Consider the following 121,896-nt stretch of genomic DNA (forward strand, 5'->3'; position numbering starts at 1 on the left):
GCAGCGGCGCCTTCTTCTTTGTCGCCCATCGGTCGCTTCTCCGGTCGGCGCCTTCTCACGCCGCCGGATGTTCTTCTCCTTCCCAAAGATTCATACTCAAACCAGAAGAACCCTAGCTCATCGATTGAGGCTTCATCGGGCCACCGGAGCGTCACCACTCCAGTCCACCGTCATTCTCAGCCGCCGGCGCTCCCTATCCTCGGCACCTAGCTCCGTCACCGACGCTCCAGGCTGGGGCAGACGCTGCTCTGCCCACTTCCCAGACCCGCGTTGCCGCCGCTGCTGGCCGCTCACGATGACGGCCCTAGCTAATCCTTCGTCGTTCTGCGGATTCTTCTCGCGGCTATCCCTGCCGGCGTCCAGAACCAGGGATCCTCAACCCTCAAGCTAAGCCTTCTATCTTAGCCTATTTGGTTGATTCCTTTAGGGTAGATTTTGTTCTTATCCCATGGTTTGAGAATTGGACAGATTGTATCTGCCCTTCGAGGGAGACGGCAGTAGGTTGTCTAGATCTTTTAAGTTTGTGTGGATTTCTTGATTTGGTGTTCATAGGTGCACATGAATGAGGAATCTTAGGGGTTTAAGCTGATATGGTCACTGGTGTCTTATTTGTTCACTAAACATGAGATCGTCTCTAGTAGGGTTCAAGTGGTTGCTATGCATATACTTTATGTTATAATACCCTATGACTATCATGTTGTTCCAAAACTGAGTGGTAACATTCTAACATGTCTTGAATCCCTACATGATGATATGGAAACAAAATGAGCTGGGACTGAGTGAGGTTACCTTTTCCTCACAATGCTAAGTCGTTCCCCTTTGCTAGCCTTGATCTACCTCCCTCCTCCACTTGCTGCTCAATTTGGTGAGTAGTTTTTTGTGTGATGGAGGATGTAACTGAGGGGGAGATTGGCATATTTATGGACAGCTTGTAACTGAAAGCTGCACAATGGCTGATGTACTTGGCTGAAATTGTTGGCTGGGCAGTAGTTGTTCCCTCTACAATAAAATCGCAGGGTGTACTCGTGAGTTGGATGAGCCTTTGGCTCCTGGTTGTGCCCTGATATTATAACCGAAAGTTGTGCCTATTTCTTGTATTATTTGCTGCACACTTTAACTGCAAATGTGTACCCCTCTCGCAGGTACTAGCTGGAGTGCAGGTGGCTGCTGGTTTGGCTGGTGTGAGCCGTGGAGTGCAGGGATAATGCAGTTTCTTACCTTCCTTTTTCGGTAAGTTTTGGTCTTCAAAGCTTAAAGTAGGTTTGTTCCTTATCCTTGCTTATTTTACCTTAGTGTCTTATGTATCTTCTTGTTTATCTTGTTGTTTCTGGCAGGGACAAGAGACTGGTTCCTTCCGACTGTTGTCTCATCGACTTGGCCCAACGGGCCGTCGGAAACCTGGGCTAAAACAAGCTAAGGAGAAGGCCCAAAACTAGTTTCTCTTTTCTTCCTATTTTGTAATAGTTAACTAGTGTGTATTTCATTTCCTTTTGCTCTCGTTGTAAAACTGTAGATTATTGACTTAGCTCGGGGTGTATACTTCATCGTGTTACTTAAGAAATAAACAACCCCCTTCTGGTTCCGTGTCTTAACGGAAGTTCTAATATGTGTCTTTTGATTACTCAAGGAATAACAAATATTCTTTCATTCACATTGTAAAATAAATAAAAGCTGGTATTTATTTCTCAAGAGTTCTCGAGAATCTAGGTCTCGACTATTACATTCTACCCCCCTTAACAAAAATTTCGCCCCGAAATTTTATCTCGGTTAGGCAAAAAGCTGTGGATACTTCTTTTTCATCTGGTCCTAGAGCTCCCACGTCGCCTCCTCGCGGCCGTGATGCTTCCATAGGACTTTCAATGTTACAATATTTTTATTTCTCAGTTCTTTCACTTTTCTATCCAGAATTGCTTCCGGCTTTTCTTCATAGCTCAAATCTGGTTCTAACACCATTTCCTCTTGGTGTACTATGTGTTTGGGGTCAAACACGTACTTCCTCAACTGTGATACATGAAACACATTGTGAACATTCCCGAAACTTGGTGGGAGTGCTAATCTGTACACCACAGGGCCGACTGTTTCTAGGATCTCGTAAGGTCTGATAAAACGTGGTTTCAGCTTGCCCTTGACGCCAAATCTGGTTATCCCTTTCGATGGGGATACTTTCAGAAAGACCTTATCCCCTGCTTTGAACTGTAAATCCGTTCTGCGAGCATCTGCATAGGACTTCTGTCTATCTTGAGCTTCTTTGATTCTTCCTCGGATCTGTCGAACAGTTTCTATCATTTTCTCTACCGAGTCTGATCCGAGAATCCTTCTCTCACCAACTTCATCCCAGTAGAGTGGTGATCTACACTTTTTCCCATAGAGTGCCTCATACGGGGCCATATCAATAGTTGCCTGGTAACTGTTGTTGTAAGCAAACTCTATAGATGGAAGTACTGTCTCCCAGCTTACCCCACGATCAAGCACTACGACTCTTAACATATCTTCCAATGTCTGAATCGTCCTTTCAGACTGTCCGTCCGTCTGTGGATGGAATGCTGTGCTGAAATTCAACCGAGTGTCTAACTCTCGCTGTAGGCTCATCCAAAATCTAGAAGTAAATTTTGAATCTCGATCTGAGGTGATCGTTACTGGTACGCCATGCAGGCGCACGATCTCTTGCACATAAATTTGTGAAAACTTTTCCGATCCGTATGTGATACGAATTGGTATGAAGTGATCACTTTTGGTGAGGCGATCTATAATCACCCAGATGACAGTGTTTCCTCGCTGTGATTTTGGCAATCCTGTCACAAAATCCATTGCTATATGCTCCCATTTCCATTCTGGAATCTCGAGAGGCTGCAACTTCCCATAGGGTCATTGATGCAAAGCCTTCACTTGCTGGCAAGCCAGGCATCTCTCTACAAACGATGCTATGCTTCTCTTCATGCCATCCCACCAAAATTGCTTCTTCAAGTCCTGATACATCTTCGTACTTCCAGGATGGGCAGTGTAGGGTGTCTCATGAGCTTCACTCATGATCTCGTTCCTAAGTGCCTCCTTGTTGGGTACGCATAATCTCCCTTTGAAAGCGAGAGCATTATCTGCCTCTTCGCGGTAACCATCTCCCTTTTCGGTCCTCACTCTAAGACGAACATTTTCTAGGGCTTCATCGTCTCTTTGGGCGTCAATGATTCTGGCTCTTAAATCTGGTTCTATGACCAAGGTGGAAATCTTGCTGTCCACTGTCTCCGGGGCCCTTACTATCTCCAGTCGCATCTTGGCGAATTCCCGGATATGCTCTTCCTCTTGTGTGAGGAAAGTAGCCACTTGAGGCGCAGTCTTTCTGCTCAAGGCATCTGCTACCACATTGGCTTTGCCTGGGTGGTAATTTATACCACAGTCGTAGTCTTTGACTAGTTCTAGCCATCTGCGTTGTCTCATATTCAGGTCCTTCTGCTCAAAGAAGAATTTGAGACTCTTATGATCTGTGAAGATCTCACACCGGACTCCACAGAGGTGATGTTTCCAAATCTTCAAAGCATGTACCACTGCTGCTAATTCCAGGTCGTGCGTCGGGAAGTTCAACTCGTGCGGCCTCAACTGGCGTGACGCATATGCTATCACCTTGCCCTTCTACATCAGCACGCACCCGAGTCCGACCTTCGATGCATCTGTATACACCACATAGTCGACTCCCGCTTCTGGCACGGCTAGAACTGGCGCTGTGGTCAACTTTTCCTTCAGCAACTGGAAACTTGAAAATCCCTCAATGAACCTTCGGTAGTATCCTGCCAGTTCTAGGAAACTCCGAATTTCATTAGGCGTCGCTGGTGACTGCCAAAGTTGCACGGCTTCAATTTTAGCGGGTCTACTCAGATCCCTTCTGCTGTCACTATGTGTCCAAGGAAATTCACTTCGTTAAGCCAGAACTCACACTTGCTGAACTTAGCATAGAGTTTCTCGGCTCTTAACGTTTCTAAGGTGGCCCTCAAATGTTCCTCGTGTTCCTTCTCGTTCTTCGAGTAGATGAGCACATCATCTATAAAGACTAGAACGAACTTGTCCAAGTATGGGTGGAATACTCGGTTCATCAGGTCCATGAACACAGCTGGAGCATTGGTAAGCCCAAAAGGCATTACCGAGAACTCATAATGGCCATATCTAGTGCGGAATGCAGTCTTTGGTATATCGTCTTGTCGAACTCTTAGCTGATGATAACCCGACCTCAAGTCCATTTTTGAGAAAACTCCAGCTCCTTGCAGCTGATCGAAGAGGTCATCGATCCTCGGTAAAGGATACTTGTTCTTGAGGGTTATCTTGTTCAGCTCTCGATGGTCGATACACATTCTCAGGGTGCCATCTTTCTTCTTTATGAATAGCACTGGTGCGCCCCACGGCGACACACTGGGTCGGATGAAACCCAGGTCAAGTAGTTCTTGTAATTGCATCTTGAGTTCCTCTAACTCCTTTGATATTGGAGCCGATCCTGGTTCTAGATCGATGGTGAACTCCAATTTCCTGTCTGGCGGCAAGCCTGGTAGTTCTCCTGGAAAGACGTCAGGATATTCTCGTACTATCGCTACGTCCTCGATTTTCCTGTCCCTTTTCTCTTCTTCGTTCAAGTAGACGAGGTATGCAGGGCACCCCTTCCTCATCATGGCTGTTGCTTGTAGGGCAGAAACAATCGACTTCCGTTTCCTCATGGAGATCCCATGGAAAATTACGGGTTTTGTCCCGGGGTACTGCAATGCTATCTGTCTCTCCTTACAACGGATGGTAGTGTGGTTTTCAGCAAACCAGTCCATTCCTAGTATGATGTCGACGCTCCACATCAACATCACATGCAAGTTATGAGCTACTAGGTTCAGGTTTCCCATAGAAAATTTTATGCTCGAGCACGTTCGTGTGATGTCTATAAGGCCTCCTACGGGTGAGGACACCCTCATCCTATGTTCCATCACATCCGTAGGCAAGTTCAAAGTATCCACACAAGATGCTGATATAAACGAGTGCGATGCACCAGTGTCAAACAAAATGGCAATAGGTACGTTGAGGAGAGTTCCCATACCTGCCAGGTTGCCTTGCTCCTGTTTCCCCTTCTCGGCCTTGGCCTGCTTCTGCTGCAGTGCAAAGGCTCTTGCCTGTGGGGGGAGTCTCGGACGTAGTTGTCACCGAGGCTGTGGTGCAGGGAGTGCTGCACTCTCTTTCTCTTGTTCAACCTGGAGTGCTCGCAGTTGCGAACGCTGTCTTCCAGTCCCGATCGCCTTGCTCGGGCAGTTTCTGGCAAAATGTCCCTTCTGCCCACAGTGGAAACATCCATCTGTCCCGGCCTTGCACTCGCCGTCATGTTTCCTCGAGCATCTTGCACATCGAGGTGGTTGAGTTCGGCGCTCCATATTTTGAGTTGGGGCAATCTGTTGCCAACCGTTTTGTTGTGGCCTTGGAACGAATTGTGGCTTCTTAGCATCAGTCGAAACTCGGTCTCCTTCCCACTTCCTCTTTTCTCAAGGGAGCTGCTGTTGTGGCAGCGGTGGGGCGGTGGTGACCTGCGTAGTCGGCCTCTCTTTGGGCATGGGTGCCTCGATGTCCAGGGCTCGGCCCAGTGACTCGACATAGGACAGACCTCCATGACTGGCCAGAGCCATCCTTATCTCTGATCTCAGGCCAGTGCAGAACTTTTCTGCCATTTTCTCGTCCGTGTCCACTAGTCCAGGTGCGTAGCGTGACATATCGCAGAACAACCTATCGTACTCGGTCACCGACATCTTTCCCTGCTTGAGGCTGTAGAACTCCACTTCCTTGGCCTTGCGATAGCTCTTGGGAATATACTTTCCATACAGTTCATTCTTAAACTCCTCCCAGGTCAGGTGCTCCAACTGTTCACGAGTCATAATCTTCCGCCTGGCTTCCCACCTGAAGACGGCAGACTCAACCAGCTGAAACTTCACACATGAGAGTCGCTCTCGGTCGGTGCACCGAAGAAAATCAAAGATGCGCTCAATCGCACGCATCCAGGTCTCTGCTGTGGATGGGTCCCCCAGACCATTGAAGACTGGTGGATTCTGTTTGAGAAAAGTCTCTTCCACTCGTCTCTCCTGCAGTGCAGGAGGTGGTGGAGGAGGAGGTGGCTGTGGGGCTCCTGCTTCCCCAGCTTGGTCTCTCCGGGGTACATGCTCTGGTACTTGCGCGTACCTTCTTGGTCTGCCCGCTTTTCTTCTAGGAGGCATTCTGTTTACAAGACGATATCAGTACTAGTTATTCAATTTCTTCATTCGCACAGTCCCCTTTTTTTTCCTTAGGATTCATTTCATATCTCATGCATTTTCTTTCATGCATATGCGTAAATAAACAAGTAGGAGTCATAATTTGAGTAACGTCATATGCATTCATCATAAAGTAGGGAAAATTGCCTCACGCGAGGACTTAATATATGTTACATATGACGACATCAGAGTTCTACAAAAGAAAGGGAAACTAATCTACTATGCTAGCATGGCTATGACCCCTCCGACCGACCCTACTCCGAGTCGCTACTGATCCATACTGGGTCGCCGTGGCTCGTCCCTTGGAAGAGCATCTCGATCGGTGACCACAGCTCCTCCTCGTCCTTGGAAACGACGACAGGCTATGGAACTACTGGGGTCACGTAGGGCGCCACTGGTACGCTGGGTCGGCGGCAAAGTCTGGATCCACATGCTTTGCGTATAGATATAGACCCTTGTAGAAAGCCTGGTCTACCGGATGGAGTGGCAGCTACAGCTCCTCATGATAAGGCTCCATAGGGGGTGGAGGAATCTCTGGTGGAGGCTCGAGAGGCTGTGGTGGATTGACCTCCGTCATCAGGTCCGCGAGGCCGCCAGTCTGTGGCTCCTCGTCGTCGTCATCATCCCCTACCATATCCTCCTTAGGATCCTCTTCCTCTGGATCCTCCTCGGGATCCTCTTCCTCTGGATCCTCCTCGGGATCCTCTTCGCTCTCTCCACCTCCGGTGCCACTCTCCATCGGCTCAATCTCGTCGCTGGACTCCGACATGTCCCACATCTCTGCCTTACCTCTGCGACGGCCGGGAACTTGGGACGACTGTCCCTCCTCGAATACCCCATCTGCCGCTCTCGTCAAGGCCAGAGGTGGCAGGCTACGAAACCGCTCGCTTCCCAGGTGGTATGAACTGAGTCGCTGTCTCTCGAAGAGGTTGTACTAGGTCTGTCTGTGGCTATATCTTATAACCGGCTAGTATACATATATATCTATTTGCGTAAAATCCGTGTTCTAAGGAATGGACTTCCTTTCGTTGTTGTCTAAAGATCGTACGTTGGTACTTTCTAGTTCGTTGTTGCTTTCTCGAAATTCCGTGGAATTAGGGGTTCTCCCTAACTGATGAGTTCAGTTGGTCTCGTCACCCTGGAAGGCGGTAACAAATTCTCATTCTGCTAGTACTTGGTCCTATATGTCTCACCTGAGGTACTTCTCTAAAGCACTCTAGGTTCGCATATATAGTCCACATGACACCTATACATTCATGTCAAGCTCATAAATCACAGATACTTTAAGCATATCTCATGCAAAGTATCAGCTATCACGTTGCTTCTTGCAAACATTTCAAATAAACATTTTCGTTCCCATTTAGGGCTGTGAAAATTTTTTTTTTTAAAAAAAACTTTGAAAATTTCATTTTTCTTCTCAAACCGGAAAAATATTTATTATTTTTTTTTCTTTAAAATTCTCTTTTCTGGACGAGCGGGCGTCGACCCCTGTTTCTGGTGCAGTTGATCATGTCGAGCTGAGGTGTTGGGATCTTGTACTGATCATTATGTTCACTTCCTAGCCTAGGACTACTGTTCTGGACTGAAGCTTAGAAGGAAGGTTCTTGGGTCAGAGCGAAAGAAAAGGGCTCTGATACCACTATGTCACGACCACATCTCCCTAGTCAAAGAAAGTGTAGCTATATCGCGACTAAAACTTACTGAAACTGTCTCAACTCATCATAAGATGCTTAAATCAAAAGAAACATTGTCTGAAATGTGTTGAGGGTACAAATCATACTGAATCAGAGTAGCTATGGAAAATTGTCTTTGCTAAATGAAAGTTCCAAATTTGCGCAACGGTAGAGTACCAAGACAGATGTAATATGTAAGAAGACATACTATACCAGCTATCTTCCTACTTATTTGGTCTTCTGTCCCAACACCTCCTCTGCTTCGACTGATCAACCTGCACATTAAGGAAAACAATATGCATGGCTGAGTACTTGATATACTCAGTGGGCTTATGCCGAAAACTGTTTTCTTTTAGTTGTCAGCCAAGCTGAGTGAACACGGGGTTTTTCTGAAAATAAGTCCCGGTCACTAAAACTGTTATTTCTTTCTGAAAATAGACTGCAGTCTTTTAAACTTCTGATGATATACCATATCTCAATGCGTAAATCGGAAATGTGGCCACATTCCACGATCACTGGGCCGGCCAACTTGGTGCTAGCACACGACCCCTGGACCGGCCAACCTGGCGCTAGCTCACGGTCCTTATGTGTACACTAGTCCGAGTAGGATTTACTGACCTACTGGGACCCGAATTCGATTTAACTGGGTTGGCATAGCCAACAGATAGACAATCATAAAACAAAACATGGCATGACAACTCATTCACATAATCATGTTTTCACATAAAACATTCTTTAAAAGAAAGAAGAGAAGGCCCACCTCAATTGCTTAAACTCTTGCAACCGGGCGCTTTCCTATCCTGAGATTACGCGTCGTGCGACGACGTCCCTTTACAAAAATTAATATACTGAAATTAGGCTTTAAGTAATTATTTATCTTGCATGTATGCATGCCTAAGCGTGTGCTTATTATCTTACTTCTTGCCTTCTAAATTAGAAGTCTTAAATCTTTAATTAAATCGGCGATTTAATTTATTCTGAATCTAGTCGATCTGTTCGGGTATAATAAATTTCCTAGATTATTTTCTTTAAGTATTTTGAAATACTTACTTGGCTAATAAAATCCGCTTTAATTCTTTATTGAATATTATTTCAACATGGCTAAAAAAATTCTTCTCTTCCGTGGCTTAGGAATTAATCTCTTATACTTTGAATAACTCTAGGATAAAGGCTTCAACCAAATTAATGGTTCTAATAGTTAAATTCTCAGGCTAAAAATTCTTATTTCTTAAGAAATCGGCCCAGATTCTATTTCCTTTGAGGAGGCCCGATTTCTATTTTAATGGGCAAGGCCCAACCGTTACTCCAATCCATCGGCCCCCCTCCCCCCCCTTTCTTTCTTCCTCAATTCATTTCCTCAACAAAAACAAAGTGGAAGCACACCCTAACTAGAAGGGGATTTCTGTTGATGGGAAGGCAGCGGTGCCTCCTTCTTCGTCGCCCGTCGGTCGCTGCTCCGGACGGCGCCCTTCTCACGCCGCTGGATGTTCTTCTCCTTCCCGAAGATTCATACTCAAACCAGAAGAACCCTAGCTCATCGATTGAGGCTTCGTCGGGCCACCGGAGCGTCACCACTCCAGTCCACCGTCCTTCTCAGCCGCTGGCGCTCCCTATCCTCGGCACCTAGCTTCGTCACCGACGCTCCCGGCTGGGGCATACGCTGCTTGGCCCACTTTCCAGACCCGCGTCGCCGCCGCTGCTGGCCGCTCACGATGACGGCCCTAGCTCGTCCTTCGTCGTTCCGCGGATTCTTCTCGCGGCTATCCCTGCCGGCGTCCAGAACCAGGGATCCTCAACCCTCAAGCTAAGCCTTCTATCTTAGCCTATTTGGTTGATTCCTTTAGGGTAGATTTTGTTCTTATCCCATGGTTTGAGAATTGGACAGATTGTATCTGCCATTCGAGGGAGACGGCAGTAGGTTGTCTAGATCTTTTAAGTTTGTGTGGATTTCTTGATTTGGTGTTCATAGGTGCACATGAATGAGGAATCTTAGGGGTTTAAGCTGATATGGTCACTGGTGTCTTATTTGTTCACTAAACATGAGATCGTCTCTAGTAGGGTTCAAGTGGTTGCTATGCATATACTTTATGTTATAATACCCTATGACTATCATGTTGTTCCAAAACTGAGTGGTAACATTCTAACATGTCTTGAATCCCTACATGATGATATGGAAAACAAAATGAGCTGGGACTGAGTGAGGTTACCTTTTCCTCACAATGTTAAGTCGTTCCCCTTTGCTAGCCTTGATCTTCCTCCCTCCTCCACTTGCTGCTCAATTTGGTGAGTAGTTTTTTGTGTGATGGAGGATGTAACTGAGGGGGAGATTGGCATATTTATGCACAGCTTGTAACTGAAAGCTGCACAATGGCTGATGTACTTGGCTGAAATTGTTAGCTGGGCAGTAGTTGTTCCCTCTACAATAAAATCGCAGGGTGTACTCGTGAGTTGGATGAGCCTTTGGCTCCTGGTTGTGCCCTGATATTATAACCGAAAGTTGTGCCTATTTCTTGTATTATTTGCTGCACACTTTAACTGCAAATGTGTACCCCTCTCGCAGGTACTAGCTGGAGTGCAGGTGGCTGCTGGTTTGGCTGGTGTGAGCCGTGGAGTTCAGGGATAATGCAGCCTCTTACCTTCCTTTTTCGGTAAGTTTTGGTCTTCAAAGCTTAAAGTAGGTTTGTTCCTTATCCTTGCTTATTTTGCCAACTAAAAGCTTTAGTGTCTTATGTATCTTCTTGTTTATCTTGTTGTTTCTGGCAAGGACAAGAGACTGGTTCCTTCCGACTGCTGTCTCGTCGACTTGGCCCAACAGGCCGTCGGAAACCTGGGCTAAAACAAGCTAAGGAGAAGGCCCAAAACTAGTTTCTCTTTTCTTCCTATTTTGTAATAGTTAACTAGTGTGTATTTCATTTCCTTTTGCTCTCGTTGTAAAACTGTAGATTATTGACTTAGCTCGGGGTGTATACTTCATCGTGTTACTTAAGAAATAAACGACCCCCTTCTGGTTTTGTGTCTTAACGGAAGTTCTAATATGTGTCTTTTGATTACTCAAGGAATAACAAATATTCTTTTATTCACATTGTAAAATAAATAAAAGCTGGTATTTATTTCTCAAGAGTTCTCGAGAATCTAGGTCTCGGCTATTACAGCTCAACCTGCACATAGGGAAAACACATGCAGGGGCTGAGTACTTGATGCACTCAGTGAACTCATGCCCAAAATACATTTTATCAATAAAGGCATGTCAAGCCATCATTGAGTGAAACTCGGGTTTTACTTTAACAAAATGCATAGAAACACTAAAATCATTTCCATCGTAAGACATGGTTGCGCAGCCCATCATCATCATCCTCCTCCATCATGTACCATATCTGAACCATCATGTGAAACGAGAATGTGGCCACAAACTCGATCACTGGACCGGCCGACCCAAAGGACGGCTCACGATCCCATCAGTGCACTGTCCCTACTCAGACCCGAATTCGTTAACAATCAAAGTCTAGTAGGACATTATCCTAGTAGACAATCAGATAGGCAATTCAAAACATAAAATACGGCATGACATAACATTTAAACCACCCTTATCTCACCATATACATATCATTGCAATTAAAAGAGTTTAAGTAATAAAGCCCACCTCAAAAGCTTAGTAATTTCCTTAACAAGCTTCTCGATCCGACTTTAACGAGCGTGCGAACAACCTTTTTGAGAAAATTAAAGTACACATCAATCTGAAGAAAGAATACATTTAGAATGCATGCACTCTAATTAAAGTCTTTTAGCTCGTTGCTCGGTTTACGTTCATTTTCGATTATTCGGCGGCCGCCCAAGGCGTCGCGGGCGACGCAGGTCGGCCGCTTTCACCAATACTTCCTCCGTTGGCTCCTCGTATTTTCCTCCACGGTATCGAATTACGAAGCCTCAAAATTATTCAAGCGCATAAGTAAATTATCGCAATTATTTCCATTCAAAATTATATTTATTTCGAACTTGAGATATATCATTCATCCTTGACATTAATCAAGAATTACTTAAGTGGCTCATCTTAATTAATTATTGGCCCAAAGATTTATTTAAAAGGTCCAAGACTACTTTATTTCTAGCCCAACGTAACTATCAAACAACCCACCTTATTTCTCCATTTTAATTGATGAGCCCAAACTCCCAATAAAAAAAGTGGCTCATCTTAATTAAAATAAGGAGCCCAAAAAGAGTAGCCCAAATACCCAAATATACACCCATTCTCCACCACTCTCGGTCAACTCCTCTCTCTCTCTCTCATTCTCTCTTTTCAAATTCTCACCCAAATTGAAAGAGCTCCCGATTCGTCGCCTCCCTCCGACTCTCACCGCCAGATCGACCCCGGTCACCGCCACTGCTGCTGCTACTCGGTGGGAGGACGCTGCTGCTTTCGCCGATTCGTCCAGCCGCTGCCTCCGTCAGATGCCAGAAGAGCTGCTGTTGTCGCCTCCGGGTCAGGCTGCTGCCATCATCGCCGAGAGCCGCTGCTCCGTCGGTGATCGTGCAGCCCAGAAACATGGTCGCAGTCCCCAACTTCAAACGGGACAGTCCCGATTCACCTTCGAACAGCCCCGAAACCAACCCGAACAACTCCGAAAGATAAGTTCTCTTTACCAAATTATGTTGTTTCGCACTTCGTTTTACAGCGAGGGGTTTAATTCATGATGTTCGATTGATTCATGTTTGAGTTGTTCGTGTGGGATTGAGTTTGATTGATTGTGTTTTCTATACCGATGAATGATGTGTATGTCTGTGAAACAAGGATGGAAGTGAGGAGTATCAAAGTATACCTTCTGTAGAAAACTTGTGAGTGGATTGAAATGGTTGTCACCCTCTGCCACGGTCCTACGATTTGGAAAGAATGTTGAACGAAAACTTTGGCAGTTCCTCGACCTATCGGGAGTTGTGGTGATAGAAATTTGGAAACCAAAAGCTCTTTCTCTGTCGTCTTTCTCTCTTAATTGTTTTGCTAACAAATTTCAGATTGTAAATGATTGTTATTGTGATGTTAGGGAAGGAGATAAGTGAAGAAACCGATGCATTTAACTTTTTTGTAGAATTGAAAATGGAAGATGGAAGGTGGAAGGTGGAAGGTCATGGCAGCTTGAGAGTCTACCTGTGGCCGTTCCATTTCTTGAGAGAGGCAAGGGATTGGGCTTGCAAAAAGAAAGTCTATGAAGAAATTGGGCTCAAAAGATATCTCTTTTAATTTAATAGCCCAAAGCCAAATTGAAGAATAAAGAAATGGACTTTATTTAATTGAGAAGCCCAAATTTTTACTTTTCGCATATCTTTTTATTAACTAAAGTTCACGGAAAACTTTAATTAATTTCATCGTTCCCAACTCCAACAAATAAAAAATAACGAGAAGCATAGCATGACGACAAAAATTCATTTTAACTAATTCACAACATTTTTTTAATTTAGTACTTAAAAAGTACGGGCATTACATTCTACCCACCTTAACAGAAATTTCGTCCTGAAATTTGATTATCTCTAACGAACAGCTCCGGGTACTTCTCTTTCATTTTATCCTCGAGTTCCCATGTAGTCTCCTCATAACCAGCATTGTTGTTGCTCGGGCACACTTTGGCAAGTGTCCAACTCCACCACATTTGTAGCACATACTAGTCTAAATTCTGCATTCACCCAAATGATTCTTTCTTTTAAAGTTAGCATCTAAGGATAGATGTTTCGTGCGTTATTTTTGTACGAGCATCTCGCCCTGGTATGAAGAAACGTAGTAATTTGCAATCTCGTCAATCTTTCGAACTAGAACAAGTCGTGCTTCACAGGGTTGCCATTGTCTCGTCATCTCATGACCCCTTGGAATTCGCTCTTTTCTATGCCTCATTCGTTCTATCGATAAATATATTGCCTTAAAAGAAAGTATAGTCCGCGCGGATATGACTAGCCTACATCTGAGGCCTTTGAAGTCTACATCTCAATCATACTCCATTCATTATCACGTCCAACATCAATTGCATAAACATTCCTCATTTCAAAACATTTTACCTTCTCTTTTGTTGAGCGCGGCGATACGGAATGTTGAGCCTTCAATGAATACTCTTTTAGTCTAGCGAAATGAGTCTAGACTTGATTGAATAAGAGACTCTCGGTCAGAGCGGAAGGAAAAATTGCTTTGATACTATTCTGTCACGACCGTACTTTCTAAGGATAGAAAGCACGGTGGGTCGCGACTAATGGGGGAATTAAGAAACGGGGAAGAAAGGGGAAACAATCAAGGGGTACGACATGTAAATCAAAAGATGAAACTTTATTACCAACTTATAGTTTGGAATCATGAAGCAACAAGGTTCTTAAGGAAATAGTCCAACATATTAAAGAAAAACATAAGAGTTTTAAAATTTGGCATAGCGGAAGCATTTGAGAGTTAGCTACTACTATGTATGAAGACACAATAACAACCGGAACATTTATTGAATGCGGTCTTTGTCCAAATGCTCAACATCCTCCGTCCTCGTCAACGTTCAACCTGCACATAGGGAAAACACATGCAGGGGTTGAGTACTTGATGCACTCAGTGAACTCATGCCCAAAATACATTTTATCAATAAAGGCATGTCAAGCCATCATTGAGTGAAACTCGGGTTTTACTTTAACAAAATGCATAGAAACACTAAAATCATTTCCATCGTAAGACATGGTTGCGCAGCCCATCATCATCATCCTCCTCCATCATGTACCATATCTGAACCATCATGTGAAACGAGAATGTGGCCACAAACTCGATCACTGGACCGGCCGACCTAAAGGACGGCTCACGATCCCATCAGTGCACTAGTCTGAGTAGGGACTCACTCCCTACTCAGACCCGAATTCGTTAACAATCAAAGTCTAGTAGGAAATTATCCTAGTAGACAATCAGATAGGCAATTCAAAACATAAAATACGGCATGACATAACATTTAAACCACCCTTATCTCACCATATACATATCATTGCAATTAAAAGAGTTTAAGTAATAAAGCCCACCTCAAAAGCATAGTAATTTCCTTAACAAGCTTCTCGATCCGACTTTAACGAGCGTGCGAACAACCTTTTTGAGAAAATTAAAGTACACATCAATCTGAAGAAAGAATACATTTAGAATGCATGCACTCTAATTAAAGTCTTTTAGCTCGTTGCTCGGTTTACGTTCATTTTCGATTATTCGGCGGCCGCCCAAGGCGTCGCGGGCGACGCAGGTCGGCCGCTTTCACCAATACTTCCTCCGTTGGCTCCTCGTATTTTCCTCCACGGTATCGAATTACGAAGCCTCAAAATTATTCAAGCGCATAAGTAAATTATCGCAATTATTTCCATTCAAAATTATATTTATTTCGAACTTGAGATATATCATTCATCCTGACATTAATCAAGAATTACTTAAGTGGCTCATCTTAATTAATTATTGGCCCAAAGATTTATTTAAAAGGTCCAAGACTACTTTATTTCTAGCCCAACGTAACTATCAAACAACCCACCTTATTTCTCCATTTTAATTGATGAGCCCAAACTCCCAATAAAAAAAGTGGCTCATCTTAATTAAAATAAGGAGCCCAAAAAGAGTAGCCCAAATACCCAAATATACACCCATTCTCCACCACTCTCGGTCAACTCCTCTCTCTCTCTCTCATTCTCTCTTTTCAAATTCTCACCCAAATTGAAAGAGCTCCCGATTCGTCGCCTCCCTCCGACTCTCACCGCCAGATCGACCCCGGTCACCGCCACTGCTGCTGCTACTCGGCGGGAGGACGCTGCTGCTTTCGCCGATTCGTCCAGCCGCTGCCTCCGTCAGATGCCAGAAGAGCTGCTGTTGTCGCCTCCGGGTCAGGCTGCTGCCATCATCGCCGAGAGCCGCTGCTCCGTCGGTGATCGTGCAGCCCAGAAACATGGTCGCAGTCCCCAACTTCAAACGGGACAGTCCCGATTCACCTTCGAACAGCCCCGAAACCAACCCGAACAACTCCGAAAGATAAGTTCTCTTTACCAAATTATGTTGTTTCGCACTTCGTTTTAAAGCGAGGGGTTTAATTCATGATGTTCGATTGATTCATGTTTGAGTTGTTCGTGTGGGATTGAGTTTGATTGATTGTGTTTTCTATACCGATGAATGATGTGTATGTCTGTGAAACAAGGATGGAAGTGAGGAGTATCAAAGTATACCTTCTGTAGAAAACTTGTGAGTGGATTGAAATGGTTGTCACCCTCTGCCACGGTCCTACGATTTGGAAAGAATGTTGAACGAAAACTTTGGCAGTTCCTCGACCTATCGGGAGTTGTGGTGATAGAAATTTGGAAACCAAAAGCTCTTTCTCTGTCGTCTTTCTCTCTTAATTGTTTTGCTAACAAATTTCAGATTGTAAATGATTGTTATTGTGATGTTAGGGAAGGAGATAAGTGAAGAAACCGATGCATTTAACTTTTTTGTAGAATTGAAAATGGAAGATGGAAGGTGGAAGGTGGAAGGTCATGGCAGCTTGAGAGTCTACCTGTGGCCGTTCCATTTCTTGAGAGAGGCAAGGGATTGGGCTTGCAAAAAGAAAGTCTATGAAGAAATTGGGCTCAAAAGATATCTCTTTTAATTTAATAGCCCAAAGCCAAATTGAAGAATAAAGAAATGGACTTTATTTAATTGAGAAGCCCAAATTTTTACTTTTCGCATATCTTTTTATTAACTAAAGTTCACGGAAAACTTTAATTAATTTCATCGTTCCCAACTCCAACAAATAAAAAATAACGAGAAGCATAGCATGACGACAAAAATTCATTTTAACTAATTCACAACATTTTTTTAATTTAGTACTTAAAAAGTACGGGCGTTACATTCTACCCACCTTAACAGAAATTTCGTCCTGAAATTTGATTATCTCTAACGAACAGCTCCGGGTACTTCTCTTTCATTTTATCCTCGAGTTCCCATGTAGTCTCCTCATAACCAACATTGTTGTTGCTCGGGCACTCTTTGGCAAGTGTCCAACTCCACCACATTTGTAGCACATACTAGTCTAAATTCTGCATTCACCCAAATGATTCTTTCTTTTAAAGTTAGCATCTAAGGATAGATGTTTCGTGCGTTATTTTTGTACGAGCATCTCGCCCTGGTATGAAGAAACGTAGTAATTTGCAATCTCGTCAATCTTTCGAACTAGAACAAGTCGTGCTTCACAGGGTTGCCATTGTCTCGTCATCTCATGACCCCTTGGAATTCGCTCTTTTCTATGCCTCATTCGTTCTATCGATAAATATATTGCCTTAAAAGAAAGTATAGTCCGCGCGGATATGACTAGCCTACATCTGAGGCCTTTGAAGTCTACATCTCAATCATACTCCATTCATTATCACGTCCAACATCAATTGCATAAACATTCCTCATTTCAAAACATTTTACCTTCTCTTTTGTTGAGCGCGGCGATACGGAATGTTGAGCCTTCAATGAATACTCTTTTAGTCTAGCGAAATGAGTCTAGACTTGATTGAATAAGAGACTCTCGGTCAGAGCGGAAGGAAAAATTGCTTTGATACTATTCTGTCACGACCGTACTTTCTAAGGATAGAAAGCACGGTGGGTCGCGACTAATGGGGGAATTAAGAAACGGGGAAGAAAGGGGAAACAATCAAGGGGTACGACATGTAAATCAAAAGATGAAACTTTATTACCAACTTATAGTTTGGAATCATGAAGCAACAAGGTTCTTAAGGAAATAGTCCAACATATTAAAGAAAAACATAAGAGTTTTAAAACTTGGCATAGCGGAAGCATTTGAGAGTTAGCTACTACTATGTATGAAGACACAATAACAACCGGAACATTTATTGAATGCGGTCTTTGTCCAAATGCTCAACATCCTCCGTCCTCGTCAACGTTCAACCTGCACATAGGGAAAACACATGCAGGGGTTGAGTACTTGATGCACTCAGTGAACTCATGCCCAAAATACATTTTATCAATAAAGGCATGTCAAGCCATCATTGAGTGAAACTCGGGTTTTACTTTAAAAAAATACCGAGAAACACTAAAATCATTTCCATCGTAAAACATGGCTGCGCAGCCCATCATCATCATCATCCTCCATCATGTACCATATCTGAACCATCATGTGAAACGAGAATGTGGCCACAAACTCGATTACTGGGTCGGCCGACCCAAAGGACGGCTCACGATCCCCATCAGTGCACTAGTCTGAGTAGGGACTCACTCCCTAGTCAGGCCCGAATTCGTTAACCATCAGAGTCTAGTAGGACATTATCCTAGTAGACAATCAGATAGGCAATTCAAAACATAAAATACGGCATGACATAACATTTAAACTACCCTTGTCTCACCATATACATATCATTGCAAATAAAAGAGTTTAAGTAATAAAGCCCACCTCAAAAGCTTAGTAATTTCCTTAACAAGCTTCTCGATCCGACTTTAACGAGCGTGCGAACAACCTTTTTGAGAAAATTAAAGTGCACATCAATCTCAAGAAAGAATACATTTAGAATGCATGCACTCTAAATAAAGTCTTTTAGCTCGTTGCTCGGTTTACGTTCATTTTCGATTATTCGGCGGCCGCCCAAGGCGTCACGGGCGACGCCGGTCGGCCGCTTTCACCAATACTTCCTCCGTTGGCTCCTTGTGTTTTCCTCCACGGCATTGAATTACGAAGCCTCAAAATTATTCAAGCGCATAAGTAAATTATCGCAATTATTTCCATTCAAAATTATATTTATTTCGGACTTAAGATATATCATTCATCCTTGACATTAATCAAGAATTACTTAAGTAATTCCCTACAATTAATTATTGGCCCAAAGATTTATTTAAAAGGTCCAAGACTACTTTATTTCTAGACAAACGTAACTATCAAACAACCCACCTTATTTCTCCATTTTAATTGATGAGCCCAAACTCCCAATAAAAAAAGTGGCCCATCTTAATTAAAATAAGGAGCCCAAAAAGAGTAGCCCAAATACCCAAATATACTCCCATTCTCCACCACTCTCGGTCAACTCCTCTCTCTCTCTCCCTCATTCTCTCTTTTCAAATTCTCACCCAAATTGAAAGAGCTCCCGATTCGTCGCCTCCCTCCGACTCTCACCGCCAGATCGACGCCGGTCACCGCCACCGCTGCGGCTCCTCGGCGGGAGGACGCTGCTGCTTTCGCCGATTCGTCCAGCCGCTGCCTCCGTCAGACGCCAGAAGAGCTGCTGCTGTCGCCTCCGGGTCAGGCTGCTGCCATCGTCGCCGAGAGCCGCTGCTCCGTCGGTGATCGTGCAGCCCCGAAACATGGTCGCAGTCCCCAACTTCAAACGGGACAGTCCCGATTCACCTCCGAACAGCCCCGAAACCAACCCGAACAACTCCGAAAGATAAGTTCTCTTTACCAAATTATGTTGTTTCGCACTTCATTTTACAGCGATGGGTTTAATTCATGATGTTCGATTGATTCATGTTTGAGTTGTTCGTGTGGGATTAAGTTTGATTGATTGTGTTTTCTATACCGATGAATGATGTGTATGTCTGTGAAACAAGGATGGAAGTGAGGAGTATCAAAGTATACCTTCTGTAGAAAACTTGTGAGTGGATTGAAATGGTTGTCACTCTCTGCCACGGTCCTACGATTTGGAAAGAATGTTGAACGAAAACTTTGGCAGTTCCTCGACCTATCGGGAGTTATGGTGATAGAAATTTGGAAACCAAAAGCTCTTTCTCTGTCGTCTTTCTCTCTCAATTGTTTTGCTAGCAAATTTCAGATTGTAAATGATTGTTATTGTGATGTTAGGAAAGGAGATAAGTGAAGAAACCGATGCATTTAACTTGATTGTGGAATTGAAGATGGAAGATGGAAGGTGGAAGGTGGAAGGTCATGGCAGCTTGAGAGTCTACCTGTGGCCGTTCCATTTCTTGAGAGAGAGCAAGGGATTGGGCTTGCAAAAAGAAAGTCTATGAAGAAATTGGGCTCAAATGATATCTCTTTTAATTTAATAGCCCAAAGCCAAATTGTAAAATAAAGCATTGGACTTTATTTAATTGAGAAGCCCAAATTTTTACTTTTCGCATATCTTTTTATTAACTAAAGTTCACGGAAAACTTTAATTAATTTCATTGTTCCCAACTCCAACAAAGAAAAAATAACGAGAAGCATAGCCTGACGACAGAAATTCATTTTAACTAATTCACAACATTTTTTTTAATTTAGTACTTAAAAAGTACGGGCGTTACAAAAGCCTAGCGATGCAAGTGCAGAAAGATTGAATGTAAGGAAATTCAAGGGCAAGAAACCGTTCAAGAAAGCTCAAGATTCTTCCAAAACCCCCACCAATGATCAAAACGAGACCCGTTCTTGTCATTGGTGCTAGAAACCCGATCACTTGAAGAAGGATTGTTATGCTTGGAAGAGAAAGCCAGAGAATAGTGGGGGAAAGGTTGTGAACTCGGCCAAGAGTGTGGGAGATGAAGAGGTTTCTGAGGCCCTGAATGTGATGGATGGAAAGGATTGTGGGTCCTGGATTATGGACTCAGGGTGAAGTTTTCACATGAGTCCAAATCTTGGATGGTTTGATAATATTGTTGAGACTTTTGGTTCTGTTATACTTGGTAATGATCCAAGTGTGCTCCATCAAAGGCATAGGTTCTATGAGGTTGAAAGTTTAAAATGAAAGTTTGGTTACTTTGAGTGGGGTGAGATATATCCCAGATGTAAAGAGAAACTTGATTTCACTTGGCTCTTTGGAGAAGAAGGGCTGTAATTTTGCCTCGGCTGATGGAGTGATGGAAGTCTGCAGAGCAGGGAATGTGCTCATGCGGGCAGTGAGCAAGGGGAGTCTCTATTATATGAGTGCTACTGTGCAAAGAAGTAACTCAGGAGAAGTTCACGTTGTGGGGGTCAGTAGCTTGGATCTGTGGCATAGCAGGTTGGGCCATCCAGCTATAGGAAGTATGAAAGAGCTTGTGAAAAAGGGATTGTTGCAGTGCTCTGATAAATCAGAGACCATCGCATGTGAAGATTGCATACTTGGTAAATCCAAGAAGCTCCCATACGCAAAAGGTATTCACTCATCCACAAAACCTCTAGATTATGCGCACAGTAATATTTGGGGTCCTGCCCAAGAGAAATCTGTTGGAGGTGGGAGATACTGCATGAGTATCATTGATGATTTTTCAAGAAAATTTGGTTGTATGTTTTGAAAGAAAAATCAGAGGCATTCCATAGATTCAAAGAATGGTGCATAGAGGTATAGGCTGAGAAGGGAGTGTGTCTGAAATGTTTGAGGACAGACAATGGCCTTGAATACCTATCATAGGAGTTTGATGTTTTTTGTAAGCTTAAGGGCATCAAGAGACATCGCACCGTACCCATGAATCCTCAACAAAATAGGGTGGCTGAGCGTGCTAACAGGATAATTTTGGAGAGGGTTAGGTGCATGTTGCTAGCTGCTGGAATGGAGAAAAGATTATGGGCTGAGGCTGCTTCCACAACAGTCAAACTGATGAATAAATGTCATGCTTCAAGCATTGGTGGTGATACTCCTTATTTTAGGTGGTTTGGTAGGCATGGGAGCTATTCTGACTTGAGAACTTTTGGGTGCAACGCATTTGCACATATAAAGCAGGTAAACTGGAAGCTCGAGCAGTGAGGTGTGTTATGCTCGGCTACCAACCAGGAGTCAAGGGGTACAGACTCTGGTGTACAGAGCCAAACACTGGGAAAATTATGATCAGCAGAGATGTGATCTTTTGGGAGAGAGAATTCTCATTCAAGAAGGGCTCAGAAAAAGTGACTGAAAATAGTGACACTACTGAGATTGAGGTGGAGCCAGGGAGTTTAGAGCAGCAGCCTGAGAACTCTCAGCAGGAACACTCTGATAGAAGTGATGCTCAAGTGATTGAGCAAGCCCCACATGAGCAAGCCCCAACTGATCTACAAAGCTACAAGCTTGCTAGAGATATAATAAGGAGAACTATCAAGCCACCTGCAAAGTATTTTTGATGCAGAATTTTTGTTTTATGCATTGATAGAAATGGAGTACTCAGAGCCTTGTTCCTAAAATGAAGCAATGCAAAGTAAGGAATGGGAAAAGTGGCAGCAAGCCATGATAGAAGAGATCAATTCCTTGTTAAAGAATGAGACTTAGGTATTGGTGGAAAGGTCGGATGGCAAAAGAGTTGTGAGTTGTAAGTGGATCTTCAAGAAGAAGATAGAGGCTGCTGAGAGTGGTAAAGTCAGGTTCAAAGCACAACTTGTTGCTAGAGGCTTCACACAGGAACATGGGATAGACTTTGATGAGGTCTTCTCCCTGGTTGTCAAATACACATCCATCAGAATTTTGCTTGCCATTGTTGCAAGGAGAGATTGGTTGCTTGAACAATTGGACGTGAAAACAACCTTTCTCCATGGTGATTTGAGAGAAACCATCTACATGGCGCAGCCGGAAAGGCTTTGTTGAACCAAAGAATAAAGGGAAGGTATGTCTACTTAAGAAAAGTTTATATGGCTTGAAACATGCTTAGGTCTGATTTTCTGAAATCCAAGTATGATGAGTGTGTATATATTAAGAGTCAAGGTGGAACTGATGTTGCTTTTTTTCTATTATATGTGGACGATATGCTCTTGGCTGGTGCTTGCAGTATTGAGATTCATAAAGTGAATGAGGATCTCAAAGTAGCTTTCGACATGAAGGATTTGGGTCTAGCAAAACAAATATTGGGAATGTCCATTTACAGAGATAGAAGCAAGAAAAAAAACCGGTTGACTCAAGAAGGTTATGTAACAAGAGTTATGAAGAAGTTTCACATGGAGAATGTGAAAGAAGTCTTCATACCTATGGGACAGCATTACAAACTATCTATTGATCAAAGACCCAAGAATGAGGCTGAGGAAGAAGAAATGCAGAAGACTCCTTATGCGAGCATGATCGGGAGCATCATGTATGCCATGATAAGCACAAGGTCGGACATAGCTCAGGTTGTTTCAGTGACCAATAGGTTTATGTCAAACTATGGGAATGAGCATTGGTCTACTTTGAAATGGCTGATGAAGTATTTGAAAGGTGCTACAAATGTTGGGATTTTGTTTGATGGGATGAGCAGTCTTGAGGGTGATGAGTTGAGGGGTTGGTGCGACTCTGATTTTGCTGGAAATGTGGACACTCGGAAGTCTCAGTCTGGTTATATTTTCAATCTCTATGGGACTGTGGTCAGCTGGAAGAGCAGTCTTCAAAGTGTTGTTGCATTGTCAACAACAGAGGCAGAATTTATTGGTTTGACAGCTGCTATAAAAGAAAGCTTTTGGTTAAAAGGCATATTGGGAGACTTCGGCATAAGGAAGGAAGCAGTTGCTATAGGCTGTGACAATAACAGTGCACTTTGCTTAGCCAAGCACCAAGTGTATCATGAAAGGAGCAAGCATATAGATGTACGTTTCGCTTCATTCGAAATGAGATAGAGAAGGGGAGGGTGAAAGTGTTCAAGGTAGATACAACCGAGAATCCGGCAGATATGCTAACCAAGCCATTACCAAAGGGCAAGCTTGAGCTGTGCATGAAACTTGTGAACTTGAGCAGAATGCAGTAGTCACTAGCTGAAACCATTAAGGTGGAGATTTTTAGTGTGATGGATCAGCTGGATCTTTGAGCTAAAGAAGAGAAGCTCACTCAAGCTTCAACAACCGTTAGATGGAGTGCTTTTAGTTTAGGGGTTTTAATCTGGGCCTTTAGATAAAGTAGCCATTGATCTCAGATTAGGTTTAAATAGTTTCTTAGTGATTGTAATTTCAATTTTACACATTCATTCTCTCACACCCCCTCTGTAATCGTTCAAGCTCAATCTTGTTCATAGTTTTCTCTCATATATGCAATTCCGATTTCGCATCTTCTTCACCGTTCTTACTCAATCTTTCATAACAATTGTCATATACATATAGTAGAATATTTGATTTTGTAATAATTCAAATCCTTCACTGCAAAATAGATCAAGTAAAAGATGTAAATCGCAACTAGATATAATTGTGCTCCTATAAAAAAAATAAAACATAAAAAGAGAGAGAAAGAGAGAAAAAGAAAATTTTATGAAATTAAATAATTATATAAGAGAGAAAAATAAATTTTTTAGAGTAGTTTAAAATATTCATATAAAAAAAATTAGATAGAGGATGTCAATGGCCTCTACTAAAATTTACCCTCTATGTAGTCCATCCCATAAATGGAGGTGGGAGTGGGACCCTACAACATTCTAATTCGGGTCGGGTTGAGTGCGGGTTGGATTGAGCATGAATCGAGATTATTTTTCTACAATTTTATTCTTTTATAGGTTATTTGTTGTTTTTTTACACAAATTAGGACGAACAAAGATTAAAAATCTGGCTAAATCAAAAGTCTGTGTTTTTTTTGTATTTTAATTCTTTTTTAATAAAGACTTAATTATTTAGAATTACCATTTTTGTTCGTTCATCAGCTTTTATCTATCCTTGTTAAATTGTGTGAAAATTGCAAGGGCATCATCCATAGTAGTGACAAAAATCCACCCCCAAAATTTGCTACAATCCATTTTTTTTCTACCACATTCGCATTTTAAATTTCAGCTAAAACGACTGTCACAACTTTTTTCTTCATTTTTTATAGTTGTTTAAATTATAAAGTTAGTAAAAACGATAAAAAAATATAGTAAAATAACATATATTTAAAAAGACAATATTAAAACCTACATGGTATTATATGCAGAAAAAAGTATAACGAGAAACAAAGTAGGAAAAAAAGGTAGAAACAAACTTCAACAGTTACGGGACCAAAGTCTTGGAATTGGGCCGATGCATCTTGATATTGGGGCTCGTGGGCTACACCAGATCTAGGTCCAACATCCTCATCGCCCAAATTGGTCATTCCTTCACCTTCATCCTCATCCTCGACTACCATGTTATGCATGATGCATGCATACATGATATTAGAGATAAATGATTTATACCAAAAATGTGTCGGACCTTTCACTATTTCCCAATGCGATTTTTTTTTCGAAAAATCAAAAATTTCAAACCACCCAAAAGTGGCGAGGTAGAGCACAACAGCAATAGATGTACACAGATTAAAAACGAAAGAAAAAGCCAACATAGCTGACAGCACAACAAGTGCAAAATCAACAGAGCTAGAAAGAAAAAGCAGCAGTCGAAAGCAAGGCACACCACTAACTAACAAAGAGAAGGAAAACAATAGGAAGCTACCTGAGAGAAGATACCGATTAGGGAGCAAGAGGCAGCGCCCACCTATTTCGTGTGTTTCTCAAGCCTTCAAACCTGGTGTCAACTCTCCCACTCTGATGACGTTTCAATCCTCCAGTATTTGCCCCGGTGAGAAGGGGAAGTGAGGGCACCATCCTCTAATCCACGTGCCAAGGAGCCAAAACAGTCGAATTTTTCAAACTCCCAATTGGGTTGGAAGTTTTGAAACACGATCTTGTTACGAATATTCCAAATAGACCATGCACACTAAATGCACGCTCGACATCCTTCCGTGCAGCCTCTTGCCTTTGAGCAAATAAAGTTTTCTTCTCATTAGTTGGGCATGTAACCGACTCCACAAATACAGGCCACCTCGTGTATATGTCATCTGGCGAATACTACCCTATATGATATTGTTGGTCGTTGGCTGCGAATTCGATGGTCGAGGCTCTACCATGGCATTGTTCGTTGAAAAGAGGCGACTGATTCAAGAAATTGATAACGTTGTTAGATTAGACCCGGTCACTCCGAATTAATAAGAAAGTCATATCCAAAGCCTCTTGTCAGTAACGACTTCGAGAATCATCGTCGGGTACGTTCCATCATACCCACTCATGAACTGGCTTTTTTAAGCTGTCAGACAATTTTTCCAAGCTCAATGCATACGATCAGTGCTTCCCTGTATACGATCAAGTTTTTCACAAATTTTGTTTTAGAAATTTTCAAATTCTAACTTAGACAAATTGCTCATATACTAATAAAATATTATAATATAGTATTTCAAATTAAATTTGCCTATCTAAACTAATAAAATATATTATTACTTCGGCGTCCAAATCCTATGCGAAAAAAGTAATTAGCATGAATGTTACTCATTCAAAACCTCAATTGTGTATTTGCGTGTAAATTAGTTTGCGTTATTATGCAATATGCATGCCCAAAAAAACAAATATAAATATTCCCAGTTTCTGTACATACTCTAACCTCTCGAATAAAATTTTAACTCGTAAACAATAATTTGTGCTAGAGAGAGGCTTTGGGTAAGTATTATTCTTCATCAATTTTGAAAACGCCATATTTAAATTGCTCTAACTAACAAGTGAGTATTAATAATGATAGCAATACAATTTTAGAATGACAAAGCCCATAATTAAAGTATCACTTTGATTGGGCCGATTCAAACGGTTGATAAAAATTGGCCCACATTCCTTGTCACAAAGAATAAAACAACCATTTCACTTACTATTTCCTAGTAAATGTGAAATATATTTGGTGCTCCTTTATTGGAAAAAGAAATAGAACTTGGGCTTTAATTTTACTCGAGGTCGAGGTTGAGGTATGAGTTTCATAATTTAGATAAAATTTGACATACAATTTTAAAGGTTTCAGTATTATTCCAATGTTGGCCTTAGTTAGACTATTCACACTAATGTGATATAACACCGAATGCATTCATTGTGAGATAAGTTTTTCTCGCTAATTATCAGTAGTATAAGGAACTCCAAATCTGAGTGTTTATTATTTTCTTTATATTTGTATATGACATTGAGTATACGATATTAATTATATACTACTTTAACTTATTAAAAACACAAGTATTTCATAATCTAAGAAAATCCTAATATATTGCACAAGTAGTATATTTTGACAGACAAATTAAATTTGGTTGTAGTAATAAAAATAAACAGTATATTTAACTTATAGTATTAAATTAAAGCTTACTTTAATTCAGTATAAGCCCAACACGAAGGCCCGATGCAAATTTCCATGAATCTCATCTTCCAATTTCTATTTCTTCATTAGACATGATATTGGTTTATTTATTTAATTAATTGTACGAATAATTAATACAAATTTAATCATAGATGGTAATATAAAAAAAATAACAATAAAAAAAATTAAAAAATCATATTCCATCCATCCATGAAAAATAGTCACATTTGACCATTTTTGGTTGTCCAAAAAAATAGTCTTATATCTATAAATGGAAAGTCTTTCTCTTATACATCACCCACTTTTTCTCCTCTCTCTCATACTTTACCAACTTTTCTCCATACCTCTCCTACTTACTTTTTGTCCATATCTCTCTTACTTTAATTATTTTTTCTCATTCTCTCTTACTTTATCAAATTTCTCAATAAAATATGTGTCGTCCACAAATGAGACTATTTTTTGTAGACGGAGGATGTAGATACTACTAGATAGTAATATACTTCTCTCATTCTAAGAAAATAGAAAACTTATAAATGACACGGAATTTAATGTGCAACTGATAAAGTTAGAGCATTTCTAAGAGGAGATATAAATTGAGATGTAAAGTCTTATAAGTACCATATTTGTCTTCTTTTCATGAGAAATCATTTTCCAAAAAGGAAAATGTATTTAAGAAGGTATTATACCTTAACCCATTTTGAAGAGGTATCTATACCTCTCTATCAATGGAGAGCTAAAATCTTATAACTACCATATTTACCTTCTTTTCATGAATAATCATTCTTTAGGAGGAATGTATTTGAGAAGGTATTATACTTTTATGTTTTGGAATGCATCTTGTACTATTTTTTTTTAATTTTAGAAATAATTTACCTTTCTATATACATTTTCCCTTTGAAATGTGTTATTTTTTAAAACGGCATATTTCCCTTTTTGATAAGGTAAATAGAAAATATACATTTTCTATATACATTACCCTCTTGGAGATGCTCTTAGAGAAAGATGGGAAAAAGTAAGAAAGAGATGAAAAGGTAGTGGAATGAGTGTTAATGGATTGTGGGGTCTATATTTAAATGATGTGTATGGTTATTATTTGTTGAAAACTTTCTATATTTAGACTTGGTCTAATTTGAGAGGACGATCCAAAATAACATAACTAGTGTATTTTTTTAAGACAGACCAAACTATGTTTGTGTGGCCCGTTAATCTCAGTACAATAAACCAAACCCGTTACCCTTACCTATTTATGGCTTGCCTAGCTCCGATGATTCGATCCGATCCGATCCGATCCGATCCGATGGGGCTCTACGTTTTTTTGTTCGAGTCTCAGAGACGAAGCATACTTACAGGGACTCTTCGGCCATTGGTGTTCAAATTTATCCTTTCACACTCTCTCCCTAAACTAGAGTTTTCTGAGTTGTTTTCCCTCATTCTCTATATGAGTTTTTCTCTCGAGCATCCAAATCATGCCAATATCGCATAAAAATCTCTGCCAGTCTTCAAAGTATATTTTAATAATATTTGACATTTTATAGTCTTCGGTAAAAGTTTATATTATGTAAGGTATATATATATGGTCAATGGTGGAACTACGTACATGGAAGCCAAAGGGGGGTTGGGCGCCCATAGTGAATTGAATATTTTAATGTTTTTTTTCTATTTTGTTTTAAAAAATTATCCAAATGGTATTATGCAAAAACTCTTATTAATGATCTAAATTACATTAAAAAAACTAAAGAGAAAATTTTGATAAAAGAGGTATTGGTCAGTGAACCGTGGGAATCTAAATAATTCTTACAGGATTTATTTATATCGACAGAATTATATGTTACTATAGTCTATATACTACTATTATCCTAAAGATTAGGGCTAGGTCCTCCTCAATTAACCCAACTCCTTTATATTTATATCAGAAATTTGAGATTCCTAAATAATTATTACGTATTACAATTGCTTAGGAGAAAAATAAATTATGGATATTGTAAGTATGCTTTGAATTTGTTTCCTAATTGGGATATGATTATGTTTCCTAATTGGGATAGGATTATGTTTCCGAATTAGGATAGGATCTCATGTGTGCCTATTTATATGTGAGTATAGCACATAATTCTGTGATCGTGATCTTAGATCTGAAATCTGTAACTGCAGTCATAATACAATTTGTTCTCCGTTCTTGCCCGTTGATGTAGCCAATTGGCGAACCACGTGAATTCTGTGTCTCTTTACGTTATTTCGTTTGTCGATTGCACAATTTCCCTATTTGTCACAACAAACTAGTATCAGAGCCTGGTTTTCGGACTAGGGTTTTGAATTCTGCATCTGTTAGGGTTTCTGTGTTAATCGATCAAGATGTCTGCTCTGAACGTGAAGGTCGACAAATTCATCGGGAGAAATAGTTTTGGCTTATGGCAAATCAAGATGCGATCCCTGCTGAAGCAGCAGGGTTTGTGGGCGCCGCTCAAAACAAAGAAGGCAATGGAGGATGATGAGGAGTGGACAACCTTAGACGAAAAGGCTCACTCGACCATCATGTTGTGCCTGTCTGACGATGTTATCATCGAAGTTGCTGATCAGGAGACTGCTGCTGCCCTTTGGACGAAGTTGGAGAGTCTATACATGACGAAGTCTCTAACCAACAAGTTGCTCCTGAAGCAATGTTTGTTTCGATTACGCATGCAGGAAGGTATGCCCCTTTGGGATCATCTGGAAATTTGAATAAAATTTTGCTGGATTTGCGTAATGTTGATGTCATGAGCTGTTAGTTGCCTGTGGAGGGCAAATTTGAGGTAAGGATGAAGAAGTTTGTTTGTTTGGTATTATGATGATGCATTTGGAAGGAGGATTCAAGTCAATGTGGAGATTTGTTAGTATGTCTTGAATTTGTTTCCTAATTGGGATATGATTATGTTTCCTAATTGGGATAGGATTATGTTTCCAAATTAGGATAGGATCTCATGTGTGCCTATTTATATGTGAGTAGAGCACATAATTCTGTGATCGTGATCTTAGATCTGAAATCTGTAACTGCAGTCATAATACAATTTGTTCTCCGTTCTTGCCCGTGGATGTAGCTAATTGGCGAACCACGTAAAGTCTATGTCACTTTACGTTCTTTCGTTTGTCGATTACACAGTTGCCCTATCTGTCACAACAGATACGTATATAACGGGACACACTTTCGACGCATAAATGTTGGAGAAAACATAGCATGTGGCACACAAATGATTCGACTTGAGCCCACCCACCACACAAAAATAGACTACTGTCTTTCAAGAATAAATCGGAAACATGAATAATTTAGACAAATTTAAATGTTGAAGAGGGTATTCTATGCAATGTGAAATGCAATCAATTTTATACTGGAGACATTATCAATATGGATCTGTGTGAAGCAACTATGTTAACTATTTTTGTTAGAGCACATAGATCTACTATTTATAAATTTCATAGTGACATTGATTAATAAATAGATCTTATATTTAGTTTAGTTCACTAGAATTTAAATTTGATTGTTGTGTACATTGATTAATTATACTTGATTTGTTGGTCCAAATTATAAACCTCTTCTTGGTACATGCATATAATAATATAAATGATTCCAATTATAATTAATGAAAAAGGCATTGTTTTACCAAACTGTCTATTTGTAAGATCCAAAATCACAAATTAATTGAAAGTATATGCCTTTAATATTTGAGTGGGGCCTTCGGTAAAAAATATTGTCATAAAAATTACAGTAGAGTTTCGTGTGACACTATCTCAACATATATCTAGATCTAAATCTGAATTCATATTAAATAACATAATTATGAATATCAAAATATGGGCAGTAATTGTGAATTAATTAGATTCAATTTTGACACTAGCCACTCTTAGTAAATTGACTCATACTCTTGCTAGTCCAAATAAGTGAAATAGCTTATGTGACCCCATCTTTAATAATTTCCATGTTCATTCTAAAGTCTTTTTTTTTCTCTTTGTTCCTAAAGTCATTGAAATTCTCAAGCATTTTGAAACATTAAAGTAGATCTATCTTTCCCCGGGGCAAAAAAAAGGTATTTTTGTGTATAATATTCATATCATTAACATAAAGCTCATTTTATGTAAGTAAAATAAATCGGATCATCAATGTGTTCATTATTATAATTCAATGTGAGAGTATGATATTGATATGGATTGACAAAGATGTAAAGAAGAATCTTGAAAAAGAAAATAATTTAAAACAAGAAAAAGAAGAAGGGTATCACAAGTGGGACAGAGATCCCATGCATTATTAAATTTAAGATCATTTTAATTTTATTATTATAAAATGACAATTTGAGAACTATTATTAAATGGACTTGCTTTTGACTAAATGTGATGTTTATACTTAATTTTCTCTTATTTAGTTAATCTTTTTATTTTGAAAGCTCAGGACTATATATTTTGAACTGTCTTTAAATATCATAAATGAAGGTTTTATTTTGTTCAGTCTATCAAATAATGTCTATATTTTCTTTTTCTATTTTTGGCAGTGAGTCTCACTTTTCATAATTAATTACGGTAATATAAAAATATAATTCACATTCTATTAACTTTTTTTATTTTATTTTTTACATATTTATTAAAATTCAAATTGAGTCCAATGTGACTTTAAATTATGAACTAGTATAATAATAATTCCACAAGAATACTATAATGCAAATTAAATTCTACTTACCAATGAAAAGCTAGATTCCTATGTGAGACAATCCATGTTTGAATTTTATGAGAATCCAAGGAGAGATTGTGCAAATAGTATATAACTAATAAACATCTAATTGATTGAATAATAATCCTCCTTTCCTATCATTTAGATGTAGAGCCTTAATAAGTGTGGTTTCACTACTGTTGCACCATGTGAGGTGATCTCAACTGCTCTCTTCTTGCCATTAAAGTTTCCTTCTTTCCCACCACATTTATTTCACATACCACTTCCCATATATCATCACTCTCTCTCACTCACTTTTATCTTCTCTCTCCTCTTCTGTTAGATCTCACTCCCCAGTGGGAGAGAGAAGAGAGAGAAAATGGCCCCAGTTCAAGAGAATTTCAGCCAAATGAAGAAGCTGCTAAATCTGTGTCTATTCCTAGTTTTCATCACTTCAACATTGATTTCCACAGCTCAATCTCAAAATCACCACCTTTTTAGCAGATCAAGATTGCTCCTTCAGTTAGAAGAAGATGATCATCACCATGATCAGCCAATCATCACCAAGAAAACCACCAAAAACCATTCCAAACTCATCAAACCATCTACCTCAAATTCACCCAAGAACCAAACCAAACTCCCCAAAACCCCAAACCCTTCCCCCAAAAACCAAACCAAACTCCCCAAAAACCAAGCCAAAGACTCAGCCTTTGAGGTGATCACCAAGAACCAAACAAAACTCATCAAATCACTCCCAACCCCCCCCAAGAACAAGACCACCAAAACCACCCCTTCACCACCCACAACCCCCAAACCCAAGATCAAGAAACCCTCAGACCAATCCAAGATCAAACCTTTACCCAAACCCCAGATCAAGAAACCCTCAGACCAACCCAAGATCAAAACTTTATCCAAAACCCACCACCAGAAAGCTCCAGAAGAGCCGGAAGAAGAAGACCTCGTCTCAGAATTCACAGACCTCCCATCAAAATTCCAAGAAACATTCCTCACCAAATACAACTCCCAATTCACAAACAACTTCAAGCCCTACGTCGGAAGCCGCTACGCCTCCATCGCCGCCTCCTTCATCTCCTTCGCATTCATCACCATCCCTCTAATCCTCGTCTCCCTCCTCTTCACCAAGATCACCGCCTACTTCTCCCTCCAAAAACTCATCCTCTTCATCCAAATCTACCTCTCCATCTACTTCTCAATCCTCTCCTTATCCGCCCTGATCACCAATTTGGAGCCCTTGAAGCTCTTCTACGCAGCGGCGCAGTCGGCCTACGTGGCGGTGCAGGTTTTCCAAACCCTAGGGTACGTGTTGTACCTGCTGCTGCTGATCATGTACCTCGTGCTGGTGTTCTCGACAGAGAGCGGCGCCGCGGCGAGGGCACTGGCGCTGGTGCAGACGGCGGTGGGGCTCGCGGTGGGCTTGCATTACTACACCGCGGTGTTCCACCGGGCCGTGCTGCGCCAGCCGCCGAGGGCCAGCTGGAAGGTGCACACAGTTTACGCAACGTGTTTCGTTGTGATTTGTTTGCTGGGGAGGCTTGATAGGAGGAAAAAGGCCTATTTGCAAGAGGGTGGTGAGGAGGGGAAGAAGAGTTGAGTGTTTTTTTTAATTGCCGAGGGTATCCATCAGCGGGCCCAATAATTATTTCCCATGCTGACAGCGGACGCAAGGATTTAAAGTTGCTTTATACTCAAAGGCAGTCACCGTTTGGTTATTGAGAATTTATAATCATATTCAAACAAGTGTAATTTATTGTGGCTAATTGTTATTTATAAGAAAGAATTTCATTGGAGTTAATCTTTTTGTGTTGGTTTAAGAATTGGTTTTGATCTTTGATGGAGAGTTTTGGTGACCGATTTTAGTGAGGAGTTTAATTATTGTTGTGAGTTTCCAAATGGGAGCGAGATTCTCTTTGTCTGGCTGTCTCTACTTAGATGCGAAGTCACATTCAAAATTATGGAGTAGAATGTTTTTCAAGTAAAATTCAACACTTTTTGGCAATTTAATCCCCAGTAACTTATATTGGCACACAACACAATGATGAATATCAGATTGTTTATTAATTTACATATATTCATGGTAAACTTAATTAGGATCAAATCTGATGTACAAATAAAAATCATTTTGTACTTATATAACATGGTTGAACTATCTATTATAAATGCGGTAGTTTTATTGATTTTTTAGTGAAAATATTAGTATATCTAGCAAAATAATACTTCATTCGGCCTCTCTGTGTCTCAATTTTTCCATTTTGGTTCATTTTTTATTAATTGTTTAACTACAATTTTACTTTTTTTATAATAGATTCTACCTGCCACTAATTCATTTTATTCATATTTTATTACAATACTAATATATAAAAGTAAATCGATATTTCACTAAAATTTTCAACTAATATTTTTTTATTTCTTAAAGTTCGTATTCTGTTAAAGTGGGATAAATATTGAATAGAACATGGAGTACTTAGTTTATACTTGTAGTGAGCCAGATGATAAATTTTTATTTAAAAATTCATAAAACGAAAACCTAAATTTAGGGATAAAAACTTATACTCCACTACTACATAGTTGCGTCGGTGCCGACAGCTTTGGATCCAATTTTGTGTAACATTTAATACTATTTTTAAGAAAATTAATGTGCTGCTGCTGCACACTCCTAACACCTATTTTTGGCCTGTCTATTATTATGACTATTCTAACTTTCTTATTCTAGTTTTCTTTCTTTCAGTTCACACTACACATCAAATTACACTACTTAATGCGTATGATGTTTCACTAATATAAAGGAAAATGTTTTTTTAATCAAGAACGCCCTTTGTGGGCGGGAGGTTTAGGCAGACCTCCAACCCATAAATAATATCAAGATAAAATGTTCTAACAACATGATCTTAGCCCAAAAGTGACTAGGATCTAAACAAGAACATGAAGAAGCCAAGTAGAGGTCCCACAAGTCGAGATCCTCCGTACTATCAAGTGGAAAAAAACTGACTATATATATACGAGGGAGAAACGAAAAATTATCAAAACCAGCCACCAAAAAAGCTAGATCAACCCACATCTCTACGTCGGAAACGGAAGTTAGGATATCCCAGCTGGTCCATCCTAACCAGTGCCTTCAGATACCGAGGTGCAGAGATTGGATCATAGTAAGTAAGGGCAGGGGTCTGAACCCCCTACCTGCAAGAAAGTCAGCAGCTCGGTTCCCTTCTCTGTAGATGTGTGAGAACCGAACATGTCGCTGAGAAGTCATACTCCGGATCAAAGCCATGTGATATCTGAAATCCGCAGCGCCAAGCTGTCTAGATGACAACAAGGTAACCAGAGCCGCTGAGTCAAGCTCAATCCAGATGTGTGTCGAAAGCTCCATAGCCATCTCGAACCCCCGAATCAGAGCCAACAGCTTCGCCTCAAAGCTCGATGATGCGGCTATTGGAGCACAGAAGGCACGCAAAAGTCCTCCATCAGAGCCTCGAACCAATCCTCCCTCCCCCGCCTCCATTGTTGAGGAAGAGAAGGCACCGTCAGTGTTTAGCTTCACCCAAGGGGCATCAGGGGGATGCCATAGGACCATGAGTGACCGCAGAACACGCTGCCTGGGGGAGAAAGGCATGAAATCAACCAACGGCGAGCATCCCCTCCAGTGGGTCGGGGTGATCTTGCCGGCCCAGACAAGCACGTGCAGGTGGTGAGTGACCTGCCAAATAACATGAGAGTGACAAAAAGGACGACCGCCATGCTTGCAGCCATTCCTCTCCGTCCAAAGAAACCAAGCAATCAAGCAGGGAACAAGAAAACTAATATGTAAGGCAGGAGCCCTCTGGAAAGAGGACCTCCGCCAGCGACCTAGTCTAAGTGCAATATCAGTGCTCGAAACCAGGCATCGAAATACTCCCATGCAGAAAAAGCCGATTGACTCAAGAAAAAGACATGACTAAGAGACTCGACTGAAGGAGACCGACAACACTGACATCTAGACGCTAACTCAATCCCCCTCGTCTGCAACTTCTCATCCACCAGCAACCTACCAAATAACAACCTCCAAATGAACACCGAGATGGTAGGTGTCAACCCTTGGTTCCAGATAAGCCCAAAAATCTCCCTCTTCGGCAATCTAGTCCGGATGCTTTCCCAGGCTGAGGTCACAGAGAACTCGCCATGGCTAGTCAGACTCCACCGCCTCACATCCTTCGCCCCCAACTCGATCGGCGTGGCTTTGATCTGGTCTATCACATCTGTAGGTACGCCAAACTTCTTGGTCATGAACAATAGATAAAGGAAAATGTTACAATAATAGAAATGTTTGTATATTTTAATAAATAAGATAATAGAAATGTCATAAATCCACTAGATTGAAGATGTGAGATTTGCACTTAGTTCTTTTTTTTCGTCAACAAGATTCTTTATGTTTCCACTTTCCAAAATACTACTAATATGCATGGAAAATGTGGATGTCGATCCCATGAGGAACGATAGCATTCCTTATGCATTGTTACACTTAATAGGTTTGGTGATGTCGCCAGTCTTAATTGGAGGTGAAGAAATTAAAATACGAACATAAACAACTAAAAACTAACTACCTAATTATGCCATAAAAACACAAACTCAAAAGCTGCAAACCTAAACGATCATATGAAGATGCAAATAAGCCCAAGAACATCCAACAAGCTTAAAATAAAGTTTAAACTAAGAAACTAAGTAACAAGCCAAAAAAGAAGATGAAAATTTAAATTTTATTATTAAACTTTATTGTATGGAAAAAGAGTTTCATACAAATGGGCCGATAGCCCAATATATCCATAGGTTTATGGTGCCTGCTTATTTAAGAAATATAATCATAAATCTGCCAAACCACACAAAAGAGATCTTATTTAATTTCTCAGAATGTACTCCAATACTATAATAGATCCCCTATTATATCATATTCCTATGAGAAACCAAACACATGAGAATCTACTAATTAATGAAAAGCTAATTCTGTTGCAAATAAATTGAATTGTTTATTAGTTATATTATTATATTACAAAATTTTCTAAATTATTTATATTCACATATATCCTCATCTAAGGTTGCAGGACGTTTAGACAAAATCTTAGACATTTGTATAATGATTATGATTATGGCTCTTGTCTCTCAATAGTAGAGAAAATATGGTAAAAAGGGCCGAGGTAAAGGGCTTGGTAGAAGAGAGAATTTTGCTCAATTGGACCTACAAGCTGTTGATTCTTTAATGTCACCTTCAAAGGCTATTGGGCCTTTGCCTTAATTAATCCAGTTCGTTTCAAAATTTATTTCGGTATTTTTTTTATTCTAGGAGTATCAATTTTTGCTAAAAACAAGATGTTAGGTGCCAGACGACAAAATAAGGTTTGTTTTCTAACTATATAATAGTAAATATTTATGGATTTGATTGAAGCAAAAGATCAGAAGAGCCAGGTAAAATGGTTTAGTTGTATAAATTAAAACATAAATTCGTAGTCTTAGCTTATGAAGATTTTTAGATACTCATATTCATAAGAATTCTAGCAAAGTATTTAGTATAAATCAATAAAAACATGAATAAGAAGGAGAATGTATGTCAAGGAGAAGAGATGGATGGATGAGAGTCTTCAATTCATTCATTAAAGTCTTCTGGGTGTCTTCCTCTTACTATGGGAAGAAGTTATAATGCTTGGGGCGTGAATGTGTGTGTTCAGAGTCGTGTTTGAGGCCCTTAAATAGGTAGAAATCCGAAATCGACTCGAATTCATGTTACTTGTCTGTCGCGAGTCGTCCATTTACGAAGCATATCAAAAGACATAAGAGGCAAAATGGCCCGCTGAATTTGCATCAGGCGAATCCAATGGTCCACTATAATTACACGTAAGATTAGAGAGGTCTCAAGACTCTCAACTATCCACATACTTCGCATTACAAACTAAAATAATACTCCCTCCATCCCACAATAATTATCACTCTTATTATGGGCACGGATTTTAAGAAATGTAAAAAAAATTGGTTGAAAAAGTTAGTGGAATGTGGGACCCACTTTTTATATTGATTTTATAATAAAATGAGAGTGAAATGAGTTAGTGGAATGTGGTACCTTACCATTTATGGTAAAAAAATAAAGTGGGATAATTATTGTGGGACGGACCGAAATGGAAAACAATGACAATTTTTATGGGATGAGGGGAGTATATGCGGAATCCTATAAATAGAGTTTTGGCCAATATATCTACCTCACGTGGATTTTGTCTTTGTTGGAGGAAGTGAAGTGAGCTAACTCTAAGCACGTGGATAAACAAACCATCCCCATTTTGTAAGAATATGTTAAGGGCACAGTATACTAGCACCTAATGTAGACAAATCAATAATATGATAATGAGAAGCAATAACAGAAAATATATTAAGACTGATATTTTATGTGGAAAACTCTTTTCAACGAGAATAGATAAAAATCACGAGATCCACCGATATACCAAATTCACTATTACCAAAGAGAGAATACAACCAAAAAGTTTACAGTAATATCTAGTCATTAACAACACAACGAAGATACTAGATAATTAACATAACTTCAAAACAAATGAAATAAATATATTAAGAAACTGCAGTCACGTTCAAAAATTAATAACTGAAGATCTAATAGTTCAAATTCAATTTTTTACGGTCATTGTGAAGCTTAACGGGTCTTCTACCACTAGTTTAAAATTTTAAAATGATCGTCCAAACGTATGAACCTCCGATCATGATAAAAGCCGAGACTGCACAATGCAGAAAACTTAGAGAACGTTCTTTCTGTTAATCCTTTGACCTATTTAAATGGTTTAAAAAGTCAATTCTATTTGAATTTTTTTTTCACAAGTTGAGAGCCTAACCCATAGTCTAGATCATATAAATGTGGGTGGTGGAAACTTTAATATCTATTGGTGTAAAATAAATTCAATGGTCCCAAAAACCACAATGTTTAGATACAATCAAGTGAAAATAATTTAAGTGATCAATTTCCATCAAACCAATTCACCATTTCAGCTATTTGATCAATTACAATCACACAATAAAGATGTCACCTCATTTAAGGAAATGAGAAAATAACAGCACTCAAATGCCGTGAACATTTAAAATGATCTAAATACATATCATAATATTTGTTTTTTATAATTGATTTCTGTTGACACTTGCAATAACTCTATTTTTGGAATTAAATGCACAAAGAGGAAACTTCCAACCAAGGATCACAAACTGCTTCATGTTAATAAATTGATCCAAATGCCTGTTGAAATATTTTAGCTGGTGGAGGTGTAGGAGTATTTTTTTTGAAGTTCTACATAGAAACTAAAATTCGTAGTAATAATAATAATATAAAAACGCTAATATTATTGTTAAACACTCTTTAATTCTACTAACCAAAGAGTCAACCTTAAAATAGTCAAACCCCATGATTAAATATCTGCGAGAATCTATTTATATATTTGGTACCTGCCACGTAGCGTTACAGTATACAAAAAAACAAAAATAGTCGTTTTTCAAAATTTTCGATGAAGACAACATCAAAAATTCAATTTAGAGCTCACTCTTTTAATTTCTATTTTCAAATAGGAGTAACTAATCCATGATATCTGAGCATCGTGCTTATTCGTGCAAGCATCAATACTGTCCCTATTCCAAAAAAAATAGAGTTACTTTCCTTTTTCTTTTATTCTATAAAAATATTTCATATCCATTTATTAATTTGTTACCCATAATACATCAATTTTTTTATACCTTATGTCAATAAGGTCCATCATTAAACACTAATAATGATATGGGTCACTATCTACTAGCATTAATAATTTAACTATAAAAAGTATCGGTTATTGGTTCGGTGCTGATTTTATGTTTTGCTCCAAGTCGGTTATACCGATAACCGGTCGGTTATAACCGATAACCGAATTAAATTCAATTTTAATTTCAATTATATGTTTATTTAATACTAGAAGAAATTATAATTTACTTTCAAACTTTGTCACAATAGAAGAAATTGTAATTTATATCTAAATTTTATCAAAGTCTCATATTGCAATGTTAAAAAAGTCCATTTTAATTTGTGTCACTATCAATTATAGTATTATACTTATAAATTTATATCTCAAAGTCAATAAAATGGTTAAGCATTACTATTTCAAAAATAGAATAACCCTTCACTTATTATTGGAGAAAAGTTTTTAAATTATAGATCATGTAAAATTAAAGTCTTTTAAAGTGCCTAAACAATTTATGTATTACTTGTAAATAATAATAATAATAATAATGAAAAAGTAGACGAAAAGTTAAAACCATAAATTATTTTAATAATAATTATATTTTTAATTAATAATAGAAGAAATTGTAATTTACTTTAAAACTTTGTCAAAATAGAAGAATTTGGTGTATTGTTTTAAGCAATTCAGTTAGTTCGGTTATAACCGATAACCATCCGGTTCTAACCGAATCGGTTAATTAAGTAACCGAACTTGAGATCGGGTCGATTCCGGTTAGTTTTTTGACGGAATTTTAGGGTCGGTTAACCGACCGAATAACCAGCCCTAATAAAGATGGTATCATTCGTATTTCTAATTATTAATTTTTTAATTTGAAACGATCTTGAAATCGAAATCATGCTAAATTTATTTGAATAATTTATGCTTGCATTTTTTAATTTTTATGTTGTGGACCACAAGAAATCCCAATCTACTTTATTATAAAAAGTACTAAGACAAGGGGTGAAAAGTTGTGGTTGGCCACAAGAATATGCTGATGAAATTAATTGAGACTGGGATCATATATTGAAAATATATACTAACTCCGTACTAATTAATCTTATTAAATGAAGCTAAGATGTTTTGTTTTACTATAAAAAGTATACTCATTTTATAAAAAATCTATTTCATGTGGAAATTAAACATTTTTATTAGGAAATGTTAGCAAAAAGTTTGATTTTTTTATTTGTTCTCATGAAATTGTACTACTATATCAATTTTTTTTCATGAGGGCATGGGAAATTTCATCTTGATAATCCAAGTTAAGTGGATCTCTGCCGGACACAGCAATATAATGAATTAAAAAAAGTTCAATTAAATAAATTTCTAGTTCTAGATATTAATCACTGTCTCTCTCTAGCAAAAGTATTTGATTATAAACTTATGCACCTATGTTGCTAAGATAATTTTTCCATTTTAAAATATGAGATAAAAGAGGTAAATGGAAAGGTATAATCTTATAACTATCATATTTTTTTTATGGAAATCATTTTCTAAAGAGAAATGTATTTAAGAATGCATTATACATTTTTTTTATTTTAAACATGTATTTTTACCTCTCCATCAATAAAAACGTAAAATCTTATAAGTACTATATTTGTCTTTTTTTCGTGAAAAATCATTTTCCATCCAAGAGAAAAGTATTGGAAAAATATTATGCTCTTATTTTTGAAATTTTTTTATTTAAAAAAAATAATTTACCTTATACATTTTTCCTTTAAAGTTTGTTAGTACTACTTTTTAGAATGTATATTTTCGTTTTGAAAAAAATAAATAAATGATACTTATATTTTTTTCCCTCCTTGTAGATGCTCGTACTGATATTGTATAAATCATATTTGCTATAAGCAAATGTATCATTAATCATGATTTAAACTCATAATCAGATTTAGACATTTATTGATAGTTAATTACTTAATTACGTTGGATCCAAAGTAGAATCTATAACGTATATGGATATTTAGGTATGTCAGAATTTCAAACGTAAAGGGTAAATATGTAATTTCACGATACCAACCCAGATATTACTAAACAGTACTCTTTAGATTTCCATCTTCAAAAAAAGAGAAGCTCTAGAAAGAGGGGAGAGAGAGAGAGATGTCGAGAGCTACACCTCTTCGGAAGCCTCACACTTCTACTTCAGATCTGCTCACTTGGTCAGAATCTCCGTCGCCCACTGTTTCCTCCTCCGCCTCCGCCGCTCGTGTTAACCAGGTACCACCCTAATTTACTTCATTTCCCCCCTATTTCCACTCATTCAATTTCCCCTTCTTTTTCGCCCTAGCCTGCCGACGGAGTTGGTAAGGTGCTGTTTGGCGGCCAGATTACTGACGAGGAAGCTGAAAATCTTAACAAAAGGTAATTTCCCTACTTTTTCCTTTCTTTTATCTCTTTGTTTAAAAGAAGTAATTACTGAATTAGTTACTGCGATTCGATCTGCTGCCTTTCTGTTTTTGGTAATTTCGCCACTAAAGCTTCAATGTTTCCTTTTGAATTGAAGAATATGCGTTGGTTGATTGAATTTAAAAGTTAATTATTGGTTGATTGAATTTTATTAGACAATCAAACAGATTCTGACTTTTACCCAATTTAGATGATTCTGTTGAAAAAAAGGAATGATCTTTTTCAAATTTATGTTTGAAATGTTTGGGTAGGTTTGAGAAATGAGCATTCGAAGCGTTTTTGTGCAAAAAGATTTTGTTAACCAGCGGCATCTAGTGAACACAATGCAATTCTGAGCTTCAACTATCTAGAACATCCGTCATTTATGTATAATCTTGTCATCGGTTAATCAAGTTATCCATGTTGTTTTGTCTCAAATGCCTGGTGCGGAATAGCAATTCAAAATCTTCTCGTGCAGGGATATTTTACTTATCGAGCTATCGTTTGCATCTAGTGAACATAATCTTATCTTCGAGTAGTTGTTCAGTTAGAATGTGCTTTTCCTCAGAAAGCTATGTTAATGTGCTAAAACTCCTTATTTCGTTGTTGATGGGCTAACCTTACTATGATATTGTTGCTTTTTAGGAAGCCTTGCTCGGGCTATAAACTGAAGGAGATGAATGGCAGCAAAATATTTGCAGGTGACAGTGAACATGGTTCAACAGAATCCGGAGCGTCTGATGGTAATTTCAATAACCGAACATCAGTCCGCATTGTTCAGGTATTTGAACTTCGAAGGCCCTTATGTTACCATTTTTTCCGGGGCATGCATCAGTAGTCTGACTTGGCTTGTTTTTCTTGATATGTTTTCTTGCTTAAATACTAGCAAGCTGCGATAGGTATCAGTCAGATTTCCTTCAGCACAGAAGAGAGGATTTCACCTAAAAAGCCGACCACTGTTCCTGAGGTGGCAAAGCAACGTGAGCTGAGTGGAACGATAGAAAGTGATTCAGAGGGCCGAATCAGGAAGCAGCTCTCGAATGCTAAATCTAAGGAACTGAGTGGTACTGACATCTTCGGCCCTCCTTCCGAAGCTCCTGCTCGATCGTCTGCCCGAGCTAGTGGAATAAAGGGGAACAATGACATGGGAGAGCCTGCACCACGAGCTCTACGCACTTCTGTCAAAGTTTCTAATGTGAGTGTTCCTTTTTAGCTTCAACATACTAACATTCCATCCATCAAAATCTTCGTATCCTCCCAAAAATTTCACTTCACTGTGTACTGGCAGCCTGCAGGAGGTCAGAGCAACATCCTATTTGGAGACGAACCAGTGGTGAAGACGTCCAAGAAAATTCACGACCAGAAGTTTGCAGAGCTGACGGGAAACAACATTTTCAAGGGAGACGTTCCTCCGGGATCAGCTGAAAAGCCGTTGAGCGTGGCCAAGTTGAAAGAAATGAGCGGGAATGATATCTTTTCAGACGGCAAGGCTGAGTCCAGGGACTACTTTGGTGGGGTCAGGAAACCACCTGGTGGTGAGAGCAGCATCGCGTTGGTTTGATATAACTCCTTGGTTTAGTTATCGTTTCTGGTGCCCTCCGCCTCCTTCGTCTGGGAGAGCTGATCTGATCTGATCTGAGTGTCAGGTAACTTGATGTTGTAGCAAGTGTTGTTGTCTTAGACTTAGAATTATGGTTGTTGTGGGATGATGTTGATGAACTGTGTACGTTGAAGCCGATTAGACTACTTTACTTATTTCGTTATCGTATGCGAAATTCGTCGATTATGCATGAGTCGAGAAATTTCAGGTGACGACTTCAAAGTTGGTAGGTTATATCACGAACTTACTTCCGATTGTCAAATAAACTTTGGCGACGGATTCCAACATAAACTAATCTTACCGATACCTACAAACGCCTTCACCATAATAGTCGACGATGCAACATTGCCCGCGTCCATCTCCTGAACAACTCCTATGCCTCGTAAAATTCATGAACCTTGAACAATCCTTCCAAAACCAAATTCCATTCCAAGAAACATCATCTTTCTAAGGCATTGCATATTTGCATTAAAACATACTTGTAAAAAAATTAAGCTAAAATCGACTCTGCTGGGGATCGAACCCAGAATCTCTGGTTCCGTAGACCAGCGCCTTATCCATTGGGCCACAGAGTCTACATCTTTGTTTAATGTTTTTAAACATTATATCTGGAGCAAAACAGAATAATTGCATAAGAATTAAATTTTCAAAATAACACTAAATCTAATTTAAATCATGAAATTTGGTCAAATTTCGGTCCACCTATTAACTTTGTAATTGGAATGTTAAATTACGAAGTTTCAATTTTTCTCAATCGTCTGATCCATGCACAAAATGTCATCTTTTAACGTTATTCAAACGGCGTGTTATATTCCTTTATTTTTCTCATTTTTCCTAGTATTATTTTAGTGAAATATTGACATAACATTACAAAAAAATGTCAATTTGTGTATGGATAAAACAATTTTTTTTTTGAAATTTCGTGATTTAATATTTCAATTTAAAATTCATTGACATATTAGAATTTGATCAAACTTCATTATTATTATTTTAAATAATCTCTTAATTTAAAGTATACGCATGGTTTATCTTACGCGAGACACTAGAAAATGAATTCGTTCCTATGGTCGCTTCAAAATTATATTACAACTACTAAAATTATTTTGTAGTTATCTATTTATAAAGAAGTGTGTATAAATAAACTATCTAACAAATTAAGCCTCTTTATTTTATAGCTATGTTTATCCTCATCAAATATTGAAACAGTGTTTTAAAAATTGAACCGATTTGTTGAGTATAAAGAAAATGAAGCAGGCTGATTTTGGTTTTGGGGAGTTTGTGTGTGCGAAAGAAGAATATCTTTGTAGTGCCAGAAAATGAGGTTAGGAGTAGTTTCAAATCCAAGAAAGAACTTGTCCATGAAGAAGAGGATCTTAGTTTGAAGGATTGCTAGCTGCATTGATATTGCTGGAACCAAATTGCCATGGATACACAACAAGCTTCCAACCGGAATTCAGCAGCAATAGATAGCAACCTCAAAACAAAATAACCTCATCTCATGTGGACAAGAGTTCATGACCCTCTATCTACCTCAAACCAACACCAAAATACCAATACCTTGTTGGAAAATCAAAGTAAACCCATCCCTACACAAAAAACTAAATTACCTTCTCAGCCAAAACACCTTGGTTACCATTATCAAAATCTTAAAAAATACTCAGTCAAATTCTGAAACTCTCAATCTCACCATTACCCACCACATGGTTTCACCCACACGACAAATAACCATTCCCCATCATAGCCATATTCCCACTCAGATAGGAGCTGAACAAACCCACATAATCAATTCGGATAAAGGAAATATGATTGGAGTAACTCAACCTTCACAATCTCGTGTAAGTTCTACAGAAACCTATTTACAAAAATTGGCTGGAACAAAGAGGGATCTGAGTTTAGAAATTTTTGGAGACAAAGAAACAAGTCCAAAAAAGAGCAAATGTTTGATCTTTGATGCATAAGATAATTGTTGGAAGGAAAGATCCGACTCAATCAAGGGAAGATGCTACACAATCAAGATTGGAATAATTAGTGGTTGATTGATATCTTTTTAATACCCTGTATAGAATTTAGGTATAGAATTAATAGCTTATCATATGTGGAGATACTAAGGGCCTATATGAGGCGTGTAAATCCTTGCTATTCTTCAACCAATAATGAAAATAACTCCCTCAAAACCTATGTTTATCATGGCTTCAGAGCAGGTTATGAATTAGGGCTCAGAAAAATTTCATCATCGCCCCATATCAATCTCGACCAAAAAACAGAGAAACAAGTGAGAAAACCAAATCCAAATCAATCCCAAAAGCGGTACGGTACGGTACGGTATGCGGTATGCGGTATGCGGTATATCGACCTATGTATATCGACTTTTCGGTATACCGCAATTATAAAAGCGGTACGGTAAAGTTATGGTTTTTTGTCATACCGCACGGTACGGTACGGTATGCAGTATGGCCATTTCGGCGCAGTATACCGTACCGTTCCAACCCTAACCGCATACAGCTGGGTGAAGAAGGAGGCGGCCCGACGCAAAATCGGACCACCAAGTTCCCTCAACAACACCGCTGAAAACAACCACGGAGGAGTCGATCCCACATCTGGAGGAATCGGTCAAGGCCTCGCGACGCAAGGACAGAAACAACCCCATCGGGGAGGGAACCCACGACCGACAGCCACCGCACACGGCCCGGGAAGCAAACCGGCGGACAAGTCAAAGTTATGGTGCTCTCATTGCGGAATGCAGAAGCACACGCGAGAGACGTGCTTCCAACTAGTGGGATACCCCGATTGGTCGGAGGAGAGGCAGACGGCTAGGGCCAAGATGGCGGTCGGCTTAACAATTGGAAATGAGACGGGAAAGCCGAATCCCGAGAAATGGGAGGCACCGAATGGACGAGGGAAGCAGAAAGAGGGGGGAACCAGAAGCTTCCAGCGGAGGCGTCGTCGGAACCGGCAATTTCGCCGGGAGGAGGAATTGGAACGAAGGGAGAAGCGGCGCCGCATCAAATGGAGGTATAGGGTTGGGGGTTCACAACCCTAACCCTAGTGCTTATGACTTATCACAAAATCAGCCCCCTAATTTCCGAAATTTATATAAAAGAGCCCATGTTTTGCATAACCCCTCTCCCTCTTTGTGATGATTTATATGATGACCCACAATTTATGGATTATTATGAAAAGCCCCCCGATATATCTAGAAATACCCAGATCTGCCCCATTGACCTTAAAAATCGATTTGACCCCCTAGACCGAATTTCCGCTGCATATATTGTGAAAAATGAAATTGAGAGAGAGTGAAAGAGATGGATTTTTTTATTGCGGGGCCACTAATACCATGACCCCAAATAAGGATGATTTATTAGTTTTAGTAATGTTACTAAGACATATATACAGACTGCTAGTGGGGAATTGATCATTGTAGCTGGGGCGGGCACTATTGAGATATCCCCGACATTGAGACTTTCAAATTGACTTTATGTTCCTACCTTGTCCCAAAGATTGATGTCTATAAGTCATGTGACGAAGGAATTAAACTGTACCTTGCTGATGCATCCCAACTTTTGTATCTTGCAGGATATTCGGACGAGGAGGATACTTGGGCGTGGCACTGAGAGCCAAGGACTCTACTACGTGGACGAGATAGCTCAACAAGGAAGTGTGATGCTGGCTCACGGGTCCACGAAAAGGGAGATTTGGCTTTGGCACCAAAGGCTGGGACACCCCTCCCCTGGTTATTTTAGTTTACTTTTTCCTAAACTTTCTATTCCGAAAGATTTTACTTGTGAGACTTGTGGTTTGGCCAAAAGCCACAGACAATCGTTTAAACCTACAAATACTCGTATGAATTCCATTTTTTCCCTTGTTCATGCTGATGTTTGGGGCCCTGCACCGGTTGTTGGGGGGAATAGTTTTAGATACTTTGTCATATTTGTGGATGATTGCACTAGAATGACATGGATATATTTTTTGAAACACAAATCTGAAGTGCCTGAAAAATTCATTCTTTTCTTTAAACTTGTTCAAACCCAGTTCCATACCACTATAAAAACCCTTCGGTCCGACAATGGCAGAGAATTCGTTAACCAAAAAATGACTGACTTCTTTACCGAAAAAGGCCTCATTCATCAAACTTCCAGCCCTTATACCCCCGAACAGAATGGAGTAGCCGAGAGAAAGAACCGAATCATCCTTGAAATCACCCGAGCCTTGATGATTGAATCCAAAGTCCCTAAATCTTTCTGGCCAGAGGCGGTTGCCACCTCTATCTTTCTTATTAACCGACTTCCCACAAAAATCTTGAACAAGAAAACACCCCTTGACACCTTGACTAAACTCACCAAAATTCCTGAACACTTGAACCTTCAGCCTAGAGTCTTTGGATGTACAGTGTATGTCCATGTCCCAAAACACGAGAGAACCAAATTATCACCTTGTGCCACCAAATGCGTCTTTGTGGGTTATGGGATTAATCAACGAGGGTATAGATGCTATGACCCGAACACACGAAAAATCGTAACCACAATGAACTGCAATTTTTTGGAAACAGAATTCTTTTACCATACCAACTTTAGTAGTCAGGGGGAGAGTGAGTCAGAAAATACTTTTGACTACCTAAGTTGGTTTGTGCCTCGATCAAATCTCTCCAACGAGGACTCAACAGAAAAGGTTAGCACGGTCTTGACCACAGAGTCCTCTCAACCACCACCCGATGATCCTCCTCAACCGGTATCCGAGGTAACCTCCGATTCTCCTCAAGAAACCATTCTTCCTAACCATATTGATACAGAGACTGCTCTAGATTAGAGCACTGGAAGGTACATACTTCCTCCCCGGAGCACTCGGGGAGTTCAAAAAGATACTCTCCGGAGAAGATAGGAAGACGAAGTCAGTATGCTGTCGCAAATTTCGCACAAGCAAACCTGACAAAGATGGCGAGAGCCTTTGAGGCTGCCCTCTATGAGGAAGAAGAAATCCCTTATACAGCAGAAGAAGCGTGGCAGAAAAACAGTGGAGGGATGCAATGCTTGTAGAAATGGATGCACTGTTGAAGAATAAAACATGGGAACTGAGCAAACTACCCAAAGGGGCAGCAACTGTGGGGTGTAGATGGGTGTTCACTATCAAAAGAAGACCAGACAGGTCTATTGATCGATACAAAGCCAGACTCGTAGTAAAAGGATACACCCAAACTTACGGTGTGTATTATGCTGAGACCTTCTCACTAGTTGCCAAAATCAATACAGTAAGGGTCTTGTTTTCGATCGCAGCTAACAAAGACTGGCCCCTTCATCAATTTGATATGACGAATGCCTTTCTACATGGCGAGCTGACCGAACCGGTCTACATGGAACCTCCTCCAGGCTTCGAAGGATATTTTTTGAATGGGAATGTTTGCAAACTAAAGAAGACTTTATATGGCTTGAAGCAATCCCCAAGAGCTTCCTCAAGAAGAGAAATGGGAAGATTACTTGTCTTATTATTTATGTGGATGATATGATTATTACATGGGATGATGAAGAGGAGATAAGTAAGAAGAATTTGTTCAAAGAATTCGAGATGAAAGATTTTGGTGCCTTGAAATACTTTGGGCATCGAGGTGAAACGGTCGAAGCAAGGCATCTTCATCAATCAAAGAAAGTATGTACTCGACATCCTTGCAAAAACAGGAATGATAGACTGCAAGCCAGCAGATACTCCAATGGTTCAGAATCATGAATTACATATCCGAGAAGAAGCTAAACGGGCTGATCGAGGGAAATATCAAAGACTAGTGGGGAAGCTCATTTATCTATCTCATACTAGGTCGGACTTGGCTTATGCCGTCGGAGTGGTAAGTCAGTTCATGCATGCACCTCAGGAAGACCATTGGGAGGCCGTTCTACGAATAGTACGGTACTTGAAGGGCACACCAGGACATGGAGTGTTGTTCAAAAGGCACAACCACTTAGAGATACATGGATATACAAATGCAGATTGGGCAGGAAACCCAAATGATGAAAAGTCAACAGCCGGGTATTTCACCTTTGTAGGAGGCAATCTCGTGACATGGAGAAGCAAGAAGCAGAAAGTGGTAGCTCAGTCAAGTGCGGAGGCAGAGTTCCGAGGAATCAAGAGTGGATTAACCGAAGTACTATGGCTTAGGAGACTCATGACCGAGTTGGAACTCAAATCGGCCCAACCCTGCCGATTACTGTGTGATAACAAGGCATCCATTAGTATCTCCGAGAATCCGGTTCAACATGATCGAACCAAGCATGTGGAGGTGGACAGACTTTATAAAGGATACAATTGATGCAAAGATCGTGGAACTACCATTCGTCATATCAGAAGATCAACTGGCTGATATCTTGACAAAGCCTGTGAACTCTCAATCTTTTCACGGAGTATTGGACAAGTTAAGCATCGGTAATCCCGTCACTTAACTTGAGGGGGAGTGTTGAAAGGAAAGATCCGACTCAATCAAGGGAAGATCCTACACAATCAAGATTGGAAGAATTAGTGGTTGATTGATATCTTTTTAATACCTTGTATAGAATTAGGTATAGAATTAATAGCTTACCATATGTGGAGATACTAAGGGCCTATATGAGGCGTGTAAATCCTTGCTATTCTTCAACCAATAATGAAAATAACTCCCTCAAAACCTATGTTTATCAATAATTTTCATCTCCCAATGGCGGAGGCTGGTTACCAGCCCCGCCGAGCGCCATGAAAATCTTAAGTTGGAACTATCGTGGGCTTGGGAACCAAACGACAGTTCGAGCTCTTAGAAAGAACCTGATTAGTGAAGGTCCAAACATTATATATTTTTATGGAGACTCGCTTGTTCTCACAACAAATGCACTATCTCAATCAAGTGAAATTTAAGATGGTTGGCTGATTACCTGTTGATTGTGCTGGAGAAGCTCGAAAACGAAAGGGTGGTCTTTGCATTTTATGGGACGAGGAAGTTGATTTTCATCTTATATCTTTTTCTACTAACCATATTATGGGAAGGATTGTACGTGGGCAACATGATTCTTGGATCTTCTCGGGGGTTTATGGTTGGTCGGAAAACACCAATAAATGGCGTACATAGGCTTTGATGGAGCAAATACAGAGAGATAGAAATGAAGCTTGGATGTGTTGTAGTGATTTCAATGAAATCTTTTGGTCACATGAAAAAAGAGGTGGGTCTTATCGTTCTATTCAACAAATGAATCTATTTAGAGAAACAGCAGCTAAGTGCTCACTGATCGACTTGAATTTTGTTGGAAATAAATTCACCTGGTCAAATGGGAGAAAAGGTAAGGCAAACATCCAAGAAAGATTAGACAGCGCAATGGCCAATGATAATTGGCATGATATTTTTCCAGAACACCAAGTGAGACATATGAAAAGAAGCTGCGGAAGCTATGCAGACACACATACTGGAGATGTGTTTAGAGAGAGAACTCAAATCGGCATTTTTCATTCCATCGAATGTAACCAGATACAATACATATATTCTTGATTCGAATAATCCAGAACATTGCACTAATCTACTTTAACAAACTCTGCAATCTACTTTAACAAACTCTGCAAAGTCTCTCTCTTTTTTATTCCATTGAGCAACACGTCTCTCCAAGTACAACGGTGGCCCTCCACCTTAGCTGGCGTGCTCGGCTCAATCACAACTGCAACTCGTGCGAGCTCTCGGATTGGTTCTTTTGGCACAACGGCCCTTGTCCTTTCTTTTGTCTTATCTATCGCCTTGGTTTGTTTATCACGTGCTTCTCGCTTCGTCGCCATACACCGATAACCATGGCCAGCAACTTGAGCATTGTACGCAGTAGCTTGATCAACTCAGCATGCTGCGACTTGATCAAGCCGCTGATCAACTTGACATGCAATGGCTTGATCAACTTTGTCAGCAGTAGCTTGATCAACTCGACATGTAGCGGCTTGATCAACTTGGTCAGCAGCAGCTTGATCCAGCCTCGGCATGCAATGTGAGCGTCGGCACACAGCGGCTTGATCAACTTTGTTAGCAGCGGCTTGATCATCTCTTCCAACAACATCTTTGTCGAATTTGCTCAGATCACGCACCAATACTGGTTTGTTTTGACACTGAGGTTGCATATGTTGATAAACAAGGCAGGAGACGCAAAAGATTTCAATTTGAGAACATGTGGTTGCAACATCCTCAACTTGAAAGTGTGGTTAAAAATACATGGCAAGAGAGAACATGGGGATGTAACTTTCAAGAGAAAGTGAAAATATGTGGACAAGTGCTTATGGAATGGGATCGACACGAATTCGGTCATATTCGCACCAAAATAAATAAGCTTAAAGATAAACTAGACAAGGCTCAACAAGAAATCCAATCAGAGGATACACTGAACACAATCCGAAATTTGGAAGATGAGCTAAATCAGTGCTTAAAACTGGAGGAGATTTTGTGGAGCCAAAGATCACACACACTCTGGTTAAAAGAATGTGATAAAAATTCTAAGTTCTTTCACAAAAAAACTACTCACTGCAGAAAAAGATACACAATCAAGAAAATTTGCAACGCTGAGGGATTGATTGTCACTAATAGAAAAGATATTGAGAGAGTGATCTTGGACCACTTCCAAACTATATTCAGATCTGAAGGCTGCCATGAAATCGAAGTTGCATTGGATGCCATTAACACAAATGTCACAAAGCATATGAGTCAGAGTCTCTCAAAGCCATACACAAAGGAGGAGATCACTAAAGCGCTTCAGCAAATGCATCTATCAAAAGCACCTGGGCCAGATGGTATGAATCCTAACTTTTATCAAAAATTTTGGCATGTGGTTTCTCATGATACAATTCAGACTGTGATTTGACTTTCGTAATGGCACCTTAGAGCAAGCCCCTTTAAATGAAACTCATATCGTTAATCCCTAAAGTTCTTAATTCAGAATCACCTACGGATTACCGTCCCATAAGCCTATGTAATGTTGTTGTTCGAATTGCAACTAAAGTGCTCGCTAACCGGTTAAAAGATATTCTTCCTTTTATCATTTCTTAAAATCAAAGTGTTTTTATCCCAGGAAGAATGATAACTGATAATGTCGTGACAGCTTTTGAGTTGTTCCATTCTATGAAAAAGAAAACTAAGGGAAGAAATGGGGTACTTGCTCTCAAATTAGATATGAGTAAAGCCTACGATCGAATGGAATGGCCTTTTCTAAGGGCAGACCTCACTAAGTTAGGTTTCTGTGAGATGTGGATAAATACTGTTATGAATTTTGTCTCGTCTGTTTTTTTACTCAATAATTCTAAATGGTGTCCCAACAAATAGTTTTTGCCCAGAAAGAGGTCTCTGACAAGGGGATCCACTTTCTCCTTACTTGTTTATCCTTTGTACAGAAACTTTGTCTACTCTTTTGTATCAGGCTGAAGCACGTAATCATATCCATGGTTATCAGGCAGCACGCTCTGCACCACCAGTGTCTCATCTCTTTTGCCGTGCATATGAGAGGGAAGCCTTGGAACTGAAAAATATTCTCCACATTTATGAAAAAGCTTATGGGCAGAAAACACAAGTGATCAGAGGAAGGAAAAAATTCTTGAGGTGTTGGGGGTAAATGATGTTCCTTTCCACAAAAATATTTGGGGCTTCCTACTGTAATAGGGAAATCAAAGAAACAAGTTTTTGAGATTCTATTGCAGCAGGTGCATAAAAAATTAAAGAATTGGAAGCAAAATACACTCTCACGAGCAGGTAAGGAAATACTTCTCAAGGCTATCATTCAAGCTATACCATCTTACACAATGAGCTGTTTTCTTCTCCCGACTTCCATTTGCGACGAGATTGAGAAGGCAATGGCACGCTTCTTTTGGGGTGGAGTGCGAGAAAAACATAAAATCTACTGGAATGCATGGAGCTGCCTAACTACCTCCAAGGTGGATGGGGGATTGGGATTTCGTGATCTTCGCCGGTTCAATTTAGCTATGTTGGGTAAACAATTATTACGAATAATACAGAAGCCTGACTCTCTCATTAGTAAACTTCTTAAAACAAAATATTATCCAAGAAAGGAGGTCATCAGTGCTCCTATAGGGCTTTAACCAAGCTATTTGTGGAGAAGCCTTATTGCATCTCGCGAGCTGGTGAATAAATGAATGGCATGGAGAATTGGTAATGGGAAAAAAGTTTCAATTATTGGTGAGTAATGGATAAATGGTATGCATCCCTCAGCACCAAAAACCTTCGAAGGAACAGAAAACTCCTTCGTCTCTGACTTGATTGACCAACAAAATTTGATATGGAAAGAAGAGACAGTATACAAACTTTTTAACAAGGATGAAGCGGATCGTATTTGTGCTATACCACTTAGCACTCGCCTACTGGATGATACATGAAGACAGGGGTTTTGCACGTGTCCCTCCTTTCAACAAGATTTATAGTTTTCCACTTTTGCAACAAATATTACTAAGTATAAGCGGCAAGAGAGGGGTCGAACCACAAAGACTACGGATCTACTCGAGATCGATTCTATGACACGGGTTGGTGTTAGCCACCACGCCTTAAGCACTTGATCATGGAGCTAAACACTAATGTGGGAAACTTGAACTTTAAAGCATGAGAACAGAGATTGGGAGCTTAAGCTAAACTAAGGGAGCATGGAAGAGAGTTTTGAAAGCTTCAAGAGAAAATAATGAGATGGAGACAGAGACTTGACATGAAAATTCCTGAACTAAGGGCAACTTGAAACAAACATTTTCTTGAAATCATTTCAGAAACGAGAGTAATAGATTTGCAGCTTAAAACAAGATCAAGATTGAAAAGTTGTAGGGAGAAAATAAACAAGCTTCGAAACACAATTTACTTCTAAACTTAGAACATACAAGAAAACAAATAATGTGTAGCAACTAGATCTCAACATCTAAGCCACCAATTGCGAAAAGCATCCAAGAAACATGAGTAAATAACATCATCAACATGAAAATAAACTAAAGCTTCATAAAACTGGAAATAAGTGGGTATCCAACGTCGGAGTCGTCAATTCCTCTGCCGAAACCATTAAAACTAACTAGAAAGCGAGGTGCGAAGGAGCTTCTAAGATGGAGGCGTCAATTCCACCGTTGAAACGGCCAACCCACTGTAAATCTACACTAAAGTCTTGAAAACATGAAATAAAACGTAATCCCGATGTCAGAGTTGTCAATTCCTCCGTCAAAACCACGGAACTAAGCTACGAAAGCGGTGGCGTTAAGCGCCTATGAGAGCTTCATACCTAAACTACGATAGCGTTAAGCACCGCCTCTTCATTGTGGAAAACTTCTATTTATGGAGCAGCTTCTACTTCAACCCTAAGACAGCTTCTCGTCCGATTTGACCATTTTACCCTTGCAGTAATCTGAATCTGCTCGGTCAGTTTGCACCATCTACTTGATCCAGCAGATACGTTTTCATGTGGTGAGCTCCTCTTGATCAACTTGCTCATCTCATGTCTTCATGTGGTGAGCTCATGTTGATCAACTAGTCATCTCATGTCTTCATGTGGTGAGATCCTCTTGATCAACTCAGTCATCTCATGTGGTGAACTCTGCTTGATCAACTTGCTGGTTGGGCAGGCTCCATTGCTTGTCCGCAACTGATCAACTTGTCTTCGGTTCTGGCCATTTCTCGCTTCTTTCCGAGTTGATCAAGTTGTTCATGCACTCTGCCGCTTTAGCACTTTTTAGCCCATGCACACTCAAATTCACCACTTTTTTGCACATTATCACCCCTGTTAGTGTAATAAACCCTAATAAAACCATGCTTGTAACGAGTCCTATCAATAAACGAATATGGGGATATGATAAGAAATGAATATATTCAGTCAGGACAGCATATCACTTGGCAGGTACATTTCTTGGGAAAAGTCAAGAATATAAACCCTCCTCAAGTAGACTGGAAAATGGCTGGAAAAGATTGTGGCATTCTAAAGCTACACCAAGAATTCGACACTTCTTATGGAGAGCATGTCTAAACAGCTTGCCCACTAAGGAAATCTTTATCGTCGAGGCATTGATGCGGGATCTATTTGTGAGATTTGTGGCTCGAGTTGTGAGTCAAGTGATCATATATTGCTACAGTGTACAGAAGTGGTTAATATTTGGAGGTATGGCCCCCTTCGCTTGGACTCTCATCTCCTTAATAGCTCTTCTTTTAAGCAAGTGGTTTGGTCTCTTTTGGAAAAATTACCCTATGAAGCCTTTGCACTTTTTGCTTGTACTGCATGGAATATTTGGAAGAGGAGAAACGAATTTTACTTTGACCAAAAAGTTTTTAACTGGAAAGAAATCCTTTCATTGGCGCACAAAAATTGGATGGAAATGTCTGACGCTTTTGAAAAGAATGCTGGAAAAAAAATTGAACATTGCAATTTGCAGAAATGGAACCTCCTCCATCGGGCACTCTTTTGATGAATAATTATATAAATGTTCTCCAGAATGGTCGAGTTGGATTGGGTGTGATCTTTAGAGATGAAAAGAGGGTGGTTGTCTTCGCTTGTAAGACTGAACTTAGAGTGGCCAGGTCAACGACATTGATGGAAGGTATCGCAATTCAGTATGGTTTGAATATGACCATTTTGCAGAATATCTCTAAGGTATATGTGCAATGTGATAACCAAAATTTGATTAGGGGACTACATGGTGATGTGGATCTTGATCCTTATAGTGAGGTTGTGAAAGATGACATCTTGACTATTGCGAGAAGGGTCGACGTCATCGATTTTCAATTCATCCCTATAGCTAGTAATCGTGTTGCCCACTTATTATCTAGAAGTCCAAACTTTATACGGGTAAACTTTATTCCATAAAATATTTTATCTGTTGTACATGAAGAAATATCTTAAATTTATAAAATGACCTTATATCTCAAAAAAAATTGATCTAATCTGCATTACACGTTAAAATAGTGGACTTTTGAGTTGATGCGAGCTAAAAAAACACTATTGATACAGCCGTGAACTACCAACCGATTCAACTGATTTTTTAGATTTAAAAAAAAAATTCTCAAAACTAATTATAGGTACTACTATAGTTAGGGAAGTGATATTTTTTTTCGTAATAATTGGGGGAAATGAAGGAGTTTTTAAAATGGTCCTGAAATTTTTGTTTGTTTAGACTATAAATATACGATATTCGGGTGTATATGTTTCTCCTTATTTATATGTTTAATACTAGTTTTATGTTTAATGTTATAAAAATATAAACCAATCTAATCGATTAAATTATGAATTGATAACTTCCTTGATTCGTCTATGGTGCAGTTTTAAAATTGTAGGCAAAGACTTGACTTCCAAATTAGGGCTGGCAAAATATACCGAAATACCGAAATACCGCACTTACCGTACCTAAAAAAATACTGAAAATACCGAATTTTCGGTATACCGTACTTTTCGGTACGGTATTATACCGTACCGACAGTTTTAGATACGGTAAATGTATGCATTTTGTATATACCGCGGTATACCGCATCATACCGCAATTGCGGTATATACCTCAAATTTACGGTATATACCTCAAATAACACGGTATACAGCAAATACGGTATATACCGCAATTGCGGTATATACCGAAAATCACGGTATACCGCGGTATACCGCAATATTGCGGTATACCGAAATCACGGTACGGTATACCGACAAAAGCGGTACGGTAACGATATCTAAATTTTGGTATACCGAATTTTACGGTATACTGCAATTGCGGTATACCGACAAAAGCGGTATGGTAAAGGTATGATTTTTTGTCATACCGCACGGTACGGTACGGTATGCGGTATGACGATTTCGGCGCGGTATACCGTACCGTTCCAACCCTATTCCAAATTCATGGATGCGAATAGCCTACAACTACTCCCTCCATTCAGATTAAATGTCTCGTATACGATTGGGACAGATTTTAAGAAATTAGTATTTAACTTTATAAAATAAATTGACTAAAAAGTTAGTGGAATGCATGTCAACTTTTATATATTAATTTTATAATAAAACATGAGCGAAATGAGTTAGTAGAATGTAAAATTCACTTATTATCAAATACACTAAAAGTGAAACGAAATACTCCTTCCTTCCGTCCCTGAAAGTTTGTCCCATTTTTCCACTTCCGTCCTTCCCACAAAGTTTGTCTCATTTCACTTTTTACCATTTTTTGTAGTGGGCCTCATATCCCCACTAACTCACTTTCATTACATTTCTTAAAACTCGTGACGGGTCAAAGTGAGACAATATTTAAGGGACAGAGGGAGTATTTATTTGCAGACAGATGAAAAAAAAGAAATGGAATATTTTATTGCAGACAAATGGATTACTTTATAATCATACATCAAACAACTCGCATATTCATTCAAAGTTCATTTTCTATGTTCCTAATTCCTTATACTTGACATTTCATATTACCAATTATACCAATTATATATACCAAAAAAGAAAAAGAAAATTACATTTTGCCCTTTCCAATTTCCAAATCCAGACCCACCTCTCCTCTCTTCTCCAACACAGACAAACAGTGTATTCTCTGAATTCTCCAAATTTGTAAGAGCATCTGCAGCGGCGGACATCTCGGTGGACGTTAGATCAGCGTGTCGGATGTTCGCGCGGGACGTCCGCCATTAGGCGTAGGAGGGACGGATGCGGACGACTGCTGCGGACACCGCAGATCTGCGGCTTTTCGACGACGTCCCGATTTTTAATTTTTAATTTTTTTTTAAAAAAAACTCTATATATACGGCTCGTTGAACTTCATTTCATTCGCACCACTTATTTTAACGAGTTTCTCTCTCTACGTTTCTTTTATATATCCAAAATGGCTAGTAGTAGTGGTAGTGGTGCGGGTGGGGGTGCTGATGACGTATGCCAGCGAATTAAAGAACAGTTGCGGGCCGTTACGTCCAGGTAGATAAATCGCGCGATACAAGCAGCCTTGCAGCAACAGCAGCAGCCGGCGGTACCTCGACCCATCCATCGTCGAATTATAGTACCCCGGGACCACATCGCTACACACCGTCGGTTGTATGAGGACTACTTCGTTCCGGAGCCGCGGTTTGGGGAGAACATGTTCCTGCGACGTTTCAAGATGCATCGTCCGCTATTTCTGCGTATTGTGAGCTGATAAGTCGCATTCTAGGCCTTGGTTACTGGTCAGTATGATGTGCATATTTGAACTTTATCTGCAAAACTAGTTGCTTAAGTGTGCAGGTTGAGTGTTCTAGCCATTAGGGAAGCTTCAGAATAATTCAAGAGAAAAAAGCGTCGGGATGTTGCCATCCTAATCAGTATACATGCAAAAATGGCTCGAGATGGAGAAGAAGGATAGCTGGGACAGATCAACCGCTAGCAAGGGGGCAAAAGAGTCATTTCCGTCGTGTTACTGTTCTATCGCCCGAAGTGGCAAAACACCTTTTACTTGCTTTCTTAGTTTTCGCATTTAGTTTTCCTTCGTTGGATCTGTTGTGTTCTCAAACAATTTCGTACTTTAAAGTTTTAGTTGTGATTCCAAACGTTTTCTAAGTGCTATGAAGTTGTTTTCGTTTTGGTTCGTTTCGTTTTCTCTTTTCTTTCCGCCTAGATAATTTAGATCTAGCTGTTACGGTAATCTCCAGTGTTGAATCGCATGTTTTAAGTTACATAGTTAAACTTTCTGTGTTCGCTAGCCTAGATTGTCTTTAGTTTTTAGATCTGAATTAGTTAAGTGTGGAAAGCCCTGTTCACGTGGTTTCTGCATACTTGAATGTTGACCAGTGGGCGTAATCGCAGTTTCGGGTTTCGATCTGTTTGTTTAAGGTTTAATTTGTAGATCTGTGTTCTTGAGTTGTTAATCGGTGTTTTTAATGGAGCTGAATCTGGTTTGTTTTTCTTCTGATTTAGTTTGTGTTTGTTGAAGAAGATGATGTCCATATCCCATGTTGGGGACCACTTTACTTTTTAGATATCTTTTTGCTTTTGTCCTTTACTTTTAATTATACCCTACAGATCTGACAGTCTAGTCACCACAACTACCACTTATTCCCTGCTTTTCTGTTTAGCCTTTTATAGAAACCTAGTACTTTCCACATATTTTCTGTTACACCGCATTCACCATAATTCCACGTACACCACTACATGTCGACCACCATTCACCCTTCCTAGTCAGTAGGACACCATCTTAATTTCCCGTCTAGGTAGAGACTCAACCCAAGCGTGGTAGCTAACCAAACCATCCAAAATATCACCGCAATCTTTCCAACCATCACCATCTCTGTGGGATTCGACCCCTACCTTCACTATACTACCCAGTGGAAGAGGGTTGAGGATTTATTGATACCAGGTTCTAGGCTTATCCGAGGTTTCCTTACTGATCAGTAGGACGCATCTTGCTTGAACGACACCTACACAAACCTGCTCTTTCATGAGCGCTTTAGAGCGTCGATACGAGTATTTCATGATGAGGGAGGATGCGGTTGGTAAACTCGGCCACACGCCCATACAGAAGTGCACTGCCGCAATCAGGCAGCTGGCATACGGAGGTGCGGCCGACATGTTCGATGAGTACCTCCACATCGGCGTGACGACTACCCGCGAATGTCTGAAGTATTTTTGTGAGGCCGTTAGGGAGATATTAGGGGATAGGTATCTTCGGAAGCCTACCCCCGAAGATTACCAGACTCTGATGGATATGCACGGGAGTCAGCACGGGTTTCCGAGAATGTTGGGCAACATAGATTGTATGCATTGGGAGTGGAAGAACTGCATCGCCGCCTGTAAAGGGGTGTTCACTATCGGTTTCAAGGGCAAGAATCCCACGATGATCCTTGAAGCGGTAGCTGACTACCGGCCGTGGATTTGGCATGCGTATTTTGGAGAAGTCGGGTCGAACAATGACATCAACGTCCTCCAGTCGTCGTCTCTTTTCAACGACCAGTGCACGGGCGTTGGTCCGGCCGTCAGTTTCATCGTCAACGGCAACCAACACAATATGAGCTATTATTTGGCGGATGAGATATATCCTATGTGGCCTGTCTTCGTGAAGACGATCAGATGCGCAACAGACAAAAAGAAGATCTATTTTGCTGGTCGTCAGGAGGCAGCGCGCAAGGATGTGGAGCAGGCATTTGGTGTGCTCCAGGTTCGATGGGTGGCAGTGAAGGATCCATCACGACTGTGGTATATTGACAGCATCGCTGATATCATGTACGCATGTATTATCATGCACAACATGATTGTCGAAGATGAAGGTCCAGCACTGACTGATTGGGCCAATGATGATGTTGATGCTGCCGGTCCAAGCCACGACGTGGCCACCGTCAATGTACGTATGGGGATACCCCATGAAGAGGCCGATCGAGTCCGTGCATTTTCCGGCATGCGCCAACAACAAGCTCATATTCGACTCCAGAACGATATAATTGAAGAGCTGTGGGCGCGGAGGGGTCACCGTTGATATTTATAATGTAATTTGTTTAGACTTTTTTTTTATTTTTATTTATTTTTTTTATTTAATTAAATTATCATTGCACTTTCTCCGTCCGTATTCGTGTCGAAATTTTAATTTCATAAATTGTTTAATTTGATGAATTTGTGAATTTTTTTTATTGTGGATATCAATTGGGATGTCCTTGGGATGTCTACCATTGTGCAGTGGGATGTCCTTATGACGTGGAGTGGGATGTGCCGAAGATGTTTTTGAGAAGGTCGTCGGATGGATGCTCTTAGCGTGTGATTCAATTTGATTGCATGCAGCTGAGGCTGAGCAGCATATGCCGCAGCGATAGTGGAATTCTGAAAAAATTTATAATTAAATGGGGAGAAAGCAGAAGCAAGACGACCTGCAAAAGCAGCCATCGAAGTCGTTGAGGACTAAAGCAGCGCACTTCTTTTCTGATCTAACCACCGGTTTGCTCAACCCTATCTCCGATAAACCATCTCTGCCACCATCTTCTTCTGTAAATTTCTTATCTCAATTCCTTTTTTATATAGGATTTTGGTGATCGGTTGTTTAGGTTCCTTTTCTGACCTAATCCAAGCTGAAGTAGTAGCTGCTTTATCAGAATTTGTTGATTCCGTTGTGGTTATTGTAGCTCATGGTTAGGTTTTTCAACTGCTTTTGCCTAATTGGTTGTTTGTTAGGGGAACTAATTCAATTTGCATTTGAATTGGAACTAATTGGTTGCTCTACTTGTGCAATTGGATTGGAATAGGATGTGTACTATCATTTTTTTGTATTCATATGTTAGGAGTACTCAAAAATTGCCTAAAGCTGCTTCACAATTCAGGATATAGAATTTCGAAGTCTGTGATTCCTGACAATGAAATGATCAATCTGTGTTGTGATTGAGGTTTAGACGAGTTACGGAAGTAATGTACAAGTTAATAGGCGATGATGAGGTAGGGGTTGTGAGGGAAAGGAGTGATGTCTCTTGTCTCTTGCAGCAGCACCTTTCTTTCGGTTTTTATTTATTTGTGACGTTCTTTAGTCTTCGTCTGTTTTTTATAGGATGATTTGAATAACTCTGAGAACAAACAGTCTGAGACGGAGGGTTTGAAGGACTCTGCTGATGGTCCCAACACATCTTCGTTTACTGCATTTCTGTATTCGTTTATAGCACCCTCGGAATCTCAAGCTCGGGATGAAAAAAGTAGTTCTCCTGAGGATGACTCTGCACCGTCATCTGAACCGATGACTACCAAAGAGAATGCGAAGAAGAAGAGTTTGTTTTCAAGGGGTAAACAGTCTCTTGGAAAAGCTTTCTATCAAGCTGCTAGAATTGGTGGTTTTAGAAGTCAATCCATGAAGGGGAATCCGGATATGGCAGTTGGCGATGGAGGTGATTCCATGGGCTCTAGGGATGATGGAATAGCCCTGAAAATCTTGAATAAGTCACAACCTTCAGTGGATCTAAATCTTCCTGAGATATCTGAACCATCTTTGCTTCTGTCTGAAAAGACTCGGAGTCTTCTTTATAGTGCTCTCCCAGTGATTATCCAGGGACGAAAATGGATGCTATTGTACAGGTTGAGACTTGAGAATATTCATCGAACTTATTATGCTACATTTATGAGTGTGGGTGTATTAGTTTAACTAAAAGGTCTGTTATATTTCAGCACTTGGAGGCATGGAATTTCACTTGCGACATTATACAGAAGAAGTATGATCTGGCCTGGTCTCAGTCTGCTGGTAGTCATTTAACCTATGACGGTGCTTTATTGTTATTGACATTGTTATTTGTATTTGTTGTTTTTATGTTTCTTGTACTTAATACCCTTTGGCCACGAAAACTCTAGGCTTGCTTGAGTTAGAATTCTAATTTTCCATGAATTAACATTACACAGCTTCTTATTTAATCAATGTTATGGATGGCGTATGGCGGCTTACGGCGGTGAGCCCAAAAACCGCCACAGGGATATGGCGTATCAGTATGGCGGGATATGGCGGTCGATAAATAAATTAATAAAATATTAGTAATATATGTATATATAAATTCAAAAAATTAGAAAATAATAAAAAATTGTAATATATCAAGTTATCAACTATTAAAACAATAAATAAAGCATAAAGTCATAAGCAATTATATAATATGCCTACCATAATAAGTCTTAGTTCAACAATCAAAATATAAAGTCATCATCACAAATTCATAATACATATCAAATCTAAATTAAAACCATTCTCAATCATCACCATCCCCAACATAGTCATCCTCCACAAGATAGTTATCCTCATCCTCATCGATATCATTGTCCTCCAACGAAACCGGCGGGCGGCGGCGGACCGGCGGCGGGCAGCGGGCGGCGGCGACGTGACTAGGGCAGTGGGACTGGGGGCGCAGCAGGTTGGGTTTGTTTGAGAGGGAAAGAGATACTATAAAAAACCCTAGATTTTGACTTAATTGGCATTTTATTTCATTATTTGGGCCGAGTTAAGGGTTAAAAATCATTTGGGCCGTGTTATTTGGTAATTGGGCTGAGGTTTGGGGCAGCCCAACCAAAAGTGACGCCATAACTGCCATGGCACCGCCATGGCGCCTCACTCATGGCGGCAAATGGCGGTCGCCATAAAAAAGTTTTGTGGCAGCTCGTGGCGATGGCGTTTTTTCCGAAACCCGCCACGCAATGGCGCCACGGCGGCGCCATGGCAGCTTTTTAATAACATTGTATTTAATTACCAATAATTTTGACATAGCCTTAACTTGATTTAGAAATAGCTTCTTCATTTTTCAACGGGGAGTAATATAGACTCATCCAGTAAGCTTAAGAGAATTCATAAGGAAACATATTAACACAAAGACTTTGATTACACGGGATAGGGTGATGGAAGAAGACAAAGCAATTTTCATAAGGAAACACAAATCCTCCAGAGCTTAAGAGAATCATTGATAGCTCGAAGATGGTCAACAAGCATGAATATGAAGAAACGAAGTACTATATTCTGTAGGGAGTGGTTCAGTTGAAAACTATCTTAAAATGAGAACTTTGAGAACTAACAGTTGGAAGCACAAAACATATTAGTTGGTGGCACAAACTATGACAGCACAAAACATATCAGTTGCTCCAACTGATATGTTTTGTGCTACCAACTGATATTTCTCAAAGTTCTCATTTAAGATAGTTCTGAATCGATCTATCTCCCTATTCGATCTATAGGAAATAGAAGTCTATAACAACCTAATCATATTATTAAGCAACCGATGAAAAAAAATCATTGGCTGATTAGGAAAATTTCCCCTTTCCCTTACCATTTTTCTTTCTTGGACAATGAGCCAATGTGGTCCAGCATTCATCTGCATTCTACAATATGTCGCACATCACAGAGAGTCCATTAAACTATATATTCTGAGATAGAGTCCTCTAGGGCTATCTGACAGTCCAAGTAACTGCTTCGGTAACGTGACATAATGTGAATTTAACTATTTATAGAAATTTACCAGATTCATATCCTCTTGAATTCACAATTTTAAGGAGCTCTACTTCCTGAACTTGATTCAAGAAAACGAATGGGTTATATCTATTTAAAATTTACAGTTTGTAGTCATGCCCTTTAATTGATTATGAATTTGGACTCTTTCTTAAACTATCTTATTTACACAGAAATGTGGGTTAATCATCATATATAATTTAACCCTGTAAATTTTACAAATGAATTCTGTTTAAAACAGTTCACAGGTACTCATTGCTTCAAGTAATTCCACATAGACATAGCTCAAAAACACTGCTGGGCGATGATTCAGAACTCATAGACTGTCTAAACTCTTTACAAATGACTTGCCGTATTATTGAAATTTATTAATGCTTTGGATATGACTCGTTTGGGTCTTAATCATTTGCACCTTTTGTTGGCATTTGTGCATGAACGAGTGCCCAATCGAAACTTTTGTTATAATGACGTAAAGAACAACCCTGTTGACTGTTAAGGTATTACTTGATCTTTGAATATCTTACCTAATCTCTTTCGGCTGTGTGCCCATCTCAACTACTTACTGCTGGCTATACGTTACCAAACAACCTGTTGCAGTTTCGGCTGCATTTAATGGCATTTGCTACTGTATGGAGTGTATGTACTTCCAGCGGCGGACGCAGAAATAATCATCGATAGGGGCTGAGATTTTTAAATTTTATTTTAATGTATATTTTTGAGTAATTTAGATAATTTGTAGGGGCTTTTACACTATAACTTACACTAAACTTGACTAAATTCCTAAAAAATTTAATAGAAAAATGTTTTAAAAAATATTTCATTGAGGGCTTAAGCCCCTCCCCCTTACACTTTGGGTCCGGCCATGTGTACTTATACTTAAATATTCTGTACTTTTAGGTTGTCGGGGATCGCAAAGGTGCAACCTTTGGTGGTTTGGTTGAGGCACCTTTGAGATCAACAAATAAGAGGTACCAGGTAATGTTGGGTCCATACCTTTCTTCTTCAAGCTAGAGTATTGATGGGGTACGAACTAAACAAGCCCAACAGCAGTGACGGCCCATCAGCCCAAAGCCCAAGGAAGAGTATGAGTTCGGCATTACCAAAGAGTTCGGCCTCAGCCTACAGCTCGGTAAAAGCCAACCAATCAAGCTCTGCTCTTAGGTCGGCATCAAGCTCTACTCTCAGATCGGCAACCAAAGCAGTTCGGTCTCAGTAAGAGTTCGGCCTCAGCCTACAGCTCGGCAAAAGCCAACCAATCAAGCTCTGCTCATAGGTCGGCATCAAGCTCTACTCTCAGATCGGCAACCAAAGCAGTTCGGTCTCAGTTTTCGACCGAACAAGGAGTTAGTGGACCCATGCAGGATTTCCACAACTTCCAACACACCCACTACCACGTGGCGTCAACTCAGGCCACGATCTTAGGCCATGACCTACACGACCTCCACGACCTAGAGTGATGATGTAAGCCACGATCTCAGTTCAATGTATAAATAGAACTTAGATCTGGTAGAAAGGGGTTAGAATCACTCTAGAGAAATAATCATATAGCAAGTCTGTGTTGTAAGCTGTATTTCGCAGATCAAGCAATACAAACCTGCCCTCATTTCTCCCCGTGGACGTAGATTTACCTCAGTAAATCGAACCACGTAAAATTCTCTGTGCCGTAATTTATTTTTACGAGCATTCATCATCATCGAAAATTCGCCGATTCATCACTGGCGCCGTCTGTGGGAAACAGAGAACCAAATTTGTGATAAAGCGAATTTTTGACCATTTTTTCAACCCAAAAAATGCATACCAGATCGCAGAGTACCCGTATTCCTGCCCGTGAGAACCAGGAGGAAGCCAATCCATCCCATAGGTCTGGAAAACAGCCTAGGGATAAATCCACCACCAGTTCTCATGGCGGAGGAACAAGCCGCTCCAAAAGCCGTCACACCGAGTCTTCCCAGCAGCCCGATTTGAACGGGGCTGTCAAGCTGTTTTTGGCTGAAAAGCAGGAGGAATTCTTAACCTTCCTGCAGAGAAGCCAAAAGCAGCCGGAGGCGAAAACGGCGGATTCTCTCTCTCCCTCCATACGAGACAGTCACTACCGCAGTAGTATCATGTCTTCCAGAAGAAAGAATCCTCGGTACCGGAATCACAGGAGAACTCCATCTCCTCCATACCGAAGAAATGTCGGGTTCGCCATGTACGGAGCATTGAGGACTCCGTTCTCGGACGATATTACCCGAACTTCCCTACCACAGAACTACCGAACTCCGTCGATGACCTATGACGGACTCGTGGATCCTCATGATTTCTTGGGACGCTATCAATATAACATGGCGAACCAGGGTCTCAACGAGGTCCACATGTGCAAGCTGTTTCCCGAGCTGCTAATCGGGAACGCAAGAAGGTGGTTCGATAGCCTCCCTCAAGGCAGCATTAGATCCTACCGAGATCTAATGGATGCTTTCCACAGGAGGTTCTTTCAGAAAGCGGAAGCCAGAAGCACTTCGGCTCAGCTGCTTTCTATACGTCAAGGTCGCGACGAAAAGGTCAGCGATTTTATGACGAGATTCCACAAGGAATGCCTACAAGTAGATAATCTCAATGATCTACTTGTCATTTCGGCATTCCAAAATGGAATCCTGCCCGGAGCTCTCTACAGAAAGCTCGTGGAGTGCGGTCCGCAAACAGCTCAAGAGATGTGGGACATTGCGGACAAGTTTTCTCGTGCCGATGAGGCAGACCGTCGAAAACGGTCTTTAGACAGCTCATCTAGAGAAGACAAAAAGAAGCCCGGTCATAGCGATCAGAGGCATCCTCGCCGAACACCTTCTCCACTAAAGGAGAGATAGCGGTCATCCGAGGTGATCGAAAAAGAGCAAGTGTGTTCGCAGATTGCGCTTAAAAGTGCCGAGCAATCAGTTCGGCACCATCAAGCATAGCAATCACAGCAGCCGGAATCAGAGGCCGGCGAAATGACCGAAGTCACACCGGAGCCGAACTCGATGGTGTACGGCACTGAAGCCGTGATTCGGTTGAGATCGGCATATCCAGTCCCCGAACTCAAGTTCTCCTCAGAAATGAATGGTGATGGACTGAGAGCCGAACTAGATCTTGCCGAAGAAAGAAGAGAATTGGCCTGCCTAAAAGCAGCCAAGTACAAGGAGCAAGTAGCCCGGTATTACAACCAAAGGGTGAAGAAGCTTGCAATTTCAAGTGGGAGATCTCGTCTTGAGAAACAACGAAGTAAGCCGAGCAGAAAAGCTGGGCAAACTCGAACCCACATGGGAAGGTCCACATCGGGTGTCAGAAGTCCTCGGCAAAGGGTCTTGCAAATTGACTCACGTCAGGAGCACAAGTACCCCGAACATGGTACGTTTCCAACCTCAAAAAGTTCCATTTGTAAGAGACAGTCCGGTCAGTCAGTCTTATGTGTTTTCTTTGTTTTTTACTTGTTCTCGTCTCTACGTGCGTTGTGTCTGTCTATGTGAGTGTCGTCTCTTACAAATAAAACTGAGGTATCTCGTTCTTCAAAGGCTGATCCCCTTTTTAGAACATACAAGCCAACGATTGTGCGTCAAAGCTTCTAAAGAGGATACAAGACCACAATTCTGCTTAAGAATCAAGCACTTCGTCTGAAACGAACTGCAACAAAAGTCCGATTCTCGCGATAAAACTTGCCTGAATTAGGACAAGGGAAAGTCCAATCCACGCGATAAAACTCGCCGAATTAGGACGACCAAGTTCGGTCAAAGCAGTTTACCTCATAAGACCGAGGACGACCATGTCTAGTCAAAGAGGTTTACTGCATAAGACCACTTCGGTTAACTGGGAAAGTCCGATCCACGCGATAAAACTCGCCGAATTAGGACAAGGGAAAGTTCGATCCCGGCGACAAAAATCGCCAAATTAGAACACAGACCAAAGACGAGTCCGGTCAAAAGATGTTTATTTCATCAGACCAAAGACGAGTCCGGTCAAAGATGTTTATTTCATCAGACCGAAGACGAGTCCGGTCAAAGATGTTTATTTCATCAGACCAAAGACGAGTCCGGTCAAAGATGTTTATTTCATCAGACCAAAGACGAGTCCGGTCAAAGATGTTTATTTCATCAGACCAAAGACGAGTCCGGTCAAAGATGTTTATTTCATCAGACCAAAGACGAGTCCGGTCAAAGATGTTTATTTCATCAGACCAAAGACAGTCCGGTCAAAGATGTTTATTTCATCAGACCAAAGACGAGTCCGGTCAAAGATGTTTATTTCATCAGACCAAAGACGAGTCCGGTCAAAGATGTTTATTTCATCAGACCAAAGACGAGTCCGGTCAAAGATGTTTATTTCATCAGACCAAAGACGAGTCCGGTCAAAGATGTTTATTTCATCAGACCAAAGACAAGTCCGGTCAAAGAAGTTTACTTCATAAGACCGAGGACAAGTACGATGAAATTTTTTCGCTAAGCTGTAAATACACAGTGTTAGAAGCGAAAACAAAAACAAAATTTCATTTTCAAATCTTGTTCGGCACACAACTCCGCTACCCTACAAGATGGCGTTACGCTATTACAAAGGACTATTCTACTGTCCAGGGTTGCTAAAGTTGAGCCATCTATTCACAAAATCCTCGTGAAGCTGAGTTCGGGCGTTCCAGGCAGCTGCAGAATAAGCAGGTCGACGAGATGCTCTAATCGACCTGCCACCTCTTCTCTGAGCCCGGGAAGCCCTAGCACCTCGGCGGCGAAGAGTCTCTTCACGAAGCATTTGTTGATCTTGCTCACTCATAATCACAGCTCCTCTACGAACTTCAGCCTGTTCTCGTCTTGACGTTTCCGGCTGTTCCAGAGTTCGTTGCTGACTTGGAGTACGGTTTTGAGCAAGTGAATCAAAGGTTTGATCTGGAGTGCGAGCATCTGTTGGCACGATATGCCGAAGGAATCTTTCTATGGAGGGGCGCCGAGAAAGAACAATGTTGTACCGAGAAGCCCAGCGCCGCAATGATGTCACGACTTGTTGGCAAGCCGAGCTCTCCAGCGCATTGTTCCTCCGGAGTACATTATATTCCTCCCACAGTTCGTCAACTCGACTCTGAACATCTGATATGGTCATTCCCCCGCGCACACGGATGTAATCCTCGTACGCAGTCCTCTCAGCAATGGTCGTGTTCAGCTCGGCCTCCAGATCATTCTTATCGGACTCTAAGTCCTTATTATCGGCATCCAGCTTCACTAAACGAGCCAGAAGCTCGTCATTCTTCGTCTGATCGGCTATAGCTCTTTTCTCAGCTTCGTCTAAAGCCGAAGAGTACAGCCGCTTCCAGTGAAGTACCTCCAGCTCCTTGAGAGTTAAGAATACAAAGCAGCTACGTCAGTTCGGCATTTCAGCTTACCGAGCAGGTAGTAAACCACAACAGGAGTAAGAGAGTACGAAAGGCTATACGAAGACACAAGAGCAGAAAGAAGAATTTTTTCATTCATAAGAAAAAAAATTTTTCTATACAAGGAGGGCTTCAAGGCCATTTTACATAAAGGAAGAAACTAAACTAAGAGAAGGGAGACGAAATCATACTTCGCTAGCTTCGTCTCCACCTTCTCGGTGAGGTTCAGCTTCCTTCTCCTTATCTGCTTCAGCTTCAGCCTCTGCCTCCTTGCTCTCCTCAGCCTGCTCGGCGCCACCGTAGCCGATCTGCTGCGTCTCCTGATCGGCTTCCTTCTCCGGATGCCCGACTCGCTCGACTTCGGCCTCCCGCTCCAGCGGCTCGGCCTCACCCTCTCCGTTGTAAGTCGAAGCGGGTGAAACGGGTCCCACGGAGGCAAAGATAGCCTCCAGGTTCTCGTCCCGATCAGCTCGACAACTCCGGACTCGGTCTGCAGAAAGCAGGACCGAGGATGAAGCGAGCTCCTCAAGGAGCGGCAGATTCTGAAGCCGAGCTGCTATCTCTCGGCTGTACAGAGGCAGCACGACGTCGGCCCCCTGCTCGCCCTTATCGGCAATTAGCCTTACCAGACTACCGACAAAAGCCGAGAACTGGCTACTCAAAAAGAGTTTCTCCGTGTAAACACGGAGAGCCTCCCCCTGGGCAACCACGGCGGCAGCATCACTCCGTTTCGTCTGCTCTCGCTGGATGACGAGCTGGTTTTTGGCAAACTGAGCTTCATCCTGGGCCGAAATCCTAGCAGCTCTGGCTTTCTCAAAGTTTGCCTCGGCCTGCTCGGCCCGGTGACAAGCAGCCGCCAATTTCCTCTGCATCTCAGCATAGTCGTTGGACGCTTTGGAGAGTTCGACGGCGACGAGCTTGGAGAGCATATCGTTCCTCTGAAAATGGATAAGGAAAAAAGTCAACAGAGGGCACCAAAAATACAGGACAGAAGCCAAGCCAAAGAATCAAGAAGACAATTCACCTCGGCGAAGTCCGTGGGCCATAAAAATGGCTCACAGATATGCTCCGAAGGAGGCGCCAAGACCACGTCTTTCTCTGGCGCTCTCGGGGGCTTCTGGGTCCTCCCCTTCCTACTTGCCGAAGTCGACTCCGGCTTCTTTGGACCCGAAGAGGTCTTTTGCCTCTTCGGATTCTTCTCGGCATCAGGCGCCGAGCTGGTAGCCTTCTCTTTCTCCGGCTCCTCAAGCTCGGAGGACTTTCGGATAGCCTTATTCAGCATGAACACTGCCAAAAAGCAAGAAAGCAAGGTTAGTTTTCTTCGTTAAAGCAGTAGAGCATAAAGATAAAGAAAAATCCTCACCCTCGGCCTCTTCGTCCGAAGACGAGATGTCGAACACGACGTCGCCCTTGACGAGCTCAGTTTCCGAATACTGTTTCCTAATCATAGGAATCTTATTGAGCTCGCCCTCGAGCTCGGCCAACGGTTCTAACCGAGGATGGGGAATCACGGACTTCGGCCTTCTCCAAGGAAAGCCCGGAGCCGAAGTCCTATTATAAAAAAAGAAACGGTTTTGCCATTTCGGCCACTTGGTTTTGCAGAAGGCCCTAAAAGGCTGTAAGGGGATCAAGTAAAACCAAGATCCCTTCCTTTTAAACTGGAAAAAATTAAGGATTGCCCTCAGAGACAGATCCTTATCTAGCCTACGCAGTTCGGCAGCAAAAGCCGATAAGTGCCTCCAAGAGTTCGGAGTCACCTGACCTAAAGGGAGTTGAAAAAAATCAAGAAGCTCTACAAAAGGTGGGGGAAGAGGAAAACGAAGCCCGCATTCTAAGCAGGCTTCGTAAACGGTGGCATAACCCTCCGGCGGGTCGTTAGCCCTATGATCATCGTCGGGAACCACCGCCTTCCCCCCAGGTAAAAAATATTTCTCGTGAAGGGATATCACAGTATCCTTACTCAAGATACTGTGAAAATACTCTACGGTCTTCTCCCCGGATTCTTTCCGGCTAGAAGACCCCTTATCCCCTTTCCTACCGCTACCCGACACCGAAGAAGAAGAAGAAGACATTTTTCTTACTTTTTGAAAGTGAAGAAAGTCTGAAGAAGCTCTTGAAAGCGGAAGAAAATTTCTCGAGAAAGAGAGAGTATAGAAGACGCAACAGCAAAGGTGTTCAAATGAGGAAGAAAGAGCATATTTATCAGATTCGGCGAAGATTTCAAAATCGTCGCACCGTTTCGAATCCCACCTTTTCAGGATTCAACGGCCGGATTTTACTGTCGCATTTAATGCAGTCACATGCAAGGCACGTCCCCTGACGTCAGCCTCCCCCGTACCTTTATCCAGAATGCCGAAGTGACTCGCTTCGCCGAAGTGATTCACTTCGTCTTTCGGGGGGGGTAGTGATGGGGTACGAACTAAACAAGCCCAACAGCAGTGACGGCCCATCAGCCCAAAGCCCAAGGAAGAGTATGAGTTCGGCATTACCAAAGAGTTCGGCCTCAGCCTACAGCTCGGTAAAAGCCAACCAATCAAGCTCTGCTCTTAGGTCGGCATCAAGCTCTACTCTCAGATCGGCAACCAAAGCAGTTCGGTCTCAGTAAGAGTTCGGCCTCAGCCTACAGCTCGGCAAAAGCCAACCAATCAAGCTCTGCTCATAGGTCGGCATCAAGCTCTACTCTCAGATCGGCAACCAAAGCAGTTCGGTCTCAGTTTTCGACCGAACAAGGAGTTAGTGGACCCATGCAGGATTTCCACAACTTCCAACACACCCACTACCACGTGGCGTCAACTCAGGCCACGATCTTAGGCCATGACCTACACGACCTCCACGACCTAGAGTGATGATGTAAGCCACGATCTCAGTTCAATGTATAAATAGAACTTAGATCTGGTAGAAAGGGGTTAGAATCACTCTAGAGAAATAATCATATAGCAAGTCTGTGTTGTAAGCTGTAATTCGCAGATCAAGCAATACAAACCTGCCCTCATTTCTCCCCGTGGACGTAGATTTACCTCAGTAAATCGAACCACGTAAAATTCTCTGTGCCGTAATTTATTTTTACGAGCATTCATCATCATCGAAAATTCGCCGATTCATCAAGTATTGATCTTTCACTTGACTCGAATAAATGCGAGTTTGTTACAGGGGACCATTGACTCATTTGTGTTCTCAAATATCTCCGGAAATCCTCTAATTTATCGCCCAACAGGTATCTACACTTGCTCTGTTTTCTTGCTAACATCAGTTTTTTCGTGTTGACTTCAATCTTAAAAAATGTATAACAGGAAAGAATCGCTATTTTACTTTGTGCTCTACTAATTATTTGGCCATGGGTGGAGGTGGCCATTTTGCACTTTATTTGGATGGAGATCTGTAAGCTTTTCCATTTGCTCAACTATTTTGTTACACAATATAATGACATATATATACACACTCTGGCTCTTATAAGATGATTTTACCTTCCCCTCTGTTTAGATTAAGCGGATCAAGTTCATCATCAGAAACCTACGACAATCCTTGTTTGGCACTCTCCGAAGAGTTCGATATCAAGGAAGTCGAGGTAGGTGTCAAGTAATTTATTTTTCCACCCGCGGGGGGTAAAAACTTTCTAAAGCATGCTCACTTTTTTAGGAATGTTTCACACTTCCGGTAACGATTGATTCGCAGCCAATAAGTAGACTTTGTTTTGAAATTCAATTTGTTAGGTAGTCTATCATCACGAGGTGTAAGATATTAATGAAAGAAAAGAAAGAAAAACAAGTAACTGAATACCTAACCAACCATTTCTGGTGTTTTTGTAGCTATGGGGTTTTGTGTATGCTTCGAAATATGAAGAAATGGTCGCTTTATCGCGAATAGAGACTCCCGGGATTTGTCACTGGTAGAACAACAGGGATGGGGATTTCTCTGTTTTCTTTAGCTAACAAATTACAAACACACACAATCCTCTCTATATATCGATCTGTTTTTCTCTTCTTGCAACCTTTTTTTGTTGTACAATGTTGCAAGTAAATTTGGCTGTGTATATAAAACACGTTTTTTCTTCTAATTAAGCTGCAATATTTGGCACCACTGTTTATAGAAAGCACTAGTGTTTCTTACAAACTACATCTAACGCAAAATTTGTGTGTAACTGTTATTTTCTTAGAAGAAATCAGAATCAAAAGAAGTGCTTTCTCATAGAAACTATTGCTTCTGGCTACGAAGAAATTCTCTCAACTGTCTGCCTTGACGACGAGGCACATCTTCTTCGAGTTCTCCCACAGCAAACCCCCGTACTCTCGTGCAAAGTCACAAGCAGCTTCAAAGACGTCCTGGAAGACCAAGGAAGGTCGGTGTATTAGTAAGGGTAGGATCAATATACAAGAATGTGTATGTTTGTGTTCACGAATTACCTCCGTTCCCTCATAATAAATCGTTATAAATAGTTAAAGTGGAGAAAAAGTAAAGTAAGAGAGAGAATACCGTATAAAATTTTTCTACATTATTCTCTCTCTTATTTTACTTTTTCTCCACTTTAGCCATTTATTATAATTTTTCGAAAACATAGTGCAAAAAAGGACTCGGCTATGAGAGAACGGAGGGAGTACTATATACCCTTGACAGTAATTTGTCATAAAGATGTGCATGTGTCATCTGCACTCTATTCAAATCTGCTTCCCATAACCTAATCTGGTTCACAAAATAAACTTCAAAGTTTAAATTATAAATATTAGATCTTTAAATCAAGGCCCAATATCATTCCGCTTCAATATAAGTCAATAAAAATTGTTAATAAAAATATTTATGGCAATAAATAACAAATTAGTTATAAAAAACTTTAAAAAATATCTCAAAACTTTAAATGCATATAACTATCTCAATTCAAATTTTTTTCTCACACAACATATACCAAATTAAAGTTAATTTTATAAGGATTCTAACGATATTTCACTTGCATATGTTTGGTCTGCTATTTAGGAATGGGGCAAATGGTTGGACTTCGAATTGACTCTTGAACCTCACAACCAGTGGCAGAACCAGATACCGAAAATGGCGGGAGCGGAATTTATATTTAAATATTTAATATTTAATTTAATATTATTTTTAATAATAAAATAAATAATATCATATTAATATTTAAGTAGCACTGGCTTCGTTAATAAAATATAAACATGCTTTAGCTTGCAAATATGTATTATTCATTTTAAAATATAAAATTATTATAAATATATATACATTCAAAATCATTGTAAATATTATATACAAAAGGAGAGTACTAAATATTATATACAAAAGTGATATAAGTAGAGCTCCACCGGTTGTCCACCGGACAAGCACACGCAATCAAATAGAGAGCCACAAACTGAAACCTCATTCACCCTAACTCTAAAATATAGCCCACCAATCTCGAAACCTTGTTCATAAATTGAAGAAAACAATTGAAATTTTTGTAAATCGCAATTACCTCTTGATGTTGGATTTATCACTCAAGTTCGTCGACGGAGAGATGTTGGAATGGAGAAAAGTGCTTTTTTGGTATTAAATCAGCACTCAGTTACCAACATAGATATGTAACTATGCCTACATGGGCAGTTACCCTAAATGGAATTTTTGTGCTCCAAAACGGCGGGCTTCGTACTTATGGTCAAATACAAACCATGTTATGTTAACTGTGCCTAAATGGTAATAGGATACATACCCCAAAATTGTAAAAGAATTCCCAAATATATTTGCATCCAAACTTGATTATTTCACCAAAAAAATAAGGACATTTGGGATGACACTAAAATTAATGTATAATTGGTAAAATAAGAGAGATGGAGAGAAGAATAGTTAAAATAGTGTTGGTGGATAATGAGACTCATATTATTATTAGTGTTTAATGTCAGACCCTAGTGGTATAAGTTGTAAATAAATTCATATATGTGCATAATGAGTGTGGGAGAACATTCCATAAATGGAAATGAGATAATTTTATGAGACGGACGAAAAAGGAAAATGTCCTTATTTTAATGGGACGGGGGTATATAATATGGTAGGAATAATAATAATAATAATCTTATAAAATTCCAATACTATTAAGTATTGAATGGAGTAACATAATGAGATATCGTTTATAAAAAGGTAAATTTGTGTTAGGGATTGTCACGCCTAGACATGCCCACCGGTTCCGGTTCCGGCGGTTAACCGCCGAACCGGAACCGGCGGTTCCGGAACCGGAACCGGAACCGGCGCAATATTCCCGAACCGGAACCGGCGCAATTCGGTTCGCGGTCCGGTTCAGGTTCAAGATATTTCGAACCGGAACCGTCACCGAACCGGCGGTTCGGGACGGTTCGGAACCGGCGGTTAACCGTGGAACCGCCGGTTCCGGCGCTTAAATCGAGGCAGGGGGATGGGGGCCGGTGGTGATCTTCAAAAACGGTCGAAACCGCCGGTTTTTCGGCGGTTAACCGGCGGTTAACCGGAAAAACCGGCGGTTAACCGCCGGTTTAGTGGCTTTCGAGGCGGCGCGGAGCACGAGGCGACAATGGAGCAGCTTTTGCAGACGGTTCGTTGACCGAACCGGCGGTTTTATTTCGGAAACCGGCGGTTTTGGCCCGGAAACCGGCGGTTCCGCCGGTTCCGGCGGTTTTCCGCCAAAACCGCCGGTTTTGTGAAAATTCAAATTTTTTTTTTTTTTTTTTAAATTTCAAATTCGAATTCTTCCATTTTTCCCCTCATTTTTTTCTATAAATACCCCCCTCTATCCTCATTTACATTCACCCCACTCTTGTGTTAATAAGAGTTTCTCTCTTCAATCTCTCAATTCTCTCTCTTTGTCTCCAATTTCTCATTTGTGCTATTGTGCTTCCATTTAATTACGCAATTGCTACTCTTATTACGCATTGTTATACACTTATACAGTTATACTTGTTCCCAAGGTAAAATGGGTTGATCCCAAGGTAAGAGAACTACGTGGGCTTTGATTCCTCAATAAAATTGTGGATACGTAGGCAACTCAACTTAAATTTGAAAAGTTTAACTTTGAAAGTTTAAGTTGATCTCAAGCCCTTTTCAATTTTTCCTTTTTCCCCCCCATTTCATTTTTTTTTAAATTTACCTTCCGAGTCCGACGAGGCGACGAGCCGACGCCCGACGACACTTGTAAATTATATTACATTGTTGTATGTTGTTGTATTGTATACTTATGTATTGTAAATTGTAATGTATCGTTGTCCGTTACAACTCAAAATCAATAAAATTTATTTCATTTTCTCCTTATTCGTCTTATTTGTGCTTGAATTATGCATTGTCTTGTTCCGATTTGTTGTATAAAGCCAAATTTCAAATTTAAAAAAAAAAATAATAATTGAACCGGCGAAACCGCCGGTTCAAAAACCGGAACCGCCAAAACCGCCGGAAAACCGGCGGTTCCGAACCGGAACCGGAACCGCCCGGTTTTCGAACCGGAACCGGAACCGTGAAATAGCCTCACGGTCCGGTTCCGGTTCCGCTTCCGCCAAAACCGGAACCGGCGGTTCCGAACCGGAACCGCCGGTTTTCGAACCGTGGGCATCTCTAGTCACGCCCAATTTAATTTAACCACCAACACATATATGTGTAAAACACGTTTTACAAAGCTAAGACCATTCATCCTAACATTGTGTCATTGTGATATTTCCATAAATTTCTCCATCTTGATCCAGATCTTGTATCCATCATCGTTCTCATCAAATAATACATGCATATTGGTATATTGTAAAGAGAGAGAATGGCGGCGGTGGTGTCACCATTAGCAAAATACAAGCTGGTGTTTCTCGGCGATCAGTCCGTCGGAAAAACCAGCATCATCACCCGTTTCATGTACGATAAATTCGATACAACCTATCAGGTCAAATTTTTTTTCTATTTCTCTTTAATATAATTAAATAATATTGTTATATTTAATCTAATCACGTTCTTGGATTGAGATTTGATACGATCAAAAAATTTAAGGAATCAAACTTTTTTATGGAAAAGGAAGAAAGAAACCATGCACGCACTTAGTTTTTAACATGATAATAAAATTTGCAATTTTTTTTTATTTTTCTGTAATTTTTGTTTGTATGCAGGCTACAATTGGAATAGATTTCTTGTCCAAAACAATGTACCTAGAAGATCGAACGGTTCGCTTGCAGCTTTGGTAACAATTTGTTTAATCTCTAGAAATTTAATTCTCAAAAAATTTCATTCAACTAACTAACAATTTGTTATTGTGAGGAATATATTGATGGTGTGTGAAATTACTAAAATAGCCCTTTGAAAGAATCACAGGGATACTGCTGGGCAAGAAAGATTTAGAAGTCTAATTCCAAGCTACATTAGAGATTCTTCTGTGGCAGTGATTGCCTATGATGTTGCTAGTAAGCAACTTTTTATTTAAACTCCTTTGTGTTTTTGCACCAAAAAATATACTAAAAACAATTGATGTGCAGATAGGCAGTCATTTTTGAACACTTCCAAGTGGATTGAGGAAGTAAGAACGGAACGTGGTGGTGATGTGATCATCGTCCTCGTCGGGAATAAAACCGATCTTGTCGAAAAACGGTAAGGAAACGAACACGATAAGTCATCCGAAACATAAAAATGACTGATATGGTGTATGCAGCCAAGTTTCGATTGAAGAAGGTGATATCAAGGCTCGTGAGTTCGAAGTGATGTTCGTAGAAACTAGTGCTAAAGCCGGTTTCAATATAAAGGTAAAGAGCATATAGGGATGTAATCAAATGCAAACTCTAAATATTGTACAAACTCTAAACTATGATCTGGACCATTAGAAAATGTCAATATAGGAGAAACAATATAAACAAAACGGTTAATGTTGTGTTGACATTTTCTATTGCTATTATTTTGTTATATGTTGAGTTTTTCTAACGGTTCAGATCATAGTTTAGAGTTTATATAATATATAGAGTTTGCATTTTATCACTACCTAGCACATATATATCTTATCTAGTTTGAGTCTTGTAGTAGTTCATTTCTTACTTGATGCTATAACAAACAACGCTGCGATGGCAGCCACTGTTTCGTAAGATAGCTGCAGCGCTTCCGGGGATGGAGGCCCTCTCCTCCGCAAAGCGCGATGATATGGTCGATGTGAACTTGAAGCCGACCGGAAACGGGGGCCAGAATGAGCAGCAAGGAGGAGGCTGCACATGCTAGGAAATGGACAAAGTTAGGAGTCTAAATATATATATATATATATATATATATAGACTTGAGCAGATTTTTGGCACACAGATTGGCTTACAATGATCAAATATATATATATATATATATTGCTCATACATTTAAATGCATTGGAACTCTTCAATGTTTTGCCAACAACCGCAGGAGCAATTCTTATTTAGCCCAAAGAATAGGTAAAGCTGTTCTTAATCTTAGAAGATTATGGATTTAAATTGAAAATATTACATGTAGAAACCATATATAGTGAGGAGATAACAGAATACCAATAAGGGTCATGAAAAGGTACAAAAGCTGCCTGCCTACATGGTTAAATATGTCAATTCAGTGACCAAATCAATCCACTCATTCTTGACAAAAATCTATACCAATGAATCAAGAAAAACCACTAGATATACAAAGCCTAGTAAGAATTTGCAAAACTGCAACCACTTGAAACAAATGGAGGTGACGGATCCTCCCTCTCGTATGTGACGCGTTTATGAAGCAACAGCGACTTGTCTTAGCTATTGCTGCCAACCATACTGCTGGTTTCTGTTGCCACCCATTGGATTTTGACCCCTTCCGTTGTATTGGCCGCTTTGTGAGTAGTTAGGAGGAGCCCCATATCCACCAGCTGCTCCTCGGGGGCCGTTTGAGGGGGCTGTGTTTCCAGGATATGGTGGGGGTCCTCGCCCCTGTGAGGGGAACGGGGCACTACTGTAGCCTCCGCTCTGACCTCCGCGATCTTGATAGTAGCCACCACCACCACCTCCAGCCCCGCCTGGGGGATACCTACTGGGTCCTGCTGGTGGGCCACGTGGCTTTCCGTATTGATGATGACTGGGCGCACCAGACATGGCCATCTGAGAGTTGTTGTTCATCTGATGACCGGGGCCATTCCAGTGCTGTTGATGAGACTGTCCGGATTGTTGGATGGGGGGCAAGCGAGCATGTTGCTGTGGATGTTGCAACTTCTGCCGTTTTGCAATTTCTTCATTCTGTCGTTGTTGCTGTCTCTTCTTCTTTGTCTGAAACTCGTGTGATGATTCGTATTTTGGCAAACTGTACAATCAAGAAATATAAGCAGGGATCACTTGGCAGAGATCAACATTAAGAGTGTGGGAAAGCAATCAAACCCAAAATGCAATCTTTAAGTTAAATTTTGACGCAAAGGTCTAAGGTTCATGTTCACTATGACACGGCCTTTAAATTTATGTTCATTTATCAATTGAAAAAAAAAAGTTTAATTGAGCATACCTTTTCGGATCACAAGGTAAGGGATCATTCCAGAAATATTCTGAATCTAAAGCGTCCTTTGCTGAGATTCTCTGAGAGATATAAACACAGGCGGAAAAAAGAGAGGATGAGAAAAAGGCTTAAATACTATATGAAGAGTTTTTTTCAGGCAAAGAAAGTTACATATACGTAGTTAATTAAGAGCTAGGGTAACGAAACAGTCGCAAGATTCTATTTTGGGTATGCTTCGTTATTTCACTTCACATTTTCTTTCATATTACTTTTGAATGTGCTTTGAATACTTCGACTCTTATCACACAATGAGTTGTTCGTAGCAGAGGAAAACACCTCTATAGATGAGAAAGTTACCTGTGCAGGATCAAGAACTAGCATTTTCTCCAGTAAATCCAAAGCATGTCTGTCGAAACTGCATAAAAAATGATCGTTCAACACACATTAATCAATAATAGAGCATTTGGAAATAACATAACATATAAATAAAACTTGGATTCAGTACTTACTGTCTAAAGAGCTCCCGGATTCGCTTTTTCATAGGACGAGTAGGCTTAAATTTGTTATACCAAGGAATCTTGGAAACTCCGGGCCATATCAACTCATCAGGGGTTCCACAAAGCTCAAATATTTTATTCAACTGTTCAGGCTGCATTAGGAGTTATTATAAGATAATAAGTTCAAAACACATGTTCACTAAAACCAATCAGCAAAACAATGATGAAACAACACCAAAGAATGTCAGTAAGCCATACTCAAGTCTGAACTTAACTCTATTCTGAACAGCAATGTCGATACATATTAGTTGACGTTTGATGATGACTCAAAGGTATGAATCACTTCTGAAAAAGACACACCCCCTTCACATTTTCTTCTCATGTTTCTTCTCCTATTTATCAACTTTCTTGGGAAAGGTGGACAGTGTTTCCAAATAACTTGGAAACGAGGTAGAGAAATAACTGTCATACTTTTCTTTTTTCCATCCACAATAAAACAAAATATTCCTACGACGGGCTTCGATATTGCCATACATTTTAGTAAATATATACGTATATTACGTGGGTATTGTGCAGCTGTACAAGGTCATATACAAACAATCCACACAAAAGAATTTCACGGTCACAGAAAGTAAAATGAGCATAAGAAACTTTGCCACAAGGTTCACAGATAACCCTAACCTCATTCTTTCCTGGTAAGATTGGTTTTCCGTACAATAGTTCAGCAAAGATACAACCCACAGACCACATGTCAACAGCTGGACCATACTTTGTAGCTCCAAGAAGTAACTCTGGAGGTCTACATATTAACAGCATAAAATTGAGGTCAAACAGAGTCATCAGTACTACCAGGATCTTAAATGGACTCATGATTGACAAAGAAGAGAGGATATACCTGTACCACAATGTTATAACCCGATTTGTAAGATTAGCATTAATGTCATTGGAAAAGGAACGTGCAAGTCCAAAATCTGCAAGCTTCAGGTTTCCCTCATTGTCAATGAGAAGATTGGAGCCTGCAATGAGGTTGAATCAAATTTTGACCACTTACACGATTTTAGTTTTATATAATACCGATAACACACATTAAAACCTTTTATGTCTCTATGAAGCACTTGATTAACATGACAGTAATGAAGACCTGTGAGCAGTTGCTTCATGTAACACTACAAAAACATTATACATTAGATTCTCCACTGGCAGAAATTTACAGAACATAGAAGAGCTAATACTATAAATCTCAGGAAAGCTTGTAGTACTTTTATTTGGGGAACAGTAAATCTTAGTCCAGGACGATCTGCTAGGCCAGTTAAGTCGTGATCCATGTATTCAAACACCATATAAATGCTTCCCTTGTACTTATTGTTCTCTGCATCTGCAACTATAAAAAAAAGGTGCCATATTGGTGTTCAGTAACAGGAAAACAAGGAGCTCTCATCATCGAAGAGCAGAGAGTTAGGTTATTACCTGGCTGTACCTGCTCGTTGGTTTCCCGACCTATATAAAGAAACCACAACAAGTTCGAAATGAGGATTGGTATATCAGGAGAAGTAAGAAATTAATTTTAAGAAAAAAGTACCAGGAGATGTCACTATCTCTTTCAACTGAATAACATTTTCATGTTGTAGCTTCTTTAGAATTTTAATTTCTCGGATAGCAGTGATGGGAAACTGCAATGGAGGGAAAATTATGTCAAATATTTCATGAAAGAAAATGTTGAGAACCAGCCAGAAGCACCATTGGCATTTCTAAAGTCAAGTTTAGAATAATTTAAAGATGGCAATGACTAAGGTCAAGAGCTATACCCCCTCTTTTTCATTATCCATCCGTATCTTTTTCAAAGCGACAATCTCTCCAGTTCTCTTTTCTCTTGCCATATATACTTGACTGGGGGAGGAAAAAGAAACAGAACAAACACAAACAAACACATTAGAAGATGACATTTGAGTTTATCCGGGTACTATTATATTTCAAAAGATTATCTCCATTACTTGAACAATTTATAATGCTCCAGCCTATTCTAGGGACAATAACATTAAACTATTAACTAATCATTATGTACTATTCGCAATATTGTTCTGTGTGCTGTGCATGAAACGTGTTATGTTCCAAACCATCGAAAACCAAAGGCTTTCACGAATGTGTGTATATATACTTTTATAAATGCAGATAAAAGGGCAGGATAAGACCACAGCCCACCTAATAATACTCAAATCATATATCATTCTCCAAACACAAAGGTACAAGAAATTCAAATTCTTGATATAAATATACTTGCAAGAAACCCTTTTTCATATCACGCAAACAAAAGCATGAGTAAAAAAATCCTTGATAGATGAATTCATGGATGTACTAAATGTATGAAATTCAACTAGGATGTTAACTTATCCAATAGTATAAGCTTTTCCAACCTTGCTTCAAAACGTAGAGGAAAATCAATTCAATTAAGCTTCCCACTAGTACCATTACAACAAAATCAACGTTACACAGAACCGAAACATTTATTCGTCGGATGACTACCTATTCTAACAACATAGCCTTTTAAATAAAAGCTCTTGCAGGTAGGTTTACTTTCCACCGAAGATTTATGTGCGGTACTACGATAAACTAGAGGATACAAGATCGAAGACAGCACCATTTGTTTCTAAATCATCCTAACACCGCGATAAATGTCGGGGGAGAAAATATCACCTTCACATCCTAACTAATCTGTTTGCAACAACACAAAACAAGTAGTAGTGATACTACAACTCCCTATGGCCATACCAATATGGGGGAGAAACAATTTTTTTCAAAAACTTGAAATTGCTGTAGCTAATTGAGGGATAACAAAATTCTACAAATTACACCCCATCACAATTAAGGAGAGATAGTAAATTGAATACCTAAACACAATTACACCAACTCTAAACAGAAATCACGTAAATTTCAAATAGCCGAGGATTTAATTAATCACCGCAACTTTCAAAATCGAAAATTTATTCGATTAATCGAAGAAATAATAGACAAATAAGGGAGAAGCTTTGGAATCACCCGTATGTCCCTTCCCCGATTTGCTCGAGTTTTTCGAAGCACTCGACGCTCCGAGACCCCCACGACGGCCGCTCCTCGACATTGAGCTGATTAGTAGCCGCCATAATCTCGACCGCCGAAGTTGAGGTGGCAGGATCAGGGACGATTCCGGCGATGAAAATCTGAGAATTGGGGTTTAATACGTCGATGGCCACGCTGCGGCGTTAATTTAAAACGCGATTAAGAAGAACTATTTTGCTTTATTTTTAACGCTTAATATTCATATTTATTCTTGATTTAATTATATTAAGTAGGTATTTTAGGTAAATTTAAATCCAGCAAAATTTTAATTTAGGAATTATTCCCAAGTAAGTTATTGCAATATGGTACTGAACTTTACAGTAATTGTATATATGCTCCTTAGTTTTTGAGAAATGAAAATACAAATCACTGGATGTAGGCATTTTTTTTCATTTTTCAGTTGTATTTTTCAAAGGAAAAATTTCCCGAATATTCAAGAAATATTGTCAAATTATAGTTGTCTCGGAACTTTCAGAATTCAAGATTTAGTTATTGTTGTTGTTTTCCTTTTTCTAGCTTTTGTGGTTATTTTACCATTATGCTTTTATTTAAGGAGATTGTGTTGCTTGTTGTGTTGACGTTGTTTGAATATGTTGTCTGCTGCGAAATCGATATCGATACATTTATTAATAAAAGAGACAGGCATGTCATATTTGTTTTGTGCTTTTGTTATTAGTTTGTCTTTCCTTATCCTCTGCATTACTGCATCGTTCTCTACGTAAGTTGCACTATATCTGGTATCAAACATAACAAGTCTTGAAATGAAATGAATTAATTCGCAATTAATAAAGTAAGAGAAAAAGAGAAAAAACAGGGGAAGAGAAAAAGAAAAAAACCAGGGGAAGTAGTGTTAAGCATTCGTAGTGGCGGCTGTGCCACCGCTGTGCGGCTCGGCGCCACTGAGCGATCCGAACAAAAAAATGGGTGGATAGGGGCGCCGTGAGGTTGGCAGTCGCTAGGCGCCTATTGCGCGCCGACCGACCGACGTCCGATTTTTGAATATTTTTCATTTTTTAAGATGAGTTAAGGAAGGAGAAGATGAATAGCAATATTAATTAAAAACCAGTGTTTTAAAAACCGGACCGGACTGGCCGGTTCGACCGATCCGACCACGAATCAGTAGGTAGTCCGGTCCGGTTTACCTATATAGACCAGTGTGAGGTTGAGCCATCGAGAACCGTTTGAACCGGTCGGTTGGACCGGTCTGGCCGGAAACCGGTTTTTGCTTTTTGTGTTCAAAATATTAAAAACTTATTGTTGGAAGGTCTTGAACTCATGACCTCCACTCCAATTAACAAGAGCTTAACCACTCCACCACAAGCCTCACATGGAAAAATAAGAACATTAAACAATGTTATACATAGAATATTAATATTTTTATTTAAACCAACTAATAATTCATTTATTTTATATTTTTTATGTAATTATTTATTATGATACATATAATTATCATCCTCTAAATTTTATCAATACTTCCCTAGTTACTATATTATTACTATAACGCTTATTACTATCGTTATATTATACTCTCTCCATCCCATGTTACTTGCACTGTTGCTTTTCAGCTCGTCACAAACTCCTTACACTATTTATAGTTTAAGTTAAAATTAATATATTCAATTAATATGTTAGTTTAAGTTAAGAGCTCCTTTATTAAGTGATGTCTCATTACACTTAAAATTCTAATTTAATTACACTAAAAAATCAATCCCAAATTTACGGTCTAAAATGAAAAGTGCAACAACATGGGACGGAGGGAGTAAGATTCGATTTTTTCAATATATTTATTTATTATAGTTTATAGTTTATTATTTACTAAATATATATTTTATAGCATATATTTAATTTATGTAGCCTAACTATTGATATTAACGTACTCTTTTGTTTGAACTAACTAATAATTTGTATTCAATTATTCCACCACATACATTTTTTTTGAATTAATATAAATTTGGTTTATTTTTATATGTAAAATATTTAATTTTTATTCACACTAACTTAAAATTTGTATATTTTATTATATTCACTAAATTTTAATGTTTTATATTTGTATATATACTAATTATTTGTAAGATTGAATCTTTTTGTGATACATTATTGATCATATTTTATTATTTATTATATTGGACACTATATTTTACATTATAAATTAAATTATACATATTTGTAACAGTAAAATGGTTCGACCAGTGATTAAACCGGTCTGACCGGTTGAACCATGAACCAATAGCTTCACCGGTTCGGTTTTTAAAACATTGTTAAAAACTAAAGAAACCAAACCCTTCCTAGAGATATAGGAGTGTGGCATTTACTGCTCCACTTAATTCAATTGGCATTTTACTACTCCACGCCTCCACCCTAAACCCAATGGCATTTACTGCTCTATTTATTGCTCCATTTTATCTAGAAAATAGGGTTTAGGGAGAAAATGAGAGTGAGGTGATTTTTTATTATTATTATGCAACTATATTCATATGATCAATGATGTGTAATTTATAATAGGAGTATTTTTTAGGAAGAAGAAGGTAAGTGATTCACATTAATCTTAAGATTAAACATTATATATAAGCTTACATTTTATTTTATTTTAATAAAATATGTTTTAAAGTATGCGTTAACCAATCCAGCATTTCGGGTGATGCTACTTAAAATCTTTCCTTTTTTTATTTTTCTTTCCTTTTTTTGTTTAAACAATGAAGAATTGAAATTGCTTTTCCTTGGTCACTTTCCTAAATAAGTTTCTTCTTTTCCCTTTTTCTACCATCTCTCTTTCATCTATCCACTTATGCAGTTTTCTACTTACTAATTCTCATTACTATATTTTTCATTTCTTTTTCTCAATCACAAATATTGATTCACATCCTAGAATTTCCTAAACCTGCACAACTTTAAAACAAAAACGCATACTTTCATCTATCCACCTTGCGGATTGCACTACTTCAAGTTTAAATAAGTCGACCATATTTAAATAGTAAGTAATTTATTTCGTATATTAGTTTAATAATGTTGAGTATATTACTCTTACTGTCCGCAAATAGGAGTCTCGTTTTGCTATTTTGGCCCGTCCGTAAATAGGAATCCCTGTTCATAATTACTATAAATGGTAAAGAGGTTCACATTCCGCCAACTCATTCCACTCACATATAATTTAAAACTAATACTTACAAGCAGTGGCGAAGCCAGAAAATTAATACTGGGGGCCCAAATTAATGTTAACGGTAATTGGTATTTTCAATGGTGTCGTCACCTGAAGTTGCATTAGTATATAAGTGAAATAACTAGAGCATGATCAATAGAAACTAGTACAAAATCTTATTATTTCGTACATATGCCGAATATTTATTAAACGAATAGTTGACTATTTCATCTATATCTATAACTACGAAATCTTATTATTTCACTATTTTTTTAGTTATCATTCATTAGATAACTCATAAAATTCAATATAAATGAAAGAATTTATTTTTTTTAAAATAAGGAGCATAATTTTAAAATACAATTTAATTATATGCTATATTTACTCATTTACAAATCTGAAAATTAATTTTTACAATTAAATTGCATTGAATTCGGTAATTTCACGAAGAAACAAAAAAATTGAGTAACTAGTCAAAATAATAATTCTGCAGTCGGGTGGACTCGATCTCGGGTTGTCGCCTTAGGCACACAGTGACCAACTACGCTTAGACATGCCCACGGTTCGTAAACCGGCGGTTCCACTCACATATCATTTAAAACTAATACTTTCAAGTAGTGGCGAAACCAAAAAATTAATACTGGGGCCCAAATTAATGGTAACGGTAATTGGTATTTTCAATGGTGTCGTCGCCTGAAGTTGCATTAGTATATAAGTGAAATAACTAGAGCATGATCAATAGAAACTAGTACGAAATCTTATTATTTCGTACATATGACGAATATTTATTAAACGAATCGTTGACTATTTCATCTATATCTATAACTACGAAATCTTATTATTTCACTATTTTTTTAGTTATCATTCAGTAGATAACTCATAAAATTCAATATAAATGAAAGAATTTATTTTTTAAAAAATAAGGAGCATAATTTTAAAATACAATTTAATTATATGCTATATTTACTCATTTACAAATCTGAAAATTATTTTTTACAATTAAATTGCATTGAATTCGGTAATTTCATGGAAGAAACAAAAAAATTTGAGTAACAAGTCAAAATATTAATTCTGCAGTCGGGTGCACTCGATCTCGGGTTGTCGCCTTAGGCACACAGTGACCAACTACTCTTAGACATGCCCACGGTTCGTAAATCGACGGTTCCGGTTTCGAGAAATGTGGAACCGGAACCGAACCGTGAGGCTATTTCACAGTTCCGGTTCCGGTACGAGGACCGGCGGTTCTGATTCCGGTTCTGAACCGTCGGTTTTCCGGCAGTTTTTTACGATTCCGAACCGCCGGTTTCGGGCGGTTTTCATGGTTCCGGCTAGATTTCACGGTTTTCCGACAGTTTTTCACGGTTCCGGTTTGGAACTGTCCAGAACCGGCGGTTCCGGCACGGGTTTCAGTTCGTAAAATATGGAACCGGAACAGGCTCGTGGTTCAAAATATGGCGGTTCCGATTCAAGAAAAAAGTCACGGTTCCGCGATTAATCGCCGAAACCGAAAACCTTCGGCATCTCTAACTACGCTACTTCTTTATTTTATAAGTCTAATATCTATGTATAATATATTCATACTAAAATTGGTGGGGGGACCATGGGCCCCCTGGCCCTAATGTGGTTTCGCCACTGCTTACAAGTGAGACTCATATTCCACTATCTTCCACCCACTTTTCTTAACATCTCTTAAAACTCGTGCCGGAGTGAAATGGAACTCTATTCGCGGACGGAAGGAGTATTTTCAATTTCAAGTCAGTAAACCCCTCGTTAAATCAAACTAGTGTTACCACCCGCGCTATGCACGGGACAAATGATTTTCAAATAATGAAGATATATTAACAGATAAGTATATTAAAATAAATAATATAAAAATATATTTATAGATAAAAATATAAACTAATTATAAAAAATATTCATAACATTATAAACAATAACAAAAATAAATGTGTACTTCTCTCAACATACTCTAAATAAAACATTTCATATTCATCGTACCATTTTATACAATTTTAATATCTAGAGTGAACTACCTCAAAAGTCTCTAACGTTTCCATTTGTGTCACTGCAGGCCCCTAACAAAAAAAAATATCGCCAGACAACCCTAACCTTAAACATAATTACATATCGTGTTTTTTCTGACTATATTGCCCTTAAGCCCTAAAAGGGCATTCCGGTCATTTCAGTGATGGTTGGCGATTGGACATATGGTGTAGCATTTATTGTATTTAAGAATAAAGTTAGATCCACGATTGCAAAATTGCGTAGCATTTATTGTATTTAAGAATAATTGATAGCATATCTGTATATGACATTGCAAAATTCACAAAATATCAGAGTTTGCAATTGGGGAAAGTAATTAATACTATATCTTATTTTATGAACAATTGAAGCATGAGTGTAAATTCACAAAATAATGGTGAGAATTTGCATTTATACAAAATAATAAAATACCCCATAAAACACTTTTTGAGAAAAGTTTTGACCAAATTTATTGACTTAAAATTGTATCGAATCTATCTTGTTTTTAGTTGTTTCATCAGATTCATCTCAACGTTTAAAATTATCAAATTTATCTCTAATTTTCAATAATTTTGTTCTAACCTTTTTAAGCTTACTGATTTTATTTCACTTTTTAATATACACAAATTTTTAATTTTAGAAGTAAATATATGAAAAATAATTGAGTAGATTTGATAGATTAGCAGGTCGAAAATTTTGAGAATGTTGAGGATAAATTAATAAATTTAAAATTTTAGGATGGAATTGTTATGGAATGATTTTAATTATGCCGATTTAGGACTAAATGATCTAGTGTAAATTGGTTTACAAATTAATAAAATAGACAAACTATACATACATAGGTTGTACATGCACATGCATGTAAATTAATTCGAAGTATTATTTGTTGTAGTAGTACTACAATTTATAGGCATGACTTTATATAAGTATTACTTTAGTTAATTCAGATTATTTAGAATAAAATAAATTTAGTCATCAAGGTCTCAAATATGACATGACATTACAGAGGGTAGGTCTGCAGTGTAGGTGTACAAGTTTTTGGTAAGTTGACTAAAATGCCCCTGGAGGCATTTGGGCATTTTGGTCCGAAAAATGGCTACAAATATATGATATGTGATTATGTTTAAGGTTATGGTTGTTTGACGATAATTTTTTTTTGTTAGGGGTCTGCAGTGACACAAATGGAAACGTTAGAGACTTTTGATGTAGTTCACTCTAATATCTAATATGAGTGCAGTAATATTAAATAAAAGAAATAACAAAATAGGAGATATGTAGATGAAATAGAATAAGGTATACTAATAAAGAAACAAGATATTGGCATATAATATATCATGAAACTTTCAAAAAGTTGGGTTTTTCCCACGAACTTTGAAATTGGCAAATAATATCACCAACTTTACCCCGAGTTTGTTATTTCCTACCAATAAAAAATTCCAAAAAATAATATCATGATACGATTTTTTTCTCGTAATTTCTCAACAACAACTTCGAGAGCTTCAAGTTTTTCAATCTTTGAGAATAGTTTTTCAATCTTTGAGAATAGTTTCACCCTCCGAATTTGTTCTTCAATCCATTAATATAGCCATAATTTTTTCATTGGTGGGAAATAACAAACTCAAGGTAAAGTTCATGATATTATTTGCCAATTTCAAAGTTCGTGGGAAAAATCCAACTTTTTGAAAGTTTCATAATATTAGAGGCCAATATCCCTAAAGAAAAATGTTCTACTAAATCCAAAAGAAAAAAAAGCAAATAATTGAAATGAATAAAATTAGTTACTATAAAGTTCAATTTAATAATAAATACTGACAATTAGTAAGTAATTTTCAAAACATTACATCCATCATCAAGATAGAAAAATAATATCATAAATCAATAAATTATAATAGTTCTTAAACTATAGAAAACTTTTTAGTAAACATAATTTTAATAAAAATATATCAATAAATTATATTAATTCTATTAGATATAAATAAAAATTTATTTGTAACTATAAATCATAAACAATATACCAAATAGTAATAGAAAATAATAAGTGAATATATAAATTTAATTACTTAGTTCAATAGAATTTAATTTCAAATATATATACAGTGTCCAAAAATATTTGGACCGATCAATTATAATTCCTAAACTCTAGAAAACTTTTTAGTAAATGACATAATACTTAATAGATAAAAAGTAGTAGACTAAAATCTCATTACTCTTGCAAATATAATTTGCAAGTCTTCAGACTCAGCCGCCATCTCGACGTTTGCCTTCTCCAGCCACCGTCGTAACTGGTGGCAACCCTAGCCACGGGGATCTGGTGCTCAACGTCGGCACAACCACCGGCCATCTTTCTCTTCCATCTTTCTTCTTCTCACCCTTCTCTATCTATGTTTCGTTTTGCAGACTCAATGGTGCTTTATAATTGTTCTAAGGGCACCCACAGTGGGGTGGACGATAGGCCGCCCGATGCCTCGGGCGCGACATCGTCCGCCACTGTGGGTGCGCGGACGATGGACGATGCGTCGTCCTCGCCCGACAAATAGTCCGCTGAGGAAGCGCGGCCGATAGGGCATTGTCCGCGCCATCGTCCGCCCAATGTGGACGGCGCGGACGATGCAACGCGTTTTTATTTATTTTTAATTCAAAAAATTCATTTATATAAATACCCTCTACCCCACCTTCATTTGTACACCGGTGGGATTCTGTACACCTGTGCGACAAAGAGGACGAAGACCACCGACACTGGTGGTTACACGAGCAGCGAAAGCGGCACATATCCGGTGGACCTCAACCGGACGTACACAGAGGATGAGAGTTCCGGCACACCGACGTCCTCCCGGCGTCCCGTAGGCGTCAAGGCTGCGAAGAACAAGGGGAAGGCAAAGGCGACATCCTCCTCGCAAGCCGCGGCCGCCCCCCATCGCCGATCCCGACCCCGACCCCGTCGGCACTTGCCTACGCGGAGTTAGCAACGGCCTCGATGGCGCGGACGTTGTTGGACACACATAACTCCCTCATGAAGTGTACGGACCCGGCTGAATACCTCCAGGGGTTGATCGATGAGCTGAGCCGGAAGTTGGGGCTTTTGTAGAGTAGTCAACTTTTTTTATTTCTAACTCGTATAATTTTTTTTAATCAATGTAGTATTTGTCGTTTTTTAGTTAATCGTTGTGTTTTTTAATTAGTTTGCATTTATATATTTAAAAATATTTAAACTAATTAACAAAACAATAGTAAAACCTATAGGGCGCCCCTTAGGGCGTCCCATTGCAGGTGAAAGAGTAGGAGGATAAAATGCTGATATGACGATGCACGTGGCAGGCTAGTGGTGATGCCCTAAAACTTTTCTTGGAAGCTACGGAGTATTATTTCTTTGGACCAATATTCCTCCAATCACCACTATTTGACAGCTTTGTATAAAATGCACATACCTCTAGACCGTCAGATTCCTTTCACACGATAATTTAAACTTTTTCTATAAATGTTATATATTCCATTAATTTTAGCCTATGAATATGTATTATCATTGATAGATAGTTGAATACTTACATAAGTATTCACGTGGTCAGTTTAGCGAGTATTTTTGAAAAAAATGCATAATTGATTGTAGCTGTGGACTTTGGTTTTGTTAAATGTGTAAATATATTACCTAAATCCCTGGAATTAATTTTTAAATTATGTCTCTTCATTTATTTGTATTGTATACTGAATTTCATCATCGTGCTATCTGATTGAAAACTCGAAACAATATTGTAAGATTTCAAATCATGAATAGTACGCCCTCCATCCGGGAATAAGAACTCTTTTTTTTAGTTCGTCCGGGAATAGGAGTCCGGGTTCACTTTTACCATAAATGTTAATAGGATCACATCTTCCACTAACTCACTTTGCTCATATTTCATTTAAAACTAATATATACAAGTGAGACTCATATTCCACTAATTTTTTTCACCCATTTTTTTAACATTTCTTAAATCACGTATCTCCAAGAAATGAACTCCTAATGACGGACGGAACGAGTAGTAGTTATGGTCTTATGGATAGATAGAAAAAAGAAATATATCATATACTCCAGTTTATTTGGTGTTACGGTATTTGATCATCAATGAAAAATGTTTTAATAGTTACAACAACAATACTGCCGCTTCATGACATTGTCGGCTCTTTCAACGTCAACAACAACCTCTAATTATTTCTACCATCTCTAATTATTTCTCTCTCGTTACGCATCTTTATCATAACCCTCTACTACCAATGTCGCAGATTGTTAAAAGTGGTTTGAGTCCCCGCGTCACTAGCAAATGCTCATATGTTTTAGTAAGGCTATATAAATGACTAAGCTTATAAAAATTAACCTACAAAAAGTAGTTCACATGAAGATTAAGGTAGGAAAAGGAAATTTGATGGGTGCATGTGATCACATTCAATTCATATCTGAAATATTGAGCATGAGTTTATTTATTTATTATACTATAAAATTAATAGTGTGTTTTGATCACAATGCAAATGCATTGCAGGTTGTTCTCGTGTGTTTTGCATATATTGCAGGCAACTTTAGGGCTTTGGTCATAAAAAATTGATGTACACAAATCATGCACATGCAATGCCTTGTATATTTAATAGAAGTATATATCTCCCTCAAAGAGGATATAAAAATCACGAGTTTATTATTAATGCACTCATGCACGTGCAAAACAATGCTTTTATCTTTAGAAACCTAACTCAAATTAATGAAGGTTGGAACATTCAAACTACTATAAATTAGCCTCTTCTCTCACAATTAATAAATATTGTTAGTATTTCTTTCAAAACAAACTATACTTTAAATTGATGTCTGTGGAAGCTTTGGCAATGGCTGGAGTTAGTTACATGGAAAGTGGCGTCATTTTTTAGAAATTGGAGGTATGTTACACTACACCTCCATATCTTGTTGTAGTGGCTGAAGAAAAACTCAAAATTGGTGCTCATAGAAAACAAAATGAAGAGACGATGAAAGCGAACATCAAGGAATGGGCGAAAGTTGTTGCCTCCGCCCAGGGTTCCATTAGTGTTAGGGTTGGAAATTTGTAACATACGTAGATAGTTCTTGTATTTCATATTTTGTTTCACCGATGTTCGACTCCTAATTAAAAAAGAAATAAACCTGAAAGGGGAATTTCTATAGTAAGATGGAGTTTCCACCATTTTACAAGTATAAAGTGCTAGTACATCTTATTTCGAACACATTGACAACTTACATGGTCGAGCAGTAAGCCATCGTCTTTTTCTTCCAAACGCGAGAAATCTATAGCTCGTTGCCCGTGACGATCTCTAGAAGCATGATGCCATATCCAAACACATCAGTCCATGGGCGGATCTATGTGAGGCTTAGGAGGGGCATTTGTCCCACCTCAAAATTTCCAACCAAATATTTATTACCTATTTTAAAATTTATTTCTTTTAATCTTTTATTAAAACCCCTCCCCATATTCATAAAATTCTTTCATATGTAAATTTGCCCCTCTCTTTACAAATTCTTGGCTCCGCCCCTGCATCGTTCATCGGTCTTCTCCGATGATTTTCTAGAGGATAGATATTCAGGAGCTATGTGGCCTATGTTATCACATTGGTTTTCCTCACATCAACGAGCTTTGCCAGCCCGAAATCACCAACAACGACTTCAAAATGTTCGTAAGGAAAGACATTTGCAGCTTTGACCTCTCAGTGGATAAATTAATGAGAATATGATTCCTAATTCTTGAATGGGATATTAGGCATAATTGAAGAATAGAGAAGTAATGTATTCGATAATTTGATGATTTTTATTATTGCAGAGATGCCCTATTATATAGGGTTTGATACATGTGTAATTATGGTATAGTATCAATCAAATATCAAATTTTCTATTCTATTCTTGGAGTATAATTGAGGAGTCTGGCATCTTTTCCTTTCTTAACACTCCCCCTCAAGTTGTTTTTTAAAAAATTAACTCCTATATGAAGGAGGAAAAAACAAATAAACTACTATACTATAGAAATGAGGAAATTACAACTGATGCCAAGAGGGATTCGAACTCGGCACCTCATACATTAATGTCTAAGCTCCTTGCCGCTAAGACAAAGGCTCTGGACTCCCCCTCAAGTTGAGTGGTGGGATCTCCAAAGCTCAACTAGCCAAGAATATTTATGAGGCTTCTGGAATTGACGGGTTTGGTGAGAATACCAGCTAATTGTTCTTCGGACCGGACGAATGGCAGCTCCACAACTCCACTTTCCAATTTCTCTTTGATGAAGTGTCTATCGACTTCAACATGCTTTGTTCTATCATGCTGTACTGGATTCTCGGATACGCAGATTGCCGCCTTGTTGTCACAGTATAGTTGACTCTTGTTTTGTGTGAGCCCAATTTCATCCATCAGCCTTCTAAGCCATAAGATCTCCATTAATCCACTTCTTATCCCTCGGAATTCAGCTTCCGCGCTTGATAATGCTACCACTTTTTGTTTCTTACTCTTCCATGTTACTAGGTTACCTTCTACAAACGTGAAGTACCCAGCAGTCGACTTCCGATCAATTGGATTACTCGCCCAATCAGCATCGGTGAATCCATAAACTCCTTGGTGTTTATTCTTTCTGAACATTATACCATGTCTGAATGTTCCTTTGAGATACCGCACGATCCTCAAAGCAGCTTCAAAGTGATCTTTTTGTGGTCGATGCATGAATTGACTCACTACTCCTAGTGCATGCGCAATGTCTGGTCTAGTATGAGAGAGGTAGATGAGTTTCCCCACCAGGCGCTGGTTCTTGCCTTGATCTGCTAATTCAGCTTCCTCAGAGATCTGCAACCCATGGTTCACTAAGATTGGTGTATCAGCGGGTTTGCAATCAATCAAGCCTGTCTCTGCTAGAATATCCAGGATGTACTTATTCTGTGTCAAGAAGATTCCTCCTTTGGACCGTAGTACTTCTATCCCCAAGAAGTATTTGAGGTTCCCCAAATTTTTCATTTTGAACTCTTGGAATAAGCTCCCCTTTAGTCTCTCTATTTCTTATGTATCATCTCCCGTGATAATCATATCATCTACATAGATGATCAGGCACGTGATTTTGTCTTCTCGCTTCTTCAAGAACAGAGTGTGATCTGAGTGACTTTGCCGAAATCCATATTTGGTCATGGCTTCTTTGAATCTCCCAAACCAAACCCTTGGAGATTGTTTAAGTACATAGAGGGTCTTCTTTAGACGACATCCTTCCCCTTTTTCAAATCCCTCTGAGAATCTTGGGGGTGCTTCCATGTATACTTCTCTTTTTAGTTCCCCATGTAGAAATGTGTTTGTTACATCAAATTGGTGAAGTGGTCGTCCCTATTTGCAGCAACTGAGAGTAGCACCTGAATGGTATCCCATTTCTTTCAGCATTGCCTCTCCCCAGTGTTTGTGTCTCCATGTTTCTTCCACAGTACACAGAATCTCCCCTTCTTCATATAGCGCGGCCTTGAATGCATGCGCCATCTCTGAGAGGTGTCCCTTAGTGGAAGTTTGTATCCTCCAAGTTCGTCACTGATCTGTTCTTCCAATAGATCACAAATGTCTAACTCACTTTGTGAGACTGTTTCAGCCTCATTATATGTCTCAGGGTCAGTTTCACCAACGCACACCAAATCAGTAGGAGTGTGAAGAGCACTTACAGGGGATACCAGTAGGGGATCTTCTTGGATGGTGTCACTGTTTGGTGTGGGCTGTATTTCTTCAACGTCTTCTTTTATTTGGCCTTGAGCCGATGGGCTTGCTGAGTGTTTTGGGCTGGTAACCCGCTTAGTGGTTCACTATAACTCTCTCCCTCACCGCTAAGTTGGTTAAAGAAATAGTCTGTTTCAAGGAAATCGCAGTTCATGGTGGTGAACAAGCGATTGGTTTTAGGCTCGAAGCACCTATATCCCTTTTGTGAGATCACATACCCCACGAAGACACATTTTATAGCACATGGGGCTAGTTTATTTCGCTCATGCTTCGGGATGTGTACAAAGACTGAGCACCCGAAAACTCGAGGCTATAAGGTCAAAGGTAATGGTATGTGGGCTAGTGTCGTGAGGACTTTCAGGGGTGTTTGAAGGTCTAGGGTTCTATACGGTAATCAGTTTGTCAAATAGACAGATGCGGCAACAGCTTCTGGCCAGAAGTGTCTGGGAGTGTTAGACTCAATAAGCATGGCTCTAGCCATTTCTAGGAGGGTGCGGTTTTTCCTTTCTGATACGCCATTTTGTTCTGGGGTGTATGGGCATGTGGTTTGGTGGACAAGACCTTTATCGTGGCAGAAAGTTTTCATTTTTGAGTTGACAAATTCTCCCCCCCCCATTGTCTGAACGAAGGGTCTTTATGTTTTTCTGAAATTGGGTTTGAACTAGTGCATGAAAGTGACTAAAATGTTCAAAAACTTCATTTTTCTGTTTCATAAAGTAGACCCAGGTCATACGAGTGCAATCATCTATAAAGAGGAGAAAATATTTGAACCCTTGTCCCCCCACAGTAGGAGAGGGACCCCACACATCGGCATGAACTAGTGAAAAAAGGGAATCAACACGGGTATTGTTTGATTTATATGAATGTCTATGGATCTTGGCCAACACACAGGTTTCACAGTACATATCTTGACTAAATTTAGGAAAGAGGATTTTTAAATAACCCGTGGAAAGATGTCCCAAACGTCGATGCCAGAGCCAGGCCTCTCTATCAGTAGTCCCATGAGTTAGCATAGCAGTTCCTCGTTGTGCTATTTCATCCACATAATATAGCCGGTCCCGTTCAGTGCCACGTCCAATAATTTCACCTGTCCTGATATCCTGTAACAGATAGAAAGTTGGTTGCATCAGCAAAGTACAGTTTAATTCTTTCGTCACATGACTGATTGACAACAGTTTATGCGACATAGAAGGAACATATAAACAATTAGACAGTGTTAGAGCCGATGAAACTCTGACTGTTCCCACTCCTTCAACAGGTGTAAATTCGCCACTGGCAGTTTGGATATGGCTTTTCGGTGCCCTATGCATATTGGATATATCAGAGATATCATAAGTAATAGTGTCAGTGGCTCCGCAGTCAAAAATCCACTTGTCATTTTTCTCTTCAGAGGAAACATTCAAGGCATAGGACACATGTAATTATTCAAGTATCTGGAACTGATTTTTACAAGGTATAGAGGTTGTTTCGGGATTTTTTTTCTAAATGTAGGGGTTTTATTTGTGAATTTCTGCAGTGGGGGGCCTGTTTGCAATATCTGGGAGTACATGGGGTAGTTTGTAAATTTTGGGGTGCAATGTGCAATTTACCAGGGTCTGGGGGGGTCCTTTTTAGGGAGTGTGAAAGAGTAAGGGTTTGAGACTAATTTCCCATACCCTAATTTACTAAACCCTAATTTACCTGCAGAATGAGGCGCCTCCTCATTCTCTGCCTCACCCGACGAAATTGCGTCGCCTCCTCCTCTGGCGACGGTTGCTACTCCGGTGGTTGCACCTTCTGTTTCCGGGTTACCGCCTCGATGGTTAGCGGCTCCCACGTTGCTCCCGATGGCGGCGACCGGTTCTCCTCCGCCAACCGCCGCTGCTGCTCGGCCATTTCCTCTAAATGGGGCTGGCGGTGGTTTGAGCTTCTTCTCCTGCCACCACTCCGGGTAGCCATGGATCTCGAAGCAAGTCTCACGGCTGTGTTTCTTCTTCTCCTGCCACAACTCCGGGTAGCCATTGATCTCGAAGCAAGTCTCACGGCTGTGTTTCTTCTTCTCCTGCCACCACTCCGGGTAGCCATTGATCTCGAAGCAAGTCTCACGGCTGTGTTTCTTCTTCCCACAATGAGAGCATATAAGTCTCGATTTGTCCTCTTCGGTCCGTTTGTTCCACCCACCGCCAATTCCGCCGCCGCTCCGTTGAGGATGGCTTCGATGCTGCCATTGATTGGTCACGGCCAGACCTGCCCCGATCCCTTGTGTGCCGGAGTCCTCCGTCCGGAGAACACTCGATCGGACATCTTCTCGTCGGAGAATGGCGTACGCCGCTTCGGCTGAGGGAAATGGCTCTGTTCTCAGGATTTCCTTCTTGATGTTTTCATATTTGCTATTTAGGGCGACTAATAACTGGAATAGCCTCTGCTCTTGTTTCTCTGTGTTGTATATGTCTATGTCTTCTGCGTGTTTCATCGGATTTGGATGCCTCCGGTCTATGGAGATCCATAAATCGTTTAGTTTGGTCCAGATTTCCTCCAGTGGTTCCTCCTTTTGCTTTAATGTGATTGCCTTTGCATACATGTCGTATACTTGGATCTTGTCACTCCCACTGGCATATGTGACCTCGATGCTCACCCATATGTCCCTGGCTATTGGGTATTGAGTCAATTGACTCACCAGCCTTGGTTCTACATTCTGGGTTAGCCATGTGAATACGCAATGGTCAGCTTGTTGCCACCTTCCGAAAGCTTGGTCGGTTTTCGCCGGGGGGGGTGGGACTCCAGTGATGTGAGACATCATCCCCCTTCTGCCAATTGATGCTTTCATAAGGATAGACCATTGGGGATAGTTGTCGCCATTTAGTTTCTCTGCAATAACTAATGGCGAGGAATCGATTCTGTATGGTGTTGGATCTGGAGTTATGGGGTTTGTTATTTGGTTCTGATTTTGTGCGATACTCACACGCATGAATTCGGCAAACATTCGAGCGAATTGCTCTGTTTCCGTTGGTTTTGGTGGTTCGTCGTTGTCTGACATGGTTTTGTTTATCAGGGTCTGCCGGATTTTGGCCGGAAGGTTTGAGATTTGTCCCAGACAGTGATGAAACTACTCTGAGTCTCACCCCTGCTCTGATACCATCTTGAATGGGATATTAGGCATAATTGAAGAATAGAAAAGTAATGTATTCGATAATTGATGATTTTAATTACTGCAGAGATGCCCTATTATATAAGGTTTGATACATGTGTAATTATGGTATAGTGTCAATCAAATATCAAATTTCGTATTTTATTCTTGGAGTATAATTAAGGAGTATAATTGTGATTATCTTCTGCATCTTTTCCTTTCTTAACACTAATAAATTACTTATCATGTGTTTGAAAATATGAATTATTAAAATAGTAAAAATAATACTACTATTAAACCTCTAAATAATAAAGAATGTTGAAACTAGGAAGAAGAAATAAGAATCGTGAAAAGTTGCACTATTTTCTTATTTTCCAGAGTTAATTATTTTCCTTGTTTTATGATAAAAATTAGGAATCAGATTACTTTTTTTGAGCAAAATCTTGCCAAACAAACAGACCCAGAGTATTACCTCGAAGACAAGAGATGACGCTCAAGTTCATCATACAAGGGTAAACTAAGAGGTGTTCAGTCAGTGTGGTGCAGAGTCGGAGAAGATTTCTGTGAACGGCTTCGCGCTGGAAAACCGTGTCTCCACCGGGACTCTCAAAATCAGTAAGCCGTTTTAATTGTTTGGGGGAATTATCATCTACTACAGAACAGATCCATGAAAGCAAGATGAAGTAAAAAGAGCATTCACCTTAGGAATAACAATACGTTAGGAAAACTTCCTAATGTAAAAGAGCATTCACCTTTGCTCAATTCAAAGAGCATTCACCTTTGCTCAATTCAACTCTTTCAGTAGCTCATGATTTCAGTCCTTCATCCCCTATTAATTGACACCGTGTAATTTGGCATGAATTTTAAGATATACAGTAGCAAGTGAATATGCAACCTACTTTTATATATTAATTTTATAATAAAATGTGAGTGAAATTAGTTAGTGAAATGGTGGACAGAGGGAGTATGTATGTATCTCTATGCAATTATTATACTCAAATTGAAAATGTAAATGTAAAATAAATTAAAAAATAAAGAGTAAGTAGAAGAAAATTAAAGTTTTATCAAATTTAAGAAACAATTCAACTATTTAAAAACTAGTATTGGTCTCTAAAATAAACTATCAATTCTGGCCAAATTTTGGTATTCAACGAATTTTAAAATCGGTCTAAAATGGAGTATTACAAACTTTACATTCTTTTTGTTATTTCTCAATCTAGTCCAAATAAGATATTTTTGACGAAAAACTTATTCTACATGGTAAATATTAAATGTTTATGATATTTTAGACTACATTTTTAATTTGTGGTAAAAGCCACGTAGAAAATAAAATTGAATTAGTAAGACCAAAGTAGAATAAAAAATGCACATAAATTAGTCGGATATGATAATTGGTCTGTCGTAAGAAATAACAAATAAAATATAAAATTTATATTAATATTAGTATTTTGCACTAATTTTAAAGTTAGTAGAAAATACTAAAATTCGGCGAAGATGATTTTAAAGACTATAAATCTATAATGCTCCATTTAAAAACCGCTGAAGTCTGAAAACGACTCACTGAGAGTAGAGATAATGAAATTGGAAATGTTGGTGGACCAGTGGTGGCTGTGTGGGCCCTACTTTGCATATTTGGCCTTGCTGGTAAGGCCATCCACAATAGGAATAGCCCAGCAATAGCCCAGCCACAAACTCCTCCTGCCACATCATCAACACTAAAAATACTCCTGCCACATCATAAATAGCCCAGCCATAGCCTAGCCATATCATAAATAGCCCAGCCACATCAATAGCCACATCACTCAAAATTATATAAAACAAATAATTAACAATCACAAAAAATACGTAATTTAATCTACGATACATATACGAGAAAATTCAATAATATTATTAAAATTTAAAAAGTACATTAATTAAAAAAAATTACATAATTAACAAAAAAAAACTATTGTCGTGCAGTCCTCTGCGCCCATAACTCTTCAATTAAATCATTTTGGAGTCGAATATGAGCCTCCGTTTGGCGCATGTCAGCATGTGCTTGGAGGCGGCCGTCTTCATCGTGAGGTACCCCACTCCGTACGTTGGGGGCGGAATATGAGCCTCAGTTTGGCGCATGTCGAATGAAAATGACGGGCAAGTCGCGTATATATAGTGTTTCGGAAACAAAAAAAAATTAAAAATTCGCGTTAGGCGGTGCGCTAGGCGATCTGGACGCTGCAATAGCGCCTAGCGCACCGCCTAGCGCCACGGAACCGCCGAGCGCTAGGCGGTTTTTTTTTCGCGAAAATCGCTGGGCAGCTGCAATAGACCGCCTAGCGCACTGCCTAGCGCCGGCGCTCGGCTAGGCGGTGCGCTAGGCGCTATTGTGGATGCTCTAATGAAATTGTGGACTAAAGAAGGTAGAATTGTAGAAATGTATGCCAGAGCAATTTGTTGGTAATAGACAGAAATACTAGTATTTTTCGATAATTAGACGTCAACTCGAATTTTTTATACTAAATATATAGGACCATGGGTAGAAGATTAATAAATGTTCTTTCTTAATTTAACCTTTTACTTTGGTGAATTAGTAAATTACAAACTAGATTTATGGTGCATGTAGTAGGTATATTTACAATAATTTATAAAATAAATTGATTTGAGATTGACGGACTAAATTATAAAATGAGATAATTTTTAAAGACAGAGAGAGACTAATATTCAAGATGTTATGTCGTTGAGCTACCATGTCCAAAAAAGACAGAAATAAATAATATTTTGGAAAATAACACTAAACCAATGACAAGGTCCAATTCCAAACTACCTAAATCAAATCAATCATTTAACGTGGCACCTCTTACAATCGTCAAATAGCAAGTGGGGATTCCCTATCTATTAATAGCAAACAAAAATTAATTAACTTTTAATCAAAAATCTAGCCAACCCCAATCCAAATCCAATTAAATAATCGCACCTAACTACGACATAAAAATATAACCTTACGTGATTAATTCAACACTCTCCTCCTCAAGAAAAAATTCTCAAACATCCCCAAATTTCCAGTAGAAATCTTGAAAGAATCGTTGCTGGGACTCGAAAAGATCTAATTTTGAAGCAATGGGGAAGTGTTTCAGCTTCACATCGTCAAGGGACAAGTGTTACCGGTGGTCCTTCTCCTCCGCCGGGCTCCGCTCCCTCACGGCCAACCTCGGTGACGGCACCTTCATCCACAGCTGGGGGCCCAAGGCCCACAAGCCCAACAAGCCGACGCTCGTCCTCCTCCACGGAATCGGCGCCAACGCAATGTGGCAGTGGGGCGACTTCGTTTCTCCCTTGTCAACCAAATTCAACGTCTACGTTCCCGATTTGTTGTTTTTCGGCGACTCCTACACCTCGCGGCCGGAGCGGGGGGAGGGGTTTCAGGCGGAGTGTGTGTACCGGGCGTTGGTGGCGGCGGGGGTGAGGGGGCGGATGAGCGTGGTGGGGCTCAGCTACGGCGGGTTTGTGGCCTACAGCATGGCGGCGTTGTTCCCGGAGGCGGTGGAGAGGGTGGTGATTGGGTGCGCTGGGGTTTGCTTGGAGGAGAGGGATATGGAGGAGGGGATGTTTAGGGTGAGGAGTGTGGAGGAGGCTATTGAGATTTTGCTGGCGCAGACGCCGGAGAAGCTGAGGGAGCTGATGCGGCTGTCGTTTTACAAGCCGGCGAAGAATGTGCCTTCTTGCTTTCTTGCTGATTTTATTCATGTAAGGTTGCATTTTGATGTTGGATTTGGGTGTTGATTGCTTTGTTTGATGAATGTGTGATGTTGTGTTGGATTTCGGTGGAGATTGGATGCTGATTTTGGTGAGAAATTGGGGTGATGTTACAAAGAATGTGCCTTTTTGCTTTCTTGCTGATTTTATTCTTGTGAGATTGCATTTTGATGTTGGTTTTGGGTGTTGATTGCATTGTTTGATTTGGTGGAGGAGTTTGGTTTGATGAATGTGTGATGTTGTGTTGGATTTCGGTGGAGATTGGATGCTGATTTTGGTGAGAAATATGGGTGATGTTACAAAGAATGTGCCTTTTTGCTTTCTTGCTGATTTTATTCATGTGGGATTGCATTTTGATTCATGTGTTTCTTGTTGGATTTGGATGTTTGCATTGCTTGATTTGGTGGAGGGGTAATGTGTAATGTTGTGTAGGATTTTGGTAGAGATTGAATGCTAATTTCCATGAGAAATAGGGGTGATGTGATGTTAGGGCATTTTCTTGGTGTTTTGTTGCTGGATGTGTGATTGCTTTGGATGTAAGCTCAAATCTAGCACATTGCCATGGTGAATCTGTGTCGTACCTTCTTGATAATTTTTCGAGTTTCAATTTGTGTATATGTACGTTCTTGATAATTTTTGTCCCGATGGTTGTAGGTAATGTGTACAGAGAATCTTCAAGAACGAAAAGAGTTGATCTACGCGTTGCATAAGGATAGAAAGCTCTCGGATCTGCCTAAAATCACTCAGGTTTTTCCTCCATCAATTCATGCTTTTTCCAAATGATCATTCCTGGCGAACGTTGCTAAGATTGGACGCCACTTTTTGCAGCCTACGTTGATAATATGGGGAGAACACGACCAGGTTTTCCCGATAGAATTGGCTCATAGATTAGTAAGGTGAGGTCTCAACTCTCAACTCTCAACTATAGCAATAGTAATAGTAATTCATCCTCTCTGAAGTCTGAATATGGTATGGGGGTTGATGACAGGCACTTGGGAAACAATGCAGAGCTCGTGCTACTAAAAAATGCAGGACACGCGATCAATATGGAGAAGACAAAGGAGCTATACAAGCACTTAAAGTCGTTCCTCACCCGGAAGCTCGAGAACAACGGGAAGAGTAGCAAGGTTGACTGATAAGAGAGAGCAAGTGTATCTGCAACATTTTTTTTATATTGTGGTAAATCCATATTTAAGGGGCACAGAGGCAAAATATATGGTATGAATACTATTTCTTTTGTTTTTTCGTGGCATGAGTATGTGTTATAAGGCCAAACGCACGTCTCGGGCTCGAATCCATCGTGACACGGCCTTTAAATTTATATTCTATAAGAAAAAGAATTGATCATGATACGAGGATAAATGCTATACAAACACAAAACAAATGGGGGAACAACATATATAAAAAAAAAACAATTGGGGTGAGAGAGGACTCAGGATCAGTCAGTAGCTATGAGACCTATAAGTGCTAGCCAACTGCGGCACCACCCCTTTTGATGATTTTTGAGAGATGACGCATTATAATATTGTTACGATTTCATGTTTTTGCTGAATTCTGTATGTTGTCACCGACAGCCACTTTGACCATAAAAATGAAAGTAAATTCATTTTTGATTAGTAGGAGGAAACCTCGTGATACTATCATGGTAGTATGCCAAATTCAATCTATTACTCCCTCCGTCTCATAAAGTTTATCATATTTTTTATATACGTTCGGCGCTTCATCCTACTAAAATTTGTTACATTTCACTTTTTACCATATATAATAGTGGACTTTATATTCCACTAACTCATTCACACTCGCATTTTATTAATAAAACTAATATATAAAAGTAGGACTCACATTCAACTACTTTTTCAACTCACTTTCCATTACATTTCTTAAACCCGTGTCCGATCAAAGTGTGACAAAATTTATGGGACGGAGGGAGTATATATTATTATTTTTATAATTAGATCATACTCTCTCCGTCCCAATGTAGTTGGATTGTTTCTTTTCCACCCCTTTTTCCAAAACTGATAGTCTTAAATAGTTATGGTGCCGAGAGAGTACAGTAAGAGAGAATAATATAGATAATACTCTTTTTAACAATACTCTCTTACATACATACTTTAACTATTCTTTATCATTTTTACAAAACGAGTTCAAAAATGAATTGGTTCAATTACCTTTGGAACGGCTAGAGTATATTTTATTCAAGTTAGACTATAATATATACTGATTACATATCACATTAGGCCTAAGATTAAGAATAAAAGGCTATATTTTTTTGAAAAGGAGCAGCCCAAAATAAATACTAGTACTAGTCAGTAGTCACTTTTACTTATTTGTGTTTAATAAATGGACTTTTGGAGTCCTAGAGTCATTCCAAGTGTTTAGGATTATATTTCACTTACTATGACTATTGAGTCTTTTCATTTCCTCATTAGCTCCTTTCTAGCATAGTTATATGTATTTTAAATACTTTGAACAAAAAATGAAAATAAGTATTGCTTGATGAGTTGTTTTAGAACTTATCAAGACACTTGAGCAAGGTCTTAATACATTCAATACACAACCAAGGTTCTTAACTAACTATATAGCCATTTGCAGCCAAAAGATTGAATTATAGCAAGAATGCAAAGCTGAAGTTGTCAATACCTTCTTATCAACTCACTTAAACCAACTATTTTCTCATTGATGTATAAATGTTACCATGAGGCAAGATTTGGTCCGGAAATCGTAAACCTTCGAGATTTACTTTGCAGCCACGACGTCTCCAAGCAACGCCTCCAAGTCCGCCAATCGGACATTGCTCAAGTCAGGGTAGATTGCTGCTGCTGCTGTGAAATCCTATTACAAAATGCATCAAATCACCACTCTCAATATGCTCTCTTCTTCAAATAACTCTCTCTTTGTCGAGTAACACAAACAACGCGCTCGCTCACCTGGTTAGCAGTAGACGACGTGTATGAGATCACACACGACATTCCTGCTCCCGTTGCAGCCTGTATCAACACAATTGGAGGTGTTTCTTTTCTACCATAGACTGATTCGAGAATACAAAATTGTTTATCAACGGTTGTGAACCTGCAATCCAATAACACTGTCTTCTACCACCAAGCAATCCTTCTCCGACACGCCTAGTTTCTATCAAAGCAACACAAAGTTGAGTCCGGGACGAACAAGACTAGTCAGTGCACAGCTTATTTACCTTGGCGGCTGTGACATAGATCATCGGATCGGGCTTCTTTTCCTTCACATCATCCCCTACCGAACGAAGCAACAACACAAAACCAAAAAAGTTTGTATCCAAATCTTTTTGATGAGAAAAACAACAAACTTCGCTCATTTTTCGAGAGTACCTGCTAGGAAGCAATCGAGGCCTTGGAAGCGCTCCTGTAACAATACGATAAAAACAAGCTATTACCCTACTTCTCTACTTCAGAAGATGGATTAAACGAGGGAAACATCAACGACACACGGGATGGTGATTTTGTTAGAAATTTTACCAATCCAATTAGATTTTCTAAACACAAAACTACTGAACTCTTAGTTGCAGCAGAGCAGACGGCTAGCTTTCTTCCCTAAAATCGAAAACAGAAACTTGATTACGATTAGTGATACGAAAAAACAGACAGCTGATGCATACTACAACACAATGTGGATCATTACAGAAGCTTTTGCCTCGTCCATCAATCTCAAAACTCCTGGTCTGGGCTCAACCTGCTCGAAAAAGTGGCAACAGTCTCATTGTACATAGAGAATTCGGAAAAGCAAAACACTTTCTAGTATAAAAATTGATGTTCTTACAGTTCCGGATCTAATTATTTCTTTGTACCTCTCCGTCTTCCAGTCCTGCACCAACATCACGAAACAAACAACTAAATTAATTAGGCCTTTATTTCTATGATTTGGAATTGAATTGTAAATCAACTCCTTTAAGTTCAATTCTGTAGAATTCTGATTCCAATTTCGTGTACTGAACGGACCCTAATCCAATTCTTCAACAACTTAGATGCATTATGAAATTGAATGAGTTGCTTATCATTAATAAAATCTCATGTGACTAAACACTAGTAATTCCTCAAACATCAAAATTAAAAATTCTATCAAAATCAAAAGCAAAAAAAGAGAAGCATGACCTGAAGAATGTCAACCAAGTTTGCTCTATCTTCATCACTCTGGGGCGCCGAATCGGAAATTGTCGAAGTCGGCCACCCGTGCTCCTTGAAATACCTTCAACAAAAAAATTCAACAAAAAAAAAGTTCAAAAAAAAAAGAATTAGTAGAATTTCACCATCTCATTTTGGGTTTGCCGCCGCCGATGAGGTTTTGCAGCTCGTCGTAAAATTCGGGGGTCCAATCGAGGGGCGCGGGCGAGGGGGAAGACGGGCAGCGGACGTTGAAGTGGGCGAAGGCGTCGTTGTAGGCTTGGCGGTGGAGATGCTCGGACTCGAGGATGACGCCGTCGCAGTCGAAGATGAGAGCTTGGAGAGCTCTGGCGGAGGCTGTGAGGACTAGGCGTCGGGTTCGTGAAGATGCGGGGGAGAAAGTGGGGTTGCAAGGTTTGAAGAGAGGAGTGCGGGAGGAGAGAAAGGGAGGGGCGGAGAGGAAACAAGCCATGGATAGTGTAGTTTGTGGCTGTGGGAATTTTCAGTTTCTAACTAATATAACTACCGTTTTGTTTGGCGTTTTCTGACAATATTGTAATATAGTTAATATTTTTATTAATTATTTATGTAAATTATCAAATGCAATAACCGATTGAAATCGTGTGCTGAGCGACGTTTGACTGAGTCGTATGAGTGACAAATGTTTCCAACTTTGTGAAATGTAACGGCGTAGAATCTATCTGCATTCCGAGTATGTAATCATGGTATATATGTTTGTTTGTCTAAATCGATTCGCGGTAAGTGAAATTAGTCCATTAAACTTTATACTACTTGAATGTGAAGTTATGTTGATTAATCTCACATTTATAAGTGAACATTCATTAATCAAGTATTGAAAATATTTTATCGAGACATGTACTATGTGCACAAGTGACAAGTTGTGAAACTCGTACAACATGCACATGTACATGCACGCTCACGCCACCTCACCTAGTGTATTGCGTTGAGCTTGGGAAGACATGGGTTGTGGTAACATTTGTAACTCCCGACTGATACACACCAATCCCGATGATAGAGTTGAATCTATTTTGATATCAACATGATTCTAACACAACCTATTGATAAATGTAATAAGTCCCAGTAATTACATAAGTAGTGCTTATAATTACATATAATTCGAGCAATTATAACACATGTTAATATAATCTTCGTTATCCTTGTCGTCTTTTATCATCGATGAGCTCAACAACTCATAAAATAAGTAGAGAGTTACATATCATCATTAAGAAAATAAAATTAAAAGTAACAATAATAAATTTTACTAGAAATTTAACAATATTTAAAATTTGACGATGGCGATAGTGTAATGAGATGATTGACCATGATGAAAGTCCAACTAGGGGCATAATAGTAAATTCATGAATCGGATAGGAGGACACAAAAATCCCAAGATGATAAGGGAAGGATAGCAAATGAATCATCCATCTTTCATAAAATTTAAACCAAAATCAGTTTAACTAATAAAACCAGTACAAAAAGATCATACTATAGGGCGTGTTCAGTTTCCATTTTTCGCTTTGGGCAGAATTGAAACTGGATGCTAATTGAGTGGGTGGGGCCCACCGATTCTTGAATGAATTAGAAAGTTAAGTAAGCTTGAATTGAAATTTTTATCTGCAACTTATTTAGCCAAAATTATGTGTATGGACTAAAAAACCCCTCCCCTTCCACCATGCGCCACCTCCTCTCCAACACTAATTTGGTTATATGTGGAGATGCGTGTAGTTGGGGAATTCATCACTCAACACATTGTTCTCCACGTGTAGTTGGGGAATTCATCACTCAACACATTGTTTCCTTCCTCTCATCTATTGCTAATTTCTCAACAAATTTGGCCGTGAATGGAGTCCAGATTACCATGCCCAACACAATTGCATTACTCTCTCTCACCGTGGTCAGATCTGAATCGGAATCAGAATCATGAGGATGTGGAGCGGCGGCCTCACCGACGCCTCCTCCCTCCGCCGCCCAATCCAACGTCGCCGTCTCCTTCGAGATCCGTCTACACCGCCGACGACGTCGCCATCGCCATCGGTTCCCTCCGCTTCCTCGAGGTTGTCCGCTCCAACATCGCCCCCTCCGGCAGCTCCCATATCCACTATTACCAAGCCAGTCCCCCTCTCTGTTGGAAACATAAGGCTATTCAAATCAATGAGGATGCATAGAAGGATCAAATGGAGCTAACAATACAAGATCAAGAAGTTTTTGAAAGTTAGTTAAAGCCTAACGGCTACTAGCCGTTGAGGACAAGTTGTTGGCAGCAATGCATAACCGATTCAAGAAGGAATTCTTGTTTCTTCTCTTTGCTGTTCTAGTTAGTATAAATACTTGTAAAGTGTGAGAAGCTGTGTGTAAAAAAGTTAGTCATCGTTGAATAAAGTTTGCATTCAAAATTTCTCTACAAATTTCTCTCTTCACATATCTTAGGGTTCTTTCATCTTCAAACTTTTGAGCTGCGGTTCTTGATCATCTTTGTTTCAATTGGCGCCGTCTGTGGGAAGGCTCTAAGATCGATCAAGTGTTGTGATAATGGCAGCTAGACTCGAAGTCGAAAAGTTCACCGGGAGGAACGACTACGGCTTATGGAAGATGAAAATGAGGGCCGTGTTAGTGCAGCAGGGATTGTCTTCGGTTCTGGCATCGGAGGAGTCGGATGGAAAAGGGAAGACAGCCGCGCTAGACGATAAGGGTCAGGCCAAGCTCGAGGAGATGTAGCTGAAGGCGCATAGCGCCATTATTCTATGTCTTGCTGACAAGGTTTTGCGTGAGGTGCAAGGTGAGAAGACAGCTGCAGGGATCTTGAAGCGGTTGGATGAAGTCTACTTAGCCAAATCCTTGGCTAATAGGCTATACATGAAGAGGAGATTGTATTCGTACAGTTTTACAGATAATAAATCTATAGTCGAGCAGCTTGAAGATTTTGCCAAATCGGTTGATGATATTGAAGCTGTGGATGTAAAGATTGCTGATGAGGATAAAGCAATCTTGGTCTTGAATGCCCTCCCTGATTCATATGACCAATTGAGGGATGCCATCATATATGGAAGAGACAAGGTGATCACTTATAGTGAAGTTCATGCAGCATTAATGGCAAAAGAGTTGCAGAAAGAAAACCATAAGTCCTCTTAGAATACTGCAGAATCCCTCAACATTAGAAAATTCACCAAGAACAAGTTCAAGAAACAGAAGGCTGAGGAGAACAAAGGTCAGAACTCTGGAATCAAAGAGGCTCGATCATGTTTCTGGTGTAAGAAGCCTGGTCACCTGAAAAAGGACTGCTTCGGATGGAAGAAGAAGCAGGCTGAAGAAAGAAAAGCCCACTCAAACCAAATTAGTGACGATGCTGAAAATGTTGCTGAGGTTATGAATGTTGTGGACAAGATTGAGAGGGGTTCTTGGATTATGGACTCCGGGTGTTCCTTTCACATATGCCCACACAAGGATTGGTTTCAAGACTTGAAGGAAGCCACTGGATCAGTTCTATTGGGTAATGACAGAGCCTACACAATTAAGGGAGTTGGATCCATCAACCTCAAATTGAGTGATGGATCAGTTAGGATATTATCAGAAGTCAGATATATTCTGGAAGTAAAGAGAAATCTTATTTCTTTGGGGACACTAGAGAGGAAGGGATATTCCTTTGTCTCGGAGAAAGGAGTGATGAAGGTGTACAAGGGTCAAGATATAAAAATGATGGCTCAAATGGAAGGCAGCCTGTACTATTTGCAGGCAAGTGTAATGATTGGTGAGGCACATATTGTTTCAGGATCAGATTTCAGAAGTTGGCATCTCAAACTAGGCCATCCAGCTGTAGGAACAATGAAGGTCCTGATGCAGAGGAAGCTTATCACTGTTAGCAGCATGGAGAAACCTGAACAATGCCAAGATTGCATTCTGGGAAAGGCCAAGAAATTATCCTTCCCAACTGGTAACCACTCTTCTACGACCCCTCTTGACTATATTCACTCTGATTTATGGGGACCTTCACCAGTGACAAGTCTTGGTGGAGGAAAATATTACATGTCCATCATCGATGATTTCTCAAGGAAGGTTTGGGTATTCATATTAAAGGAGAAGTCTCAAGCCTTTATTACATTCAAGAATTGGTGCAAGCTCATGGAGAATGAAAAAGGGAATTTGCCTAAGGTGCTAAGGACTGATAATGGACTGGAATACCTGTCCAAAGAGTTTGATTCTTTCTGTGCTGAGAATAGAATTAGAAGACACAAAACGGTTCCTGCAAACCCTCAACAAAATGGGGTTGCAGAGATGATGAATCGTACCTTGCTTGAGAGGGTGAGATGTCTTTTGTCCTCATCTGGAGTTCACAAGAGATTCTGGGCAAAAGCTGTCACCACTGCAGCTTCTCTGATCAACAAGTGCCCATCATCTGCTATAAGGGGGTTCCATTCCTGATGAGAAATGGTATGGTTCTGCACCTAACTACTCAGTTTTGAAGCCTTTTGGCTGTAAGGCCTTTGCACATATAAAGAAAGGCAAACTGGAAGCAAGAGCTTTGCAGTGTATAATGCTTGGTTATGAGAAGGGTGTAAAGGGGTACCGGTTGTGGTGTACTGAGACAGGGAAGCAGAGAATTGTGATCAGCCGTGATGTCAAATTCTTGGAGGATAGCATGCCTTATCTCACCAAAGTCATAGTTGATGCACAGAATGAAAACATTAGTAGCTTGGAGCCTTCTGTGACACAGTCCGAAGGCGATTTGTCTCAGAATACCAGCACTGGAGTTGATGGAGTAGGTGGAGATACACAGCATAGCCATGAAGATGATTTTGGTAACGAAGGATCTCAGCAAGATGTCACTCAAGACTACCAGTTGGCTAGAGATAGGCCGAGAAGGTCAGTAAAACCACCTGCCAGATTCAATGATTATGAGATGTTATACTATGCTTTACACATAGCTGAGAAATTGGAAGCTTCAGAGCCCAATTCTTATACAGAGGCCATAAATGGGCCTGAGAAAGATCATGGATTCAGGCCATGAAGGAGGAAATTAGATCTTTAATGAGCAACAAAACTTGGACCTTGGTGGAGAGAGCAGAATTCAGAAAGGTGATTGGTTGTAAATGGGTTTTTAAGAAGAAGTTGGAATCTGCAGATCACTCCAAGGTCAGATTTAAAGCGAGGCTAGTTGCAAAAGGCTTCAATCAAGTCGAGGGGGTTGATTTCAATGAGATATATTCCCCAGTTGTCAAGCACAATTCTATAAGAGTGTTATTGGCAGTGGCTGCTATCAAAGGATGAGAATTAGAGCAGATGGATGTCAAGACGACTTTCTTGAATGGAGAGCTCGAGGAAACCATATACATGTCCCAACCACAAGGATTTGAGGTCCCTGGAGCAGAGCATAAGGTGTGTATGCTTAAGAGAAGCATTTGTGGGCTCAAACAGTCAAGTAGACAATGGTATTTGAAGTTTGGAGAGAGTTTGTCTAAGCTCGGTTTCTCAAGATCCCTATATGATAGTTGTGTATTTGTGAAGAAGCAAGGAACCAAGAGTCCTATCTATCTACTATTGTACGTGGATGATATGTTGTTGGCTGGAGAAAACATGAATGAGATCAGAAAGATCAAAGACCAGCTCAGTATGCATTTTGAAATGAAGTATCTTGGCAATGCAAGAAGGATCTTGGGGATGGATATTGTAAGAGACAGGGCCAGTAAAAGGCTGTGGTTGTTTCAGACAGATTATATCCATAAGGCTTTGAAGAAATTCAGGCTAGAAAACATGAAAAGCACAACAACACCTATGCCTGTCAATATTAAGCTGAGTGCAGATCAGAAAGCAAGCATTGAGGAAGAAAGGAAGGAGATGGAGTTGATCCCTTATTCCAGTATTGTTGGAAGCTTGATGTACCTCATGATTTGCACCAGACCCGATATAGCTCATGCTATAAGCATGACAAGCAGATACATGCTAGACTTTGGCAGACAGCATTGGGCTACTTTGAAATGGTCTCTTAGATACCTTGGTGGAGCAGATAAGTTGGCATTGCTGTTTTCTGGAGAGAATGAGTCCAATGAAGAACCATTGATTGGGTATTGTGACTCTGATTATGCAGCGAATGTGGATACAAGAAAGTCCCAAACCGGGTATGTGTTCACTTTATTTGGGACTGCTATTTGCTGGAAGTCTAGCTTACAAAGTGTGGTGGCTTTGAGCACCACGGAGGCAGAGTATATGTCACTTACATCTGCAGTGAAGGAGAGTAAGTGGCTACTAGGGCTTGTATCAGAGTTCGGGATAAAGCAAGAAAGAGTCTCGGTGTATTGTGACAACAATGGAGCTCTATGCTTAGCAAAACATCCTCAGTTTCATGAACGTAGTAAACATATTGATGTGAGACTACATTTCATAAGAGATGAGGTGGAGAGTGGAAGGGTGAGAGTTCTTAAGATTGGTACAGCAGATAATCCAGCAGATATGCTTACCAAATCCTTGAACCGAGACAAGTTTGAGTATTGTTGCAAGTTGATTGGTTTGTGTCCGATGAAGTCTTGATCATTGTTTTGAAGCCTAGGTGGAGATTGTTAGAAACATAAGGCTATTCAAATCAATGAGGATGCATAGAAGGATCAAATGGAGCTAACAATACAAGATCAAGAAGTTTTTGAAAGTTAGTTAAAGACTAACGGCTACTAGCCGTTGAGGACAAGTTGTTGGCAGCAATGCATAACCGATTCAAGAAGGAATTCTTGTTTCTTCTCTTTGTTGTTCTAGTTAGTATAAATACTTGTAAAGTGTGAGACGCTGTGTGTAAAAAAGTTAGTCATCGTTGAATAAAGTTTGCATTCAAAATTTCTCTACAAATTTCTCTCTTCACATATCTTAGGGTTCTTTCATCTTCAAACTTTTGAGCTGCGGTTCTTGATCATCTTTGTTTCACTCTCAATCCGAGACTAGAAAATCATTAGCGTTGCGGGCTGAAAGCCGCGTCCTCCGGCGACAATAGTGAGGCGGAATGAATCTTTGTGGAGCAAGAGAGAGAGAGAGGAGTGAGCCAGTAATGGGATGAGAAATAGGAGAAATGAAAATTACTGGGGTAAAAAGGTAATCTTGTTCCAATTCTGGGTTTAACTAGCACGCCCAGTTCCAAAAACCACCTCATCTTCAAGATTTCATTTTGGCCCATTTCCTATAGTAACAGTGCGGGCCCAACCCATATCTAGGGCTTTCAAGGATTTAATACAAGAAACTGAACACTAGATATTACCCAGAATTAAGCCTAATTCTTGGTATATCCTAAAAACTGAACACGCCCTTAGGGGTATTCGGTTTGCAAGATTGTATTCCAAGATTAAATATGTAGTGTGTTTGGTTCATGAGATTCAATTTTACAACTCAATTCTAAATGGACATGAGATAATTGGTCATAGCTAATTAACCCCCTGTGAATAAAATAATCTCACAACTCAATCTTAGATTATATATTGGTATTATTTTATCGAGGAAACCGAACGCCATCTAAATAAAATCAATGGTACCATAGTCATGGATCATGTTACATTAAAAATATATTGTCTTCACTCTCTCTCCGTATATAGGGTTTTGATCCATGTAAAACTAGATTTAAATATAGAAACACAGAACAACACACACAGAGGGCATTTTTAGGTCATTGACTCGCTGCTAGCTTATTTTTAGGTCGTTTTAATAAATGACGGCCAAAAATAATCTATCAATTACATTAAATTCAAATTTTATAAAATAGTAGTAACTTAAAACTGATTAATAATAACTTCAGTATTTTTGGTTAATAAAGGTTAATTTATTAATCATTAGATTATCCGTAGTGTATTTGTTTCTCGTAGCAATTCTTTGTTTTGTTTGTGTAGTTGTTGTCATCCCCACCTTTAATTTCTCGACAGTAATTTGCTTTCTTGTAGCAATTCTTAGAGCATCCACAATCATGCTCTTGTCAACGAGCATGCATGTGGGCCCGACCCTACTTTTTCTGTCTGCTCTTAGGCAAGAGCACAACACCTATATCCGTGCTCTTCAGCAAGGACGAGCACAAGGGTCCCACCATTCCATTATTCAATTTAAATAAAAACATTTCCAAAAAATTAAAATACATTAAAAATACCCAGAATAATATTATAAAATACATTAAAATTAAAAATTACATAATTAAAATCCTAAAAAATAAAAATTACATAATTAAAATCCTAAAAATTAAAAATTACATAATCAAACTCCTAATCAATAAAAAAATACATAATTCAACTCCTAAAATAATAAAAACCACTACTCGTGGCCGAATTTTGCCCAAATGTATTTGATTAGGTCTTCTTGTAGCTCAACGTGGGTTCGGGTATCGCGCATTGTGTGTCTTGTTTCGATCCTCTCACCCACCGTCTTATGCACACCTCGGCATGGGGGAGACCTCGTAACCCATGTGGTATACATTTCCATTGACAGTGAAGTCGATCGCCGGTGCTACATCATTCAACACATCATTGAAGAGGGGTGAAGAATAGAGCACGTTCAAGTCGTTGTTGGATCCGGCAACACCGAAATATGCATGCCAAATCCATAGGCGGTAGTCGGCGACCGCTTCAAGGATAAGTGTTGGGCTGCCGCCTTTGTGGCCGCTTAAGTGTTGCCCCCTCCAAGGAGTCGGGCAATTCTTCCACCTCCAATGCATGCAGTCAATGCTGTCAAGTATAGCGGGAAAGCCATGGACTGTTTCGTGAAGACGAAGCAACCGTTGGCAATCATCGGTGGTGGGTGCCCGAAGGAATTCATCACCGAAAGCTGTACGAATGCCCTCGCAAAAATTTTTAAGACAAAGGATTCCAGTGGACTCACCGACATGCAAATACTCGTCGAAGAGGTCGGCCGTTTGCCCAGTAGTGAGTTGTCGGATGGCACACGTACACTTCTGCAACGCCGAGAGACTTTGCCGACCGGCTACATCTGGACCTGTTTGGAAGAATTCAACACGGGCGGACAATGTGTTGACAATACGTAAAAACAAACGCTTTGACATGCGAAAACGGCGCCTAAAGTAATCTTCCGGAAACCGCGGCGGGTCGACAAAATAGTCGGCAACGAGCCTTTCGTGGGCTCCCTCCCGGTCACGATGGATGTAGCGGCGAGTTGATCTAGTTGGTCGAGGAGGATGGGCAGGGGTATTCGCTGCGACATATGCTTCATAAGTGGCACGATGTTGTTTGTTACTGTCACACCTCAACCCCTTTGACGTATACTCTTTTAATAAATAAATCCCTTAACATAAAAACAATCAATACACGTGTCTAATTCGTAGAACACTCATATTATATAAGTTCAAGCAAACACTTATCCGATACATATTTGAAAATATCCTGTAAAGCAGTGGAACCCTCTCACCACTCTATATACTATACATTTATCTACATGCAAAATGATGAGGAGGAGAAGGTTGCCAATATGCGTCAGCCGCCGAACCTGATAACACGTGGAGTTCCTATGACCCACGTCACTCAAAACTTTACTGCTATCTTATTCGTGAAAAATTTAGTGGTTTATATGAGCCACAACTCAGTATATATAAATTTCCACCTTTAGTCTCACATGATACAAACATCAAGCATATTCTTTTATCAATACATATAATCAGAAACAATATATAACATAATTTAAAAACAAACCATTTCATATTCATATGCATATGTCACTCTATTCAATTTATTATTCTGTAACAGTCAAGCCTGGTATCTGCCCGGGATTCCTCTATGACCCGAAGGTCTCTCTGTATTTGACCCAAAGGTCCCTCTGTATTTGGACTCATAGGTCCCTCTGTATTTGACCGAAGGTCCCTCTGTGTTTGGACTCATAGGTCCCTCTAAAATTTCAGATCCAGTACAAGGCTGTCACAGATCCTCTTTAATCCAATGATTCACATAATCAGTATCATAAACATATCATTTGCACCAATAACATATCCATGTCATATTCCACCATCTATATCAAATAACACATAATCATATTGGATTCCATCATATAATCAAATCATTCATTTTGTTTAACACCTAGCAAAGAAGCAAATAAAACATGTAGAATTAAAAGTGTGATTTATACATACCTTATCACGATAGATAAATTACTCAAAAACTCGACTCCCTTCTCTTCGTTTTCCACTCACAAATTGTACATAGTTGTTACGTTTAAATTCTAAATATTCTTCTCCTTATTATTTTCTACTTCTGCTGTTCTTCTCTCTCTTTTTTTTCTCCTAACTTTCGTCCCTTTTAATACATGTATACTGTAACTTCCTCCAATCTCCTCTTTTTTCCCTTCTCATGAAAAAAAAGAATATACCATATAGTCCTAATACAATCAGCTGCAAAACTAGGTGAGTCACTTAGTATCATAGTACTTTATATTTATACTAAAAACACGTATAAAAGGAAAATTTAGAAACGTGTAACTTTGAAAAAAATTAGACTACAAAATAATACATAGTAATGCATTTGCTACGCCACGTACACACATTTATTTTTTTTAATGTATGTAATCTTTGTCTATCCACAAACTAAAATTATTAATATGTATATATGTAAATTACATACATGAATAGTACTATAATCCCATTTACATATGCACACGTTACAACACATGCATACACATTTATATTAATCATTTAATACAAATGAAATAATCGATACTAATTATATATTATATACCTTACATAAAAATTCTCGTGAAAGGAACTATCTATTTATTCGACTATACTGATTGATCGTAACACTAAATACATCTTCTATGGGACACACTTAATATACTATAGTAAAAATGACAATTTAATATGCAATGACAATATAATATGATAATATGCAAAATAATGCATGTTTCGGGTTAGGGATGTCACAATTCTTCCCCTCTTTAAGAATTTTGTCCGCAAAATTCACTTTCCCCATGAGTTAATGCATCCAATAAAATCACTAACCCGTAAACAGTTGTGGATAGTTCTTTCTCATTTTTTTTTCAGTTTCCCAAGTCGCTTCTTCTACTCCGTGATTTTGCCAAATAACTTTTACCATTGGAATCTCTTTTCTTCGCAATTGTTTAACCTGTCGGTCTACAATATTAACTGGTTTCTCTATGTAACTTAGATTCTCAGAAATCTGTATATCAGGATCTTTCAGAACATGGGAAGGATCAGATCGATAACGTCGAAGCATACTGACGTGGAAAACATTATGAATCTGCTCTAACTCTGGAGGTAATGCTAACCTGTATGCTAACGGTCCAACTCTTTCGACAATATCCCATGAAAACTTTATGTCCAAATCGCATTACTCCTTTCCAAGGTGAGACTCGCAAGAAAACTTTATCTCCAACCTCGTATTCCAACTCTTTCCGATGCTGATCATAATAACTCTTCTGTCTGTCTTGTGTCGCCTTCAGTCTGCTTTTAATGATATCAATCTTAGAAACAGTTCCTGGATAATTTCTGGTCCTTCTAGAATCTCCAAGCCTTCTTTGTCCCAATATACCGGACTTCTGCATTTTCTGCCATACAATGCTTCATACGGTGCCATTCCAATACTGCTGTGATATTGGTTGTTGTAAGCAAACTCCATTAGCGGAATATACTTATCCCATGAACCCTGAAAGTCAATAACACAAGCACGAAGCATTTCTTCTAATGTCTGAATTGTTCTTTCTGACTGACCATCTGTCTGGGGATGAAAAGCAGTACTAAAATGTAGTCGGGTTCCCATGGCTGTCTGAAAACTTTCCCAAAATCGGGATGTGAATCGCGGATCTTTGTCTGATACAATGGATACCGGAATACCATGCAAGCATACTACTTCCCTCACGTACATTTCAGCCAACTAGTCTAATGAACAACCCCATCGTATAGGCAAGAAATGTGTTGATTTAGTTAATCTGTCTACAATAATCCAACTAGCATCATTCCCTTTCTGTGTCCTCGGTAAACCCATTACAAAATCCATCGTGATACGCTCCCATTTCCAAACTGGAATAGATAAAGGTTTCAATAAACCGACAGGTGCTTGATGTTCTGCTTTTACCTGTTGACACGTCAAACACTTTGAAACAAATTCTGCCACTTCTTTCTTCATCTTTGGCCACCAATAATGTTGCCTCATAGTATGATACATCTTTGTTGTTCCTGGGTGCATTGCATAAGGAGCATTATGTGCCTCATCTAGAATCTCTCGCCGAAGATTATCGACATCTGGTAGACACAGTCTAGTACCAAACATCAATGTATCATCTTGTAGAATGAACGGTGTGCCTTTACCTTTTCGTACCTCATTAATAAACTCTACAAACTTTTCATCTTTCATTTGAGCATCTTGAATTCGTTGTCTCAACACTGGTCGGATTTCAAGAGTGGCTATTAACCCTTCACTCGTATCTAGTTGTAATCTTACATTTAAACTTTGAAGAGCAATCAATTCTGACAATGGGGTCATCTGCATGTGTGCTACCATACTGCTTGACTTCCGACTTAACGCATCTGCAACAACGTTTGCCTTCCCCGGATGGTATTCAATGGTACAATCATAATCTTTAAGCAACTCCATCCACCGTCTTTGTCTCATATTCAACTCCTTCTGACTCATTAAATATTTTAAACTCTTGTGATCTGTCAAGGTTCGAAAAGTTTCTCCATATAAATGATGACGCCAAATCTTCAAAGCAAAAACAACAGCGGCCAATTCCAGATCATGAACAGGATATGAAACTTCATGTACTCTTAGCTGTCGTGACGCATAAGCAACAACCTTTCCATTTTGCATCAAAACACAACCAAGTCCCTGCCGAGAAGCATCACTGTACACAATGAATCCTCCTATACCTGTCGGAATAGTCAATATAGGTGTTGTAGTCAATCGATGCTTCAACTCATCAAAACTCTTCTGACATTCTTCACTCCATATGAAAGGGGCATTCTTCCGTAACAATTTTGTCATTAATCCCGCAATAATTGAGAACCCTTCCACAAAACGTCTATAGTATCCAGCCATACCCAGGAAGCTTCGAACCTCTGTAACTGTAGTTGGCACTTTCCAGTTGACAATTGCTTCAATTTTCTGTGGATCCACTTCTATTCCTCGACCTGACACCACGTGTCCCAAAAATACCACATGATCTAACCAAAACTCACATTTACTCAACTTTGCATAAAGCTGTTTATCTCGTAGAACTTGTAATACTGACTGCAAGTGATTAACATGATCCTTTGTACTTCGCGAGTAGACCAATATGTCGTTGATAAAAACAATCACAAACTGATCCAGAAATGGTTGAAATACTTTATTCATCAGTGCCATAAAAGCTGCAGGTGCATTCGTCAGTCCGAAAGGTATAACCAAAAACTCATAATGGTCGTATTGAGTTCGAAAAGCTGTTTTCGGAATATCATCTTTAGCAATCTTCAACTGATGGTACCCTGATCAGAGATCTATTTTTGAAAACACTTGTGCCCCCTGAAGTTGGTCAAACAAATCTTCTATTCTCGGCAATGGATATTTATTCTTCACCGTCGCTTGATTCAATTTCCGATAGTCTATACAAAGTCGCAATGTACCGTCTTTCTTTTTCACAAACAACACTGGCGCTCCCCAAGGTGAAACACTGGGCCGTATGAATCCCTTATCCAACAACTCTTGTAACTGTTTCTTCAACTCCTGTAACTCCATCGGCGATATTCGATAAGGAGGAATTGAAATAGGTGCGGTACCTGGTAACAACTCAATAGTGAACTCTGTTTCTCGATCAGGTGGCAATCCAGGTAAATCTTCAGGAAAAACGTCAGGAAATTCTTTAACAACGGAAATGTCTTTAACTTGATCATTAACCGTAGCACAATCTACAACATGGGCAAGATATGCTTCACATCCACTTTGAATCAGTTGAAAAGCCGTTGTAGCAGATATAAGACAGGAGGGAACAATCTGTCGATTGCCGTAGAATATCACTCGATCTCGTCATGGTGACTCTATTACCACTTCTTTAGTATAACAATCTATCTTAGCCCGGTGACGTGACAATCAATCCATACCCAAGATAATATCAAACTCATGTATGAACAAGGGAATCAAATCTGCCAATAGTTCTACTGAATTGATTCTCACCGCACAATCTCGATATACTGTATATACTGAAATAACTTCACCCAAGGGTGTGTGTACACCTAGTCTGTGATCTAGAGGTTCAGGTTCTTTATGCATATGTGGTGTGATGACAGATGATATAAATGAATGAGTAGATCCTGGATCTATCAATGTATATATCATAGCATCAACTAAATAAAGTGTACCGGTAATGACCTCTGGTGCTCTAGATGCCTCCTCCTGTGTCATAGCAAACACACGAGCATGTCCCCGGGGTGTAGATCCATTTGCCTCTGACTGTCCTCGCCCTCGACCCATAGGTGCACTCATAGTTTGTCCTCTTCCACGACCTCGATTAATACTTGCACTCGATGCTGCAGGTCGCACA

The 121,896-nt window shown here is 39.6% G+C and overlaps 7 protein-coding genes and 1 non-coding gene across 10 annotated transcripts; 5 read left to right on the top strand and 3 right to left on the bottom strand.

Moving 5' to 3' along the window:
* The first annotated feature begins 31,657 nt into the window (after positions 1 to 31,657).
* Positions 31,658 to 33,347, top strand: LOC121772347. Its single transcript, XM_042169410.1, has one exon. It carries the CDS (start codon positions 31,914 to 31,916, stop codon positions 33,144 to 33,146), a length of 1,233 nt encoding a protein of 410 aa, XP_042025344.1. The 5' UTR covers positions 31,658 to 31,913; the 3' UTR covers positions 33,147 to 33,347.
* Positions 33,348 to 41,362: 8,015 nt separating this feature from the next.
* Positions 41,363 to 43,459, top strand: LOC121772597. The gene is made up of 5 exons (XM_042169761.1): positions 41,363 to 41,523; positions 41,594 to 41,667; positions 42,337 to 42,472; positions 42,578 to 42,886; positions 42,980 to 43,459. Exons 1-5 carry the CDS (start codon positions 41,407 to 41,409, stop codon positions 43,250 to 43,252), a joined length of 909 nt encoding a protein of 302 aa, XP_042025695.1. The 5' UTR covers positions 41,363 to 41,406; the 3' UTR covers positions 43,253 to 43,459.
* Positions 43,460 to 43,793: 334 nt separating this feature from the next.
* On the bottom strand, positions 43,794 to 43,866 carry TRNAR-ACG. Its single transcript has one exon. It is a non-coding gene; the product is annotated as a tRNA-Arg (tRNA).
* A 17,120-nt stretch (positions 43,867 to 60,986) lies between these two features.
* LOC121769982 lies at positions 60,987 to 73,921 on the top strand. 2 transcript variants are annotated; one of them, XM_042166768.1, is made up of 8 exons: positions 60,987 to 61,199; positions 61,751 to 62,268; positions 62,359 to 62,431; positions 65,066 to 65,143; positions 72,684 to 72,747; positions 72,824 to 72,911; positions 73,014 to 73,098; positions 73,687 to 73,921. In XM_042166768.1, the coding sequence occupies exons 1-8, from the start codon at positions 61,056 to 61,058 to the stop codon at positions 73,768 to 73,770; spliced, it is 1,134 nt and encodes a 377-aa protein (XP_042022702.1). In that variant the 5' UTR covers positions 60,987 to 61,055; the 3' UTR covers positions 73,771 to 73,921. The 2 variants fall into 2 exon arrangements, with proteins under 2 accessions (XP_042022702.1, XP_042022701.1); XM_042166767.1 differs by lacking the exon at positions 73,687 to 73,921 and adding an exon at positions 73,340 to 73,623.
* A 3,346-nt stretch (positions 73,922 to 77,267) lies between these two features.
* LOC121771151 (ras-related protein RABH1e-like) lies at positions 77,268 to 78,704 on the top strand. The gene is made up of 6 exons (XM_042167937.1): positions 77,268 to 77,394; positions 77,615 to 77,685; positions 77,817 to 77,905; positions 77,978 to 78,089; positions 78,151 to 78,241; positions 78,561 to 78,704. The coding sequence occupies exons 1-6, from the start codon at positions 77,275 to 77,277 to the stop codon at positions 78,702 to 78,704; spliced, it is 627 nt and encodes a 208-aa protein (XP_042023871.1). The 5' UTR covers positions 77,268 to 77,274.
* Positions 78,705 to 78,901: 197 nt separating this feature from the next.
* Positions 78,902 to 83,709, bottom strand: LOC121769948 (cyclin-dependent kinase C-1-like). Of its 2 annotated transcripts, none has more exons than XM_042166730.1 (12): positions 83,489 to 83,709; positions 82,261 to 82,342; positions 82,035 to 82,125; positions 81,923 to 81,952; positions 81,715 to 81,830; positions 81,549 to 81,621; positions 81,351 to 81,471; positions 81,137 to 81,254; positions 80,468 to 80,607; positions 80,316 to 80,373; positions 79,968 to 80,038; positions 78,902 to 79,772 (listed from the first exon to the last, which is right to left on the bottom strand). In XM_042166730.1, the coding sequence occupies exons 1-12, from the start codon at positions 83,590 to 83,592 to the stop codon at positions 79,235 to 79,237; spliced, it is 1,542 nt and encodes a 513-aa protein (XP_042022664.1). In that variant the 5' UTR covers positions 83,593 to 83,709; the 3' UTR covers positions 78,902 to 79,234. The 2 variants fall into 2 exon arrangements, with proteins under 2 accessions (XP_042022664.1, XP_042022663.1); XM_042166729.1 differs by having other exon boundaries at positions 81,715 to 81,836; positions 83,489 to 83,708.
* Positions 83,710 to 102,500: 18,791 nt separating this feature from the next.
* On the top strand, positions 102,501 to 104,605 carry LOC121770699 (putative aminoacrylate hydrolase RutD). Its single transcript, XM_042167468.1, has 4 exons — positions 102,501 to 103,249; positions 103,913 to 104,005; positions 104,087 to 104,154; positions 104,247 to 104,605. Exons 1-4 carry the CDS (start codon positions 102,623 to 102,625, stop codon positions 104,392 to 104,394), a joined length of 936 nt encoding a protein of 311 aa, XP_042023402.1. The 5' UTR covers positions 102,501 to 102,622; the 3' UTR covers positions 104,395 to 104,605.
* Positions 104,606 to 105,722: 1,117 nt separating this feature from the next.
* Positions 105,723 to 107,868, bottom strand: LOC121769836 (haloacid dehalogenase-like hydrolase domain-containing protein At4g39970). Its single transcript, XM_042166598.1, has 10 exons — positions 107,538 to 107,868; positions 107,383 to 107,476; positions 107,051 to 107,095; positions 106,913 to 106,963; positions 106,750 to 106,824; positions 106,603 to 106,636; positions 106,452 to 106,507; positions 106,328 to 106,387; positions 106,186 to 106,245; positions 105,723 to 106,090 (listed from the first exon to the last, which is right to left on the bottom strand). The coding sequence occupies exons 1-10, from the start codon at positions 107,861 to 107,863 to the stop codon at positions 105,995 to 105,997; spliced, it is 897 nt and encodes a 298-aa protein (XP_042022532.1). The 5' UTR covers positions 107,864 to 107,868; the 3' UTR covers positions 105,723 to 105,994.
* Positions 107,869 to 121,896: the final 14,028 nt, after the last annotated feature.

Source organism: Salvia splendens, chromosome 16, assembly GCF_004379255.2.
Source record: "Salvia splendens isolate huo1 chromosome 16, SspV2, whole genome shotgun sequence".
Classification (NCBI taxonomy): Eukaryota; Viridiplantae; Streptophyta; class Magnoliopsida; order Lamiales; family Lamiaceae; genus Salvia; species Salvia splendens.

Coding starts and splice junctions, on each gene's coding strand:
- LOC121772347 (XM_042169410.1), top strand. CDS start 31,914: ATGGCCCCAGTTCAAGAGAATTTCAGCCAAATGAAGAAGCTGCTAAAT.
- LOC121772597 (XM_042169761.1), top strand. CDS start 41,407: ATGTCGAGAGCTACACCTCTTCGGAAGCCTCACACTTCTACTTCAGAT. Junction 41,668..42,336: donor GCTGAAAATCTTAACAAAAG/GTAATTTCCCTA, acceptor GTTGCTTTTTAG/GAAGCCTTGCTCGGGCTATA. Junction 42,887..42,979: donor CTTCTGTCAAAGTTTCTAAT/GTGAGTGTTCCT, acceptor GTGTACTGGCAG/CCTGCAGGAGGTCAGAGCAA.
- LOC121769982 (XM_042166768.1), top strand. CDS start 61,056: ATGGGGAGAAAGCAGAAGCAAGACGACCTGCAAAAGCAGCCATCGAAG. Junction 62,269..62,358: donor AAATGGATGCTATTGTACAG/GTTGAGACTTGA, acceptor GTTATATTTCAG/CACTTGGAGGCATGGAATTT. Junction 62,432..65,065: donor GGCCTGGTCTCAGTCTGCTG/GTAGTCATTTAA, acceptor CTGTACTTTTAG/GTTGTCGGGGATCGCAAAGG.
- LOC121771151 (XM_042167937.1), top strand. CDS start 77,275: ATGGCGGCGGTGGTGTCACCATTAGCAAAATACAAGCTGGTGTTTCTC. Junction 77,395..77,614: donor AATTCGATACAACCTATCAG/GTCAAATTTTTT, acceptor GTTTGTATGCAG/GCTACAATTGGAATAGATTT. Junction 78,090..78,150: donor ACCGATCTTGTCGAAAAACG/GTAAGGAAACGA, acceptor TGGTGTATGCAG/CCAAGTTTCGATTGAAGAAG.
- LOC121769948 (XM_042166729.1), bottom strand. CDS start 83,592: ATGGCGGCTACTAATCAGCTCAATGTCGAGGAGCGGCCGTCGTGGGGG. Junction 82,126..82,260: donor TGGATAATGAAAAAGAGGGG/GTATAGCTCTTG, acceptor CCTCCATTGCAG/TTTCCCATCACTGCTATCCG. Junction 81,837..81,922: donor CAACGAGCAGGTACAGCCAG/GTAATAACCTAA, acceptor TTTTTTTTATAG/TTGCAGATGCAGAGAACAAT.
- LOC121770699 (XM_042167468.1), top strand. CDS start 102,623: ATGGGGAAGTGTTTCAGCTTCACATCGTCAAGGGACAAGTGTTACCGG. Junction 104,006..104,086: donor ATCTGCCTAAAATCACTCAG/GTTTTTCCTCCA, acceptor CACTTTTTGCAG/CCTACGTTGATAATATGGGG. Junction 104,155..104,246: donor TTGGCTCATAGATTAGTAAG/GTGAGGTCTCAA, acceptor GGTTGATGACAG/GCACTTGGGAAACAATGCAG.
- LOC121769836 (XM_042166598.1), bottom strand. CDS start 107,863: ATGGCTTGTTTCCTCTCCGCCCCTCCCTTTCTCTCCTCCCGCACTCCT. Junction 107,477..107,537: donor GGCAAACCCAAAATGAGATG/GTGAAATTCTAC, acceptor TTTTTGTTGAAG/GTATTTCAAGGAGCACGGGT. Junction 106,388..106,451: donor TCTATGTCACAGCCGCCAAG/GTAAATAAGCTG, acceptor TTGCTTTGATAG/AAACTAGGCGTGTCGGAGAA.